Raw genomic sequence first — 144,179 nt, 5'->3', positions numbered from 1 at the left:
TAATGAAGCCTCCAGACACTCGAGGCAGATGAGCACTGCCTTGGGATCCTCAAAAAAGACACAAGCCTGTGTGTAGACAAGAAAGTTGAGATAAAGTGAATGCCAACATGTATCTTCTCAGTTCCCAGGAATGCTTTCCTACAATTTAATCTCAAATAGTCATATAAAAACATAGGCTTTATCTAGACAAATGTTTGAGAATTATTTAAGCATGACAGGCAGCCGATCAAAATGGATGCATATAAAATAGGGTGGCAATTTGTTCATACAAGATGAAGTGAATTAAGGAGCTTATGATCAGTCACAGATGACTGAATAAATCAGTGAAGCCGAGGGGTACAGTGGCATGGCACAAACATTTGATTGCCTCTGAGCATAAGATATATTTCTGGGGTCAAGACTGGCTTTTCTGTGTCAAAATCCAGCACATATATCATAGGGATCCAAAACACACAGACATAAAATATGGTTTTCACAGATGCTTTCAGAGTAGTGGTGTTAGCGTGTGCTTGACTTCCCATGATGTGAGTCATTCACAAATTCACTGGAGACACAAGAAAGTTTGGGCTCCATTTGCATTTCTTTTTGTAATGTTTCCATTCTTTTTTAATTTTTAAATTTAAATTTAAATTAGAAACAAGGTTGCTTCACATGTCAATCCCAGGTCCCTCTCCCTTTACCTCCCCTCCTCCCACCCCTCCTACCAACCCTCCCAATATCCCCTCATTTCCCCAGGATGGGTGAGACCCTCCATGGGGGTGTCCATAGTCTGTCATTTCATCCAGGGCAGGGCCTAGACCCTCCCCCAAGAGTTCAGGGTGAGAGCGCGTCTCTCATTGTTGGATGGACACCCAAAGTCCATTTGTATGCCAGTGATAAATACTTATCTACTACCCAAGGCTCAATAGATTACCTAGGCCTCCTCACTGACACCCACATTCAGGGGGTCTTCATCAGTCCCATGCTGGATTCCCAGCCATCTGGGATTCGAGAGCTAACCCTTGTCAGGTCAGCTGTTTCTGGAGGTTAAACCATCCCAGTCTTAACCCCTTTGTTCATCAGTTCTCCCTCTCTGTCACTGGGTTCCTCGAGTTCAGCTCAGTGTTTAGCAGTGGGAGTCTGCCTCTGCTTCCATCAGCCATTGAATGAAGGTTTTGTTTGCCAGACTCTCTGGCCATGGGATTATAGGCTGGCACTCCCCAGATCTATGTCTAAAATCCATATTTGAGAGAGTACATACCATGTTTCTCTTTTTGTGACTGGGTTACCTCACTCAGAATGGTTTCTTCTAGTGCCATCTATTTGCCTGCAAATTTCAAGATTCCATTGTTTTTTTTCCTGCTGAATAGTACTCCATTGTGTAAATGTACCACATTTTCTCTATCCACTCTTCAGTTGAGGGGCATCTAGGTTGCTTCCAAGTTCTGGCTATTACAAATAATGCTGCTTATGAACATAGTGGAACAGATGTCCTTCTTTTATGAATGTGCTGGGTCATGTGGTAGGCTTATTCCCATTTTTCTGAGGAATCTTCATACTGATTTCCAAAGTAGCTGTACAAGTTGGCACTCCTACCAGCAGTGGAGGAGTATTCCCCTTTCTCCACAACTTCTCCAGCATAAACTGTCATTGGTGTTTTTGATTTTAGCCATTCTGACAGGAGTAAAATGGTATCTCAGAGTTGTTTTGATTTGCATTTCCCTGATGGCTAGGGATGTTGAACACTTTCACAAGTGCCTCTCAGCCATTTTAGACTCCTCTATTGAGAATGCTCTATGTAGTTCTGTAGCCCACTTTTAATTGGATCCTTTGGTGTTTTAGAGACTTGCTTCTTGAGTTCTTTGTAAATTTTGGAGATCAGCCCTCTCTCAGATGTGGGGTTAATGAATGTTTTTTCCCATTCTGTGGGCTGCCTTTTTGTCTTGTTGACTGTGTCCTTTGCCTTACAGAAGCTTCTCAGTTTCAGGAGGTCTCATGCATTAATTGTTGACCTCACTGTCTGTGCTACTGATGTTATGTTCAGGAAGCTGTCTCCTGTACCAATACATTCAAGGGTACCACCCACTTTCTCTTCTAAGAGGTTCAGTGTGGTTGGATTTATGTTGAGGTCTTTGATCCATTTGGACTTAAGTTTTGTGCATAGCAATAGACATGGATCTATCCACATTCTTCTATATGCCAGCATCCAGTTATGCCAGCATCATTTGTTGAAGATGCTTTCTTTTTTCCATTGTATATTTTTAGCTTCTTTGTCAAAAATCAGATGTTCATACATGTATGGGTTAATATCAGTGTGTTCAATTTGATTTCATTGGTCTACCTGTCTATGTTTGTGCCAATACCAGGCTGTTTTCAGGACTACAGCTCTATAATAGAGCTTGAAGTCAGGGATGGTGATGCCTCCAGATGTTGCTTTGTTGAGTAAGGTTGTTTTGGCTATCCTGGGTCTTTTGTTTTTCCATACAAAATTGATTATTGTTCTTTCAAGGTCTGTGAAGAATTGTGCTGGTATTTTAATGGGGATTGCATTGAATCTGTAGATTGCTTTTGGCAGAATTGCCATTTTTACTACATTGATCCTCCCTATCCCAGAGCATCCATTTGCATTTCATAATAGGGCACAGGCTGGACCTAGACAGCATAGTTTTAGACATAGTGCCTCCATTTGCTCCTGGTGTCCTCTTGGGTATTTTAAAAAATGTATTAGTAGAATAGTAACTAGAGTCTCCAGATAAGCTGTCTGTGTCTCCTTGACTCCCAGAAAAAGGCCAAAGTCTAAAGCTCTTGCATTATTTCTTTGTTTGTTGCAAAGTGTCCTTTGCCCATGAGACCATTTCACCCTGTCAGAGTCAGCATGTGTCCTGTTCTACATTTCTCCATTTTGTATAAAACATTTTTTAGGATTTTTTGTTTGGTTTTCTTGCCCTGAGAGGCTCCATTTTACCAGCAGGTTTTGATGCTATCTTGAGAATGGAGGATGAATGTATCCTGGGTGGACATATAAAGAAGACCATCTGTAGAGTTCCACCCATGAGGACTGATGAGAGCTTATCCCTGGAAGTTGAAAGTGTTCCACCCAGTGAGGTTCTCAGGGCAGTTGAGAATATCGGGGAACATTGTGAATTAAAGGCCTGTCAGGATAAGGCCTGTGTGGTTTGAATGAGAATGTTCAGTCCTCAGTTGGTGGCACTGTTTGGAGAGGCGTGGCAGGTGTGGCCTTGTTGGAGGAAGTGTGTCACTGGAGACAGGCTTTGAGAGTTTAGAGAGTCATGCCACAACCATGCCACACCCTTTCTGCTCTCTGTTTTGGGTTGTGAACTCTTAGATACTGCTCCAGTATCTCCTCTCCACTCTTATGGACTTCTATCCCTCTGGAGCTGAAAACAACAAATTTTTCTTCTTGACGGTGTCTTCTTTACGATGCTTTATGAGAACAACAGGAAAGTAGTGACTGAGTTGCCTCAAGATGCATTGTTTCTGGCAGTTGAAAGAAGTCAAGAACGTGACTATAGCTATTTGACAAACAGAAAATCAATAAACAAGTACCTCATTGAAAATACTGATAAGCATAGCAAAATTGACATCAGCAAACTGGCAAGCTTAATTTAATGGGCATACATAAACTTCTGTGGTGGGCAGAGAAAACATTACTGTCACTTGACATGTGTGACTGTCTACAAGAATTGACCCCATGCTAAGTTGTAGAGCAAATCTTGTTGACCTCAGAGATTCATCACCATGTAAAACACGTTTAAAGTTTTTTATCACATTTGTTTTTTAGTTGTGTATATGTGTGAGTATGTGCGTGTGTGAACTCATGTGTGTAGAAGACAGAAGACAACTGTGGGAATTATTTCTCTGAGTCCATCATTAGGTTCCAAGGATCAAACTAAGGTTTTCAGCTATGGTAGCAAGCACCTTTAACCATAGAAAAGTGTGTCAGAGAAGATTCACCCAGCTATCAGTCTCAAGGCTGTGGCCAGGGAACGAAGGGGCCAACTCAGCCACATGTATTCAATCAGGCGTTTTCAAACAGAACTCATGCCTGTATCCCAGCACAGGGGAGGCTGAGGCAGGAGAATTGTTGTGAGTTGGAGGCCAGTCAGAGCTACATAATACATTCAGTTTGGGTTACAGAGTGTCAGAAAAACAAACCAAAACAGAAAACAAAACCCATAAATACACACAAAAGAGCCATGTGTGCTAACTGGCTGTCAAAAGGTGAGCAGAGACTCTCAACTCAGACTGTGCTTCTCCAGGGTCCCAGACATATTCAGTAACCCAGCATTTCCTACAGTTTTGTACAACATACTGCTGAGGATTTATGTATTAGTTTTTTTATTTTGATGCAGTTAAGATTCACTTGGGGAGATGGAGTCCCAGGTGAAGGAGTGCTCAAATCAGATTAGCCAGTGGTTATGTCTTTGGGAATGGTCTTCATGGTTGATGTGGGTGGCCTCGACACTGTGGGAGTGGCCATACAGTCTCTTCTAGATGCTGCTGGGAAGGAGAGCACAGTCTATAAAGTTGTAGGGGCACGGAATCAATGGCTCCTGGGGTAGCGTGTGGTCCAGTTTGGATGCCTTGGGTCACACTTACCCATCCAGTTACTACAGGACTGTTGGAGTATGTCATGTTATTTAATTTTGTTTTCTAACACAATGTCTTACTCCATGGCCCAAGCTGACCTAGAGCTATGTACCTCAGATGGGTCTCCACTTTAGTGAGGCTTCTAGATGGACCCTGTTTAGGTACCATCCTGAGGTCAGGAAAGGTGTCTGCCTCAGTCTGGTCTCCCCTCACCCAATAAATCAGCCTTCTGGGGCATTCTTGTCAGGATGGGGCAGTATCACCTTGGGAGAGAGGAAACAGAGGACAGTATTTCCCTCCCTTCCTGGTTCAGTCTTCTTCGACCTCCGCCCAAATCACTCAACCACAGACAGTGGTTAAGCCGTCACAAAGCTGGTGTCCCTGGGAGCTGTCACTCCTGTTGCTGTACTGTACAGCCTAAGGAGTTCAGAAAAGCAGTTTGGTTAGTTGTGTGCAGTATGACTTCCTGGAAGATGTGAACCTGCATTTATTCACCCCAAATAAGGCACTGATGCCAGACAAGAGAGACAGGGCCACTGAGGTCTAGCTTATGAGCTGCTCAGCTGAGGGGGCCATTAATGATGACTCGTGGGCTCTGTAATATCAGGAGTTCCATGCACACATGGCAGGCAGCCTCCCTGAAGAGTCTCCTCTACCCACAGCCATCGTTTACTGACCGGTAAACTCAGGGAGAGACCTTGTGAACTTCTTAAGCACAGTCAGTTTCAATATCCTCCTTGGTCTTCCCACCTCCATCCTCCCTCCAGGAGGAAAGGCTGCAGTTTGGAGGAGATAGCTACACAGTAATGCCACACAGCACAACTGCAATCCCAGCACTCAGGAGGCTGAGTCAGAAGGATCATGAGTTTAAGGACAGCCTGGCAATGTAACAAGATGCTCTTTAAGAAGGTTTTTAAAAGAAAAGAAAGCAAAGCATTGTGCAATATCAATCCTAAATTGGTAAAATTGATAGAATGACGCGGGCCTTTGTGGTGGTTTGATAGACCCCCAAAGGGAGTGACACTACTAGGAGGTATGGCTTTGTTGGAGTAGGTATGATATTGTTGGAGGAAGTGTGCCATTGTGGAGGCAGGCTTTGATGTCTCATATATACTCAAGCTACTGCTCAGTCTATCAGTTTACTTCCTGTTGCCTGTCAATCAAGATGTAGAACTCTCAGTTCCAGGACCATGTCTGCCCGTACACCGCTGTGTCCCACCATGATGATAATGGATTGAACCTCTAAAGCTGTAAGCCCACTAAGAAATGTTTTCCTTTATAAGAGCTGTCATGGTCATAGTGTCTCTTCACAGCAATAGAAACCCTAACAAAGACAGTCTTAAATAATCCTGGGACTGGACAGGTGGCTGACCATGTAAGAGCACCTGCTGCACACATGAGGACCTGAGTTTGGGTCCCAGGATCTTTATAAAATATACAATGAGACCTGGCACTGGGCACACACCATGATGTCTATGAGTGGGAGGAGCTCAGTAAACATAAAGAAACAAACGAAGAGACGACAGAATTGGGACAGTCCATTGGGAGTCCAGGTTCTGAAATGAGCCATGCTTCTTGCCTCTGCATCATTGGCTCTGAACACAGACCCAGTCATGATTACTTCCCAGGAAGCATTGCAACCATCTGCATTGAAAGAGGGGACTCAAGGAGTGCTGATGAACAATCTGATAGAGGGACCACCTTAGGCGTTATCATATTGAAGCATTCATGGCATACCTTAGAAATAATCTAACTCTTTAAGTTAAAAGAATAAGGTTTGTGTGGGCTTTGGGCTGCCTAGAATAACTGTAGGAGGGGAGGACTGGGTACAAAGTTTGAAGAACAGGTTAAAAAGCACAAAGAGAAATGGACCGGCAAAGGCAGCATGGAGTGTGCTATTCACAGGGAGGAATTCCTGAGCAAGGAGATAAAAGCGCCCTAATAATTTAACTCTTTGCTAAAACTACATGAATAAGGATCTTATTTATAAATGAGCTTAATGGTGGGATATATATACATATGTATATATACACACACACACAGCTGAAAATGGAGCGAGTGGAGATTAGAAAATTACTGATGAAATAACTATTTTATTGATGAGAACAAAGAAGAGATAGCAGAGGAAAGAGGACAGCTTGAAAAGGAGACACACACACATGTGTGTGCTTGTGTGTGTGTGTGTGTGAGAGAGAGAGAGAGAGAGCGCTGAAACAATAGCCATTAACACTAAGCAAACAATTTGACTGAAACATGGTCGAGAGGACACAGGTAGCTGAACACTGAGATAATATAGTCATAACACGGAATCCTCACAGCACAGCAAACCCATCTAGATGCCTCACCAGAACTGGAGGCCATCCTGAGCTACATAGTCTGTGTGGAGGGGCGGTCCACAAGGGTGTGAGTATACCTGCAGAGCAACACACAGGCAACCACATCAGCCGTGGCCATCTGCACTTTGCTTGCCATCACCAATAGGAGGAAAGGCCCACATCACCAAGCGTACTTTTTACAAAAAGATTTCTTAATATGTCATATTTTATGTATGTGTGTGGGTATCTGAGTGTATACATTCACAGGCACCAAATGCATGCAGGAACCTATGGACATCACGCATGATGATGAGTCAGAGTTTAGGTTTTGGGACCTGAACACAGGACTTCTGCAAGAGCAGTAAGTGGTCTTACCACTAAGTGATCTCACCAGAAGCTGCCAAAAGGTTCTTAGGAAAGAAAATGGAACTAAAAGGCTCATGACATGATCCTGTGATGGTGATGGGAGTGCACAAGTTGGTATGTTTGAGCCCTACTCATACATACATACAAACATACATGTAACATGTACTCCCATTCATACACATATGCATACACAACTGGAATCTCTCTGTCTCTTACACACACACACACACACACACACACACTCAAATACTTAAGCAAACATACAAAAGGGTGCAAATGCATGGCAGTGACCAGTCATCTCCATGTAGAAATGGGCATCATGGACATCTGGTCTTCTTACTTTCTGCAATGCAGGAAGTTACTCAAGGGTTCAGTGGCCATGAAAGACAGAGACGCTCTGAGTGTGGGAGAAAACAGGATATGCATTAAGATTTATTACTCATTTTAGTGTTTCAAGTTGTGTGTGAGGATTCTAATATTTACAAGAAACAAAAACAACAGTGGGAAAATATATGAAGTAATTTATTTTAACTTAAAAATATTGGTTATTGCTAAGGTACATAAATCAAGAAACAATTTCCTAAACACGTTGAAAACAAACAAAAACTACCAGAAAAAATACTGTAGTGTGATGGTGAACATTATGTTTAAAAGTTTAAAATTACTATGCTGAAGAGAACGATCAAGCAAACATGCCTCTATCCTGTAAGCCCAATTTGCCCAAGACCGGTCACTTCCAGGAATATTGGGGAATGTTCTTATAGTTGTCTGATTTTGTTTACATAAGATAACAAATCACATGTTTTCACTTCTGTAAACAAGCTTGCTTGCCCCTGACAGCACGTAGGGAGGATGTGTGCTTTCCTGCATGTAGGCGGGATATGTACCTGATTGCACATAGGCAGGAAGTATGTCACTGTTTGACTTTGCTCCTGGTTGCATGAAGGCAGGAAGTAAGTACCCTTGTGAGTTTTGCCTTTATAGACCCCTTACTAATGTAATTTGGAGCATCTCAAGACAGCTTGAGGGTACAGTCCTGGCACCTTGAGTATCTGGCACCAGCGTCTGAATAAAGCCTCTTACGTGTTAACTTATTCATGGTCAGATTGGTGAGTCTCCAAGTGACCCCAGACCCATAACAGTGGCAGTTAATTTCCGTGTCCAGCCTTGTGTGGATTGTGGGATGCCTGGGTGTGTCTGTGAGCACTAGAAAGTCTGGACTCAGAACTGCAGCACAACTATTAGTGTGGGGGGCACCACTCAACCCTATGGAGGGTCTCACAGGAGTTTTAGGCTGAGGAAGAACACTGCCCGTCTGTCTTGCAAGGCCACTGAGGCTGTGATAGAAACCCTAAGTTAGATAGCATCCCCCAGTGGGACATGAGATTTTTATCATGGAGTCCTTAGGTAGGGGAACAGCACCCTTGGGGCCTGGAGAAAGGCTGTTGTGAAGATAAAAGACACAAGGTGGTACCAATCAGCCCAAGACTGGATAAAGGAGAACGAGGACGAGGCCCCTGGGAAGGATGTGACTTCTCTTCTCTACAGTCACTCTGCCTGAGCTCCCCAAGACAGGAGCAGATTTCCTGGACAGTATCCAACTGGTGCAACTTGGCATGTTCTGGAATCCCTCATTTCTTTTACTGTTGACATGTCCCACCTCTGCTCTCCTCCTCATCTCCCTTCCCCTTATCTCCCCAAAGTGCTTGATGAACTATGAACTTACGTAGTAGGGAGCTAATAGCTCACACTCTACAGGAGAGGAGAGGTAGAGAGCTTATGCCCTGGTTGCCGGAGGAGTCTGACAGGTTACAACAGGTTTGGGGGCACACAGCCTCCTCATTTTCTGGTCTAGCTCCTTCCTGGGGGCTGTTTGGCCACATGAGGCCAGGCATAGACCCACAGTTTAAGAACCACGTACCTAGTCCTGTTCTTCAGCTCTTGAAAGGAGACACAAGCAAAGAACACTGTTAGTGACTGACATGGGCAGGGCTTAGCACTGATCTACCCTGCTGCACCGCAGCTCTCTGATTCGGCCCTTCCCAACTTGTGATCCCTTTCACCAGACCCTTTCCCTTCTTTCTCCATCCGTAGCCCCTGGTCACACCCTCTGCTGTCTGCTTCTGGATCTGCTTCCCCAGAGCTCACATAAGTGAGATTCAGTGGGAAAGCTCCTAGGGTCACATCTTTTTTTTTTCGTTTGTTTGTTTTTTGTTTTTGTTTTTGAGACAGGGTTTCTCTGTGTAGCTTTGGAGCCTGTCCTGGAACTCACTCTGTAGACCAAGCTGGTCTTGAACTCACAGAGATCCGACGGCCTCTACCTCCCGAGTGCTGGGATTAAAGGCGTGTGCCACCACCGCCCAGCATAAAAAGTTTATTTTATGTGTATGGTGTTTCATCTGCCTGTATGTCTGTGTTCCACATGAGTGCCTGGTGCTCCCAGAGGCCAGAGTGAGCATCAGATCCCTAGGACTAGAGTTACAGTTGGTCACATACATCTTATGGTTCATGTTCTATAAATCGGGTCAACCTGTCAGTGTGGAGAAGGACCTTGAGAGAGCAAAGGTCAAATTCACAAATCAGGGTTGGTTGCCATTAACTCAGTTTTCCATGCCCTGCTGTCTCTTACCTGGAGGTTGTGTCTCCTTTCTTTGGGGTGGGGAAGCAACATCGTGAGCTGCAAAACAGGTTGTTAATCTGCCTCCTCACCCCCTTCCAGTCTTTTCTGTTATTGGTGGAGGCTATGGGTGCATCCTGGGATTGGTCCTTGCTAGATATAAGTGGTGGGTCCTCAAGGGTTATGCCTTTGATATTGTCATATTCAGTGTTCCCATCCTGAGGAGGTTCCAGGGAGTATATAATATTACATGTTCTCTCACTGAACTGTAGGTCAATTTCAATCATGTCTCTAATGTTGATGCTATAGGTAACCCCAGCATCATCCTATGGTCCTGGGATTCCATTGCAGTTGGCATTCTCCAGGAATCACAATACATCTAGGGGTGTGTAACTAAACATGGTGGTTCAGCCAGCCTCCTCAGTATCAACCTCCACACCATCATCCCTTGGGGCTGAGCTAGAATCAGAAATGGTGTCCTCCACATAGGACAGGAGGTCATCAGATGTGTCACCAAATGAGACAGTACTGTCTCCTCAGAATTGTTGATGTTGTATGGATCTAGAAGAGTCCCCTTTGTGGCAGAACTGCAAGCCAAGCCAATATTCAGCATGGTGTATAAATCAGGTGAGCTGGACCTCTTGCCCTTTGTAGTCCTCATATGCCATGAATATGAGCAAGGCAGGTTGAACCCATCTTTTATTTAAGGGAAAGGGAGGGAGGGCTAGAGGACATTCCAGGCTCTTGATTGAAAGGATCTTTTGAAGATGCCCTATACCCCCAAGGATGTAACCACCACCTTTTTTTTCCAGTAGAAGATATCGTTTTTGGCTAGGACATCATTAAGCTATTTGTTCCTCCAGTTACCACTGTTTCTATTGGCATGCGGCTCAACGAACGCATAAGATCCACGATGTGGTAAATGTGAATCACAGAGACCCATGCATGGAAATTCCTTCTCTGTGTCCTCCACCTCACAGGTGAGGAATGGCACCACCACAAGGTGCTAGAAATAAAACAAAGCAAAATAAAACAAAATAAAAACCCAAAGCAGGTCTGGGAGACGAATTTATGGCTATCAGTTTCTATGTCATGAAAATCGTAGATATCTGAGGCATTCTAATGATGCATCATGTGGCCAGACAAAAAACAACACAAACACCAAAGCAGTTATGACAAAGCTTAAGAAAAATCAGAGCTAGAAATAAGCAGACACATAAGGTTGAAATAAAGATCAAATAAACAAAGAGCTGGTAATTTGACAGGATGAACAAATCTGAGAAACCCTTGCTATAAATCACCCAGAGAGAAGACACAAATTATTGAAATGTGAGACAAGGAAGAGACAGGTAGAATCCATGGGAACCCTAAGTGTTATGAGATGAACTTGTACTCCAGAGTGCTGATGATCCTGAAAGAAATATTTATCAATTTACAAAAGACACCAAGATTGATATGAGGTTATCAAACATGTGTATCACCTACTGCCCTCCCCATTACACCCTGGAAGTGATGATAAATTCACGATGTTGCGAAACATGTAAAGAGATAAATATAGGGACCAGATGGAAAGAGTAATTCAATCTTCCCCAACAAAGTCAGCCTGGACCAACAGATTGCATGATGGACATAAAGTGCAAAGCAAAGCTCCTTGTCTTAGTGTTTTTATTGCTGTGAAGAGACACCACAGCAACTCTTATAAAGGAAAGCATTTAACTGGGGTGGCTCTATTGTAGTTGCAGAGGTTCAGTCCACTATCATCGTGATGGGGAGCATGGCAGTGTGCAGGAAGATGTGCTGGTGCTGAGAGTGCTACATCTTGCAGATAACAGGAAGTTGAATGAGACACTGGGTGGCATCCTGAACATAGGGAACCTCAAAGCCCACCCCCACAGTGACACACTTCCTCCATCGTGGCCACACCCACTCCAATGAAACCACACCTCCCAAATCTGCCATTCCCTTTGGGGGCCATTTTCTTTCAAACCACCAGACTCCTTACCATACTGCTTCCCAAAGGAGACAAGGAAAGATTACTCTAAGCTTAATCTAAAAAGCCAGCATTACCCTGATGTTGGAACACACACACACACACACACACACACACACACACACACACACACACACAGTCAATATCCTTGAACATTTGAGTGTACATCTGTTAGGAGATTACTTCATAGTTCAAAGTTCAATAGTTCAACCACACATGATAGAGATGGTACTTCATATTCACGGTGGGTTCAGCATAGAATCCTAGGATGATACCACACAAAATGTGATCAGTAACAAGCATATAAGTGAAGAGATCTATGTTCAGTTACAGAGAATGACATTTTGTCATTTTTTGAAATATAAATGGACTAGGTTTGGTTGTAGCATGCCAGTTCTATAGATAACGTGAGCTTAATTAGTGCCATGGGTGGGTAATTGGAACCTTAGAAAAGGAGGGGCTTGTAGGCACGTTCCAGGGGCTCCTGAAATGTAACAGCTGATGATAATGAGTTTACCATGTGCAAGTATAGGAATGTCACAGGGAAATCCCTTGCTCCACACACATAAGGTTTCAAATAAGGAAAATTAGTGCAAAGTAAAACATGGAAAACAAAAATTTTGAAAGACAACCAATTACGAAAGCTGAATACACAAGCAGAAATCAATACTTTAAGCAAAAGCATGGAGTGCATGAATCAAAAGGAAAAAACAACACAAAACCCAAATGAACAAAGAGGAAAACTGCCAATGTCAAGGTCCAAGAGATTAGGAAAGCCCAAGTTTATCAGGAGCAGTGCTGGAGTCCAGCTGGTACGATTTTGCTTTTTCAGGGAGGGCACATGGTACTGTGGGAAGACTGCTCGGACATGTGGTTAAGCCAATAGAAAATCTTTATTAGCCAGCTGGTGACTGCACTGGGGCTTTGGGATCCCATTGCAGCCCTGAAACTTTCTCAGGGTGAGTCTTTAAGCACAAAAAATCATTTTCTGGATTGACACACTTCAGTTAACAAGAGCAGTTGGCCAGAAGAAGAAGAAGTAAGAAGCCAAGAAGCCAGGTTAGTACATTTAGAAACAGCTATGGACTTTGATGGATTAGGCCTTAGTTTTCATTTTCAGCAGTGGTACTGTCTACATGCTAAGTTTTATAGTCTGAATGATATTTCCATCATGGAATCAGTTGTGCCAAAGTCTGGGGTCCTGTTACAATGGCAAGTCTGGAAGACAGTTAACGGGATAGGTAAAATCAAAGCTTAGGGGATATCATAGTACAAGGGATGTATTCAAAGTATACAACATGATGAGATTCCTTATTTTCTATCTCTTATTTATACTAACAAAGCATTTAAAATCAGAAAAATTAAATTTAAAAATGGCAAAGATTCATGCTTATTTATGAAATAAACTTATGGGTACAAAAAAGAAAGAAACCCACGTAAAACCAATTAGATATAAATCAAAACCAGCAAACCAGGATACAAACTCACTATTTGGATATCAGATCAACAATATCTGTTTCCAAAGGGTCAATAATATCAAACTCTACAAGAACCAATGTCTAAGTCTAACTTCTCTGCAGTTAACTAAGCAACAGCTTCTCGACAGTGTGAGGACAAACACACATCACAGTCCTAGCCAGTGCTGGGGACTTCACAACTCCTCACAATGGTTCCAATGAGGTCATGACAAGAAATGAACCAATCACAGCTCTTCACAACCAAGAAAGAATGTTTTCACTTTCTGTCTCTAAGTACCCCATGACTTTTCTCATGCCCATGATCAAATCCCCCAGAAGAAGCAATATTCAGTGCATAAGTTTTACTTAGGCTTGATCTCTCAATGGGCAGGGAGGGCATGGCTGGGTATTTGGTAAGAAGGGACTAAAGCAGCTGCTTACATGGCTTTTGCAGGACCCATTGCCTCTAATGACCCAATTCCTCCTGCTGGGTTCCATCACCCTGGGGTTTTGTAACCCCTGTCCCCCAAACAACAACCCCTGCTAAAGACCAAGAATTCAGAGATGTGAGATAGTGAGACATCTCATACATTCAAAACTTAAGGAGGACATTTTGACATTTTGACTGCAATAAGAGTAGCAGTAACAAGAAGAATGCTTGTTACTCAGATTTATGCTGATCTGGAGTAGAAATGTGGTTAGAGAGTGAGCACATGGCTTCTTCAAGGTCCTTTTCACTCAGACCTTCAAATTCTCCAAGGACTCTTCTACAGACTTTGTCTCCACAACCATAATATCCAACTCCTTTTTCTTAAACTCATATTTATAGGAATCAAAAAGATGGTAGCTTGTCTATGACACCGGGATACAGTGGAGGAGTGTGTTGTCCCTCAATATCACCCAGAGCATGTTACTTCTCCTGGGCATGTTGGCAAGGGAAGACTCCTAACATGATAGGGGAATCCATAACCTCAGGGAAAGGCCAGAGAAAATAATGACATGTTGATTATGATCCAAGCGCAAGGCATAATTGAATTCCTCAATTTTAAAGCTAATATAGACTAATAACAGCTTTAAAGAAACAAACCAGTGTACAAAACATCAAGATAAATTAATAGATGCAATAGAAAAATGGGTGATAATAAAAAACTGAAGCAAATGCACAAATTAAATCCAAAACAATAAATAAGTAAATAAGTAAAAATCCAGATGTAAAAACCAATCCACCAGGAAGCAAACTCATTACATTCAGGTCAGTGGGGATCACAGATGTCACTTCCTAAGATGGATGATATAAAATAAAATACTATCAAAACCAAAGTCTGAGTCCAACTACCCTGAAACCAACCAACTGCCTCTTTTCAGTATCTGTACAAGAGCCAGGTCCAGCTGGTGCCTTACATGAGTTGGTCATTCTCACTCCTTACAATGGCAGCTTGTGAGGTCAAGGGAGCCATGGGCCAATCACAGCTCAACATTGCCTAGTTCTTTTCAAGGCTTTTCCTAAATTTATGCCGTAAAATCATTTAAGAGAGGCAGAGGTCATTTTGGCTCAGGCTTCCAGAGGATTATTCATAGCATGGTGGTGGGCTCAGCTTCTGGCACTGGCAGCAGGGCGTGTGGCAATGGTTTCATTACAATGGCAGTCTCCCAGGTCTACTAAGGACCCACTGTCTCCAGCAAGGCTACATACCCAAGGGTCCCCTAACTTCTCAAACAGTGCTTCCTAAGAGGACAAAGGCTTCAAACCCATGAATATGAAACAGCTCAGGATATATCACATTCAACTCAAGAAAAAGACATTTTGCTCTGAATAGCAATGATCAATAACAACAAAGATAATGATAGACTTAGGAAGTGTGTGATGAAAAGGGCCAAGGAAAGAACACCCTGACTTTGACTTGACCCCAGGACCTGACCTTGACTTGAAATCTCACCAATGAGTGACTGATCTTGCTTCAGAATCAGGCTACAGAACCCCGCCAATCCCTAACCATGAAATCCCACCAATTCCTGAGCTTGCCCCAGAATCAAACCACAAAATTCCACCAATTCCAAGCCACCCTCCCCTAAAAACCATATATAAGCTTTGGACCTGTTCAGTTTGCTGCAGCTTATTCCCCCAGAGGCACCCTCCCTTCTGGATTCTTCCTTCCTAAAAAATGTCTTGAGTGAGGCTTCTTGTGCAGTGTGACACTTTCACCCGAGCAGAGTGTAGCCCAGCTGTAACAACTCTCCCCAGAGCCAGAGTGGAGCAGAACTATAACATCTTTCCTAGGGAAACCTTCTGCTAGCAGAACATAGTTGTTACTCTCTGGGGGACCCGAGCAGAGCTGTAACAACTTTGCTGGGGAAGCCCTCCCCTGCCAGAACAGAGTTGCTACCTTGCATTGGGGAAACCTTTCCCAGGAGCAGAGCTGTAAACTGCTATGCTTACAATAACTTTGTGATATTCCTTGGTTTTCAATTGCCATGATATCTCTGATTGCAGCTGCAATGCTTGCAGGAAGATTTGTTATTCCCTAGTTTATGGACACTGGCTTTTACTAGTTAGAAAGTTATGAAGAGTTCTTTAATGGCACCAGGACTTGACTTTTGCAGACCTCACCATTTCTGCACTCAGGTGTTCAATTCCTTTTGCATTAAACTTAGACTGGCAGGTTTAAAGGATGTGGCCCTTCACTGACACATGCTGTAACAAGATGCTCTGTTCCCAAGGCACATCAGGGCATGTGAGGAACATCTAATGGGCCTTGGAAGAAGAAGCTTCATACCAACTATCCCTTAAGACCCTCATCTAATTTCTCATCAGAAACCCTAGATCTCAAAAGACAGTGGTTGATGTCTTCAGTATTATTAAGAAAGTCTTGTCATTCCAGAGTACTATATACAAAAAAGTTTTATTTCTGTGGCCATGGGAGATGGAGCCATGCTGTTCTTGCCCTTCAACAATTGCCTCAGTTTGCATTATTATTAAACTGCAGAAATAAATTTGTTGTTTTATTGGTAATGGTGAAATCAAGACCAAGCTACCAGCAGATGAACGGTGGAAGGGGGACTGCTTTTTATCTTTGCTTCTCTGTTTTTGTCCCCCAGGTGAACTTAGTTCTTTTTTTTTCTACATTCTGTTCATTCTGTTCCATGGTTTTTCTTCCAAAGCATTAGGGCCTGATCTGCCTCTCTGTGCTGCATAGAGACAAAAAATTACCTAGGTTGCAGGGAGATCATAAAGTTGTCTGCTGTGGTATAATCCTTCTGTACACTGTGAATATGTATTATTCTCATTGGTTCATAACAAAGCTGATTTGGCCTATAGAGAGGCAGAATAAGGTTAGGCAGGAAAGCCAAACTGAAAATACAGAAAGGAAGAAGAACAGAGTAAAGAGAGATTCAAGCAGTCACTGGGGAAGCAAGATGCTAGAAGACAGGTAAAGGCACAAGTCATGTGACAAAATACAGGTGAATAGAAATGGGTTGATTTAAGTTGTAAGAGCTAGTTAGCAGTAAGCCTGAGCTACAGGATGAATATTCTGTAGCTAATATGAACTTTTGTGTGTTTATTTGGGACTGGGCAATCCAGACAAAAGAAAAGCCCATCCTCCATTTACAATTGTCCTCTAGGAGATTCCCTGCAAAGCTTTCATCTTGAAACACACAGAGTATATTCTGAGGGTTCACAGATGGAGAACTCTTGACTCTCTGTAGGGCTACATCTTAGTTAACCTTTGCCGTTGATATAACCTAACCCACTGCCACCTGCCTGTATTCCTCTTTGTAGGACCTGATGTCTATTTTTGCCTAGTCCTTCCTCTGGATCTTGTTTTTCTCCTCTTGCTTCTGCAGCCGGACTCAAGCCTGCAGCTCTGACCTCAGAACCAGGAGGCATCTCCAGCCCCCCTGCATCTTGGCTTCTGTCCCTTCTGTCATCACTTCAGAGTCTGTTTACATTCCTATTATCCTACTTCTGAAACCTGGAGTATCCTGTGACCTCTTATGCCTTTAAAGTGATTGTGGGACCTGTGGGTATCCAGCAAGCAAGAGGCAAAAATGTAATAAATAAATAAAGATAATAGATTTAGTGTGTAATATGTTATTGACTGCTAATAATCCTATTAAAATAGGATTAACCAAAGCTGTTCACCTCAGCAGACGTTAACAAGGAAAGTGGAATGTCTGACAGTTTCCTGCCTTTGAAGCCTCCACACCTTGTGAATTTGTTATTCAGAAAATTCTGACAATGCGAAAAGGCACAAACATTCCTTTGTGTTTGTGACATAGTGTGCTTATAACACACCCTCTCTTGGAGTTGATGAAGTAGTGGGAAGATGAGCTTCAATGCTAGTTTGTAGACAGTAACACCCTTTGTCTAATTTGTGCTGTTGTAACAGAATATTTGACGCAGGGTGATTCTGAGAAACAGAAATTTGATCCCTACTTCTAAGACCGAAAGATCCAACATCTAGGTACCAGTAGGTTCAACCTCAGGTACCAAGATGGCACCATTGTTGCATCTTTTGGAGACGATGTATGTTCTTCATGTCAGAAGAACAGGACATAAGGAGAGAGAGAAACAGAGACAGAGAGAGATGAGGAAATGAGACAGAGAGAATCAGATATACACATATATATATGTGTGTATATATATATATATAGAAAGAGAGAGAGAGGAGAGAGAGGTGTCTTTCTCACAGTAGCATTGATCCATTCATAGAGGCTCAACCCTTATGATCTAAACAGCTCAGTTAAATCTATCTTATTTTTTATTTATTATCTTTCTGTTAGTTTAGATTTTTATTCACTCCGATCACAATAATTTTGTATTTGCTGTATGTAAGGCCTTTACTTAGCCTACCAGATTTACCTAATTTTTGGAATATAGTAATGTAGTCCACAATATATTTTTATAAAACTTAGTTTCAGGTCTTTATTGTTTGTATATATGAACAAATATGATTTTAAATAGTAGCCATATATTATACAACCTTCTCCAATCACTTAGCTGTTCCGCAAACATTTTTATTAAAATTTTGAGATTGTCCACACACACATAAGTGTGCTGTCTGTGAATACTTTTCCTTTCCAAGATGCATGCCTTTTCTTTTCTTCCTACCTTGCTACCTACCTATGTCTTAGTCTTTGGAAGAAACAGAACCCCAGACCTTAGCACAACTTAATGGTTATAAAACTCAGCATGTAGACAGCACCACGTGCCAAAACTAAAACAAAGTCTACTGCTGTCTGGGGGTCCAGCCTCCAGCAGCACAGGGCTTTAATGGGAATCTATGGAGTCGACGAGGCTAGACTTCTCTGTCTGAGGGTGGTTAGGGAAAAAGGGACTCACAGACTTTCAATGATTTATTTCTTTACTCTCCCTCTTTCTTTATTCTCTCTCCTTTCATGTTTTTTCACAACTTTTATATCCCCAAAAATCTTCCAGGCAGTACAAGAGTCAAAACGGTTGCATTCCGTTTCTCAAGTGAATAATTACAGGTAAAAACAAGACCAAAGCTGCTGTGTGTAACAGAAGAAAAGTAAATGCTGTAAGACAGCTGAAGACTTACCGCCACTGCTGTCACTAAAGCCATGGGGGCCTAGGGCAACCATGCAGGTAATGGGAACGTCTCCATCACTTTCAGTGATACATAGGCCATTTGGATTATACCTCCTACTATGATTCATTCTTCTCAGATCTCTGACTAAACCCACACCAATCACTCTCCAGCAGCCTGGGTCTCACGTCTCGTGTCGGGCCATCTCATCACATTCTTTCCAGTCCTGAGAGGATCCTCAGATCCCACTCACCCCTCCCTCCAGACCCCTCAGTCCTCCAGACCCCTCCAAACTCCACCTTTAACTTGCTCCTGCAAAGGTTTCTTCCCTCACCCATTTCTCTGCATCCCCTCATGCTCTATTGCCTTAACACACACACACACACACACACACACACACACACACACACACACACACACACACACAGAGAGAGAGAGAGAGAGAGAGAGAGAGAGAGAGAGAGAGAGAGAGAGAGATCTTTTCCAAAACTGGCATAACTTGTGCTTTCTGCTCCAAGACACCACTCCATCCCACTGCATCCTCCCTCCTCCTCCTCCTCTTCCTCCTCCTCCTCCTTTGGTCTCCGTTTGCATATTCTCTCACTCTTCAAGATCTCCAAGCCCCTCTTATCCTCGGTCCTTTCCCTTAGTCAATCCCACTGTCTGGAATACCACCTCTCCTTCCCACACTGCACATCATAAACCTTCTCTATGACACTCAAAGACCCTGCCGCCTGCATCCTCAAACCCCAACACCCCCTACCCACAACCAGTCTTAGAGGCCATCGTCCAATCCCTTTTACTTAGTTTCTATGCCGCACCTCTTCACCTTTAAACACTCCTATATTGGCAGTCCAAAAGAAAAAAAAAACCAAAAAACTAACAAAACCTTCTGCCTAGTCCAAGACCTTCACTCCACAAATGCTGCTGTTGTCTCCTTCTACCTTGTGGTACCCAACCATTACACTATACTAATCCACTATCTCTAGCAACACTACTCACTTCTCAGTCCTAGATCTTAAAGATGACTTTTATCAATACCCCTAGATGCTCATGCTCAAGGTCCTTTTTCCTTCTCTTGGGCAGACCCCAGTACTCAGTAACTCCAACAACTGGCCTGTACTGTCCTTTCTCAGTGAATCAAAAGCAGCCCCCACCTTTCCAGCCAGCCACTCACTGCTGACCTGGCCCCTTTCCCTCCTGCCTGCTTCAGTGTGTAGATGATCTTTGCAGCATTACTTCTCTGGTAACCAACCCAGCCCCACCCTACTCACAACTTTCCTGGCTCCAGAGGTTACAGGGTCTCACCTTCCAAAACTCAGCTCTCCTCTCCCCAAGTCACCTATCTCAGATTCTATCTCATCCTGACCCATAGACACCTCATTTTAGATTACTTTGCCCATCTCTGCCCCTCAACAAAAACCAAACTGCTTCCCTTTTGGGGGATGGTCAATTTCCTCTGTTCATGGGTCCCTGTATACTGACTTCTAGTACATGCTTGATACAAGCTGTTTCTAGATCTTCCCATGAGCCTCTTCCTCCCATTAACAAATAATTCTTTTGTAGATGGAAATTTCTGTCCTGCTTGGTCCCACAGCTGTTTAGTCTCAAATAAACATGCAGAGGTTTATATTAATTATAAACTGGCTAATGACTCAGGTTTCTTATTGGCTAGCTCTTTCTTAATTATTAGCCCCTTTCTATTAATCTGTGCATCTCCACATGGTCTTGGCTTACTGGTGATGCCTGAATCTCTTGTTTCCTTGGCAGCTACATGGCATCTGTCTGACTTTTCCTACTATCTTTCTCTATTCCTATTTGGATTTCTTGCCTGGTTAAATCCTGCCTGTCCATTGGCTGAAACAACTTTATTCAGCAACCAATAAGAGGAACATATATTCACAGCATACAGAAGGACATTTCTCCATCATCTCCTCTTTTCTATTTAAATAAAAAGGTTTCAACTCTAACATAGTAAAATTATATATAACAAAACAGTTATCAAGAAAGAACTATAGTTAATAATACTTAGTACACTAACATTTGGCAAAATTTAAAGAAAGTATTCTATCAACTATCTTATCTTTGTGAGTCTAAAGTTTTATATGTAACTTATCTTTTATCATAACTAAGGAAAACCATAATCATAACTATCTGTCTTCAACTCCATCAAAGGTCCCAGAAGGATATAATATAAGCTCTAGAATTGACAGAGACATCTTGCTGACTGAACAGTCACCCAAAATTCCTTTGTAACATTTGGGCATCCATCTTTAGCCCATAGGCCCAGAATGTCTGGAAGACTTTTTGATGAAACAGGAACCTTGAAGGACCATCCCGTCCCTGGGCAAGTTCATCAGTCACTTTTCTTTGTAACCTGCTTGTACGGTTTGGACAGGATGCTGCCAAGCAGTCCAGGCAAGAACAGTTTCTTGTCCAATTTGCTATTCCTGCCATGTTGAAGGCAAACTTCATAATGCGTTTCTTCAATGCTCACTTTCTTCTCTGACATAATTGGTGTTTCCAGTAGCTGTTGAGTCTCATTGTCATGAAAAACCCTAATAAACCATTTTAAATGTTATGTTCTGTAGGTATTTGAAAGGTTTTGAAGAATACCTATCAATTAAAAGACAACACAATAACATACATTGTCCAGATTCTCTGTGTATTTTCCATCCTTGCATGGCTTTTTTATTACTCTATTTCTTTTATTTTTTTATTTTATTGTATTTTTAGACCATGTTTCTTTGCATTTCTTTTACTGCCCTGGAATTCACTTTGTAGACCAGGCTGGCTTTGAAATCATAGAGATCTGCCTGCCTCTGCCTCTGCCCGGGATTAAATGTGTGTGCCACCCTGCCCCCTACTCCAGCTACTGTATTTCTTTTTTAAGGACTTTTTCTTTTCTGTTCTAAGTCTACACATATTTTTAAACTCACTGTAAACTCTCTAGAGGTTTTTCTTCCTCTGAATCAGTCTTTACTGTATATCTCTCTCTTTCTCTGACCACATGAGTCTTTACTGTGCTAAATAGCTTGGCCAAGATTAAAACGGTGACTAGCTCCACCCCATTCCTTGGCTTCTAGAGAGTATAGCTTCATGGTGGAGGTACTGGTAGGAGCCATGTTTATTTCCACAACTCTGGAGAGTTTCTAGGTCCATATCACTGCCAAGAATTATTTTACTGACTGCTCATAAACTCCATATAAGTATTTGGTAGCAGGACCTCTTAAAAGAGCCTTGGGGTTTTTGCTGCTAATGTTGAGTCAGGAAGCCTCTCTTAAAGGAGCCCACTCTCTGCTTACCTGTAGCAAACAGAGCCCACCTAAGAAAATACTGATACCAATAAGCAGTGGGGGTTTTCTTCTGTTCTTTTGTGTTTAGAATCCTTTTTAAGCTTTTGTCAGGTTTTATGTGGAAATTCTTGCCGCACATTGGGTGCCACAAGTATATATAAGTTTCTGTTCTGCCTAGTCCTGAAACAGTTTAGTCCCAAATAAACACACAGAGGCTTATATTAATTATAAACTGTTTGGCTGATGGCTCAGGCTTCTAATATTGGCTAGCTCTCTCTTAATTATGAGCCCATTTCTATTAATCTGTGTATCTCTATGTGGTCTTGGCTTACCAGTGATGCCTGGATCTCTTGCCCCCTTGACAGCTACATGGCATCTCCTTCACTCTCCCGACTACCTTTCTCTCTCCCTGTTTGGATTTCCCACCTGGCTAAATCCTGCCTGTCAATAGGCTGAAACAGCTTTATTCATCAACCAATAAGAGAAACATGTATTCACAGCATTTTCTTTAAACTCAAAAGTGTTCTTTCAGCTGTGATCCTCCCAGAGCTATGTGGACCTTTCCATCTTTACACCGCTGAAAAACAAGGTTATGCCCTGAGGTATTGGGACACTCTCTAAGACCAACCTTTACCTCTGTCCCTTACCTTTCCAAAAGTCTAGACAACACTGTCTGCAGCAGCCTCTGTGACCATGCACCCTTGCTGAAGTCCCTCAGCTCATCTCCAAATCTTTTATTTTTGGTTGTGAGTCTAGCCTCTAGTGGCTGAGTCATCTCTCCATCTCTCATCTCCAAACCTAATGAATTAATTATGAGATCTCCCCTCACAATCTATTCCCACTCCCCCTTCTCTCTCTCAAGTCACAACTTACTTTTCTTTTCTGTGAACCAAGCCCAAACCTACAACGTATCTCAATGAATTAACCCCACCTCCATATACAATTCCCCACCTTTCCCACTCACCAAATAAAGGTCTGCAGTTATGACAGTCTCAAAGAATGTCTTACGGTACATATGAAGGTCTGAGGGTGTAAAGGCTTAGCTGTGAGAGTCTGCAATTGGAAGTTATAAAGGTCTAAGGTCTAAGGATATGAAAGCTCAAGTAAGTTGTGAGAGTTTGAGAAAGTGATCTAAGGTATGAGTCTGTGAAAGTAATTTATATGAACAGCTGTCTCAGATTCCTTTCCTTCTCTCTGCTTTGTTTAGATTCTCGAACTTTTACTCTGACTCAAACATAAAGCTACCACCCTTTCTGCAGTATGAATTTCAGTACAGATTATAAGCAGTGGTAAAACTTTTATCTTTGGTAAACTTAAAAAATTATCATAACCTTCAGGAATTCAACTTAAATCCATCTGTCACAGGTCAAATGGACTCCAGGTAAATATTTCTGTCAACAAACAGCCTAAGTTTCCCTACTTGCCTATTCCTGAGGGTGGGAACTTTCCCTGGTCTTGGGATTTCCCTTCTCCAAATGCACACTCAAGATAAGAATTTTCACCCTAATCTTCTTTTTTTCTTATTTTTGGAGACAGGGTTTCTCTGTGTAAGTTTGTAGATCAGGCTGGCCTCAAACTCACAGAGATCTGCCTGCCTCTGCCTCCCCAGTGCTGGGATTAAAGGCATGCACCACCACCACCACCACCACCTAGCTACCCCTAAACTTCTTAACCTTATCTCTGTCCTTAGCCTATCTGTCCCAAGAGATTTCAAATCAACTACAGACTTCTCTAGCAACTCACCAGCCCTGATGTTTCCTCTGAATCTGCATCTGAGACAGCTCCTAAGAGGTTAACTCCAGATGGTCCAGCCTCAGAAACTGTTCCAATGCTTCCTTTACTTCCTCTAGCCCTAGATGGTCCTACAGAGCCTGGACATCAATTTATACAGCCTGCTCTTCCTGACCTTGACCACATTCCAGTTTCCTAGGGTCCCTAACAATGATACCCCAATGCCAGCAGGAAGCAGCCAGAGAGAACAATGCCCTCTTACTCAACACCCAACACGTCAATAATGAAACAAAAAAGTGGAATGAAGGGCTACCAGGCCTGCACATGGCAAACAGGGCGCCAGCAGGGTTTATCCTTTTCCCTCTCCTTTGCTATAGCAGTAGATCACATTCCTAAATCTAAGCTCTATTCCCGTATGTGCTTACTTACTCATTCTTGAGACTGGACACCAGGGTCCAACTATCAAAACACTAAGGTCCAGGAATCAAAATTCATTATGTGGCTACACTGGCTAAAATATCCAATCAGGACTTACCGACTCATCCTAACTCCCCCCTTTTCTCCTTAAAAACCACTCCTGCAAAAAAACTGTCTGCCTTTGCCTGATCCAGAGCCAGTTTCCCACCCAACCTGCCTCTCCAGAGCAATCAATCTCCATTGTACTGAGAATTTAGTGTCTGAGTGTGCCCTGAACCAACTCTAAGAGGCCCCCAAAATGAATGCCACGTGTGTCTTTTCAATTCCCGGGAATGGTTTCCTCTCAAATGTTCAAATAGAAAACATAAGCTTTATATAGTTACTCCCTTGAGAATTATTTCAGTGTGATAGGCAGCCAGTCAAAATAGAGGCATATGGAATGGAGTGACAAGACGTTCATATAAGATGTAGTGAATTACAGGCAAGTCACAAATGAATGAATAAATAAATGAAGTAGAGAGGTGAGGGAGCATTGCACGAACATTTGATTGCCTCCATGAACATAAAATGTGTTTCTGGGACAAAAAGAAAAAGCAGACTTTTCTCTGTTAAAGTCAACAGTACACACCTTATAGGGAATCAATCTACCCTGACTTATAAACTACAATTTGTTTGACATAGAATTTTCCAGAGAGGTTTTATCACTTTGTGTTTGGCTTGTAATTAACAGTAAGACATTTTTGAAAGGACCAGACCCTCATCCAGCCCCTTGCTTTGGCAGCCAAGACAGGCTGAAGTAAAGACTCAGTGCTGAGCTCTCAGTCACTAGGAGGTCAGATAACAATCAGAATTTAGCTGACAGTCTCTGTACTGCTTTATTGTAACAGTGGATTAACAGCCATATGTAGAGAATAGCAACCGCCCTGGGAGGGCCTAAAGACCACAGCAACCAGTTAACCAATCAACACAGACCAGGTCACCTAAGACCAGAAGTACACCAATCAGAGACTGTTGCGTACCCCTGGATGCTCCTCTTACACTCCCCAATAAATTCCCCACCTTGCAGTTTCTCTGGGTCATTCTCAGGCCACCTGGTATGTGGAACAGATGGAGGGCCTGAGTTAATGGAATTAACTCATTAAATAATAAAAGACTCTTTGCTTTTGCATCAGAATGGGTCTCTTGGTGATTTTGTGGTTCAGAATTTGGGCACAACCATTTTGAACTGTGCAGGAGGCACTAATATTGTTTGGACTACATTTGCATTTCAGAACAAGAATAGGCTAGATCCAAACAGCCTAGCTTTACACATAGACACAATGCTTCTTCTTGCTAATTGTGGCCTCCCGGTCATTTTCTCAATGAATTTATTAATAGATTAATAACTACAGTCTCTGGAGATGCTGTGGACTCCATACTGTGTCTTCTTGGACCTCAGGATGATTCTCCAGTGCCTGTCTGTCTGTCTCCTTCTCTCTGTGTATACAGAGATCATGATACAGCTCTCAGTTACTTCCCCAACACCATGTCTGCCCTCATGACAGCGTGCAGTTAACTGTGTCTCCCACTAGCAGGCCTCCTGTGGGAACAACAGACCTTGGCCGGAGGCCCACTTCCCCATCAGCCTGGGAGCAGGCAGCTGTAAGACAATGTTTACTAAAATGTTTACCGGAGCAATAAGTTCCCGATAAGGACTCATTCACTGGAACAGCCTGACTTTGATCTTTCCAAAGGCTAGCCGCCTCTTCCTGATCCCCTGCCGCCACCTCTGGTGTCAGGGGCAAATAACCAGCCAGGGGGAAGAAAAAGAGGGCTAAAGCTTTTCCTGAGGGAAGCCTTTCTTGGGAAGTTTTCTTGAGCCTTCTTGGGGCCTGCTTATAGTTTTCTTTGCACCACCGACTGGTCTCTGTGTCATCAATCCCAAAACCCTCCGCACATTCTCAGATACATATCCAAGACAAGTTCAAGCATGGATCAGGTTATACAACAGTTGTGGACCAATCACCCTTCCTACTTTGCTGCAAATCAACCAATCCTAAGTTAGGGGAAGAAGACTGTTCAGGGACTTTAGGATCTTTTTCAGGCTTGTTTTTCTCTCTGTGTGTGATTTCTCATCCCCAATAAACACCTTTCTTCAACTGCTGATTCTGTCTGCTGCTGTCTGCGGTCTTTGAGATTACTTCCATCCATTGGATTTCCTCCTGCCATTGAGTTGTTTAACTGGCACAGAAGACAAACCCAATCAAGACCCTAGGACCGTATCAAAACATAATCGATAACATGTTGGGACTGCTGAGAAGATAAAGAATTGATCATATGATTAGAAGCGAACTATATTGACTATCTGGTGAATCATTAATGCTCAGGGTGGAAAGGGAGGAGAAAAGTGTGTGCTGCCTTGCAGATCTCCGCTTCATTTTAATAGATTGTGGAATGTTCGCTGGGTGAAAGCGCGGAATGTGTGTGCATGTGTTTTACATGTAAAATCACGAGTGTAGTTTGGGTGTGAAATGACTGTAATGGACTGTGTTAGTTAGCCTTTAGTTTCTGTGACAAGGTACCCAAGAAACTCAACTTACAAGGACAAAAGTTTTGCTTTGTTTTGTTTTCCTACGGGTTTCAAACTGTGATTGCTTTGGAGTTTGTAATGAGACTCCACAGCATGATGGAGGCTTTGGGTGGGAGAAAGCTTGAGGATTGTGGGAAAGGTGAGGGAGAGTTTCCAATATCCTGTTCAAAGACATAGCTTCGTCACCTCACTTCCCTGAATTAGATCCCACCTCCCAGAAGTGCCACCACCTCTCATTTGCATCACAGGTTGGTGACCAAACCTTGAACACACGGAGTCATGGCATCATGGAATTTGAGAGGCATTTCATATCAAAACTGTAACATCTACCACTGTGTTGTATATGACAGAGTTAATCAAAATGAAGAATGTTTGAAAGCTATATGGAAACCTACAATCTTGCAACCCAATTAAAAAATTTAAAAGGGAAATAATGGAACACATGTGATATGGATGAACACAGTGGGAAGCAGGGGTGGGCACAAGGAGTTAATGCCCTCTGAGACCTGGGACTCTTTTTAAGGTTTTTGACTGTACTTCTTATTTCTCTTTTTTTTCTGCCTTTATTCAAACTGTCTTACTCCATGTGTCTCTGTTTTCTCTTTATTTTTCTCTTTTATTTTCCCTTTTTCAGTTAAAATAATCATTATTCTTTTTTCCTTTCCAAGCATGTACACTGTAACTAATATCTTGATTCACACCATATCTAGTCACTGTTCTTTTTCTATCTAAAATAACTAGAGCTTAAGTGGTGATTGCCATTTGACTCTTACTCTGTGTTCATAGTGAATGCCATTTCAATAGTGACTGATTTTTGTACATAATTTTCTTTTTTACTAGCAAATTTTGTTCTTCCATAGTGCCAGAAGATGGTATGTAGGACTCTGCACGAGAAAGTGATCAAGGAGTCTTACCAGTTGTGGACCTTGTATTCTATAATCTTGACCTTCCAGGTAGGATGTACCTACTGCTGCAATTAAATGAGTAGGGTGGTGGTAACCAATTTTTTTCTGGTTATTGTTGTGAATGGCTCCACAGGAGGGAACTCATGTTTGGTACTATAAACTGGTCAAAAGTATGCAGCTGGGAAGATCATGGGCCCTAGAGGGAAACCTACTACTGTTTGCTTGTTTTTAAATGGTCATGTTGTCAAACTACCTTCTAAATATCAATATTTTTACCTATAGATTATTGCTGCTGTCAACTTTTGCTGAAGAACCTTCTTCTTCTTCTTTTCTTTTTTAATCAGTCAGTGTTATTGCAAGATACTCATGACTGGGAAATGTGCAGAAAATAAGTGACTGTTGTGTGCATAGCCCCAAAGTAGGTCATTGATATCAATATCAATTTCCTACCTCCAAGCTTTGGGACACATCATTGAAGAGGGTGGTAAAAGAGCAGAGAAAATGTAAGAGCTAGGAGATAAGAAGGTGTGGTGGTCTGAAAGAAAATGGCCCCAACAGGGAGTGGTGCTATTAGGAGGTATGGCTTTATTGGAGTAGGTATGGTCTTGTTGGAAAAAGTCTAACACTGTGTGGATGGGCTTTGAGGTCTCATATGCTCAAGCTATGCTCAGTGTGGCACACAGTTCACTTCCAGGTAGAGCTCTCAGCTTCTTTTCCAGCATCATGTTTGCCTGTATACGACCATGTCCCACCATAATGATAATGGACTAAACCTGAAAGTATAAGCCACCCCTATGAGATGTCTTCTATTATAAGAGTTGCTGTGATCATGGAGTCCCTTTACAGCAATAGAAACCCTAAGACTGAAATTGGTACCAGGAACTGGAGTTTTGCTGTGATAGGTCTGACCATGCTTTGAGGACTCAGGGTTAGGAAAGTAGTAGAATATCTTAGACCCCTGAATAATGGACCATCTTAGTAGAAACACAGAAGACAGTGTTACTGAAGGTGATTTGAACTGTGGGTGCCTGGCTCAAGAAGTTTCAGAGGAGAAGAATTTTAGTATGTTGCCTAGAGAAAATGTGGCTGCTTTTTGCCTTTGTCTGAAAAATCTGCCTGAGGCTAAAGTGAAAAGTTTTGGATAACTTGCATTGGCAAAGGAAATCTCAAAATAGCCTAGTATAGACTTTGTTGTGTGGTTACTAGTGTTGACTCTTATGAAGATTTATAATGAAAAGAAGCAAGCTAAGCAAGGAAAAATACAAAATGTACAACTTGAGGAGGAAAGGGGCACCAGAAAGTGGAATGGAGGTAAGCCTTGTGTTCAAGGAGAAAAATTAAGAATGGAACAAAGGGGGTGGTGACCTCAGGGCAAGACCCCGTGCAGCAGCTAAGCTTCCAACTTTTGAAAAGGAACTAAAGAAAAGCTTAGAGACAGAGACAGGCAGATCTTTGAGTTTGAGGCCAGTGTGGTCTACAGAGCAAGTTTAAGGACAGTGAAGCTTAGGCTGTGAAGGAAACCATCAAAAACAGAACGGTGGTGAAGATGTAATTGAATAAGGGTGCCATGTTCCAACCCCAGCAAACTGCAGAACTTGGCAGTTCCAGCCACACATTCCTGGCTTTAGAGTCAAGGACAGAAGAAAAGGGTTATGGAATCATCCTCCATGACTAAGAAAAAGCAGGCATGCATCCAGGGTGTCCCTGATCAGAGGCCTAGAGAGGCCACTGTTTGAAGCTTGTGAAGGTAAAGCCTGGATTGCCTTGGAAAACCCAAGATATTACAAATGCCAGAGTCATGGGATATCAGCCAAGGAGAGCTGCTAACAGGGAGTGAAACCAGCTCAAGAGAAATAATCGTGTTGCAGTCAATAAAGCTGAAAGAAGTTGGAGATCTGAAGAGCATTTGACATCAGACACAGAGATGCTGAATTTGGAGATTAAGCAGCTGGATTTTCATCTTGCTTTGATATAGTATTTTCTTTTTTATTGTTCTTTTTTATTTTATATTTTTATTTATTTATTTTTCAGTTTAAATTTAGATAAGAAACAAGGTTGCTTCACAAGTCAGTTCCAGGTCCCTCTCCCTTTCCCTCCCCTCCTCCCATGCCCTTCCCCCAACCCCCCCATTATCCCCTCATTTCCCCAGGGAGGGTGAGGCCCTCCATGGGGGTGTCCATAGTCTGTCATTTCATATAGGGCAGGGCCTAGACCCTTCCCCAAGAGTTCAGGGTGAGAGTGCACCTCACATTGTTGGATGGGAGTCCAAAGTCCGTGTGTATACTCCGGATGGGTACTGATCTGCTGCCCAAGGCTCAATAGATTACCTAGGCCTCCTCACTGACACTCTCATTCAGGGGGTCTTGATCAGTCCCATGCTGGATTCCCAGGCTGATGCCTGGGATTCAAGAGTTAACCTTTGTCAGGTCAACTGTTTCTGGGGGTTAAACCAGCCCAGTCTTAATCCCTTTGGTCATCAGTCCTCCCTCTCTGTTACTGGCTTTCTTGAGTTCAGCTCAGTACCTAACCGAGGGAGTCTGCCTCTTCTTCGATCAGCCACTAAATGAAGTTTCTGTTTCCCAGACTCTCTGGCCATGGGATTGTAGGCTGGCACTCCCCAGATCTATGTCTAAAATCCATCTATGAGAGAGTACATGCCATGTTTCTCTTTTTGTGACTGGGTTACCTCACTCAGGATGGTTTCTTCTAGTGTCATCCATTTGCCTGCGAATCTCAGGATTCCATTGTTTTTTTCTGCTGAATAGTACTCCATTGTGTAAATGTACCACATTTTCTCTATCCACTCTTCGGTTGAGGGACATCTAGGTTGCTTCCAAGTTCTGGCTATTACAAATAATGCTGCTATGAACATAGTGGAACAGACGTCTTTGTTGTATGAATGGACATCTTTTGGATATATGCCTAACAGTGGAGTTGCTGGGTCTTGTGGTAGGTTTATTCCCATTTTTCTGAGGAATCTTCATACTGATTTCCAAAGTGGCTGAACCAGTTGGCACTCCCACCAGCAATGGAGGAGTGTCCCCCTTTCACCACATCCTCTCCAATGATTTTAGCCATTCTGACAGGAGTGAGATGGTATCTCAGAGTTGTTTTGATTTGCATTTCCTGGATGGCTAAGGATGTTGAGCACTTTCTCAAGTGCCTCTCAGCCATTTTAGACTCCTCTATTGAAAACTCTCTATTTAGTTCTGCAGCCCACTTTTTAATTGGGTCCTTTGATGTTTTGGAGACTTGCTTCTTGAGTTCTTTGTAAATTTTGGAGATCAACCCTCTGTCAGATGTGGGATTAGTGAATATTTTTTCCCATTCTGTGGGCTGCCTTTTTGTCTTGTTGACTGTGTCCTTTGCCTTACAGAAGCTTCTCAGTTTCAGGAGGTCCCATTTATTAATTGTTGATCTCACTGTCTGTGCTACTGGTGTTATGTTCAGGAAGCTGTCTCCTGTACCAATTCGTTCAAGGGTACCACCCACTTTCTCTTCTAAGAGGTTCAGTGTGGCTGGGTTTATGTTGAGGTCTTTGATCCATTTCGACTTAAGTTTTGTGCATGGCGATAAACATGGATCGATCTGCATTCTTCTACATGCCAGTATCCAGTTATGCCAGCACCATTTGTTGAAGATGCTTTCTTTATTCCATTGTATATTTTTAGCTTCTTTGTCAAAGATCAGATGTTCGTACGTGTGTGGGTTAATACCCGGGTTTTCAATTCGATTCCATTGGTCTACTTGTCTATTTTTGTGCCAATACCAAGCTGTTTTCAGGACTATAGCTCTATAATAGAGCTTGAGGTCAGGGATGGTGATGCCTCCGGACGTTGCCTTGTTGAACAGGGTTGTTTTGGCTATCCTGGGTCTTTTGTTTTTCCATACAAAATTGATTATTGTTCCTTCAAGGTCTGTGAAGAATTGTGCTGGGATTTTAATGGGGATTGCATTGAATCTGTAGATTGCTTTTGGCAGGATTGCCATTTTTACTACATTGATCCTACCTATACAAGAGCATGGGAGATCTTTCCATTTTCTGAGGGCTTCTTTAATTTCTTTCTTTAAAGATTCAAAGTTCTTACGATACAGGTCTTTTCACTTGTTTGGGTAGCGTTACCCCAAGGTATTTTATGTTGTTTGTGGCAATTGTAAAGGGTGATGTTTCTCTGATTTCTTTTTCAGCCCTTTTATCATCTGTATGTAGTAGGGCTACTGATTTTCTTGAGTTGATCTTGTAGCCTGCCACTTTGCTGAAGGTGTTAATCAGCTGTAAGAGTTCCCTGTTAGAGTTCTTTGGGTCATTGATGTAAACTATCATATCATCTGCAAACAGTGAAAGTTTGACCTCTTCCTTCCCAATTTGTATCCCCTTGATCCCCCTTTGTTGTCGTATGGCAATAGCTAGAACTTCAAGTACCATGTTGAAAAGGTATGGAGAGAGTGGACAGCCTTGTTTTGTTCCTGATTTTAGAGGAATTGCGTTGAGTTTCTGTCCATTTAGTTTGATGTTGGCTGTTGGTTTACTGTACATAGCTTTTATTATGTTTAAGTATGTCCCTGTTATCCCACATCTCTCCAAGACCTTTATCATGAAGGGGTGTTGGATTTTGTCAAAGGCTTTTTCAGCATCTAGTGAGATGATCATGTGATTTTTGTTTTTCAGCTTGTTTATATGGTGGATTACGTTGATGGATTTTCTTATGTTGAACCATCCCTGCATCCCTGGGATGAAACCTACTTGATTGTGGTGAATGATTGTTTTGATGTGTTCTAGGATCCAATTTGCCAGTATTTTATTGAGTATTTTTGCATCAATGTTCATGAGGGATATTGGTCTGAATTTCTCTTTCTTAGTTGTATCTTTGTGTGGCTTGGGGATCAAGGTTATTGAAGCCTCATAGAAAGAGTTTGGCAAAGACCCTTCTGCTTCTATTGTGTGGAACACTTTGAGAAGAATTGGTATAAGCTGTTCTTTGAATTTCTGGTAGAATTCTGCACTGAGGCCATCTGGACCTGGACTTTTTTTGGTTGGGAGACTTTTGATGACTGCTTCTATTTCCATAGGGCTTATAGGTCTATTTAAATTGCTTATCTGTTCTTGATTTAGTTTTGGCAAGTGATAGCTATCCAGGAAGTCATCCATTTCCTTTAAATTTTCGAATTTTGTGGAGTAGAGGTTTTCAAAGTATGACCTAATGATTCTCTGGATTTCCTCAGAGTCTGTTGTTATGTCCCCCTTTTCATTTCTGATTTTGTTAATTTGCATGTTCACTCTCTGCTGTTTGGTAAGTTTGGACAAAGGTTTATCTATCTTGTTGATTTTCTCAAAGAACCAACCCTTTGTTGCATTGGTTCTTTGTATTGTTTTCCTAGTTTCTACTTTATTGATTTCAGCCCTCAATTTGATTATTTCCTGGCGTCTACTCCTCCTGGGGGAGTTTGCTTCTTTGTGTTCTAGAGCTTTCAGCTGTGCTGCTAATTCTCTAGTATAACTGTTCTCCAGTTTCTTCATGTGGGCACTTAGTGCTATGAACTTTCCCCGTAGCACTGCTTTCAAAGTGTCCCATAGGTTTGGGTATGTTTTGTCTTCATTCTCATTGAATTCGAGGAAGTCTTTAATTTCTTTTTTTATTTCCTCTTTGACCCAGGGATGGTGCAGTTGAGCATTATTCAATTTCCACGAGTTTGTAGGTTTTCTGCAATTTGTGTTGTTGAATTCTAATTTTAAAGCATGTTGGTCTGATAAGATGCATGGAGTTATTCCAATTTTTTTGTTGCTGCTGAGGTTTGATATGTTGCCAAATATGTGGTCGAATTTTGAGAAGGTTCCATGTGGTGCTGAGAAGAAGGTATATTCTTTTTTATGTGGATGAAATGTTCTATAGATGTCTGTTAATCCCAGTTGGGTCATTACTTCTATTAGACCCTTTGCTTCTTTGTTGAGTTTCTGTCTGGTATTCCTATCTAGTGGTGAGAGTGGTGTGTTGAAATCTCCTACTATAACTGTGTGGGGCTTTAGATGAGATTTAAGTTCTAATAATGTTTCTTTTATGAATGTGGATGCCTTTGTATTCGGGGCATAGATGTTCAGGATAGACACTTCATCTTGGTGGGTTTCACCTGTGATGAGTATGTAGTGACCTCCTTCATCTCTTTTGATTGATTTTATTTTAAAGTCTAGTTTGTTAGATATTAAGATTGCTACCCCTGCTTGTTTCTTGGGTCCATTTGATTGAAAATTTTTTCCCAACCTTTAACTCTCAGGTAATGTCTGTCTTTGAGGGTGAGGTGTGATTCATGTATGCAGCAGAAGGAAGGGTTCTGTCTTCGAATCCATTCTGCTAGTCTGTGTCTTTTTATGGGTGAGTTAAGGCCATTAATATTGAGGGATATTAATGACCACTGATTGCTCATCCTTCTTCAATTTGCAATGGTTGTTGTTGTTGGAATTATGTGTGGAATTTCACCCCTTTGTTCTTTTGGCTGTTGGTAGAGAGGGATTCTCTAATGCCTATGTTTTTCTGGTTGTAGTTAGCTTCTTTGGGTTGGAGTTTTCCTTCCAGAATTTTCTGTAGGGCTGGGTTAGTGGATACGTATTGCTTGAATCTAGTTTTGTCATGAAATATCTTGTTTTCTCCGTCTATAGTGATTGAGAGCTTTCCCGGGTATAGTAGTCTGGGCTGGCATCCATGGTCTCTTAGTGTAGGTAGAATATCTATCCAGGACCTTCTGGCTTTCAGAGTTTCCATGGAGAAGTCAGGTGTAATTCTGATAGGTCTGCCTTTATATGTTACTTGACCTTTTTCCTTAGCTGCTCTTAATATTCTTTCTTTATTCTGTATGTTTGGGTCTTGATTATTATGTGTTGTGGGGATTTTTTTGTGGTCCACTCTATTTGGTGTTCTGTAGGCTTCTTGTACCTTCATTGGCATGTCTTTCTTAAGGTTGGGAAAGTTTTCTTCTATGATTTTGTTGAATATGTTTTCTGCCCCTTTGAGGTGGATTTCTTCTCCTTCTTCTATACCTATTATTCTTAGGTTTGGTCTTTTCATGGTGTCCCATATTTACTGGATGTTTTGTGTTAAGGATTTGTTGGACTTAAGGTTTTCTTTGATTGATGAATCCATTTCTCCTAGTGTATCTTCTACACTTGAGATTCTCTCTTCCATCTCTACTATTCTGTTGGTAATGCTTGTATCGGTAGTACCTGACTGTTTGCCCAGCTTTTCTATTTTCTGCCTTTCTTCAGATCGTGTTTTTTTTATTGTCTCTATTTCAGTTTTCAACCCTTGCAGTGTTTGCATTGCTTCTTGCAATTTACGGTTTATCTTTTTGTCCATTTGTTGCCTTTTATGAAGTTTTTGGTTTGTTCTTTCTTCCAATTCTTGCATTTTTTGGTTTGCTTTTTGTTCCATTTCTTGAATCTTTTGCTTTGTTTCTTCTTCCATTTCCTGCCTTTTTTGGTATGTTTCTTCTTCCAATTCTTGCATTTTTGGTTTGTTTTTTCTTCCATTTCTTGCATTTTTTGCTTTGTTTCTTCTTCGATTTCCTGCCTTTTTTGGCTTTTTTTTTTCCAATTCTTGCATTTTTTGGTTTGTTTTTTCTTCCATTTCTTGCATTTTTTGGTTTGTTTTTTCTTCCATTTCTTTGAGGGATTTTCCTATATCCTCTTTTAGGGCCTCTATCATTTTCATGAAAGTGGTTTTAAGGTTGTTCTCTTCTGCTCCGTTCGCATTGCAATGTTAGAGTCTTGCTGGTGTGGAGTCTCTAGAATCTGGCGGTGTCATATTTGTTTTTCTGTTGCTGAGTGTGTCTTTGTATTGTCTCTTTCCCATCTCTTCTTCTAGTGGGTGCAGAAAGAGCCCCTTACTGGTCTGGGGACCAGAGTTCCCTTTTGGTGGGTGCTAGCAAGTCCAATAATCTGGTGGTTCTTCTATTCCTTGTCCTCATTCTGGTCCCGTGGGTGGAAAAGAAGAACAGGAATCTGGGGCGCTTAGCCTCCTACCTGGTCCCCTGAACCATATGCTGGGTCCTGTTGTACCTGATCAGGAACAGCTACTCCCCTGGTCTCCCTGGCTCCTCTGGTTTCCTGGTCTCGTTGGTGGGAGAGAAGACCTGGAGTCTGGGGTGCTTGGTTCCCGTCGGGATTTGAAACTCTGTGCAGTGCCCAGGTGATCCTCAGGCACTGGAACACAGGCCGGGAAGCCGGCCTGTTTACCTGATGCTGCTGCAGGAACAGCTGCTTCCCTGGACTCCCTGCCTCCTCTGGTTTCCTGGTCTCGTTGGTGGGAGAGAAGACCTGGAGTCTGGGATGCTTGGCTCCTGCCGGGATTGGGAGCTCTGTGCAGTTCCCAGGCGATCCTCAGGCACTGGACGATATAGTATTTTCTAACTATCCTCGTTATCCTCCATTTTGGAATGGTAATGTATATCCTGTGACATTATATGTTAGAAGTATGTGATTTGCTTTTTGCTTTTGATTTTACAGGGAATTTCAATTAAGTGATTGCACGAATCTCCAAAGAGACTTTGAACTTTACACTTTCAAATAAATTTGAGGTGTTATAGACTATGGGGACTTTTGAAGTTGTGCAAAAAGCACTTTTGCATTGTGGTATGGCTACAAGCCTGTGGGAGCCAGGGAGTGGGATGTGGTGGTTTGAAATAAGATGGCCTCCATAAGGAGAAGCACCATTAGGAGACGTGTCTCTATTGCAGTAGGCATGGCCTTGTTTTTGGAAGTATGTCACGGTGGGGATGGGCTTTGAGGTCTCCCATGCTCATGCTATGTTTAGTGTGGCACACAGTTTACTTCCTCTTGCCTGGGAATGAAGACATAGAACTCTCAGCTCCTTCTCTAGCCCCATGTCTGCCTGTACGTTGCTATGTTCCACCAGGATGCTAATGGACTAAAGCTCTGAAACTGTAAGCTAGCTCCAATTAAATATTTTCTTTTTTAAGAATGTCTGTGGTCCTGGTGTCTCTTCACAGCAATAGAAACTAAGGCAGGAGGAGTACTGAGAAATATTGTCTTCTGGACATGACATATTCACTGCACTCATGAACTTATAAGTTGTGGTTATGTACACAAGAATTTCAAAAGACAGGCAGCATTCCAGCATGGGTAGGGGAGGGGCTTATGAGGCTCTACTCGAGATGAGAATCTATTGGTAGTTGATGGCTCCTGGGGATGAGAAGAGTCCCTGCTTAGGTAGAAGCCTGAGGTAAATTGTCACTGTATCTTTTTTTGTTTTTTTGGTTTTTCTTTTGGTATTCTGAATTCCATTCTTGGTTTTTATAAGTTTTTATTGAGTATTAGATCTAGAAGCATGGAAATGTAAAAAAAAAAAACGAAAGATAACTGAATGAATGAGAGAATGGTGACCAATAGATATGAAACATGTTTTATTTATCAAATCTCTGGAAATACAAAAACACTGTTTTTCTTATGAAACCCTAAGAATAGGGCGCCAAGTAAAACGTTCTTTATTCACGGTGTTCTCAGACATTATCATAATCTGTAACAGTGAAAAGAAAAGAAAGGTAAGATGGGCTTGGGTTCCCATGAGCAAAGGATGCCCCTGCCTCTAAGTGTGAGCAGCGCAGTGTCCATGACAGTTCAATGGACACAGGAGGGAATGAGACCCATGACAGATAATGACTGTGAGGATTCAGGCATCATGCTGGCCTGCCCTGTCATCTGGCAGAATGCACTCAGGCAGTTCCCTGGTCAGGCCAGATGCAAAGGACCTCTTTGAAAGAAAGACCTCTGCCCACTTACAATCTCTTTCGGCCCTCTCTTTCCTGCTGTTCCCTTAAGGCAGACAGGACTTTTCCTGTCTCCCTCTTCTCTTCTGACCTCTCTCTGTCTCTTTACCTCTTTTTTCTTTCCTACCCCCGCTCCTTCCCTTTCTAATAAAACTTCTCACTAAGCTTTGTTTGCCTGGAAAGCTTGTCCCTTCACCTTGGTCACCCTCTCCTGCCATGGAATCTGCCAAGGTCCCCCACATGCTTTATCATAGCGTTGGCGCACATGATTCGGCAGGTTTTCCTGGCATTTGTTCCTGCCCATGGCAGTCTGAGATATGCCAGGACCCCCAAACTTTCAACTTGGTCACTTTGCCAACTAAGGATCTCTGGATTCTTCTGTCCACCACTGCCATGCCTGGTAAGCCCGCCCCTTCCTCTCTACCTCTGCCTATGCTCCCATGAGTTAGGACTTGTATTGAGACTGTGGTCTCTTGCCTTTTTGGCCTGGTGAAAACCCCAGTACTGGATTACTATGTGTCTCTCTGGCTCCAGGAGCCCTGGTCCCTGATTTGTGCTTGATGGACCACAAAATCAGCCTGTGCCTCTTGTATCTGATCCTCCTTTAGTCTCTGGGAAGCTGGAGGTTATAGGCTTTGGCTCTTCTCTACCTCTCTCACGGGAACTGAGCCCCCCTCCCTCCCCATCAAACCATGTGCCTGCTTCTTGTACCCTACATTCTACAGTGACCCATAGTTGGAAGCGTGGCCTCTGCTCTTTTTCATTTGTCTGTTTCTCTCCTGTTCCTGGCTTGCTAAAACTCTGTCCTGCCTGCCACAGCAGCATCCTGCTGACACCCACCATGGCTAAGCCTGTCTCAGGGTGGGACTCTCCCTGAGATTGGGAATGTCCTGTTTTACTAAACATCTTATGCTCCTGTTAAAAGTGCCTCTCCCTCCTGTTTGTCCGATCTCTGCCGAGACATTCAGCCTGGGATGGCGGGTTCCTCTTTTCCATCCAGCTGGGCTATTACCATGTTTCTTCTCCGTGCAGACGTCAGCGGCTCTCAGTGGGCTGGCCTGAGAGAGCGTCTGCTCAGGACTCTCTGAGAGGCTCTTTTGTTTGTTTTTATTTATTTATTTTATTTATTTAATTTTAAAAATGGATGTGCATTGGTCTTTTGCCTGCATGTATGTCTATATGAGGGTGTTGGATCCACCCGAACTGGAGTTACAGACAACTGTGAGCTGCCATGTGGCTCTTGGGATTTAGAACCCCGGTCCTCTGGAAGAGCAGCCAGGGCTCTTAACCGCTGAGCCATCTCTCAAGCCCGAGTTTTTTATTTTTATTTTTTCCCCACGAGTGAGGTTTTCAGATTTTTGTACCCTAGCACCTTCCATACCGGCTGGTGCATTTGTCTCTAAGACCTTCGGTGGTCTTTTTGGAAGTTGTGTCCCTTGGACTCCAGTGTCCTCTGGGCTTCATATATCTTTCTGCCTCACTCATGGGAAACAAGCCAACAAAATTATATCTCAGAACTTTCTAACTTCTGCCAGTGATGGGAACCTGCTTACGGCAGCCGTCGCCTTGACTGAGGGCCACCATGCGACCTAGCCGTGGTCCACCCACTCCATGGGTTACTCCCTCCCCTCAGCCTAGGTAGAGGGGCAGTCTAGTCAGTTTCTGCTGACAAACCCTACTGCCAGACATAACTCATTTTTATCTGTAATTTCTCCTTTCACTGACTCTGTTGCACATGACTTGCTTGCCCATGGAATCCGCCAAAGTTCTCCTCGCCCTTTCTCATAGCAATTACCCAATAAGCAGTGCTGAAACTAGATGAGGGCTGAAGAGGCACCAGGCCTCTCCAACACACACGTTTGTCTATGATAACATGCAATATAAGCAAAATAATTCCTAAGAATGCTGTTCATGTAGAATTTTGGAGGAAGAAATTTGGGAGACAAGCCAGAGGAATTCCGGCTACTTTTAAAAGGAGTGTGAACTGTTTACCTTTGGTGGAAGGAGCACTGTACTCGGTAACTGCATACTCATCTGAGAGAAAGAGAAAACAGAAACGATCACCATTATGCGATGCCATGATGAGCATCTGTGATTGCATCAGAAATGTCCACGTCATTCCCCTGATGCACCACTTGCTGCCTTGGGCATCCTTCCAGGTACAATGAGACACATTTTCTTTTACTCCAGATTCTCGACAGTCAATTGCTGTACATCCTTAAATCTCATATTGCCCTACAATTGGGTTATCTGACAGAAAGTTAACTGTGCAGCTATTTTGCTTCACTGGTTGATATATTTAAAATGTGCTTTCTCCAGTAGAAGTAAGATGAAAAGTCAACACTAAAGGGTCACCCACCACTTTGCTAAGTCCTTCTGTGACCGGGAGTTGGATGTCTGCCTTGGTGGCTCACACTCACCTTTCTCATAGTAATCATAGACTTTCACTATGGCTGGCTTCAGGTCTTTTACTGGAACATCTTGCTGAACTGCAAATGTCAAGTTTATGGTGCGATTTGACACCTGGAAATCAAAAGGAGCTCAGTGAGTTTCTGGGAGCTTTCTTCTCACTTTGACTAGACAGGGAAGTATTAATTGAGATTTTAGAGGTGGGAGCATTATCCGCTAACAGCATGGTGTATGGTGTAGAAAGCCTTCAGAGTAAATGGGAGAAATTATTCCTTAAATATTTAACATAACTGCATCATTAAGTGGACCTCAGTCCAGTAGTTCTCCACCTTCCCAATGCTGCAGCCCTTTACTATTTCTTCTTGTGGTGACCTCCAACCATAAAACTATTCTGTTGCTACTTCATTACTGCAATGTTGCTACTGTTATGAATCATAATGTAAATAGCTAACATGTAACCCCCAAAGGAGTCGTGATCCACAGGTTGAGAACCACAGCATTTATTAATGCCAGCACATGGCTTTGTTCATGGTGTGTGTGTGTACACATGCATTCCTGCACTTTTTGGTCACTACCTATTATATCTTTTAAATTTCAGAGGTTTAGTAGTTTTGCCTCTCTATCTTGTAAAAATACACATACAGACCCAAAGAAGTCTATAAAAGATGAACCACTGCTGCTTTGTCAAATGAAATTCCTATCAGTAGAGGTTTGAATAACTACGCTACTGCACCTGTCTTTTCAATTATTGGTCCACGGGTGGACTGGTGTTTTATTATTATGTGGTCCAAGTACCAGCTGACATTGATGACATTTTCTCCTTTTATACTGTTGATAAAGAAGATATAATGACTGACTGATCACAATAATCACTTTCCCACATTATTCGGCATCTTTAACGGGTTGATGTAATGAAAACTGTTATGGAGAATGTTTTACAGGTCCCTGGAAGTATTTATACCGAGTAGCATAGTGTGGCATTTCTACTCATGGTCTCAGGTCAGATACCTCCAAGAGAAGACAGCCACTGTGATACCTCTAGCACTAAGATGGTGACTCTAAAATACACTCACTTTCCAGGTAGTTCCTGGAGGGTTATTTTCTATGTGTTTTGCACCAGACAGTCAGGGCTCTCACCTTATCCAAGTAAATCAAGACGTGGTTATTGCTGATGTCTGTCCGGCTCACATTCACAGAGTTTTCAAGCTGAAGAGAATGGAGAAACTACTAATGTTAATAAATAGATGAAATACCTGGAGAATCCAGGGAAAATGAAATTATATTATTATCAAAATACCCTGAGGGTAGAATTTCTTCAAAGGTCCCTTATAAACAAAATGTAAAAGTAAAAACGAAAGGTAATTTGGATGAAGGGCATACTGTTAGTATGGCACATGACACACTTGTAAAGCTATGTTTCTGAAGACAGGGAAATCACTTCTTTTTCAAGGTTCAACCAACATTTTATTTATTCATGAAGGAGACTTCTTGTTTGTTTATTTTTTCTCTAACTTGAAACACTCATTTTCACTCAGCGTCTGTGTTACAGAAGCTTATGACATGGGGCATTGTCTTATTGTTTCACTGGTTGATGTTTGTATGCTCTATCTCCTTAAGGCTCTAAGATCTATGCAATCAGACGACTGTTGAAGGGACACCGGGTCTTTCTCAGCAATGAGCCCCGTAACTGGTTACCCACCACGGCAACTGTGAAGTCACATCACACAAGCAACACGAAATGGCCTTAGCAAGTTGTACTTATATAAGTGTGTTTATGTATGTATACATATACACACATATATGTAACAATAGCAAAGAAAAAGAGGCCATGAATTTGAAAGAAAGTAAAGGGGAATAGGGGAGAGATCGGAGGAAAGAAAGGGAAGGAGGAGAAAATGTAACTATATTTTAATTAAAATAAGAAAATAAAGAGAAAAAGATCGCATATATTTTCAAGTTTCCCTGGTATCCATGACGTCTAAACAATACTGCACACACAAGCACAAACACACTTCCTTTGGAGAAGGCATAACTCTTTAGGACTAATATAACAGTGTCTTAATAAGCATTATCTTGGTCTGCAGATGCATATATGAAATGTGCTGTTCTGGGCATATAGTGAACATACCATCTTCACTGTTGGCTTCAAGGGGATGAAGCCAGACACCATCTTCACATCAGCAATTGCCATGTTGGACCCAGAACGGCTTCCAGTGTAACTGAAGATCCAGGGAAGGAAGACTTAGGTTTTCTTATATTATTTAATATTCTTTTTCTATGTCTATATATTGACTACTTCACAGTTCCACAAAGTAAACATAGGACTTTCCAAGGATCCTGAAAAAACCTGCTGTGTATTATTAGGATTTGTATAGAACATAGTAAATACATAGAGACCAGATCTGGAATTAGAATTTCAAGTATGTGGACTCAGACCTGTGTTTTAAGGAATCTTGGTAGGTGACATGCCCTCAAGGCCTCTAATATATACTAGGTTTTTGTTATTCACACTTTATCTCCACAGTTACTAAGTAGAGTAGCCTACCAATTCACAAAGGGTCTTGTGTATATATTTTTGTAAGTTCTGTGGCCACTTGACTATTGCTATGGACATGTATGCTGTTTTCCAAGTCAGTTATCCTATATATAACTAGATTTACTTATTGACAGTGGAATTACAATGCAGGAGCCACTACTTCCTTCTATTTAAGTCTTCCATGTATCTTTTCTTCTGTGAAGACCAAGATTACTATAAAAGTTCATTATATAGAAGGAATTCAAGTAATAGACAAAAGGTGATACTGTTCATTTATATATTACCAAGAGTAAGTAATTATTTGAGGGAATTAACTTCTGAAGGTGGAGGATGGGTAACATAAGCTCCATTGCAGAGAAACTCAATTTTACCAACATGAAAGGATCCAAATATTTACTATCCAACAGCTTTGCTTAGTGAGGAATTCCAGTAGGGAGATGGGCTGTTGTCCGTCCATTCCCATCCACCCACCCCACCAATGCAATTATGAAAATGAGTCTTACCTGATGTTCAGTGAGATCTGGAAGCTGATGTGAGCTTTGTGATCACCAGAAGTCCAAGGAAGAGTCTGTACCATTAAAACAAACGGGAACACCTTCTCTTTCGGGATGGCATTGTATTTCAAGGATGTCTATGGAACATTTAAGACAGGAATAAATTTTTGTCCTATCCTCAGAGTCTCCCTCAACTCCCTCGACTCTCTGTCCGACTTGGCCATTTGCTAGCCGGGTTATGATTTTACAGGGAGCACAATGACTACCCCCTCCTTCTGCCCAAGCCTCACCTGGAGGTATACGCATCCTTCTCCTGTCACCTTTGCAGTATAATCCCCAGGCACAACTGGCAAGTTGATGCTCTGCAGTAACAATTGGTTGTCATTGTTCACTTGGAATTTTGTAGAAAATGAATCTGAAGAAAAGATGGTCACCTCTGCAGCTTTCTTAGCTTTGGTAAAAGTTACTGCTCCATATTTGGACAAAGCATGGAGAGCCACCACTGTGTCCTGAAAGAGGAACAGCACAGCTTACTCAGGGGTTGCTACCTTTGGAAGTGATTTGTTGCTCGCAAGTCTGAAGCTGAGTCCTCCTCATGGTGGTGCTATTGGAGGTGGATCAAAGCAAGTAGGTTGTTCTGGTTTGAATGAAAATGTCCCACAGAGATTCATGCATTTGAACACTTGTCTGTTCCCCTGTTGGTGGCACTGTTTGGGGAATTTTAGTTGGTGTGGTCTTGCTGGAGGAAAGTATGCCACTGGGGTAGATTTTGAGAGTTAAAAGTCTTGCATTATTGCCAGTTTGCTCTCTGCTCCATGCTTGACCTTAAAAGTGTCTGGTTCCTGCCACCATGTCTGCACCTTGCTGCCACATTTCCCTGCCGTGACAGATTTTTGTACCTCTGGGACCATAAGCCAAATAATCCCTTCCTTATGCAAATTACTGGGATAATGGTGTTCTATCACACCAACAGGACAGTAACTAATAGAGGACGTTGAATCACTGGCTGCATTGTTCCTGGGAGGGAGCATGTTCTGGTGGGAATCCCACAGAGTTCTTGTGAGTACGTTGTTATAAAAACAGCAACCCCACCAGGTGGATCCCAACACCCAACACTCGGGAGGCAGAGGCAGGTGGATCTCTATGAGTTCAAGGCCAGCCTGGTCTACAAAGCTACACAGAAAAATCCTGTCTCAAAAAAAACAAGAGAGGGGGGGGGAGGGAGAGAGAGAGAGAGAGAGAGAGAGAGAGAGAGAGAGAGAGAGAGAGAGAGAGAGAGAGAGAGAGAGAGAGAGAGAGAGAGAGCGAGCACAACCTGGCCTTACACAGATCTGTGGATCATCTTCCCACACATGTTTCCTCTATGGCTATCCACCGTAAGGTAGGGAAGGCATCAGGCAGGGCAGCCAGCATCAGAGCCTTATTTCCATGTTCACATGTTCCCTGGACTTTCAGTATCAAAACCTGTAAGCTAAATCAGTCTCTGTGCTTTGTAAATTACTCTCAGATACTCTGTTGTGGAATGAAAGGGGCACTAATATAGATACAAAAACTCCAGTTTTCCAAAGAACTGTTAGCAGTCACAAGGGTTTTGGGTTTCCTATTTTTGCGTTTTCCTCATTTAGATATTTAAACTTTAAAGACTGATTATCATTTTTGGGTGGATAATGGGATCATAACATCACATGTATGCCTTGGGTTTTGGGTTGTGTGCCAGCAAGTTCATCAGCAAATTGATCTCTATCTATCTCTCCCTATATAAACATGTGTGATACAGGATATAGAAAATATATGTAGATGGGAATTGAATACTTTATAGGCATCAGCTATTTACTTATGATGACCCTTTTGACCATTGTGATCCCATCTGCTGTTCCCCAGCCAGAGCTTGGTCTGACCCCCTTACCAAATTAAACTTCTCCTGTGCTGATGCCTTTATAACTGCTCAGAGTTAGGCGTCAGTTTCTCCAAAGGGAGCGAAGTGTTTATTGCCAACATCCTTCTGATGTGCTGCTATTCTTATTTGGCTCTCCCTTTGATCAGAGTACCTCCTGTGCTCGCTTCCTCCTTGCTATGTTGTATTCTCAGTGCCACTGACTCTGAGCTGGGAGGCCATATTTAAATAATATACTTCTAAGAAACAAATGAAAATGATTTCTAGTCAAGTCATTTTTTCATTCTTGTGGGAAAAATAATTGTGTTTTTAATGCAATAGAAAAGGGCAAGATTGTATTTTTCCATATCCTCTGTTCTCTTAGAGAGGACATATGCTAACATCTACTTTGTCTGAAAATGAGGCTTCTAGCTGGGCACACGCTGATGAGCAGTTTAGATGCATGGATATACAGTTGAGTTTGAGAGGTTGGATGAGTGAAGACAGTCTATTGTGTTTCCAGTAAAAATATATTTTTGTGTGTGTACCAAGAGGTATCTGGGGGAACATCAAAACTGTGTAGTTTAAATATAGACCTATTGATGGACACATTTGCAAGGAGAGACTGTTGAGCCAGGGTTTCCATTAACAGTTCAAAAGGGAGCGATAGCCTTCAAGAAGAATGACAGGCAATTTTCCCTTCCTTCTTCTGGTGTCCTAGTACTGTTGTAGGCTCGTGGATTTGTTACTGAAACTGGGAGACCATGGTAATACAGGGATGGGGTGGGGTGCTGTAGGCTAAGAATACTTTTTTAAACGTCTTTGAATTCATTCTCATTATTGTTGTATATTAATAATCCTTCAAGTCACCTTCGCTCTCTTATTCTCATGTGTGTTTATAGTTGGTAAATCTTTTACCAAGGCAAAGTAAAAGATTCTGGCCAACCCCTGACCTGAGTGGAGGAGAAGCCACCATGGGAATTCTGTTGCTTTGTGAGCCACTTCACGATGAGCATCGCAGTACTCAGGTCCTCTTTGGTTGGAGAAGGCTGGTTGGTGAGGTAGGTAAGGAGCACATAGGACGTCATCTCAACCTCAGCAGAGGGAGCTTGGTCCTGGTACCAAAGACCCACTGACCCCATGTTTTTCTGAGGTCTTGTCCAGTGGATGGATGTGTCTAGAGGTGAGAAAGAGGTATTCATTAGGGATTAAATATATATACTTCATTGATTGCAAGCAGAGCTAAAGTGAGGCCCGCACTTCTAATGCGATTTTTCACACCTTAGAGAGATACATTCCCTTTGGTATAAATGTGATTTGACTTTTCAATTCAGTCAAGGCAGGGTGAGTCACAGGCTCCTTAACTACTTGTGACTTAAATTAGAGTACAGTTGTACAACAAGAGAAAGTTTTCTCACTGAATGTGGGTATTCTGTTTCTAATGCAATCTTGAGCTTAACTAGAATGTATTGGGTATCGTATAAAACCTTTCCTAAGGAGTCTCTTATGAATATCACAGAGCACATGAAACAACAGAAGCTTATACTCATTAGACCGTAATAAATACTGTCATCTTTAAAATTCCCAAAGCTGACATGGCTGTTAAGGAGGGGACTGATAATGACTGCCATGGAAAGTTAGTTTATCTTAGAGAGCAATTTGGCAACATTCAGCAAAGAAAAGAAGTGTCAGGTCTATACTGAGTCATTGTAGTTCAAGAAGTATAACTTGGAGAAGCAGGCATGTGCAGAAAGGTGGGCACCTGTGCGTCCACTGTGGAACAAGGAGTCTGACATAATGGCACATCTGTAATTCCAGGATGTGGGAGACTGAGGCAGGAGGATTGTCAGTTTGAGGCTATCTCAGGCAATCTAGCAAGACTTTGTCTCAAAAATAAGAAAGAGTGGAAATTAATAAGCTAAAGTTACAAGTGTTGGTAGAGAGGTTTATTTGCATACTCTTAAACTTAAAAATTAAAAGGGAAATAAGCTTCTGACATGTCAATATGTATGGTACTGCATATGTGAAGTTTAAAACTATAAAAATATTACTTATAGACACATAAAGCAAATACACAAGCATATATTGTAATAATGAATTCAAGATAATGTTAACCTCTGAAAGTGGAATTGAAACATGAATTTTGTGTGTGTGTGTGTGTGTGTGTGTGTGTGTGTGTGTGTGTGCATGGGGAATACCTTATTTCTTATACTGGGAATGAGTTACCCAGATATTTTCTAATTGTTCTTTATGCCTTTTGCATTATCTGACATATTTCAAACATTTACTAGCATAATCGAAGAAAGATAAGATCAATTTTATTGAATATATGCATTGTGTTTTCTATTTCTTTAACTTCTCATATAACTGTGATATATGCAAAATATTATATGAAAATAAAAAACGATTGGTCAACACGACTGATTTGTGTAATGAGATGAAATACCAAAACTTTCTCATGTGATCACCAAGTAAGGGTCAGATGTAGATTAGGGACTGACACCTTAGTAGCAAGTAATGACAGCAGGTACTTCTTTACCGTTCACCACGTGCCACACACTCCACCAAGTGTTTACATTATTCACTTAATGAAACAACCCTGCAGGACAAACGTTGCCCCCATTCACAGACAACGCTTGCCCAGCTTCACATGAATAGTTCATTTTGGAGTGAGTCTCTGAGTCTGAGCTTCTCACCACTACAGCTGATGCTTCCTATTTTTTGATGTGTGATTTCATTTTTAAAATCATACAATTTAAAAAGGATATTATATGGAATACATAGGTACCTAGATGATAGACAGCAGGTAGCAGAGCAGACAGAGGTCACAGATGCAGGTAGGGATGTCCTGCAGTATATTTTTTGGTGCCCAGAATGTTGGCAGGAGAAAGATCTTAGATATGCCCTTACCTTCTTTTACAGATTCCCCATCTAGTGATTTCAGTATCTCTTTCCTCATGGCCTGGTTTCCAGCAAGGGCAAACGCATAAGCCATCAGCGCCTTAGTGTAGACATGGCTGCTGTGGGCTCCTTCCTTTCTTGACTTCCAGGCTGTGTCCAGGCAAAAGAGGGCATTGCGGATAACGGTGTGCTATGAAGCGGGGTAGAAAGAAACCAGCTATGTGAACAAAGGTGCATTCCCAGGTAAGAACACAAAGCAGAGCGTGGCCCTAGGGATAAAGAGGTTTTTCCAATTCATTCTTATACATAGAACAGACAGCACCTAATTAAGGCTCAGAAGCATTGCGTAAGAGGAGGCAGAAAGACATAAGGACAGGGACGAGTGCCATGAAATGCTCACTTCTGAATACGACATGGCTAGCACCCTTACGAGCTTACGGCAGCTAGGGCCACAGACAAGACCTACACATTATCAAGCCAGCCAAAATTCTGACATAGATGGAGTAGGTGCTCTCCAGCTCCCACCCCCTACTGAGGCATTCTTGGTGCTTAGTAGTTTCTGGAGGGAGAGAAAATCATTATGTTTCAAGAGAACAGCCACTGGTCAAAGTCCCATGCTTCAGTGGATGGTCCCACATTCATGAACATGAGCAGACTAACTGGACTTTGTGGGTTATATTTTTCAAAAAAGGCATGAAGTTGGGAAGGGATAGGTTGATGAGGATATGGAGGAGACTTAGAGGGAGGGGTAGATATGATTATATGTTACTGTATTCATACATGAATTTCTCAAAAGTAAGGAAGGGTAATCTATCATTAACCATTGAACTGGTATTAACCATATATTTAGGATTCTTTTTGGAGTTCGTGGGAGAGAAACAGCAAGTGGGCCTGTGAAACATTTGCACTGCATAGAAGGGAAGCTGACACTTGGTGCTTAGGAAGCTCAAGTCTCAGACAATAGGCCAGGGTTTTCTTGCATCCAGAGCCCCATTTCACAGGGAAGGAAGTGGTACCCACAGTGACAGGGAGAGGCATCTCCAGGAGAGCAATGGTAATATAGGCAGACAAGATGACTTCATCATCTACTCCTCCCTGTGAATGGGCAAGAGGAAGAGATATGAGTAGTTCTATTAATTGACTTTTCTTATTCTGTTGTGTTATGGAACTTAACACCTTTAAATATCCATTCGCCAGTCAATATATCACAATTAATATGAACTCTATCCTCTCTTTCTTGGTGATATCTAGGTCTTATTGTTCTTTGATGAGCCTGATGGTAGTTTTTTACCCTATGACCTCTCCTCTCTATCCTCACAGATCTCATAATAGATAGATCAAAACCAGATCAGGAATGACTTGCCTTTATCGCATTGTTAACCAGGGACCCAGAGTTCCTGAAACAGCCATTGTCCTTCTGCTGATGGGAGAGCCAGAGGAGGGCTTGGGTGATGTGTGCTTCTTGGATGAAGATATATTTTCGAGCCTGAGCAAAACTCTTCAGTACAAAGGCTGTGAGCCTGAGTGAGGTGGGAGTGATGATTATTGTTGTTACAAGGGTTTCAGGACCACTTCACATCAACATGCTTCATGAACCACCTCCTTAAATTGAATCCATGTGCCCTGGAGATGCCCCCTTCTTTAATCTACTGGAGAAGGTGCTAGACCTAGAATTTGCCTTCGCCCTAAGTGTCTGCAGATTTCTGACCCAATTCTTTTCCTAAGTTCTTTGAGGAAGGTCTTTTAAAAAGGCAAAAGACTTATAGGATCTGAAGATAAAAGAGCATGAGATGGTCCTTGACCTTTTTCTTTCTAAGGATGGCAGAATTCTCTCATGTTTGACTCTTTTATGCTGTAACTTTATTTTTTACTTAGGAATGTAAAAATAAGATTTTGCATTATTCTCAATTCTTTTCTCCCAATTAATTCATCCCCTCTCAAAGTAAGTATGGCCTGAGAAAGATAATACAAGCTGAAGTTGATACAGCTTATCTAGAAGTCAAGCAATATGCTCACTATATCCCTTTAAAACTCTCAGTTGGGGAGCTGGTTTAGAAAAGAATATGTCAGTATAACATGGCCAGGATGGCTTTTGGGAACACAATTAACATGCATGTGCTTGACTATCAGATTCTCTGCTTGTTAACTTGCTAATACCAGTGCATTCATGTAGTAGAGTCCACCCTAGATCTACTAGCATCTGACAGAGCTGCTGTCGGCCCAATAGGACTACATGTAAAGAACTAGTACAAAATAAGAGCTCAATGAATAGGCTTCTCCTCACCAGGTGCTGGCACTATTCCCACCAGGCTTATCCCCGAAGGTGCTGTAGGAGCCATCCTGGTGCTTGTAGTTTAACTGTCTTTGGTACCCTGCAATGGGAGGTTAGAGAAACAATGTGGCAGGTTGAATACCCATGGAACCCAGAAAGATTATTAAAATGTTTGACATCTCTTGTGACTTTTCCTAATTTTTTTGTCCATATATAGTGTGTTCTGAGTTTGGAATGTTTTAGGGGAGTGTGGAAAGTACACAGTTTCTATGAAATAAACCATGCTAATGTTTTCTATTATGGTACCCATTACAGTGGTATAATATGTGATAGAAATGATAAATAACTCCATCCTATTGGGCAATCCAACAGAAACAATACTGTCAGCTTTGAGTTCACACTCAATACTCACCCATACTGAGATAGTCAATGGCCTTGTCCTTGAACTCCTGGGTCAGCTGCTGTGTTTCATTCAGATAATCCAGGATGTAGATATTAGAAGCAAACAGGATCATATTCTGTTCTCCACAGCCATAGGGCATCTTAAGGAGATCCTGTGTGTTTCGCATGGCAGAACCCAATATATCTCCTAGAGAATGGGAGAGATGGGAAATAGTGAAAGTTAAGATTACATCTGAAATACTGAAAAGTGAATAATTAGGCATGTTAAAAATGAGAAATTTTACAAAGGGCACATTTCAGGAACAGAAGCAATATTGGAAACAATAAAAGATTCAAAGAAGAGAAGTTAAAGTTACCTTGTGTGTGTATGTGTGTGTATTAATGTACAATTTCTCTAGGGAGTGAACTCACCCAAAACTGTGACAGAGGCTCGGGCAGAGTCCTCGACCACATCTGGTGGCAGCTTCAGGACTATCTCTTCAGACTCCTCAGTACCTAGGTAAAGAAGCGTGTCAGCAACAGGAAAGGCTGTTCTGTGATGCGTCTTTTAAACTGTTCTTCACTGTGTCTTTTTAGAGACATCAATGCCCGGGAAGCCTTACACATAAGCTACTTCAGAAAAGTTGTTCCTTTTTTTTTTTTTTTAACAAAACAGTTTTTGTTCTGGTCTTAGGGGCTATTGGGACTTGAAGGTTTTCAGAATTTCATCCTAAGCCAAATGTTCTCCCTTGATGTAAAGTAGCATTTCCAAAGGAGACAACGAGTCAGTGAGTTTGAAGCAGTGGCTCTGTCACAGTCACCCCACAGCCTGCCTGGTGACCAGTGATGAGACAAGACAACCATTTTAGTACTCACCTTCACAACTCCTCTCTCAATAATCATGAGAGGGGAAAAGCCAATAGAGATTTGTGTATATAAATAAGCAGAGAAAACCCCCCTAAAAAGTCCTAAATTCTACAACAATGTCATGTTCTTTCTTTTAGCTATGGATAAAGTATACTTTAATGGAGTAAGAAATAGGAGTAAGAAAATGAATAGTACCTCACTAATTAAACATAAAATTATCATTATAATAAAGATAAAATAGGAAAGTATAATAGTTATTTCCCATGTATCCTTTTCATAAAGTTAATGTCAAAATATTTTCAAGAAAACAAATACTCTAAGCAAACATAAAATAAAAGTAACCAAGTGGAAGAAAACTGTTTGACTTGCTTAAAATAAAGTAATATCAATTGAAAACATTTTGACTTACTTAAAAAAGTAATAATGATTGATGAATAAATATATGCTGCCATTTTAATCCTTGTAGAATACATGAAGGGGAAAATGACAGAACTGTGGCATTTATCATCTCTTTCTCATAAAATTAATGTTGAGATACATAAGAAGTCAAACACCACAAGTAAGGTTGGAAGAGAACCCAATGTGTCCCTCAAATGATCAATGTTAACTCTGGTCAAAAAAGACAAAATACTCAATACACGTAGTTAGATGATACGATGGAGTTTTATAAACAAGCCCCAATAAACAAACAGACAAAAAGCCAAGTTCAGCTTCACTCGTCATGAGTCAAGACAACGTCACAATAATTTTAATCCAAAATTTTGGCAATATCTGTAAGCAATTTGTCAATAATGATACTGAGCATACATATACTGTTGGAAGGATAAACACAGTCATGATAAGGAGGCGCATTTTCTACTAAAATAGCTTGTACAGGAAGAAAAGACAACTAGAGACAGTCATCCCATGCCGCATGGCATTCTAAGGGAGTTACTTTCCAGGGAGGTCACTGTAGGGCACCTGTGTCTCTGACCACGCCCATTTGGGCATGGCCACAGGTGAGTATGGGGCATGTGGGATATAGGACTGAGGAGGAGGCAATAGCTCTCTCGGGGTTCCTGTCGGGTCTCGGAGAGCAGGGGAGACTGGATGCTTGGAGCGCTGACCCTGGATTATCGTTTCTCATGTAAGTGATTTCTCCCCAATAAAAATACCTACAACATCCCTATCCCGTGCAGGGCAATCTTCATCCCATATCTGGAGTCAGAGAAGTTGGGTATTAATGGGACTTGGGGAAGTAAGTTCACCCAGCGCCCCCACATTAGAGCTTGGCAAGGCGAGTATTCACAGCTACTGCCGGCTCTAGCCCAATGTCTCCGAGTCCCTGAGGTACCAGGGCCTCCCAGCTTAGTCCCCTGCTCCCTGCAGGCATGTCTGGCTCTGCTGCCGGTCTCCCCTATAGGGTTGCAGCCTCTCCACCCGAGATTTCTCTCTCAGCCGCATTCTCCCTGCCCTCGCAAATGTGATCACTATGGAACACAAGAGTCACCTGGAACAGACACTGCCACAGCGTGGACTCCCATTCTGAGACTTAACTGCTCGGCTGACACATGCGGTCCAGCCGGCCGCAGCTTGCCACGTCCAGCCCCTAAGGTTTGGTGGAGCAGGAGTACGAGCACAACTCCTGCTGCTGCGGGTGATGACTTGGAGCATAGCATTTCCTCACCCACTCCTAGTCCCTGCGAGCCCGAGCAGCTGAGCTTGGAGCTGGATGAGTTCCACCTGCCGTGTCTGCTGCTGCAGTCAACATGGCTACACCTCTCCCTTCCCTCCCCACAGGTCCCAGCGATTTGTGCGGGGCTTGTTTCCCTACTCCTTTTTTTGTTTTGTTTTGTTTTGGTTTGGTTTTTCGAGACAGGGTTTCTCTGTATTGTTTTGGAGGCTGTCCTGGAACTCGCTCTGTAGACCAGACTGGCCTCGAACTCACAGAGATCCGCCTGCCTCTGCCTCCCAAGTGCTGGGATTAAAGGCGTGCGCCACCAACGCCCGGCTCCCTACTCCTTTTTTAAAATCTCGCTTGTTCTAAACTTGGGTGAAAGCCACTTAGAATTCACAGACTCTATTTGGAACTGAGAAACCATCCACGGCTGAATTCTGCTTGGCGGTTATACCTGTGCTACCTGCTGGCCAAACAGAGTTACTGCAAGTTGAAATCTACACTTAAAAACAAACGCAATAATTCCGAGACTAGAATATCACTGAAGGTAAGTATTGCATTCCTTGTATTTTAAGCTAATAATAATAAATAAGATTACCTACTCTGTAGCAATAGCAGATAATCTTACAATGCAAGAATGTTAGGAATCTTTTGCTTCTTATACGGATGGGATTTTAGAAGAGGATTATGACATATACAGAATATTCTTAATACTAGCGATTAGTTTTATAATCCATATAATATCCTTAAAGAAAGGGTTTGATAATAGAGCAAAGAACAAGGAATTTGTGCAAGCCATTCAGATCCTACAACAAAATACTGACAAATTAGAGAGAAGGGTTCAAAATATTGAGAACAACAATGAGGATGTGACCAACAAAATGGGAGGCATGGAACACTTAAAAACAAGGATTGAAAATATTGAATATGGCCATAAAGATCTAACAAACAAAATTCAAAGTATAGACCATAAAATGGCCAACTAGAAGACAGAATTTGTTCCATGTCTGCTGCTTTAATGACCAAAATAGGGACAATGCAAAGTAACATTAACAGAATGGCAGAAACAACTGGTTCCATCTCTGATGACGTGATTTCTAAAAATCAAAGACTGAAATTTCAGATTGGAGAATTTACAGAGAGAATTTGTTCCATGTCTGAGGATAATGAGAAGCTATCAGATAGAACACTGTTTCTGTAAGGCAGCTTACATGAGTATAGATTGAACAGAGACAGGCAAGGAAACCCTTTACAATCAGGAAACTTCTTGGGGGGGGCTCTTGAAGACCCCCAATTTCAAAAGTGATCCAGTCATTCCCAGTCACTGTGGAGGACAATCTTCCCCAGAAAATCTACTGCCTATTGTGAAAAATCATACCGCTCTTGATGGTAGATTAGCTATGAAGGATGACTGAAACATACACAGAGGAATCAAAAAAACATATATTTTGGCAAACTTCCATAAATGATCGATGACCTAAATTAAGAGTACAAATAAATAACATTATGATAATAGGTTTGGTAGACACAGGGAAGACCTTACTATTATAACTCAAAAATCTTGACCTCAAAGATGGCCCCTGCAGGAGGCAAAGGTTCAATTCTTAGGCATTGGAACACTATCTCAAGTAAAACAATGCATGAGATAGGTTGAGTGTATAGGGCCAGAAGAACAAAGAGGAAGACTGAGGCCATATGTGGCTGACATAGTGATAACTCTATGGGGTTGCAATCTATTGAAGCAATGGAATGCCCAGATTAACACTCCTCTAGTATCAGATATGAATCATAAACAAGCTCATGGTGATGGAAAAAATATGGTAAGGTACTACAGAAAACAGATACCAACCATCCAGGATGTACATAAACAGAATACAAGTGCCAGACTTACAGAGGAACCAAAAGCCCTACTCTGAAAATGGCTAACAGATGAACCTTTCTGGATATGGCATTGGCTGATGATCTTTGAGAAACTAGAGGCTTTAGAAAAGCTGGTTCAGAAACAACTAAATGCTTGACATATCGAAGAATCTACTAGTCCATGGAATTCTCCTGTATTTGTTATAAAAAAGAAATCTGGTAAATGGAGAATGCTTACAGACCTGAGAGTCATCAATAGAGTAATTCAGCTAATGGACTCTCTACAGCCTGGGATGCCCTTACCCTCTATGACACCTAAATAATAGCCTATGTAGTCATTGATTTAAAAGATTGCTTCTTTACTATACCTTTACAAGGAAAAGATAGGGAAAAACTTGCCTTCATGGTGCCTACTTACAATTCTCAGCCAGTTAAGAGATATCAATGGAAGGTCTTATAACAAGGAATCTTAGTCTCACCCTGTGCCAATATTTTATGGAAAACCTTTGGAAATAATTCATAAACAATTTCCACAATCCATAATTTGCCATTATATGGAGGATATATTGTTGGCTGATTCTAAGGAAGGAACATTGGAAAAGATGTTCAAGACAGCAAAGAAAGTTTTACCTCCCTGGGGATTACAGATTGCTCCCGAAAAAATAAAAAGAGGAGATTCTATCAATTATTTAGGTTATAAAATAGGTTTACAAAAAATTAAACCACAAAAAGTACAGATCAGGAGAGATTATTACCAGATCCTTAATGATCTTCAAAAATCGCTTGGAGAGATTTCTCAGCTACAGATTATTGGAGTAGAAGGGCATGATTTGAAAAACTTAAAAATGGCCCTAAAAGGGGACAAGGACTTAAATAGTTAACGAATTTTATCAGCTGAAGCTGAAAAGGAATTAGAATGGGTAGAAAAGAGAATACTAGAAGCACATGTGGACCGTGTGAATCCAGAACTAGACAGTATTCTGGTTATATTACCATCTAGAGAATACCTTTTAGGGATTTTGATGCAGAGGGCAGATATCATATTAGAGTGGATATTTCTACCACATAAACAGAATAAAAAACTAAAAACTTATGTAGAAAACATCTCTGATTTGATTTTAAAAGGCAAATTAAGACTTCATCAACTGACAGGAAGGGACCCTGCAGAAATCATTGTACCTTTAGCTAATGAGGAAACTTCCTCTTTATGGAAAGATAATGAATATTGGCAAAGGGCTTGTAGTAACTTTTTGGGAATGATTAGCAACAATTATCCCAAAGGCAAGAGAATCAAATTCATAAAGAGAACTATTTGGATCCTTCCACGTATTGTAAGAAAAACACCAATCTCTAGAGTCAGTATGTTCTACACTGATGCAAACAAATCATGTAAAGCAGGATATAAATCAGGAAAAATAAGTAAAGTAGTTCAAAGCCCTTATAACTCTGTACAAAAGGCAGAATTGTACACCATTCTCATGGTACTTATGGATTTCACAGAGCCTCTCAATATAGTTACTAACTCTCAATATGCAGAGAGAGATGTTTTACACATTGAAACTGCTGAATTTATTCCTGATGATACAGAATTAACTTCATTGTTCATACAATTAAAGGAAACAATCAGGGATAGGACTCATGATATATATATATAACACATATCAGATCCCATACGGGTCTGTCAGGTCCTCTAGCACAAGGCAATGGTGAGATTGATCATTTATTAATAGGAAGTGTGCTAGAAGCCTCAGAATTTCATTAAAAACACCATGTGAATAGCAATGGTTTAAAAAAGGATTTTTCCATTACTTTGCAACCAGCCAAGGAAATAGTAAAGAAATGCCCTACTTGTTCATTCTATAACCAAACTCCATTACCAGCAGGCAGTAATCCCAAAGGTATACATAGAAATGAAATTTGGCAAATGGAGAGATCTTACTAGGCACCTATGGTGCTGACCATGCCCAAATGGGCATGGTCACAGGTGCGTATGGGGCGTGTGGTATATAGGCCTGAGGAGGGGCCAGAGATCACTCTCTCAGGGTTCTGGCTGGGTCTCAGAGAGCAGTAGATATTGGATGCTTGGAGCACTGACCCTGACTGGGTTATCGGTTTCTCATGTAAGTAATTTCTCCCCCCCAAAAAACCTATGGCATCTCTATCCCGTGTATGGTAATCTTCATCCTAGATCTCTCCCTACAGTTCTCCTTTTAGTCTAAAGAAAAGTTTTAGACTTGATACAAAACTATATACAAAGATGGCAAAATTCAAGTATGCGCTAGGAAAAGGAAACGTACGAACATGCCCCCTCAAGATCTAAAGACAGTAAAACAACAAGAGCAAAGGGCAAGAACTACAGCCCACCATGGTCCCAAGTCACAGAAAACTTGAGGGCAGCGTCACAGCTAGATCATACAGATTCAGGGGAAGGTGCCTTGAGACAGATTACTCTAGGAAAGATGCTTTAAGCCCTATGACAGCTAAAAAGAGGAAGTTTAGTAGAAACACAAATCAAAATGAAAAAGGGCTAAAAATAACACACAGGAAAAAAAATCAGACCAGGAAAGAAGACAGCAGACGGGGAGAACGGAAGCATCTACACAACCAGGAAATGTTAACCTTTGGAAACAGTCTTGCTGTCAGTAACCACATCAAATGTAAATGGATCAGTCTCCAGTATAAAGACAGAGAATAAATGAAAGAATGAAAACAAGACCTAACTATGTGGTGCTAAACACAATCACTTTTTCAGAACACACATGAAAGCAAAAAAGAATGGGGATAATGGCACATCTATTGAGTTAAATAAATTTAATTAAGAATATGTGAAAAGAATCATAAAGACATTATATAGAGACTCGTTTTTTAAGAGAAAATAACACTTGTAAATATACACATACCTCCAATCAGAGTTCATAGACAAAACAAATATTAAAGGACCTGATCAATACAAGCTGTAATACAATAATGGGATACTTGCTGTAATGCAGTAATTGAGGGGGACCTCAACACCCCACTTTAAAGTATAGATAAGTCATCCAGGAAGAAAACAAATAAAATACTCGCTGGACTTAAGCAGCACTCTAACTTAGACCTACCAGACAACTGCAGAACATTCCATAGGGGACAACAGAACTGCATTCTTCTTTATTGCGTGGGGAGCAATGTTCATAAATTATACTTAAGTGGTCAGGATATGAGGGTTTTGGTTACCAAATGGAATATATTTCTCAGATTTTCTTGGCTAAGCTTTTCTTTATTCCTTGCTGACCCTCATCTTTCTGTCTCAAATTCCCTTCAATATATATATGCATACACATTACACATTGCTAGTTTTTAAAAATAGTTTTTTGAGAATTTCATACAACATATTTTGATCATATTCACACACCTACAGCTACTCCTTGATTTGCCTCTCCAACATGGTGTGCCCTCCCACTCCCTCCCCCACTCCTTGAGTACCAATTTGTTATATCCAAATATTTTTGTATCTGTGGTCTTCCACTAGAGTGTGGTTGACTTTCCAGGGGCTATACTCTTAGAGAAAATTATCTCTTCCTCTCTCAGAAGCTAAAAACTGCCATTTTCTTGACAGCTAGGGGTGGACCCATGTGCCGAAATCTTTTCCAAACTGGTATTTGGTCTGTTGTGGACTTGCACAAAGTTTTGCGCATGCTGTGAGTTCATACAGCAGTGTCCCTACTTTGTCCCTTGGTCTGCTGTGACACTGTTTCCCCATAGTCATTTGCCACCTCTGGCATTTCCACTTTTTCTGTCCTCTTCCACAATGATCTCTGGGATTTGGGGGGGTGTATATATTCCCTTCACTTTGGCCAGTTGGGGGAATTAATATCCATTTACTGCAAATAGAAGCTTCTCTGATGATGGTTGAGAGATACACTGATCTACAATAAGTCTACTTTGAGATTTCATTTTACCTCATTTAGAATGGCTAAGATAAGAACCACAAATAATGACAGATGCCAAAATGGATGCGGAGAAGAGACAATGCTTATGCACTGCCAGTAGGAATGCAAATTGGTCCAACCATTATGGAAATCACTGTGGAGGTCCCACCAAGTGGTTCAGCTGTACCACTCTTGGGTGTATACTAAAAAGACTCCATAGAGTCCTACTCTGGAGATGCTTGCTCATCCATGTTTGTTGCTGCTCTACTTGTAATATACAGGAAATGGAAACAACCTAGATATCCATCAACTGGTAAATGGATAATGAAATTTGCTACATTTACACAGTGGAACAATATTGAACTTTTTAAAATGAAATTATGAATGTCTGAGGTCAAATGCATGAGTTGGAAACAGTCGTTCTGAGTAAGGTAATCAAGATCCAGAAAGACAAATATCACATGTCTCCTCTCAACTGCGGATAACAGCTTTTTATCTTCATAATGTATGGTTCATTTGAAATAACCACAGACATCAAAAAAATTATTAAGGCGCTATGAGGAGGGATGTTCAAGGGAGGGGAGATTAAATTGCACTGGGAAGGGTAAAGAGGAATAATGGAACAGAAAGGGTTAAACTGGGGTTGGGAGTGGAGGGAGTACAGAGTACAGGAGGGGTAAATAATTCTAAAGACCTTTCAGAAAACAAGCAATCCTAGAGTTCACACAGGGAAAACAGCAGAAAGGAAAACCTGACTGCCTGTAGGAGTCTAGGCAAAGGAGGGACTAAGGCTCTGTTCTGGGGAGACCCATCTTCCTGACCACCCATTCTTCTAAAGCTCACAAAACATTAGTCGGGGTAGATCACTCATTAGGCCACAGGATTAAACAATGTGGCATCACTTTTTGTAAGCATGTCATGAAATAACAACAGGGAGAATCTTGTAACAATCATGAATATGTAGAAATTATGCTACCAGCTCCTGAAGAACCAGTGTATCGATGAGGAAATTGATATCCAATTAAAAACATCATGGGACCAATGAAAAGGGAAACACAAAATACCCAAACCTATGGGTCATAGACAAAGTAGTTCTAAGAGGAAAATGCATAGCATTAATTGGCCATTACCCAGTCAGAAGGAAGGTCTCAAGTAAGTGACTAACATTCCTCCTGAGCAACTGGAACAAGACAAGCTAGCACAGACTGGCAGAAAACATAATTATGCAGCAACAAATCAGATAACCTAGAAGGAATTGGCACATTTCAGGATATCTGCAACCAGTCAAGACTTCATCAAAAAGAAATAGGAAATCTTAAGAGATCAAGAATGAATCAGAATACTGACTTGGTATTAAAATCGCCCTTAAAGAAAAGTCTAGAACGTGATGACTGTACTGACGAATTCAATCAGTTATCTAAAGAGATAACACCAATCTTTGCATCTTCAAAAACATTAAAGAAGGAATAATTTCGAATAATTTTTGGGAGACTATCCTTACAGGGCAAAGGCATTACAAGAAAAGAAAACTGCAGGCAAATATCTTTACGAACACAGGTGTGACAGCAATCAGCAATGTAACAGCGAGCTAAACCCAGTGCCACACTTAAAGGATCATACACTGTGATCAGTTGGGATTGGTCCCTTGGCTACAAGAGTGGTTCACCTTGGGCCATCCAATATTCTATCACAGTGACAAAATGGGGAATGGAAGTACTACTGTTTCATTACATGGAGAAAAGTAATTGAATAAAATTCAAAATGTTTTCCTGATAAAAAAAAACCTTCATCAAATTAGGCGTAGAGGAATAGACCTTAACACAACAAAGGCAACACTCAACAGAGAAAACCTGAAAACCTTTCCTCTATGATCTGGAACAAGATGGGACACCCTACTTTTTCCACTTCTACTTATAGTGCTGGAATTGCCAAGAGCAATCAGACAAGAAAAAGAAAGAAAATCATCCAAACCATAAAGGAAGAAGTAAAATTATCATTCTATTGTGATGATTGCAGGAAACCTCCACTGTAAAGTCATTCCAAGCAGTAAGTGAACATAACACTTCAGGGCACAAAATCAACACACAAAAATCAGCAGTGTTATTGTGCTAACAATGAATGATCTGAACAAGAAATTGAAATAGGGGCTGGAGAGATGGCTCAGTGGTTAAGAGCACTGGCTGCTCTTCCAGAGGACCTGAGTTTGATTCCCAGAACCCAGATGGTGGCTCAGGATCTTCTCTAACTCCAGTCTCAGGAAAACCTACGCCCTCTTCTGACCTCCATGAGCACACAGACACACACGCAGGCAAAACACTCATACACTTAAAATAAAAACAGATCTCAAGATCTACAAGAAATCTAAATAACAATCCCACTTATAGTTGTTTTTGGAAAAATGTGCAGGAATAAATTTAACTAAGACAAGAGATTTTAAAAAGACATGCTGACTCCAATAGAACAATGTGAGGTGCACTCTCACCCTGAACTCTTGGGAAAGGGTCTAGGCCCTGCCCTATATGAAATGACACACTATGGACACCCCCATGGAGGGCCTCACCCTCCCTGGAGAAATGAGGGGATAACGGGGGGGAGGGCACGGGAGGAAGGGAGGGAATGGGAGAGGGACCTGGAACTGACTTGTGAAGCAACCTTGATTCTTATCTAAATTTAAACTGGAAAATAAAATTAAAAAAAAATAAAATAAAAAATAAATAAATAAAAAATAAAAAAATAAAAAGACATGCTGGGAAATATGAAGCCTTGAAAGAAATAAAAAATGAAACCGATAAATGGAAAGATATCCCATGTTCATCGATTAGAAAACAATTGTAAAAATGCTTGTATGATCCAAATCAATCTATAGATTTAATACAAATCTTTCAAAATTTCATGATCATTTTTCATAGAAATTGAAAAGGCAACCTTAAAATAGACACGGAAGCAGAAAAATATCAAAGGCAAAAAGAATAGAACTCCAGGTTTTACACTGTATCTAAGCATGTTACAAAACTGACATAATTAAAATCACATGACATTTGCCTCAAAATATACATAAAGAGAACACTGGAAAAATATAAAAACATTAGAAATGAATCCACATGTTATAGACAATTTTCAATGAATGCAGTAAGAAAAGGAGAGTCTCTGCAAAAATTGGTGCCAAGAAACCAGATATTAGTCTGAATACAGGAAGAATTAGCTCCTTGTCTTTTAGGAAGAATTCTCTTGTAATGAGTGTTTGTTGTTTGTTTGTTTGTTTTGGCTCCTCTGCCTTGACATCCCAAGTGCTGGGACTATAGCCATACACCACCATATGCTGAACTCTTTAGGAACTGCTTTCTAACTCATTTGTCACATGTATTGATGACACTTCAGGTTTTATCCCATAAAGAACGTGAACATAATCTTTGAGTTTCAAATGTTATACAAGTCTTAGTCAAAGTGAGTTTAACTATAATGGTTGAGGCTTACCCACTGGACAATGCAGACTGTTGAATGTCACCTCATTCTCTATACCTTCAGACTATAGGTAAAAGAAAGAAAAGTGAGGATGAAATGCATTGACCTTCAGGATATGTGTGCTGTGTATTCAGGGACCACAGAGTCCTTAACAGTGAAGAGGCAGATATGATACACTATGTAAATAAATAAATTCTATTCATTTTAAGTATATGAAAAAAGATGGGTTGATAGAAAAGAAAATGAGCAAAGATTAATGAAATTAATTAAAGAGATATAAAAGGATGATGATAGGTAGGAGATAGGTAGATAGATGATGGGTAGAGAGATGAAATTTCGTGAAACCTACATATATTATTGTTATTACAGTACCTACATATCTATGTTATTATAAACCTTATTACAGACTGTGCATTATTCAACATTAGAAGAAGAAATTGAAGAGTTGAGTTGAAAACCCAAAAATGTCACTCTTTGGTGACTCAGTGTGTCCTCTCAGGTGGGCAGTATTACTTACTTCCACCAACAGGGACTTGATGATTGTGTCTTTCTTTCCATTTTCAGGAACTTCTGGTATTTCATTCCCACATACCTCCTGAGAATTGAGTGCCTCTGCACTCACAGTAAAATTCACCTTCCCTGGTTAAAAAAAAAAAAAAAAAAAAAAACAAGCCAAGTAAAGATGAGTACATTTCCCCTTCCTCCACACTTACAAACTCATTTACAAGGGTTTGCTTTAGATAAGTAAAAACATGGGAGCAGAAATGGAAGCAACATCCACTAGAGGTCAGAGACACTAGAGGTGGAGGTGAGGAAGTGAGAGACTCTTACACCCTTATCTTACATGAAAAGCCTTCTTTTGCTGTGGCTGGTGCTTTACTTTATTTGTGACAGGGCTCCATTATGTGGGCAAGACTGCCTTTGAACTCATGATTGACCCTGACTAGCCTTGAACTCATGATTGATCCTGACTAGCCTTGAGCTCATGGTTGACCCTGTCTCAGCCTTCTAAGTGCTGAACTGCGGGTATGCACAAGGAAACCCCGCAGTACTAGGCATTTTGGAATGAAAGTCAAAGAGAAACAGTCCTCCCGCCTGGAGGTCTTTGTCTGGGGAAATGAGCACTGCTCTGGATGAGACTGCCGATCCTCTGGGACTCTGCTGCTTACCTAATGACTTTGGGGTTACTACCCAGGACACAGTGTGATGCTCGTTCATACAGATGCAGTGAGACTCTTGTTCCTTCTCCAATGGGGCAGTGAGGAAATTAGGAGAAGCCTCCAGCTGCACAACAACCTGGAAATATACAAGAAGCAAGATTAAAGGTAGGAGACCAAGTTTAACCTGAAGCATACTTGGAGATGGTTAGATTTCATGTTGCGTAGCATTAACAAGACAGATAAAGACACAGTGTTATGGTACATTTATTAGCACCTCACAGATAAATCTCAGCATTTGGAGTATCACTTGGTCTTTTAAGTGGCGGAGCCAGAAGAAAGATAAAGAAGGAATGTTGTCTGGTTGAGTACTGTCTCTAGAACTTGGAATTGTGACTATTCCCTGGCTCAGTCACTACATAAAAGTCTTTAAGTAGTTATGGTTTTGACAGAGGAGAGATATACACAAACAACATTTTAAATGAAATTATGTTTAATAAATTCATTAAGAAAAATTAAACATATAAGAATGCAGGAGCTGGATCTACAAACTCTAAAACATGAGACAGGGTAAGGTGATTCTTGCTGGTGCAAGAAATCTTTGTATTCTACAAATGACCTAACCTTAAAGAATTGTGGTTAATGTCAGAAATTCATCTTTGTAGGTTGATTCTTAGAGATATCCACTTTCATAGCAGGTGAATACATGTATGATAACTTTTTCTATTGGTCATATTTGTAGAAAAGAGTTGGGTTTACTTTTTTCTTTTTTTAACTTTTTTTGGGAGGTATCTCTAAGCATGAGACTTTATTTTAATCTGCTTAAGCTCAACTGAGGAAATAAATCTCTACCCGGATGCACTTTTGGAGGTAGTTCAGCACAGTGGCCTTGAGTGTGAAGGTTTCTCCACAGATCACAGAGTAGGGCATCGTGAGCTCCACGAAGAAGGGCTGGAAGGCTTGGAAACGGACTGTGGGAGACAGGCCCAATCCAGTGTCATTGGACAAGCAGAAGACCCCGGCCTTCCACTCAGTGATGGTGTCAGGGACTGTCATTTCCATTTCAAGCATTCCTGTTGAGCTGTGGGGGATGGGATATGAAGTAAAGGAAGAGAGCATCAAAATACATCTCCTTCAGAAGAGCCCTATAAATCATTCTGTGGTCACAGCTTAGATGCACTCAATAGAAATATTAGTAATTGAAGAGCAAAGCCAAGGCTTTCAGTGGGGGAAATGGTAAGATTTTCTTCTGCCTTTAAGTAAGTCCATTTTAGAATTGTCTCCTGATTACTTGAGCTAATCTCTTAAAGAAATAACATGTCATAAACTGTGCATGTAACTGATATTTTTCTCAATTTCTGTCACAAAATCTGATTCCACTAGGGTGGGCCTATAGATTTTACTTCTGCTTCTATTGTGTTTGTTTGGTCAAATTATTCAAAGCTTAACTTATGCTTGCTAATCAGTAAAAGGACAGATTTTTTTGAAATATGTACTGTGCTTGCTTACATTTGGTTCTTATACCCATTTTCTAGAATCTTACAGTTAAAAATTTCTAAAAAGTCTTGCTTCTGATTAAAAAAATATAGGTGACATGGTAACTTCTCCTGAAAACAGTGATGGGACTTAAAGCTGGAAACTGAAAATTGAAAGAAGAGTTTTTAGTTTCTCCTAGAAGAGATCCATTTAGCCTCATTGCTCTTGGGGAGTTGGACTCCCTATTAGCCCACTTTAGAGAAGGGGAGGCCACACAGAAGACCGCTAAGAGTCCGAAGAGAAAGGTGGGCCCTTCCCACTATTCTACCCCAGGTTTTTGTTTCAGTGACAAAATCAGTTTCTGGCTTCTCCTGGAAGGAATTTGTCAACACATCAAGCATCTCAGCTTTTATAGTTCTGTCCAAGAGTCTGGTCTGCCTCCTAAATCACCCATCTCAGGGAAGAGATGGTGTTTGGATTCTCCAGATCTCTGATACCATGGAGAACAAAGAGAAGATGTGCAACAGATGAGTGCTTGTGACCAGTGCCTTTCTCCCAGACATCAGCACAAAGAGAACCATCGACAAGCATGCAACTCCTACTTTTGTCCTGGAGTAAGCTTGACCATATACTCGGTGACACTGTTTTCCCTCAGGGGACCAGACCCTTAATGTATTCATAAAGTCAGAAAGGCCCATGCTCCTTCTGCTGGGTGACTCCAGAGATAGATCAAAGTGTCCCAACGGTTCGCCTGTCCCTGGAAGCAAAAGGACAAGATTGGTCCCTGGACATAAGGACTGAAAGGATGTTCATGAGCACTATGAACAAGAGTGGACCCATTGTCACAGACCCTCTCCTTGGCTTTGCACAGTGTGAACCCAGCTCCTGGACTCTCCAAGAGGAACGAAGTGATAGGAACAAACACTTAACATGCAAACAATTTCCACATCTCAGCAGATCAGTTTCCTTCTCGTCTATCTCAAGGCGCTGACAGATCTTGGTAATTGCTGAGTTCCTGGTGACCACAATGACAAATAGGATGGTACAAACAAGCACAAAAATCCAAGAAATATCTAGAATCTTTGGCTTGGCTAGCTGGTGGAGTGCCTCTTAAATACTGGGATATCCCAATACCCCATGTTCAACCACAGCCACAATGTACAGACAAATTCTATGAAGAAATAATAAACTTGAAAAACAATCAGCCAAACAGATGTATATAGAACTTTCAGGGAAAATAACAGACCAAGAAGTCTCCTCAAGCACACAGAGGGTATTGTCCAGGGTAGATCACATGCTGTGTCAAGAAACAAGTCTCAACAACGTTAAAAAGCATGAAATCATTTTGGGTATCTTTTCTGACTAGATGGCTTCATTCATCAATTGCCGCACTTTAAGGAAGAATTATCATCAGCCTTTCAAAGACATCCAAAAATGGAAGTAGAGACCAACCTCACTCAGGTATCAAAGTCAGATGAGAAGCCTGGAAGAAAATCAATCTATAAGCCAATATCTTAAATAAACTCCTTAATAGAATACTAGCTAACTGAACCCAATGGGACATTAAAAACATTATGTAGTGACCACTGAATGAAAAACAGTGCAATCAGTGTGACACACCATACTAGCTGAACAGAAAATAAAAGCCTATATGATTATCTTAATAGGTATAGAATAAAAAGTCAACATCAGCTCATGATGTGAACTCTCAGAAAAGTAGCTATAGAAGGAAATCGTCTCCATATAATACAGTAGAGAAAACCTGGAAGCTTTGCCTGTAAGATCCAACACAAGATAAGGATCCAATCCCCACTCTTGTTTGACTGAGTACTGTCGAGAATAATTAGAGAGGAAAGAGAAGTCAAGAGTATCCAAGAGTTGGAAATGACAACGATTATCCCTGTTTACAGATTATCTGATCCCAAATGAAGAACATCCCCAAAGTTTATTTAAAAATTAAAACTATTAGAACTAATAAATAAACTCAGCTATGCTGTCAATACAAAATCAATATATGAAAGTATGTTTGCATTTCTGTACCAGTAACAAGCTATCTGGAAAAGACATAAAGACAATAATCCTATTTCTTGTGGAATAAATACTTAGAAATCAATTTACCCTAGGAGGCTTCTACATTGCTCAACCTTCGTGCTGCTTCTACAGTGAAAGTGAAGCACCATGTGAAGCAAATATATACATTAAAAAGGGAAAACTCACTACAGTTTAAAAACTGTCATTGATCTATATTTCTGTATCTTGTGTAAAAATAAGTTACTTACTTCACAACCACCAAGTCCCAGATCCACGTCTCAGGGAAGTATTTCCGTATAGTCTCCTTGGGAGATTGAGAAGCCTCTAGAAAATCCTCCATGGGGCTTTGGCCTAAGAGTTGGTAAGCAGCTGGCACTGTGGTAGAGAAAACAGAGTCAATAAATATGAAGACTGAGTTCAGGAGATGTTGTGCTGCCAAAGTGCTACCACTGAAAGATCAGGAGGGTGAGGTAGGAGCAATCAGGAAAGGACATATGGGCAATCAGGAAGGCTTCTGGAAGGAAGTGGCATTTCATCTGAATTCTGAGGCATTAGGACAAACTGAACCAGGGGAACAGAGAGACTTGGATTGTATGCAGAAGAGAAGGCCTTGTGGAATCTCAGGAAGCTACTGCCCATTGTGCCAAATGAAGAGACCTAGGGTGTTGGGAGGGGAGGAGGGCAGAAACCTAGGCTGCCATTGACATGTTCATCTATGGAAGAAAAGATGAGAAAAGGTGGTAGTGGTTTTTAGAAACAGTTTACACCAATGGAGGAATCAAGGCTAAAACAGTTCTGTACTGACTCTATAGTGAGTCAGAATGCCAGTCAGCTCTCCCATACTGAGACAGCCACTCCCTTTATGGAAATGTACACAGACAGATGTATTGATAGACAGTAGACACACAGGCAGATGACAGATATATAAGCTTCCTACAAATCTTAATAATAAAGGATTCCACAATTTATAAATAAAATATCCAATTCTCTGCAGTAAATATCACATAGAAAACAGATTCTCATCGAATGTTTTTCTAGACTTCCCTTTCTCCATACTTAACATGGCCAGTCACCAGTTAACAATATGATACTAAATCCATGCTGCCTACTACGATTCAGCAAAGGAACAGCTTATATCACTGAAAACAGTGAGGAGTCTTCATGGATACTTTAGGACCGTTGAAGAGCGTCTTTGCATGACTGGGAGAATGAAGCCCTGCTTTGTAAACAACTAGCAATGTTTCCATAGTTAAACTCCTGGGAACCATCCCTCTCCCTTCAGCCCCCTCATCTCTATTGGCAAAGACTGGTTCTTGGTGGCTGATTTCTTGACTCTTCAGAGGCCATCCTGTCTTTATTTTGTCCCTGTATTGGATCTGCACTTCTCTTAGGACACTGGTGACAATCCGCATTCCATGCTCTGCAGTGGTGGAGGGGTGACAATATCAGATTTGAGCTTATATTGTTATGAACATTATGCAATGGCCTTAATATATCTGAATCAAGTCTGTTAATTTTGGTCACATTTTATTTTTTAAAATTTTATCTTATTTGGTGCAGTATTTTCGGCACTAACCTCCTTTGCTGCCTTCAGGCTGTTCACAGACTTTAGGTTTACGGATATCTGAGTTGGTGAATACCTTCAACCCCATATCCTACAAAGGAGATGATCAGCTGGTCAGTGTATAGCCATATACACACCTCCTTTTGTCTGAATTAAACTTCCTGTGTTTGCATCTGAAGTGTGTAGAGTGCAGCCTTCCTGCCAGCCTGGTTCCAGAGCTGCATCAGTCCCAAATGAACACACAGGAGGCTATATTAATCATGAAGCTGTTGGCCGTTTGCTTGGTTTTTTTTACTGGCTATCTCTGACTTAAGTATTTACTCCATAATTGTTAATCTAAGTATTTCTCTTACTGGAGGAAGGGGTCTGCACCTCTTATTCCTAAGGCAGGTACATCATGACTGACTCTGCCTCTCTTTCCCAGAATCCTCCTTGACTCCTAGTATCACCTATCTTGCTTCCCTATTGGCCAACAGTGCTTTGTTAACATATACACAGGACTTCCCCATCAGAAGCAGAAATGTTAGCATGACTGTGGTGTTCATATCATTTTGTCCCATAAAATCACCCAACAGTAGTAATTGTATATGTGATACCTATAAATATTACAAAGCATGAATTTCAATAAAAAGAAAATGTCATTAAGCATTAAAACTTCTGGTCCTGATTCCCCTGTGTTTGGCAGATCTGCTCCTGCTGGCAACCTCAGAGAAATTACTCAATTACTTTATTCTGTTAGTTCCGATTGTGACAAGAAGGCATTGAAGCAAATAACTTTTCTACACTGGCCACGTTAAGAACCTTCAGAACTGTCTCTGCGGTAAGGAGTTTACCTTTAGGAAGCTATACATGTCTGCTTCATTTGTATTCACCACTGGGGTATACAGGATGCCATTAATGTACATGTTGTTTTGCTTGATACAGTTTTTGCTGTCTTCTTCCTCTAGATCTGCACCCTCAGGGAAGCCAGTGAGGTCTTTCACTGGGAGCAGATCATTAACCTGAAGGCAAGCACATAGGGCTAACTTATTGGTGGCTCTTTATTAAACAAGCAAACAAACCAACAAACAAACAGCATCCAAGAACAGCAGCACCAGCCTTCCCTCAAGCACATTTTCTTAAGCCACGGAAATCCTTTATATGAGGTTTTTATATCACAACACATTTTCATTTTGAATATGTTTAACTGTTTTAGAAAAATAGAACTAATATATTTCCCCATTTAATTAATCAAGGGCCATCATCCTTGTTTGTACCACTCAACAGCAAACACTATACTCAGTGCTAACAGGAGATGAAGCCTTAATGATTGAGTGATTGAGTTGTGCTACGGGTGACACAACAATATGGAAAGAAGGAAAGAGGTGACAACTCTGTCACTACCTTGTAGTTAGCAACCGGCTCTGCATAGAACGAAGAGCACATGTCCCAGACAGGACAAGTACTGTTCCCTCCCGAGGTTTTGTTCCAGATATAAATGCTCAGATCGTCATATAGTCCCTAAGTGCTGACCCCTGAAGCTCTGGACACAATGGCTTCAGTCTGTTCAGGGGAGAGAAGTAAGACTGACATGAAGTGCTGACAGATGCTCAGGTGTGCATTTAAGGGAAAAGAGACCATGGCCTGGAAAGACCCATCTGGGAGCATGTGGTGAGCCTCCTGAGTGACTCCTCCTCAGCCCTGTCCCCACAGTTTTCCTCCCCTGCTTTGTTTTATCTCCGAGACATATATTGTCCATTTCAATTACGAAAATGTAAATTCTATAAGACACAAATATCTGACTTTCCATAGCTCACGAGTAGGTCCCAGTACTTATATAGTTCGAAACACAGTAGGTGTTAATTACGAGTTTGGTGAATGACTACCAGGTGAAACTGTCTTATTAGCAAAATACCAACAAAGGGTTGAAAGGAGCTCATGTCCTGTTACAAATGCCTGAACATTCCTTCTTCACAACTACAGGATTACTGGACTGTCTGCTCTCTATCCTTCAAAGCTCTGACCAGAACAGAAATTACATTGTACATTCATGCTATTTTTCTACTTATTGAAATGTACTTACTATGTCCTTTAGATATATATTTCAACATTTTCTATTAGAATATCACTTGAAAAGACCAAGCAGTATGGACTGTGATGAGATGGGTCAGCAGCTGTGTCTGTCATGCAATGCCAAGGGCTCGAGTTCAGTCCCCAGAGCACACTGTGCAAGGACAGCACTGACACTTGAAAGTTGTTCTCTGACCTCTCCGTGTGATCTACCCTGGAGCACTCACACCCACACCCACATGGTAAATACACAACAATAATATAAGGTAAAAATTTAAAGATCAATGAGTTATGCTTTCTTATACTTCTGCTTCCTTTTTAAAATCTTGTTTGTTTGAGACAGGGTCTCTCTATGTAGTTTGGGTTGTCCTGGAATTTGCTGTATAGACCAGGCTGATCTTGAACTCACAGATGTCCTCCTGTCTCTGCCTCTTGAGTTCTGGGATTAAAGGTGTGTGCCACCACACGGTCCTTTTTAAAGTGTGTGTGTGTGTGTGTGTGTGTGTGTGTGTGTGTGTGTAAGTCAGAAAGTCAGAGAGCAACCTGTGTGAGTAATTCTGTCTTTCCAACCATGTGGAATCTAGGGATTGAATTCAAATTGTCAGGCTTGTCAGCAAACTCCTTTATTCGTTGAGCCTTCTTGACAACACTACTCTCATATTATTATTGAAGTAAAAATCTATTATTTCCTTTTGTAAGCTTTCATAGAAACTTCAACAAGAACATACTCCCTTTGGTCTCAGACTGAAAATGGGAAGCCTTGAGCAAGCTACACTTAGTACATCCTGGCAAGTAGTCATAGGTGATGGTGTTCCCTTTCATTGTGTCCTTCAACAGCTCTGTAGTCTCAAGTATTTAATTTTCAGTGTCGCTTATCATACAGTGATTTATTTTCTCAATTTTTATTCATCAGCATATCTTTTTGTCAGTAATGATGTTCACTTGTGATGTTGCTTATTTTACTGAATACCATTCTTATGAAAGTAGAAATCTGAAATGCCATTGAGTTTGTGAAGGCTTGGTGTAAGCAGACAGACTACCCAGATCCACTTCATGAAGTATTCATCTTCATTAGGCTTTCCAAGATGTTAAAACTGGTTTGAAAATAAATGTTATTGATTTTGTAGAGTTATGGGTTCCCGCCACTCTGTGCTCTTTTTACATAAGTATACTTTATCATGACTTTCCTGGTTCTACAATCAGAAATAACCCTTTTTCATTTTACACATCTGTACCTCTCTTGTAGCACATTTATAGTCTGCCTTGTTACTCCCACTAACCCCGGTCAGCACTGCTAAGCTCAGTGGCTCAACCACAGTCCCGGCTGGGTTTACATTGTCATGTGATCTGGAGCAAGACATGACATTGATGCTTGAATCATCTGTCTTTTTGGTTAATTTGCATTCCTTTTACATTTTCAAAATATTGATTCTCTGGTTCACTATACTAAGCAAAATACTTGCATCTTTTTTTCTTTTGCCTGCAGAAGTTAGTGGTGTGACAGGAAATGAGAAATAGGAGAGACTGTGTGTAAGCAAGCATCTTCCTCACTAAGCAAAGTGCCCGTCAGAGAGTTCAGAACTATTAACCTATAGGGAACTATAGTTGTTTTTTATGATTTTATTTATTCTTTGGGAATTTCATGTAATTAATATATTCTGATCATATTCTTTCTCTTCCCTCAATGTCACTATAGCTTCAATAAGTCTTACACCACTCAAGCATTTCTCCTTGATTCAAGGTCCTCACATGACTGTCTCTCATCTCCAGGACTGACAGGGACTTACCAAGGATACAGAGAGCTCAGCCTCAGGCTTCATAAGCAGCACACTTTGGTCCACAGCTCGTAGAGCACAGAGGGACAGTTGAGAAGCTTTAATATTAAGGAGGGTTTGAGTGGCCGGAAGACCTTTATTTGGCTTGAAGCTCAAATCCACCTGGCATATAGGAAAGAAAGGTCAGAAAACCCAATTTCTGTATTTCACCATGTGTCCCTTACATCTTTCAGGTTTTCTTCATCTCCAGCATGTAGCAGCTTTGGTTGTTTTCACAGTGGTTGGTGTTGTGCTACCCGAGTGAGGCTCTTTCCCTGCCTTGGAATTTCCTTTGATTCTCACCATTAGTTAGACCATTGTAGTGGTCTCTAAAGATACTTTGTGGTGCTATATTGTTTGTGATCTAATAAAGCCACTGGAGATCAGAATGCAAAGCCAGCCACACTAGTTAGCTATAGAAGTTGGGCAGTGGTGGCACACACCTTTAATTTCAGGACACAGGAGACAGAGGCAGATGGATCTCTGTGAGTTCAAGGTCACCCCGGGACTACACATGAGTGGATCAGTCGAAAAGAGAAACAGAGCTCACGCCTTTAATCCCAGCTCTAGAGAGGTGCATGAGGAAGAAGCAAAGTCAGTCTTAGGCAATTAGTCTCCAGCCACGTTGAAGAGAGCATAGCAGTCTAGGATTCAGAGGCCTGGTGGAGAGCAGTGCAGTCAGAAGATGCAATCTGAGGAAGTTCAGTGGATTGCCCCTTTGGTCTAAGCATTGATAGTCATGAAAACTCTCTAGTGACTGGACGCTTTGCTTTTCTGATCTTCAGCTTGAACCCCAATATCTATCTCTGGGTTTTTATTATTCATGCTACAATACTTCTAAAGTGTCTCTGATTATAGTGAGTGCTCACTAACTCTGAATTTGTGGGCTACAAAATGCTCTAAGCATTTTTGTTTGGGCTTCGTGTGGCCTTTCGACTTGCTTGCATACTTCCTAATATTCCACCACAGAGAGGAAAGCATTGGGAGCTGGGCTGTAAGTTAACAGTCAGTTTTACACAGAGAATTTTGAAAATAAGGCAATATCATGATTTCTTAATGTCACTCTGCTGTGACCTCTTAGAACATTGCTGGAATATTCAATTAACCCTTCACTCCACCCGCGTGTAAGAGAACGGCTAACACTAGGGATTGCTAGCTACAATTGTTGAGTTTATTATGGGAAGCACCCACCTTGTTAGCCAGACAGCTTCCAATCTCATATTTGACGGTATCTGCAACTACTTCGCCATCAGGCAGAATGATATAAAGGAGCAGTCGAGCCACAGGAGCAAGGTCTGGTGCCACGGGGATGAGTATGGAGAAATGGCCTTTTGCTGCAGCAGAGAGAAGGAGATGCAGCAACCATGGGTCAGACACATTCAGAGTGGAAACGAGAGTTACTCTATCACACAGAGTTAGTCTGGGCCTCTGACCTGGCCAGTGACTGCTCCTATTAGTGGACACAATGGACAGTGCACACAATAAATGCATGACTACCTTGCAGAACCCTGGCTCTGGAGAAGGCAATTACATGAAATCCTCTCTCCTACATAAATCATATACTTTTTTCTCTTTACTTTAGCTGGCTGACACGAGCCTCAAACACTACCTCAGGGAGTAGAGGTTTTGACTTCACCATCATTCATTCTTGATTCCTCATGCTAGGAGAGACTGATGGTAAGAGGTTAGCATGCTGTGCTCATGCTTGTGTCCTCTTTCCCCTGTGAAGCATATGGCGGTGCCCTTTTCTCCAGAAGAGGAAGTCTGCACTCCCACAGAAGCCAGCTCCGATGCCTATGGACACTGTAGTGTCTGCATGAAGTGCTCTTAAGTGCACTGTGCTGCCTCCATTTTGGCACCAAAAGATAAAAAGGTGCTCATTCATAGTTTTCTAGACCCTATCACACGGAAACGTTCAGATGTTTATTGTTCTATTATTCCTGAGAACTTTGGAAAATCACTACTAAGTTCAGGGGAGAAACACACACACACAGAGAGACACACACACATACACACGCACACACATACACACACACACGTGCGTGGAAGGAATGGGTAGGGAGAAAGGTAGAGAGAGAGCTTAGTGCAAATCCTGGTAAGTAGAAGCACCCAAAGTTTTCCCCATTTATACAACCCTAAAATGTCCTTCACATTGAAAAAAGAGTTCACAAATGTTTCTGGCTGGAAATTCTGAAATGACGACAGTATTGTCACGACCCTATTGTGACTAGATGGAAAAGAGTCCCTTTGGAAGCACCCCTGACAGTCAGGACTGCAGGGATGATGCTGTACTCACTGTCTCCTTGTTCCACAGGCAGTTCATGAGTCCCCGATCGGACAATGCCTCCCTTGGCCATTATCTGCAAAACAGGAAATTAAAACACTTCCAACAGAGATCTTATCCCAGCTTCCATTCTACGTGCTTGTCTTATTAAGCCGCTGCTGGAAATGATCAGCCTAGGAGAAGTCGGATTTTTAGGAAGAAACAAGAATAAGAAACCAAGGACTGGAGAGATGGCTCAGCAGTCAAGAGCTGTGCTGTTCTTCTAAAGGACACAAATTCAGTTCCCAGCACACAGAGAGGACAGCTCACAACCACCGGGAGCTCCTGCTGCAGGTACAGCCTCCCCAGACACTCACATGCATGACACACAGTCACAGATACACATATACATAAAAACCATAAGCTTTCAAAGGAAGTGAAAGCCATGATGTCCCCAGAGAGCCTTGTCTGTAGGCAGTAATGCAGTAAGTTCCCTTCTCACCAGGTAATAGAAGACCAGCTCCTTCAGCTCCTGCACAGCCTCTCCATTGAGAATGTAATGCGCCTGGACCTGCAGCGTTCTGTCACAGCACAGTTTATTAGACTCGGATTCCAGGTGCACAAAGCTTTTGCTTGGCGAGAAAACGGCATTGGCAGTGTGCCGCGCCTCCACATTCTTTCCTGCCAACCATCTGAATCCATAGCAGACATGGTTCTCCTTGTATTTGGCCTACAGAATTAGGAAAACAATGTTTCTTCATTGGATGGTAGGTCAGGAACCACTGACTTCACAATGCTCTGTAAGTTTACCACCCCTCCTTAACTAGTAGCTAGAAGTCTTTTCCTCTACAGTAGAAGTAAGAAAGACCCTTATTTTATCTGCCTTAAATATAGGCACGGTTGTGACTTTGCACCACAGAACACCCTGAGTTTGATATGTATACATCGGAAGGGAATACCATGAGCTGTGTGTCTTGCTGGTTAGTTGGCTTGAAGTCCCTTTGCTCCTTTGCCAAGCAGACTGACATCAGAGCTACAGAACCTCATCAGGGAGAGTAAACGCCAGTAACTAATTCACAAAGTAGTTGTATCTTTGGTAATTAGTTCCAATTGGGTTTATGAATACATGAAGTGATGTAACCTCATAGATTTGAGAAAATGACTGCAAAAAATCACTGGCCAGAGTTGAGTTGGAGAATTAGCAGATATCCTTTCTAGGATTATCTTAGATATGTGATGAATGCATTCTTTAGTTCTGAATTTCATAATATTTAAATCAGATTAAATATCGTATTTATTAACATAAACATGCAGAAAATGTTTTAAAGAAACTGGGTAGCACTTGGGAGGCAGAGGCAGGGAGACCTGAGTTTGAGGCCAGCTTGGTCAGAGCAAGTTCCAAGACAGCCAGGGCTACACAGTGGAGAAAAAAAAACACCAAAAAATTATTTTTTATGGCTAAAACATTTTCTTCTAGCTTTTAGAGATATACTTTATGTTATCATTAGCTATGGTCATGCAACTGGGCATCGGGGTGAACACTAATGCACACAGTGGCAAGACTGCTAAATTTTACAGACACTCCAGTTGTTTTTATTTTCATTTTATTATTTTGAGAAAGTAGCATAGTATTTTTCACAGTGTATGCACCATCTGACAAAATCAAGCACCCATATTTAATCACAACATTACTTTCTTGTTAAAACTATTAAAGCTGACCTTAAATTGTAAGTCATAGAGCTATTTTCTCTCCGTAGGACTAAATCACGATTTGGAGATTTCATCTCTTTAGGTTGCAATTTCCAAGACTTATGCATGCCATTAGCAACCTCTTTTCACACTCACCCTGATAGTGAGGGAGGTGCCCATGATGTTGTTGGTGTCGATGGAGAACTGCACCACGCCATTCTCATCAGTGGTAGCATTCGAGTGATAGTTTGCTTCATTTACTTCGATGAAGATCTTTTCCTGTGGGATAGGGGTGCCTGTCCCATCTACCAAGAGCACCTGCAGATTAAAAGCAAATGTCTGTCCCTAGGTACTGCATGCACACAATGCCAGGCACTGTGCTACCATCAAGAGGCTACAAGGTGGCAAAAGGGACAGATGCTAAATAAACATACCACTAATGTAAACTTAGTGAGTAGTAGTCAACACTAGGAAGAAAAATAAGGGTGAGGAGACACAAAGCAAAAGAACTTCAAGTTCTTAGTGACATGGCAGATGCATTGAGGCTCATTTGCAAAGACTATAGAGGACAAGAGTTATATAGTGGTAGAAAGTTTAGTTCAGACTCTTGTGGTAGACAAGATAACTTCCTGTGGCTTAATGTTACGGTGTGTCATTATGTATGCAACCGAAGAATTCTACTACAGGTCCCAAGTGTTTCTCCAGTTGACATATGTGTGCACCTGCTTCTCATCCTAGATGGTCAGCCTTCTGGAAAATAGGCAGATTTGATGTGTTTCCCATAGGACAAACGTAAAATTGAGGAGGCACACAGCATGAAATCAGGTTTTAAAAACTAACAGTTGTTACTACTGAACTCAGCAAAATAAATAAAGGATAGGTAGGTAGGTAGACAGATGATAGATAGATAGATAGATAGATAGATAGATAGATAGATAGATAGACAGACAGACAGATAAACAACCCAATCCCTATTATAAAGTTGGTGACTTATTTTTAAATGTAAGCTACTGAATTTTTTTTGTTGTGAGCCCAACCTTTAATGGCTAAGCCATCTCTCAAGCCCTACTTTGAAGTGTTTTTTGTTTTTAATTAACACATAGTACACATTTATAAAGTCCAATGTGAAATTTCAATATACATCTAAGCAGTGATAATGATGAGATCAGGATAATTGGCATATTACTTGTCTCATGTATTTGGTAGCAGAAAACAAAACAGTCTGATACGTATCAGTGTTCCTAGCAATCAAATATAGGTTTATTAGGAAAATGTCAGCTTCACGTGCAAACACAAGAATGGGCACGCAACTCTACCGTTTTGCCATCTGCTAACAGTTTTATGACAGATAACAAAGTAATTTCCCAGCATTAAATTACAGAATTGTAATATACTTCTGAGAAATTCTAAATGAGCTACACTTTGGTTTTAGGAAGTGGGTAAAGTTTCTGAATATGTTCTGCCACCATCACATAACTGAACCTTCCACAATGTACTCTGTTTCATTTAAGTCTTGTCCTGTCTTTTACAGTCTCCACAGCGAAGCAACCTTTTCATTAAAAGGCACCATACACAGTAGTTACACACTGAGGTGGACACAACTGTCACCTCAGACTTCTGGAGTCACAAAGGTCATTTGCACATCTGCTTACAATAGAAAAATCATAATGGAAAGTTGTCGCAGGTCTGTAAGAAAAGTCATTACAAACGGCTAGAAACCTCAAACAGTGCTTTACCTCTGGATTTAGGGGTGTTTAAAAGTGCATGTTTGTTATTACAGAAAACTAATGGCAATGTAATATTTATGAAAAACCCTATACACAAAGGAAAAACGACCTGCATATCCTCTTCCACACAGTCAGTGTTAGAAGGGCGGCATGACTTGTCATTATGAATTTTGATGGGCTTAGGCAATAATGTCATAAAAATCTCTAGGTAGTCATAAAAAGACTTACTGATTTTAAACAATGCTATTCTAAAAATGATTTTTAAAACCTTATCAACTTGATAAGCTTTTGGGATAAATTTAGAGACTCCTATTCAAATTTAAGACAAAAGCATCCTTTTTTTTAGTAAATCATAATTTTTGGTTAGTTAATAGTTATTTGGTTGTATCCTTTTTCCACTTTGGCTACATTGATTGACAGCACATTGTATTCATGATGTGAACCCTGATAACACATGGCTTGATGAACTGAAGAATACTCCACCTGTCCAACAAATGGGATCCCTTGTCTGAAATGCGAGTCTATGTTCACAAATGTCAGATTGGTTAGGGTTCTTGTGATTTTAGTGAACCCTTCTCCAGTCCCTTCCACATCTGAAACACAAGAGGAGATGTCCTTTTGTTGAAGGCCGCCACCCATGAGTGTCTTACACCATTGCCTCTTTCCTTACAGCTCATAATTTGGCCCAAGCAAGAAATCAATGTCATTTCTTCCCCCACACCCATACAACACACAACCTGTTCCTTGTTCTTGGATCTTGGCATTCACTTCAAGCTGCATCTCATACTCTTGCCTCTTTAGTTGGAAAGTCTTGGTTTTCAATAGCTGTGAGAAGCAGCCCTGGCTATCTAGCTAGTAACGGAGAAGATAAAAACACAAAAACATAATGCATATTACACTGGATAGGTCAATAATTGGTTAATGTGGAAGAATTTAGGAGGAATGGTAAAATAATCTAGGCATTTTATATTATGGCACATTATGCGCTATCCAGAGCATAATGGATAATTTTATATGATATCTTGTGTATAACTGACAGATATAATTCCTCACTGCCTGACATTGCCTAGAAAGAATAATTGAGAAATATGCTAATGGTTTGGATAATCTTACTGGAACAGTGCTAACATTTCTCCAAATGCTGGGTCCCTTCCTATGGCAGATAGCTGGCAACTGGTCATCTATCTGATGACCATCTCACCTCCCTGGCATCTAGTTGGGCATTATAACAGGTTCTTGCTTGTAGAAAGAAAACAGAACTGATACCCTTTCTGGGTCAAGGTGGTTTTAAAGATGTGTGGTGAATCTCCTCCTTTTACAAAGGATACCTGCCAAGGTTTTGGGTGGATTGACTTGTTATTCTGGAACATACACATTGGGCAATCACAAAAGACAAGCAGTTATTTTTTAGCTGAGTCATTTTTTTTAAAGTTTCTTAAAGGTATTATAGAATGTGCCCCGGGCTTAGCACCATGTTGCTGTTAACAAACAATGTGTTTGTTGTTAGCTCCCACAAGGCACAGCTCTGAGCCTACCTGTTGACTGAATTTCTCACAGAAAGCCAATGACTCTTCACCAAAGCAGCTAGAAGGATGACTGTACTTTCTACAAATTTTCACAGTCACATGTCCAGGAACAGGCTTCCCATAGGTGTATCTGCCATGAGAACGTTGCCAAATGACTCAAAGCAAGCACTGGACACCCTGTTGCTTTCTTCTGTAAGCCCCCTCGACTACACCACGTCTATTTTAGGGCTTCCTTCTGCCCTGTGCTCAGGTCATTCGTAACACCGGAAGCTGACAAGCTGACTGGACTCAGAAAACCTCCATGCCGTGCACAGGAGCTCACCTCACTCTTCTTTTGTCAGATATTTTTATATTGATTTCTATCATAAATTAATTTATTTTGATATACCTTTATATCCTAGGGTAGCCTTGAACTCAACCATCCTCCTGCCTCACTCCCCATTGTGTTAAAATTACAGGCATTTAGCACCATACTCAGTTTTTAACTTTAAATTTTCAGTATAGTCTTTAAAAAAGTGTTTTTGCTACAAAGGCTAAATAGAGTGCTTTGTTGGAAACATTAAATTAGGACACACACTATTAGGTTTCATTATGACATTTTCAAATAACACTTTTCTCGCCCGTTCCCTTCATCTTCCCTTTTCACTTTCATGCCACACGTAGTCTCTCTCTTCTTTTTCCTTCTCATGGTCTCCTAGTCCCATGACATGTGCCCATATCCATCCCTACTTACATGCACTCATGTGAACATTACAAGCTAGGACCCACAAGTGAGAGAGGATGTGTGATGTCACATTCTTAAGAGAAAAGTAATACCAATATACACAAAATTAACTTAATAGGAACTACAAACACTATCAAAAAAACTTATGAATCCAGACTATCAAACCATGTCTCCAGTGTAAGTCTCTATGTATATGCTTCCATGACTACTTACTTCTTATGAAAGAAATAGGGTTGTGGCATTAATGTCCTAAGTGATTGCTTTGTTTCCTTCCTTATTTGGAAATCTGAAGCATCCCCTGCCTCTGTGTGCAAGAGCATCACTCAGTAGTTACAGGGGACTCGGTGGCCATGACCCCAAGGAGCGGACAGTGTGTGTGCCTCATGTATGACTTCACGTACTTTTGCTTCCTATTCTGTTAGTGCCAGTACAGGTCTCTTGGGGCCCAAGGTCCTTCAGACATTTCTGTATTCAAAAGGCTCATCCTGAGAGTGCAGGTTCAGTCTCTGTGAAAATGTCAGTGGGGAGGAGGTGACAGCCTAAAGTTGCCTGGTGAGTGAAGTATCATCTTGATTCTGAATCTACTCCCTTACCCAATATTTGCAAGGTCAAATAAGTGACCTGTTGCTGGCTGAAATGCCTCTATAAGCTTCACTATTTTTCTTCCTCCTCAGTGTATTGGTATCACTTATGGCTAAGGGAAAGCCAGTATCCTTCAGCACACTTGCGTTCATGTGTGCGTGAGGTTGTGTGTGTGTGTGTGTGTGTATGTGTGTGTGTGTATGTGTGTGTGAGTGTGTTCAGCTCTCTCACTTACAGAGTCAATCCCAGCCCTGTGGCCTCTCTATAGTTAAGTAAGTGTTGATATAGAGAACATCAGAAGGGAACACCAAGGGAACAGAAAGAGGGAACAGAAGCGTGGCCTACAGTTGGGAACACTCCCAAGGTGCTTAAGTTTCCATGTTGCCCCTGCTCCTGGGGGAATCAGCCAAAGTGTCTCAAGTGGTGAATCTGCTTCAAAGAGCTGTTGCTGTTGTTTTGATCGACTCACATGCCACACACAGACACATTCATCTCTTCTTCCATGATGGTGATGGTCTCTGGCACTGTCACTTTCACTTCAAACTTGGGAAGCACTGTGGAGCACAATAGAGGAGGTTAGTGTCGCTCTGCAGATTTGAAGTCTTTAATGTTTCCTAGTTCTTTGTGACAATTCCCTAATGCTATTCTGGTGTTTTGTAAAGGTAACTTCTTCAATTTATCCACACTTACTTCTTTTTCAAGTAAAGATTTTGATTAGAGAACTATGGCAGTCTCCCTCTCCCTCTTCTCTCCCTCTTCCTCTCCCCCCTCCTCTCCTCTCCTCTCCTCTCCTCTCCTCTCCTCTCCTCTCCTCTCCTCTCCTCTCCTCTCCTCTCCTCTCTCCTCTCTTCTCTTCCCTTCCTCCCTCCCCATCTCACTACTGAAACAGTATTTTATTTTGGTCATTCAGCATTGCTACAAACAATCAAACTAAATTTTATTCACCAAGCACTGATGCCCCATTGGACTTAGATGTAATTGAGTCTACTCTAAGCCAAAAATCATCCATGGGAAACAAAAGGAATCTAAACAAACTCAAACTAGGAGCTGTAGATGTCTCAGTTATGAAAGACAACATTCCATGATTTTCCACGATCCATACCGAATTCCTCCACAGAGAAGGAGTGCTCTACCGTCCTGCCTGTTTCTGTCCGCATCACCACCTTGTAGGAGCCCTGAGGGGGCTCTGAGGAGAGGGGGAAGGACAACTGTTTGAGGCCACTCTCTAACTTGCAATTCTGCCATTGTGCAATGCGATTTCCTTTGGGGTCCTATAATAAATTAAATATAATTCATAGGAGTGCAGAGAACATCAGAAAGAAATCTATGGAAGCTTCCATGTTATCTATCATAAAGAGAGTAAATGACAAGGGTCAGAGGGCAGGTGAGTTCCAGCCATCCACTTCTGGGCAGGTTGGGGGCTTCTCCCTTTCCCAAAGTCTCCAGCATATGATTGTAAGAAGTCCACAAAGAAGGTTTCCTCTGAAATGACTGCTTTTCCCTTGACCGTGGACTACTTGTGTTGCTTACCTGAATGTACAGTAGAGGAATCTAAAAGAAAAGAAAGAATTGCATAATATTCCCAAATATGTGGAATAACTCAACACACACACACACACACACACACACACACACACACAAATATCTGTATATTTATTCTACCAAATTAAATTTTACCCAAGTTTTAATTTATTCATTTCAAGCAATTAATAGGTGATGGTAAGAATTCAGTACCCCAGATGGAGAGATGGCTCAGCGGTTAAAAGCACTGACTGCTCTTCCATAGGACCCGGATTCAGTTTCCAGCACCCACGTAGTAACTAACAACTGTCTGTAACTCCAAGATCTGACACCCTCATACAGACATATGTGCAGGCAAAACACCAATGTACATAAAATAAAAATAAATAAATTGTTAAAAATACATTTAAAAAACAAATTAGTAGCCATGAACAATGGATATATATTGTGAGCTATAGTTAGGAATAGGGTTTACTAATATTATCTAAAAGTTGTAGCATCTTTGTCAAGAACATTCCCTTGCTATGCAACTTTACAGACTGAAAAAAATGCATGGTGCTGAAGTAATGGCTCTTGAACCCAATTATTAATATTCATCATTAGGTGCTTCTAAGAATGAGAAAGAATAGGAATAGCTCCTCTACAACCTACATTTATTCACTTATAAAACTAATATTTATTACATATCTACTTATATGCTGTGTGTCATTCTAGATGCTGAAAACACAGCAGAATAGATAAGAACGACATGCCTGTCTGTCCTCATTCTAAAAGGGTGGACAGAAAACACACACACACACACACACACACACGCACACACACACTCACTCTCTCATATAATATGCATAGGGTTTGATATATGCGTATGCTTGTCACATATATATTGCACATACACATTAACCTGACAGAGTGGTGGCTATAATATTTAATTTTAGGTACAATAAAAGCAGAAGCTGAGAGACAAATATCAAAGTTACTGTAAGGGTCTTGCTTACAGATGCTGGCCAAATTGTAACAATTCTGGTAGTAAGACAAGGTATTATTCTGAGTCAACATGATTTTGTGTGAAGTAGGTGTAGGTGTGAAAGACAGAGAAGTCAGGGTCATGTCATTTCCTTTTGTCTTGGAGTTAAAAGACAATTGATTCTTTTTAAGATTGGAAGATGTAGTGGAAAACTCTATTGAGAATGGAGGGTTGGTCTGATGCCCACATTGTGGTAGAAAGAGTTGTGACTTCTCACAAAGGAATAAATTTAATACTCCCAATTTCTTCCACAGTGGAGATTTTGGTGTGTTTGAAAAAGATCTAAATCTCTAAGAAATATTTGAACTTGGATTTTTGGACATCTTCCTAGTTAGAAACTGAAGAGTGAGTTAGAAACTGACATGCAACCGAGTACCAGATCACAGCAGAACATGTTCCCTACTGTTTGACCTGGGGTAGTGTTTTAAATAAAGACTCTGAATTATTGTAATGTGATTAATCACTGCTAGAGTTATCCAAGACTTGCTCCTTCAATAACCCCAGCAGGGTCCTAGCCAGTTTATACAAATAACAATGATTATATGTAAATAATAGAAGACTTACCAATTCATTAAGGGGATGAAAATTTTCATCCAATGAGACAACACGAAATTTCACTGAAATAGAAATACTTTGATGAACCTCTGATCAGTCTTATAGGTGGCCAACAAAAACTATTAAGGAACCAGGACCATAGGCAGGCAGAGGGAGAGGGGTTTCCTTTTTGAAACTGTTCTGATTGTGGGCCTCACCATACCTGTCTGCTCTGGTTTGTAGATGGGTTTGTCAGTCTGGACAAAGATCAGACTCTCTTTATTCTTAATCAGCACTGTGCTCCGCTTCCTGAATTCATGAGTTGGTCCTTTTACTTGGACAGTGAGGAACATCACCTCATTGGACGAAGACTGTGGGACCTGAAATATGGAAGGGGGTCTGAAACCCAGGAAGTCTCTGCAGCCCCCTCCTCTCCCTGTGTTTCATCTCTAAAGAGATCTCACTCTTTTTGCTTAATTACACCCTCCATTCTCTATCTTGGAAGTTGGCATAGACAGGAATTCTGACATTTTACAAATGAGAAGACCCAAGCATAAAGGTAGAGAAGATACACTGATAAGAAAAGCTGTGACTGAGAATCTCATCTTGATTTGTATGGGAAACACAGTGAAGTCTGGACTCAGTTACACACTGTGTTTGATCAAGTAGTTATACACTAACAGGACAATGTCAATGCAGGTCCTTAACACTATGGAAAAAAAAGTATTTTGTCAGTACTAGATTGCTAGTATCTCCCATGCATCAACTCTGAAGAGACTGCGGACACATGTCCAGGGTATAGGTGGTGACTTAAGATTAACCTTGACCTTGTTTGCTTTATAAACTGTAAAGAATAATTTTAAGTGAAAGTCACAGTCCCCCTTCTCTCCTGCATGCTCTTGGATTCTCTTTAGACTAATGGAATTTTTTGATCATAAAATTTATTTTCAATGTGCCTGAAATATTTATGCGAAGCAGATGAGTTGGCGCTGAATCTCTACACTTGGTGGCCACCTTCGAATTCTTTATTGAACACCCCAGTCCCCAGGGCTGCTGCCTCCACCAGTTTCTCAATGCTTCCTCTTAGTAACACTGGATCCCTACTCCCTAACTGAGCCAAGTGTACACTCACCGTGAAGGAGACACACTGGAATAAGTCCTTGTACACCACCAGGTCGGTGAAGAGGCTTTGGTTTCCCTGGACTGACTCCACGAAAGCACTCACAGATACTGTCTCATTTAGATGGCTGAGGAGGAGGCAGCCCTTCTCAGGGATGCCTGTGTGGAGCAGGGAGGGAACCAACACCATGTAGATTCTGGGGATGGAGGAATGCATGCAGTTAGAGGAGAGTGAGGGAGTTGGTGCCATAAACATCACTTTGTCCCGTCATAGTTCCATCATTAACATCCATCATCATTACCCATCATCCTTAGTTACATGGTAAGAGAAGATGGACATGGACCTGCTGTGAATGGCGTAGGAATTACCTCCCCCTTTCCCTCCCAGGCCATTGTGGTGAACAGAGAGAGAGGAGGAGGAGGAGGAGGGGAAAGAGAGGGAGAAGGAGAGGCGTGTGTACCTATGCAGCAAGCCTGTAAAACGTGCACATCAACAATTTGCTTCTGTTTTACAAACACGGAATCACAAGAAGTGAGTCAGTGACTGAGAGTCTCAGCTGTGCAATCAGATAACAAAGTCTTTGTGGGTACCCAACCTGGATATTTGCATCGTACGCATTTGCCTTTCCAAATGTAGAGAAGAGCTCCGTTCAAACATAGCCCATTCCCTGGTAACTCAGGAGCCGGCAGACAGTTTCTCAATATTGTAACATGTGACTAAAGACTCCCCGGTTTCAAATAGCAACTCTCAAGATCGGTTTTTTAAAATGCTATTTACCTCTTACATATTCTCAAGTTGACTTCTATTTTTGTTACATTTTTTAAACAATAAGCAAATTTACTCTTTCGTTACTCTAAAATAAGGCTTAATTTCTCTTAAGTTAGGTTTCAACTTCTCCATAGAATCTTAAATCTTATAAGTAATATCACCTATTTAAAATAAATATTGAGAGATATGGTAGCACATGACTTGGGAAACTGAGGCAGGAGGATTACCATGAGGCCTACCAGACCTACATAGCAAGACCCTGTTTCCAAAATAAATAAATAATGAAATGTAAAAGTTCTTTTTGTATGGTCAAAAATTCTAATTTCTGTGTTGCTAACTACCTAGATGTTTATACTATGATTTCCCTATGCTTCAAAACATCTCGGGAACACCTCTTAATGTTTTATTAACAGGTATATACACATTATATACTTATACATGAAATTTATATACCTGTGGGTAACCCAACCTGGATGTGATTGAATTATTTTCAGAGGTTATAATATACAACTTAACCAAAAAACATAAATCACGATTCAAACGTATTAAATTTAAAATGAAAATATTTTCAATGCACATCTTTGTTGAGAATTGTGTCACCCCTACCCCCCCCGTGAACACTGATGATCTATGATCCATTTGTTTCCTCACGAAAACAAATACCATTTTTCTTTTGTGTAAATATAATCACTAAGAAAAACGGTCTCCAACATAAGTAAATTTAGATAATAATTGCGTCTTCGTCATTATTTTTTGCACATCCTCTTGTATGCTCCCAAGTATTGTTTTATCTGTCTGTCTGTCTGCCTGTCTGTCTGTCCGTCCACTATCCTTGGTTCTTTCTTGTTTCTTTGAAACACAGACTTCATCACCTGCAGATTTGTGCAGAAGTCCTGTTCTGTCACTAAGCCCTTGCTTTCGTCAACATTAGAAACCTTTCCTAGGGATATGTAAATCCCCGGACAAAGGGCCCCCGCGGAGAGGTGTGTCTCTATTTATTTTAACGGGGTGAGGAATGTGAAGGACGCTGCCCGAAGGACAAAGCCTCAACAGAGCCACAGGATCTCCGGGTTCTGAAGACCGGCTTTGAGCACGAGCATCCAGAAAGCTGGTGCGGCACGTCACTGGGGAATTTGGATACTCCGAAATCCTGAGAGACTGAGCGAAGGAGGAAGAATGAATGAGGGGAGATCTGGGAACCTCAGAGATAAAAGGAACCTCAGAGGCGAAAAAGAAGGAGACGGTTGTATAGGAAAGGAACGAATAAGCAGAAGAGCCTACGGCCAGGCTTCTCGCGTTCTGTGGAACTCACGGCTTTTTTGTTGCGAAGGCTTCTGTGGGCAGCAGCAGCAGCAACAGCAGCACCGCCAGGCTCGGGCGTGGGAGCCTGTGCTTCCCCATGCTGCAGAAAGGACTGGAGACCCCGCTGCCTGGCACCCTGCTCCCCGCCGCCGGAGATCTGGTCCTGAGCGTGCTGCGGGGCAGCTCGGGTTATGCTGTTCTTTGGGCAAACAGCTGGTTCCACCCTCACGAGTTCTCTAAACAAAGCTGAGGTCTTTGAACACTCTCTGAAAGGGTCATTGATGGCCTAATTACTGCCAAGGTTAATTCCTGGCCAACCGGTTAGCCAGAATTCCCAGAAGGATTAACCACTTTCCAGTTGCTGCTCACTTTTTCTGGTTTTTACAATAAAGCGGATAATCGGCTTCTCCACCCCCACCCCCACCCCCGCAGCCTCCCGTAGTGCCTTTTATTGAAGCTCTGGGCTTCAGCCTGGAGAGTTGGCAAGGAGGCTGCTGCTTAAGCAGCACTAGGGAGCCTTGAATAGTTCATTCCCAACGAGTGTGCCAGCAAGTTCTGGGCCACATAAGGCCTGTCTTTAACGTGAGGCCCAAGGTCAGCAGGATTTTGAACCAAACCAGCCCGTAGGTTTTGCCTTTAGAGATATTATATACTAGGTTGCAAACGAAGCGTCAGGGCCAGGAGAAATGATTATTTTTAAGTTTCCTAATGCTTAGCTGTAATCCAAACGGTAGAGGACAGGAGGCAGGAGTCCCCTGGGCTTGCTGGTTGGCCAGTCTAGCCTAACCAGTGAATTTCTTAGTCTCAGTATAGCATAGCATTGACCTTAGCCTCCACACACACACATTTCTATTTTAAGAAACTGAAAAGTAACAAGTTTCCAATAGCTCCCACCTACTGCGCCTAACAAAGATCCTAATTGCCCTTGGTCATCCAACATTTTTGTACATCACTCCCCTCTCTAATCTCCACATCCTGGAGACAATTTTATTAATTATGCCTCCATCCACTCATTCTCGCAGCTCCTTGGTTATTTCTAACCATTTATTGGTCCTCCCTGACTAGAACATAGAGATAGAATGTCAGACAAGTAGAAGCAAGAATGAACAAAAGTTCTAACATTCTTATGGGGCAGGGGACAGGACAAATTTTACCAGCGAGACAAATGAAGTAGCCAACCATTGTAGTTAGAGAAGCTGAAGACTCCCTGAGGGCAGATGTGGGGGCCACAAAGCCCAGATGTGGCCTCCTGGAAACACTCTGGGAGGGAGGGAGGGAAAATCTGAAGACAGGCTGTGAAGTGTGAGTGGTGGTGAGGCAGAGGACAGAGATGGGGGAGGGGGCATTCTAGCTCTGGAATGGCACACATGTTCAGGAGCCCAGGAGGCAGGAGCAGCCACGATGAGCCTAATAAAATGAAATGTATCTGTCCTGAGAGGAATGCCTGACTGATGACAAGGGCGGCCAAGACAGCTGGCTTTAAATCAGAGAAGACCTTTGACAATACTAAAGTTGGGATTTGCTCCTTGAAAAGATCAATCTTACTGAAATATGGAGCGGTGACAAGGAACTAATCCAGAAGATGGCGGAGTGAGCGGAGTGTGCGGAGTGGGTTCTATGTGAGGGCATTCACGATGGAATTGGAAAGAGGTTGCCGAGTGACAGCATATTTGAGAGATAAGATTACAGGGGAAAAGAAAAGCTTGTTTGTTTTAATTTCCCAGCTAGCCGGTGAGTGAATTATGCTGCCTTTAACTGAGTAAGACAAGGGATGGCAGGCAGGAATAGAGGCAGGGACAGAGGGCTGAGCTGAAAGAACATGCCGTTTTAGGACATTCTGTGAGGTATCCAAGTATTCTGTTCTTGGTCTGTTCTAGGGGTAAAGTCTATATCCTAACTTTGTGTGTCATTACTTATATGTGAGTCATCTCTGTCCTTAACTATCAATGTTCTGGGTCATAACATGAACCTGGGATTACATTGTTTCTCTGTGGACAGCATCTTGAAATATACACTATTTCTTATTGTATGCTAAAGTTAAGCTGCCTGGATACCTGAGGTCCCTAGATTCAGCCTCTTGTACAGGCTACAGGAGCGAATGTCAATACTTAGAAGATGCCAATGAAAGCTCAAAAGCCCAAGACAAGGGCGCAAGGAACACTTGTCTAAGTGATAGACCAAGGCAGTCAAACAGAGCAAGTCAGGAGGTAGGAATCTCAGGAGAGTGAGGGGGTCTCTGAGTCCCAAGAGAAGGACTGGTCTAACAAGAAAGTAATTTACTAGATCATCGTGATCGTGAATTCATGCCAAGGCATCCATAACAATAGCATTCTAAATTAAAAATACAAAGGGCTTACTTTATAGCACCTCGATCCAAATTCAAATAGAGTTTTTGTCATTTTTTTACATGCTAGAAACAAGCATTTCCAAGGATAATTTAAGACAGGATGGACAAAAGTTAATAAAATGTACTTGATCCTTCATCATAAATTGTGAAGATGAATAGTGAAGGTCGCTACTGCCATGTTTCTGGCTGTTTGTGTCCAATGCCACTGTGGAATTAAATTATAGAATGACAACTATTCATCTAGCTTAGGGATGAAAGCATTGCAATCCATCCATGTCCGTGTTTGTGTGGGGCAGAAGCTTCACACCGTCACTAAGGGAGCATGAGAAACAGGAGAGACTTTCGTAGTTGATCTGAAAGGGAGAGAATGGCGGTGTATCTGCTAGAGATGCAGAAGGAAACGAAGGTTCTTAAAGAATAGAGTCTTGAACACATGTAAATAAAGTATTTCTTCTATAAATGATGAATTTGAGCAGCCGATGTAAGGAGCAGGAGGTTGAACTGTGTTGTGTGGCTAGAAGGAGCTGTCAAATCGGCAGACTCTAGAATGACCTAGAACATGGGCCTCTGCACATCCCCTATTACCTTGGTTTCCTTGGCTGAGGTTGGAAGACCCACCTCTTGTGGGTGGCACAATTCCTTGGATGGCATGAAAATGGAGAAAGTCAACTGACACTGTTTTGCATGCCGAGTTCACATTCACAGTCAGCTTTGATCGTGGGTGTGATGTGTCTGCACCGCATGGTCCTGCCGCTTTGAATTTCCCGCCATGTTGTACATACCCCTAAACCTGGAGCCAGGATGAACTTTGTCCTTTAAGTTGCTTTTGCCAGGATGTTTTTGTCACAGTGGTGGATAAGAGCCTAACAATTGTGTGGAGAAGGTATCATCTCACAGGGAGAGTCCAAGGATGCAATGAGAAGATGTGCTATCAATGTGTATCCCAATGGAGTGGTACTCAGTTATAAACAGTAATGAGATGCTGTCATTTGCAATCAAGGGCGGAACTTCAAAATACCATGTTAAGTGAAACAAGACAGACGAAAAGAAAACAAGAGCAGTCAACTGGAAGTAGAACTATGATTGCTAAGAGCCTGCGGAGGACAAAAGAGAGGTTGGAACTGATCTGTACACAGTGTGTACGGGAGTGGAAATACTAATAAAAAAATAAAGGCTGTGTACGGAGGGATTAATTACCTCCTGGTGGAGGGCATTCTCTCCTCACATATCCCATTCCCCACATATTCATTCATAAAGAGGGAATGTTTGCCAAACCTATTTCACTTGGGGTGAAGAACTTGAGAAGAAAAAATTGATAAGTGGGCAGAGCAGCCAATTTCCAGGTCATCGGAGCCTCCGTTCTGAATGAACCACATGGCCGTGGCCAGTTGGGTTGTCTTGTCAGTGAGTTGGAAACATCAACATCTGTGCTGTTAGATTCGTGGGGTTAACATGGACCAGATGCTGAAGCAGTGATCTTCAAACTGTAAGCCTTACCATACTAGTGAAAATTAATCTTGATATCTTAAATCTTAATGGCTGAAACCAGATTGTTCTTATCTCTTGTGGGTCTTGCTCTTAGGAAGTGTCCAATACTATTTCCAAGGGGAAAAATCCAAGTTGCTTTACCTGAATAGACCATCCCTCGTGGGAAAGGGAGGACACAATCTGGATGGGTTTTATACAGCTTTGAAGAATTTAGCAAGTGCTTACAGATAGAAAGATGAGGGAGGGAGGGCAATTGAAAGCCAGAGAATAAATAAGGAAGGCAGGCCATGGGACAGAGAGTAAGGTGCAGAACACAGGGGAAATATTTGGGAGTTAAGGAAAAAAAACAGATTAGGAAAAAGGTCTTAATAAAAATTAGCAAGGAGAAACAGTTCCCCTCACACTGCAAAAGTATTTACAGGGACTAGAAAGTTCTGTGAGTGCACTCTGTGAGCACTAGTCCCTGGTGTGGTGACGACATTTCAGCTGTTTATACATTAACCACCTTTACAACAGTGACATAGTCACACTCACCAATTCAGAAAGCAAGCAACCCTGGAGCCAGGAATGACAGGCAGAGCATGTCCACAGTGAGACTCTCGGGATCGAGCACATTTTTGTTTGTGCTATTTCATGACCTTCCCAACTTTTAGCGAGAAAAAAGCAGGTCCATTCCCAGACATTTCTACAACAATGTCCTTGCTATGGATTCCCCAGGTTGTGAAAAGTTTAGCATGTTTTGCCTTCTCACTTAAATTGTATTTGCTCCCTTAGGTTTCTGAAGACAACTGATATCCACAGCCAGATACCCACTGTGGTAGACCCTACCTTGAGCTATGAAGGAATTAGTGCCTTGACTAAACCAATTTAATACAACAAGTAAAATTCCACCCCAGTTTCCACATACACTATGCATATTCTTTGAAGTCTTACAGATGTGTTTTTGTTTTATATTTATTTCGTTATTATGTGTATGAATATTGGGCCTACATGCATTTCTGTGCACCATGTACACACTGGTACCTGCAGAGGTCAAGGGAAGGTATCAGAGCCCCTGGAATTGGAGTTTCAGATGGTTGTGAGCTACCATGTAGGAAGGAGCTGGAAATCAAACTCAGGCCTTTTGGAAGAGCTGCCAATGCTCTTAACCAATGAGACATCTCTACAGACCCTGCAGACATGTTTTAATGGATATGTCTGTATGATATTTGCTAAAAGCAGAGTCTTGTAAAAGTTCTTACACACACTTTCACATCATTTATTCAGAAATATAATCCCTCGTCAGCAGTATAAAAGACGTTGTCAAGTTCGCGCAAGTAATCTTTTAAAATGTCACCAGTTTACGGAGGGGACATGGCACATGCTTTTCACTTTTGAAGTATGTGGTCTCTGAGCTGCTTGGCATCATTGCCACTTTAGGTGCCCATGGCATTTGGCTTACTTTGGTTTAGGTTTTATTTTCTGATTAGGATGTCCTTAACAGAGAAGGGTCTGTTAAGATGAAGCTGTCAGTAATAAACGGCATAATTCACATAATTCATGTATTTTTTATAGCAAGGTATGATTAAGTATGCTCATAAAACTTGGAATAATAGGGTGCCATCTGAAGGTAAATTACAAGTTTTTTATAAAGCAAAAGACCATGAGGCATATGTCATGTGTCATACTCTTGAGTTTTTTGGGCTGCAGTAACAAATAATTCTATTAATTGATTAAACATGACAATGTCTCTTCTCAAGTTAATGCATTTTAATTTTTATTACAAAGCAAAAATGTTCATTTTCAATAGGGAAAGTAATTTAAATATTTCTTGTTGGCATATCCTATAGCTTTTATAATAGCTTTTAAACTCCATCATTTAGCCTGGTAATCTTTTCTTACATGAAACGTATACTCAATACAGTGACGTTTTCTAGAACTTGAGCTTTTTGTAACATGAAAAATAAAAACCCAGAGACAGATATTGGGGTTCAAGCTTCAAGCTGAAGATCAGAAAAGCAAAGCGGCCAGCCCCTAGTACTTACCTCTACCTCAGGCTGAAAGGCCTGTCCTGGTCTCAGAGTGGCTGGAGAATAAATCCACCAAATCTCAGACTTTAATCCTGTCTCCACCAACCCTCAGACTGCAATCCCAGACTGCTGCCTCTTCCTTTTATTCCTCTCAGATCCTGGGATTAGAGTCATGTGGTCCCAGTTGCTGAGATCACTCTTGTGTCTCTTTAGGACTGGATCAATTTCATGTAGTTTAGTGTGGCCTTAAACTAACAGAGATCCATCTGCTTGTCTCGAGTCCTGGGATTAAAGCCACCACCGCCTGGCTCTATGACTAGCTAGTATGGTTGTTGGGATGAAAGGTGTGTATCACTGTTGCCTGGCTCTGTGGTTTGTGGCTAGCTTTGCTTTCTGTATCCTCAGGCAAGCTTTGATAAGTCATAAATAATATGTCACCGCAGTTTTTCTTGTTTGTGAAGGAACTGGAATAAAGGCTCTTCATAGATATTTTACAGCTCACCTTAAAATAGGTAACTATTTCTTCTGGGCCCAATTCAATGGCAATTTTATAGGAACTACAAAATGAACCTCACATTCTACCAAATAAACAGGATGCTGTTAAAGAGCACTGCTAAGGTACTGCAAAAGGGTGTTCCTGAAGGATGCAGCTAAAGGATGCTGCAAAAGGATACTATACTGCAAAAGGATGTTCCTGAAGGATGCAGCTAAAGGGATGTTACTGAAGGATGCTTCTAAAGGATGCTGCTAAAGGACGGTGCTAGAGGATGCTTCTAAGGATTATGCCAATATTACTGCTCTGACATCTTTGGAGGTTTGTGTTAAGGGATGCTTTTTCTTTGCTAGCCGCTTTGGTTTATCCCCCGCCAGCCGCCTGGGCTCTGCCGCATTGTAGTCCCCAAATAAACACACAAGACGCTGTATTAATTATGAAGCTGTTGGCCTTGCTTGTTTCTTACTGGCTAGCTCTGACTTAAGTAATTACCCCATAATTGTTAATCTAAGTATGTCTCTTACCGGAGAGGTTTCCGGGCTTCCTACCCCAATGGCGGTTACATCTCGACTCTCTCGTGTTTCTCCTTCCCAGAATCCTCCTGGACTCCTAGCCCCACCTATCTAGATTCCTATAGGCTCAACAGTACTTTATTGACAAATAACAGGCAAATAACAGGACTTCCCCAACAGGTTTGCACCACACAAAGATTAGACACTGAAAACATAACCAAAAGAAGAAATGCAATGCATTTAGATGCGTTCAGTATGTTTACATTCATGAAATCCTGATATGTTATTAAAGACACTACTTGACCACTTCATTCATTCATTTTTTAAAGTTGGTTATGTTTTTAGGTAAGGTCCAACTACTTAACTCAGGATAGCCTTAAACTCAAGAGTCTTCTACCTCATCTTTCCTTGTGGTAGGATTACAGGCATGTGTCACCATCGCTGACTTGAATTTATTTTTTAAACTAATTTTATTTAGTTTTATGTGTGTATGTGTTTTGCCTGTTTGTATGAATGCATACCACATGTGTACCTGGTTCCACAGAGGCCAGAAGAGGGCATGTGTGGAACTGGAATTATAGAGATTGTGAACCACCATTCAAGTACTGGGAATGGAAACTAGGTCTTTTGCAAGAGCAGCTAGTTCTCTTAACAACTACGACATCTCTCCAGACCCCTTTAATATTTTGAACTGATAATATATATGTCTAATATATACAATAGATAATATATGTATATATGTATATATAGTCGAAAGCACATCGCTTGAAAATGTGTATGCATTGTAGAATGGCTTCAACAACATTTTAATGACATTTTCACTGTGAGTGAGTGAGTGTGTGTGTGTGTGTGTGTGTGTGTGTGTGTGTGTGTGTGTGTGATGCCAGTGCGCATGTGGAGGACAGAGGACAAGTTGCTGGAGTCAGTTCTCTCCTTCTGCCATGCAGGCCCTGGGATCAGGTGTGGTGGAAGGACCTTTGCTTCCTGAGCCATTTCACTGGCCCTGGCCTCAGCCACACTTCTAGGGGACTCTTCTCTGTTGAGTCTTTCTAAGACTTTTGACTTTGGTTTTATATAAAGACAGAGATGCCTTTTTCATGTTTATATTCTATCGGTTCATTTATTACTAATCTAGATGAGATTCATAATTGGTATGAGTTAGGAAAATAGCACAACAGTTTGCAGAGAGGCTGGGCTTTTAGTGTAAGTAGCAAGGGATTGGGAGCTATTTGACACGATCACTCATTTCTGGTGTTTCACTGGTTTCTTATTCAAGAATGGAAATTATTGGGGCTGGAGAGATGACTCAGAGGTTAAGAGCACTGGGTGCTCTTCCAGAAGTCCTGAGTTCAATTCCTAGCAACCACATGGTGACCTAAAACCATCTATAATGGTACCTGGTGCCCTCTTAAGACATGCAGGCATGCATGTAGGTAGAACACTGTATACATAATAAACCAAAAAAAATCTTAAAAAAAAGAATGAGGACTATTATTTAACAAGTGCTTTAAGTTTAGACTTGTTAAGTGGCCACTATACTTCGCTTAAGTATTACATAAGAATATGATGTTCTCCTGAGACTTCCTTTTGGAGCAGTAGCAATTTTAGAGCTGACATTTAAGAGACAATCCAGTCTGTGGAGCAGCAGCAGGGGACGGGACACTCTGAGAGGAACATTCAATTCTTCCTGCTGGTTCCTCTACTGCTCTTCCTTTCTGAATCAAGTCCCAGTCCCAGTACAGGCTTCTTAATTTTTGAGGAAGAACGGGGAACTTACCAGCAGCCATCTGCCTTCCGAGCATGTATTTATCCCACTGGCAATTCAGATTCCTGGAGGAAGTGCTGTGGTCTCACATAAAGCTTGACTCAAAGGGCTGGTGAACTGTTAAAGCGACCAGTGTTTCACATGCGGATTCCTTATTAGTACCAGCATCCCCCAGCGCTATGTCTCTAATAAGGGACGCAGCACAGCCCTACAGCTTGTCTGCCAGCTGGTGGGTCCTTGCAACCTGTCAACATGATCCTCTCGACTTGCCTCTGCTTCCCCTTTCTAAACAGAGGTGGACCTAATTTACTGTGCCCATTTGTCTAGTCATTCCCAATCATCACCGTGTAATGCTGGACAAAGACATTAGACTTTAGAAAGGTCAGACTAACCCGTGAAGCAACACTACAGGTAGAGTAGCAGGCTCTGGGGGAAATGCCATGTCCATGAATGGCGGTTCTGGGACACTGTCAGGAACCACTCTCTCTGGGCACACTAGGCTCCTGCCCTCAGCCCCTTCCTCTCATCTTCCCTTCTCTTTATAGAAAAAGCTGCACTTATGAATTCCTCATATCTTTCCAAAAAAGAAAATTTGAAGATATCTACTTAGCTCTACTAGGAATTGAGGAGAGGAAAAAAAGAACTCGAATATTTTTGTTTTTTTTCAAATATTAATCAGATTATAGAAGTAAGTCATACTTATGCTTACATACAGAAAATGATATGAAGAACATAAATATGAGTTGCCTTATATTTTATGACTGTAAATATCACACTAATGTTGGACATAAGGATTTTTTCTTTTCCTATTCATAATGATTTTAAGTTCAGATTAAGTGCTATTACATATATTCACATTGTTGTCAAACATTTAATTTTTCCCATTGTTTTCATAAATGTCTATTTTATTATGGGTGAGTAGCACATTTATCAGTTAAATAATTTAAATAATGTAGAGGTGGCTTCATGATGGCAGCACTGATAGATAACGAGGCAATTGAGAACTGTCTAAATATTTAAAATACAGCCCTTGTTTAATCACCCTTTGATTTGACATCCTTCAGGAGCGGGAAGGGGGCAGCCTGCTGGACACTTGTAAATATATCAAGGCCAAATCTTGTGAAATCTGTTCCCAGAGGTTTCTTTCCCTTGGATTAAGCCTCCAATTTCAAGATAAACATAAGTTTGTGGCCTCCAGTGTTAGAATTCTTCTGGCTTAGCAGAGCAGACAATGTAAGTTTCACACCAGACCTCGGAGTCTGAGTATAGCCCACTCCAGTTAAGCTAGAGTTGTTGACCTTCGCAGCCACAGAAGCAGGAGGATCCAACAGGATTTTAACTGAAATACCAAGACGATAGCTGTTGGCACCTGATGTGCAAGCAAGTTTACTAGTGTCAAAACCTTCACATGTTGTCTGATGAGCTGATTCTCCAAATTCTGTCCCATTATTGACACTAGCCTGTAACTGGATGTCCCCAGTCCTGTAGCCTACTGCGAAGTCACTCTTTGTCTGCTTTGACTTGTCAAAGGTCAACTGGTACCCAGCATGCTGGCCCTTTAACCAAAAACACCATGGATTGCAGGTCCAGCAAGATGAAAGTCGATATCACACCCAAATGTGTTAGGTGCAAAGGTCATATCAAATGTCAGTCTCAAATGTTGACTTGTCTGGTCTTCAATTGCAGTCTCTGTCCCCCAAGTGCTATCGATGTTCATTTTTCTGTGAAAGACAGACCGTACTCACACCATTTTGTTTTTGCTCTCCAAGGTCCCAGTAATTTTCCCAGTGTCTGTGTTAGATGAACTAGTTGTTGACAGTTCCACACCACTGCACGACTTTGTTTTCATATCCAGCTTTACCAACCCAAAGCCAAACCCTCTGTTGAGACTATCTCTCTGTCAGCTTTGCCAAGGTCAGCTTATGATGGAGATGTCCCCATTGGCTGAGGGCAGGTCCATATAGAACAGTTCACCATGGTGAAGCCGCATGTATGTGTGTGTTGGTGTGTGTGTGTGTTCTGCTTGTGTCCCGAGGGATGCTGTGGGTGTGGGTCAGCTTTTAGATGAAGCCACTGTGACTGGAAGTTGCATGTGCTGCAGCCACCACCAGCCAGGGGGCCCAAATTTAATTCTTAACACTCAAATTTGAAACTTGAAATTCATTAATCAACGATTCTTTTACTTCCCCTCCCCACAACTTCTAGTAACACCATCTACCTTCTGCTTCTGTCACCTTTGTTGTTAGGTATTATAAATAATATAACAGCGATTTTTAGCATACAGGACAGTGTGCATAGATTATATACAAACACTACAACATTTTACATGAAGGACTTGACCATCCATGGGTTTTGGTGTCTGAAGATGCCCTTAAATCAAGCTCTCACAGATACTGAGGAAGTATGGTCTACCTACTTTCCCCACTGTTTTCTTCTAGAAGTTTTATAAATTTATGTCTTGTTTTACAACTTCAACCTTTTATTCAGTTTTAAATTTGGTATAACATAAGGTCTACTTCTATTTCTCTGAGTACAAATATTTGTTTTATTCAAATACCTTTCATTGAAAAGTCTGCCTCTATTTAGTAGTCTTGGTACTTCGTTAAACATCCTTTGACAATAATAGAAGGGTATATTTTTGGACTCTATTGTATTCCACTATTATGTACCTATCTTTCTTCCAGTATAGCTGTCTCCATGACTATGTCTGTATAATGCAAAGTTAGAAGTTAGAGCTGTTTCCAAAGAACAAAATTAACTGTGTAGGGTCCCTTGAGATTCCACATGAAACTTAAAATTGATTCTTATTTTCAAAATAATATCTTACAGTTTTCTCTGTTTTTATTTAAATGTGTTTTGAAGATAAGTTCCATGTAATAAAAATATCTACATTAAAAGAACACACTATTGTGAATAGTTACATCGTATATATCATAATTAATAAGACATGTATAGACAATCACTTCAGGGAGAATCCTTTCTTTAAAGAGTAATCTGTAAGTTAAATTACTAGATACAAAAATATTGGCTCAAAGATAAATAAATAATTCTATACAGTGAAGGATTGGGATCATTGCTATAAAACACCCAGTGGTATGTATTGCGTATGAGATGCTTGCTAAATATGCACATGATGATGAAAGGGAAACATAAATATTTCTAAGATACAACTTTTGATATACATATTAAGAAAAGGAAAAGACATTTTCTCGGTTGTTTCCCAAACTCACAGAGTCCTGGGAGACACTGCTCAGAGACCAATCTTTTCTCTGGCCATCTTCAAGCTAGTTGTGACTGTTGGATATAGTCTGGCCGGAGAGGTTTCCTTAGGCTTCCTACTGCTATAATAAGCACCACACAAAACAACTTGGGGAGTGAAGTTTATTTCATCTTACAGCTTGTAATCTATCATTCAAAAATGTTAGGTCAGGAACTCAAGACGGGGAACTGGAGCCAGGAATTGAAGCAGAGACCATGGAGAGATGTTGGTTACTGGTTTGCTCTCCCTGACTTGCTCAACCTGCTTTCTTATAGAACCCAGGACCACCAGCCCAGGGATGGCATCACCCACAATAGGCCGGGTGCTCCTCCTACATCAATCACTAAATAGGAAAATGTACTATACAAGTTTGCCTACAGGCCGGCTTTACAGAGGCATTTTCTCAATTGAGAGTCCCTTTCCGCAAATGACTCAAGCTTGTGTCTTGTTAACATAAAACTAGCCAACACAAAGATCAAGTGGAAAACTGCTAGGTGGGTCTTACGGACAGGGACTCTATGCTTTTTAAACACACAGAAAAAGAGTTGTAGTGTGCACGCTGGCTTTCCCTATGCTTCCTCCACGGCAAGTGGATGTCTGTCTGAAATACAGTGACTGTCTGGAAAACTTCAAGCGGCAGCAGGAGGACAAAGTTCTGTTTGCTAGGCAGGTGCCAAAAGGCAGCAATGGCCTGGCTCCTTCCCCGTGTTTGAACAATCCCACCAACCTGTCAATCAACCTTGAAACATCAACCTACGGACCTCTCTGTTTGTTTAGGTAACTGGCAACTGCTTTCCTGTTGTTTGTTGCCAGAGGAATTCCTGGTTAACTCACGGACACATGTGACATATTCTGGAGATAAGGCAAAGAGATGGGATTATGAAATAACATGAGGTGTTAGACAAACTACAAATAAAGGAGTTTGGCTTGACTGAGGTCAGGGGATAAAGCTAGAGAGAACCAGAGCCTGAGTTGCACAAGAAAGAATTCAGATAATTTTGTAGGTAATTGTGCAACTAGTCCGAGGGAGAAGCATGACTGCTCTGGCAAGACTATACGTTAGTGGAAGGCAATAGGGGGATGAGGAATGTTCCGGTGAGAGAAAACGAAGATTCGAACCTACAGTCACATTATAAAGAGGAGGAAAATAAGGACTTTTAGTACATTTAACATGACTTAATAGCATTTCAACATTAATCATACATTTGAGAAAGAAATTATAATTCTGTATGTTATCAGAAATCTAAGATGCCATCAACAAAAAGGACAAAATTATTTAATGTACTAGTTAAAGAAGAAAAATCTCACCTAAATAAATGAGCATATACTAATGGTAAAACACATTCTGACTTGAAAGATGAACTTGTTTTGGTTTTTGGTTTTAGAGTCAGTTAATGCTGGGGTAGCTAATTTTACGGATACCGTCATTTGACACAAGTGACAAACATTTATGATTGCCAGTTTGTCTGCTATACTTGCCAGACTCACCCGTCTCCACCTTCCCGTGGGATAAGTGACAGCACAGAGAATCAATGTGGTTGTGATCCAGAAGCAGAGTCACAAACACAGGTCTATCACTGGAGAGGGGATCTTGGGACAATGATGTTTGGGAACTCTAGCCCAATATCTGAGAAGAGCAAAGAGACCAGTCTATGTGGGAATATGAGAGAGGATGCAATGACAGGTCAGCACGGCTGGGACATGTCGGAGCACTTGGAACTGAGCCAAGAGACCATGTATGAAAACAAGAGCCGGTGTGACAACAGAGGTCAGCACGGCTGTGGCGTAGGAGCACTCTGAACTCCATCCCTTGCCCCACTACAACAGGTTTCTTCGGTCTAACGTGCTCCAACAGTAACCTAGTAGGATGGACCAACCAGGTGGTCCTCGGCTCAGATGAAAACTGCTGAACAGAATAGAACAATTAAGAAGGGAAAGAGGCAGCTTATAGACTGAGAGTAAACCTTTGTTAGCCATTTTCCTGACAGGCATTGATATTCAGAAAATAAATAGACTTTACAAACAACCCAAACACCAAAAGACAAGCCACCCTGTGATGAACTGTTCAAGCATTTTTTCAGATGAAGTGTAAATGTTTGCAAAGATAGTCACCATCTTCAGCCTCAAGACGCAGTGTGAGCTTCCAGTAAGCAGTACCGTTTGTCTATCCAGTCTGCAACTTTGAATTAGTAAATGTAGTCTGTTTATATTCAGACTTGTTATTGATGGCTGAGGGCTTTTCCGGTCACCCTGCTGAATTCTCCTGTTTTGAATGTTCTTCGTCCCTTCCGACCTCTTGCTCATGTTTGTGCAGTGAGGATTTGCTGTTTTAATATTTGATTCTTCTCTATTTCACCGTTGTGTATTTGCTTCCCTAGCATGGCTCACACCTTGACGCACTGTCAAGGCAGTGGATAATCTTCTCAGTTTCACTGTAGGCATTGACGAGCAGCCTTTGTGGAGTGCATCTGGCAGTCATGAATGCCATCTGGCATTGCTTATCTTGAAAGGCCATCATCTCTTTTTCATTTCTAAATGATACTTTTGCTGAGTATAATATTTTTGTTGACAGTTATTTTCTTTCATAACTTATATGTAACGCCATTCCTTCCTGGCCGTAGGGTTTCTGCTAAGAAATCTGTGATTACTTTAATGAGATAGCCCTTACATATGACTTGGTGATTTTTAGAAATCTTTCTGTATTGGACTTGTGGTAACCTGACTGTAATATGCATTGATCAGGATCTTTTCTGGTCATTTCCGTTTAGGGTCCTATGGGCGTCTTGTACACAAATATCCATATGTTAGTTGGGATTTTTAAAACTATAATTACATTTTACTGAGTTTATATGTCCTGAACTTTTTTCTCATCCCCTTAAGACACCTCATTTGTATTTGCCCTTCAGTGACGCCCCGAACATCTTGAACGGTGTCTCCATTCTTTCCTACGTATTTATTGATTCATTTGTTTATTTATTCATTTCAAAAGATGGGATATTCTTTCTTCCCCAGAAACAGATCAAATATATTGTTGAGGCTTCCTTTATTTTTTAACATTTAAATCACACTGATGTGACATGGTACAAGGTCTGGGAATTGGCAGGAAGTATAGAGTATAGAGTTCCATTCTGCCAATTCAATGGCAGCATGTGTCCAAGGGTGTGCCAGGGCTAGAGGTGGGGCTTTGGTCCTGACCCCTTTAGCAGCAAACCATACCTAGGAGCAGGAGCAATTCTAGAGTTGGATCAAAGTTTGCGTCTGACCCTTAGCACGTACCCAAGATCCAGTGGTACAAAAGAGAACCTGTTTTTATAGCTAGGGGGAAAGAACTTTAGGGTTCCTTTCCAATTCTGCCAACAATAGACTTCTGCATTTGAAACAATGTGTCCGGAGGGGGGGGGTGGGGAGGGACTTGGCATCGAGAACTGCAGGCGTGCCTCCTTTCAGATCTGTCACTAGTCTGAGTTCACATGTGGCTGACCTTGATCTTCAGAGAGCTAGCACCTGGCCCGGTTCTTAAAGATGAGCTGTATATTCTTCCTGTCTTAACACCTGTCCGCTACAGCGTAGGCAGACATGGGTTAGTCACTACAGCTGACTAATCAAAATGAAACATTTTGATCCCTGCTCTCTCTCCAGAAACTTCTCACCCTGTAAACAATCCTCCCTCTCATCTAACTGTCCAGACTCTAAATCTATAGGATCACCTGGAGTTTAGTAGCAAACCAAAGTCTATTCTTGACCCATTGTCTTTTGTATAGCTGAACTACCACTGTCCTTTCTCATTGGTGAAACGGCCTCCTAACTTGTACCCCTGTTTCTGTCATTTCTCCCCCATTATCCACTTTCTTTATAAAAACTTAAATACATCCTTTAAAATGAAAATCTCATGTGTCATTCTCCAGAAAGTGTTTTCAACCATTCCCTGATATGCTTCAAGTAAAATCTAAAGTAATATGAATGTTACATGAGTATTTCTATATACACATATTAACATACATGCATACATACAATACACACAGCATACATACATATCAGTACCTATGAAGTGTCAGTTTCTATAAGAGATTTAATAAATAAGTATTGAAAGAACAATTCAAATTGAATAAGTGTCTAAAAGAATGCTATTAGTTGTCAACTGTTAATCTTTATCTCTACTTCTTCCAATGTGGTTCCAATGTCCATAGTATTGTTGTCTTTCTGGGCACTGTGTTATTTGCAAAGCTGATAAGCATGCCTCTTGTCAGTTAATAACCAAACACATAGACCTGAATAGGAGAAGTATCTAGAAATAATTCTAGGTAAAATTGTATTTATCAATTTATGTTCTGTTTGCACCGTGATCCATAAATTCACTAACAAATATACACTTCACACCTCTTACATTTTTGCACGAAGACATAATGGCTGCATGGAATTCTTTGCTAATTGTGGGAACACCAGACCTTGAGCAGAGACCCACTTCCCCTTCTGCCTGGGAGTAGGCAGCTGTAAGACAATGTTTAGTAAAAACATGTTTACTAAAAACGATACAATAAGTTCCTGGCCACTTCCCCTTCTGCCTGGGAGTAGGCAGCTGTAAGACAATGTTTAGTAAAAACATGTTTACTAAAAATGATACAATAAGTTCCTGGGAAAGGCCTTCCCACGGAAACCGCCCTGACCTCGACCTTGTCCAGAGACTAACCGCACCTTCAAAAACCCACACACATCCACCTCTGGTGTCAGAGCAGAACCAGCCAGGGTAGAGGAGAGAGCAGAAGCTTCTCTGGTGGGAGCTTTTCTTAGGAAGTTTTTCGTGAACCTTTTTGGAGCCTGTTTAAAGTTCTCTTTATATCATTGAACGAGTCTCTGTGTTTTCAATCCCCGACACCCTCCGCACGTTCTCGGACATAGGCCGCGCTGCAGACGAGACAATTGGAGGTCCCACTGAGGTCGTGAAAGCGAGGAAGTGAGAAGCCCATTTGGGTCCCCGAACGGTGCATCAGGCATGTCGACCCCAATACTACTCCGGATACTAGTAATGCTCACCATGCTAAAGATGATCCAACCATTGCTGAACACTCAGGTAAGGGAAATATGGGCGTTGGTGAGGATTCCCCCCATGTTGATGCCAGTTAGTCATTCCAGCTCCCTGTTCATCCATTTTATAACACCAATAATACATTGGAAGCGGCTGCTGCCAATGAGATTAAAAAGTCAGAAACTAGACATTCTGAGTTTCCCCCTCCTAAGCCTGATACCAGGGTCAGGAAGTAGGGGAATCCAAGAGATTCCCAGCGGCATACGCTTTTAATCCCAACACACCTTTATGCAAGTCCCAGGACAGCCTCCAAACAATACAGAGAAACCCTGACTCAAAAAAAAAATTGGTACTGATATTAATTAAAGAAAAAGACAAAGACAAAGGTATATGGAATGGAAAATTTTGTTTACATTTAAGTTCTATTTTGTGAGTCATCTCTAAAAACTTTTGGCCAAAAGCCTGGCCTCTCCACCTTGCATCTACAGAGTTACAAGGAGTAGGTACGGCTGTACCCCATGACTGTAGCTCAAATGGAGGAATGATAGAAACATATAGGACTTTTTAACCTTTTTAGTTCAAGGATTGGCTGGAGTTGTTCTTTTACATAGATTTCAATTAAGGAAGCTTCATTGCAACAGACTAATCATGACCTAGGGAAAAAGGATGACTGAAAGATGCATGTATGTTCTGAATGTATGGTGTGGCCACACCGGTATGTATGAAATGTGATTGTGAATGCGTGAGTGTGAACTGCTTATATGATTAAAAGGATACTTAAATTCCTTCAAAAATAGTTAAGAAGCTACCTAGATTGCTTTAAATATAGCCAAAAGGAACATCCAGCCAGTCTGTTAATGTTTTAACAGAAAAATTTAAGATGCAAACGAGGCCTTGTCAGCTAGTGAGAGCTCTACAGGTTAGATTGGGAAAGACTGCTCACAGACTTCAAATAATTTTAAAAAAACTTATTTGGACACAGTATAGTTTACAATCTTTGAGTGATTTTCAAAAGTTTTTGGGAAATATTTAATGGATATGTCCTTTTTAATGGGCATCTACAAATAATCTAAGTAGTAATCCCAATTTACCTAGATAGTCAACCAAGGAGGGTAGACAAATTCTTCTACTGTTATGGTCCAGCTTCAACAGTTCAAAAAATTTTTTTTAAATAAAAAGGGGGAATAATGTCCCCAGTCCCCACATGACTCATCAAATAATACACTCCTCATTTAAAAATTTTATAATGTGAATGCCAGTGAGCTTCAGACAGATTCTGGCATGATGGAACTTGAGCAACCATTGCTCAGGTCAAATGGAGACATCCATGAACTAGACAGTGGAGAAGACCCTAATTTGGGGTCGAGGGCATGTTTGTGTTTTCTTGTAGGAAAAGAATAAAGCTTCGACAGCTATCAGACCAATTAGTGAGATGCATGGAGCAGAGAAAAACTGGACCTGAGACCATGGGAGCCTACCTAAGCCAGTTTGAGTGAGATCTCCTAAATCAGTGTTCCTGATCCTTGATGTCATCGAATCTACAGCCTAAGAAAGAAAGAAAACAGTCGGTTCGAGATTTCCAGTTTCTCAACAGATCTGCTGCATTAACCTTCCGGACCCGTGAGTTTTCATCCCGAAGCCAACAGAGAACTGGAAAGACTAACTGTCTGCCCTTGACACACCTTGAAACAACAGAATTCATTTTGCCAGTTTTCCCTTTAGGGGAAAAAAGGACCCATTTAAAATATTTGGACATTGGTATGGACTATGAGTGGCAAAAGCCTCTTTTCAGTATTTGAACAGGACATGGTCACTTGAAATATCAGACTTGATGGTTCCTATTTCTGGAATCACGACTAGGCCAGTGTATTTTTCTGGAGAAATGCAACTTGTCCTAATGTGACAACTATTGTTCATATTTTTCATAATTCTACATGTGTAACATCAATGATTGTGCCCAATGTATCTGTGCAAGTGCACTTTCTAAATGCTTTCCTGAGCAGATCTTAAAACGATTGGAAACTTTATCAAATTGTAAATCACATGCGGGTTACCCTTGTAACAGACGAAGGCTGGTAGAATGTTATGGCCCAGATCTGGTGATGGGTATGGTGATGGAGAGGCGCTATGTCGATGGGGGTCCTGGAAATGATGGCAGTGGCAGTAGGCATTCTGGCTTTATGCCGAGCTCAAACGTGCCTTGTTCCAGAGGCAAGAGATCCGTAACCAAGTATTGCTTAGCTTAGCCCATGGCAATCCTGATAGCCATGAAGGTTGGTTACAGATGATTTAAGGTTGGGGTATCTCCGATGACGGGCAACCTGTGGGGAAGACCCCTCCCACCTAAAACAGGGGTTCAAGGTCCCCCAAAGACGGGAAAGGGAGGGTGACCCTACTTGACCTAAGCCAGGAGTGCCTCATTTGAAAATAAAAAGGGGTGAATTGTGGGAACACCAGACCTTGAGCAGAGACCCACTTCCCCTTCTGCCTGGGAGTAGGCAGCTGTAAGACAATGTTTAGTAAAAACATGTTTACTAAAAACGATACAATAAGTTCCTGGCCACTTCCCCTTCTGCCTGGGAGTAGGCAGCTGTAAGACAATGTTTAGTAAAAACATGTTTACTAAAAATGATACAATAAGTTCCTGGGAAAGGCCTTCCCACGAAAACCGCCCTGACCTCGACCTTGTCCAGAGACTAACCGCACCTTCAAAAACCCACACACATCCACCTCTGGTGTCAGAGCAGAACCAGCCAGGGTAGAGGAGAGAGCAGAAGCTTCTCTGGTGGGAGCTTTTCTTAGGAAGTTTTTCTTGAACCTTTTTGGAGCCTGTTTAAAGTTCTCTTTATATCGTTGAACGAGTCTCTGTGTTGTCAATCCCCGACACCCTCCGCACGTTCTCGGACATAGGCCGCACAGCAGACGTGACAGCTAATGTCATGTTAGATGATTGCTTGCTTGTGTCTTTATTGTGTGCTACCAGGGATCCATTCCTTTCTTTTTCTTCCTTCTACACACCAGCAGCCTTTGCTGAGCACACCCTGAAGTCAAGGCAAGTAGTCTTTTCCCTAAATTAAAGTAGGCTCTTTCTTTGCGAGTCTGTGGCAGAAAGTATCGGCACCACAAAGCACTGACGGCTGCAGCCTGGAGTCTACTTGAGCAAATGTGGCATTGGGAGGAGGGGGCGACCAACAGAATAATTTCTCACAGCAAACAAAACAGTGACAATTCCAGTAATAATGACACATTTGAGAGTTCTGTGAAAAGAAGATCAATATTATTTTTTGTAAACTGAGCATAACATTGATATCAAAACTTGGCAAAGATAATGCAAATGAAAGCAAGCTCACAGGAAAGTGCCAATGAATGCCTTAAAGGAAAAGCAAAAGTACCAAAGCAGACATTAAAGAACTGATGTTTTTATAATGTGACCAAACTGGTTTTATTCCATACATATAGGTAGAAAGGTATTTGAAAGCAAAAGAATAACCAAGGACTAGATATATGACTTTTTGTGGCTACTGAATTAAATAAAATGTTCAATGAAGGTTTATCACTAAAGCTTATTAATATAAATTATCGATGACAGATAAGAGGATATAAAAAAGCAGATCAATACAGCTGGGGATTAACTAAGCTTAACTGAAATAGCAGCATAAAGGAAATAGGTTAGTCAAATGGGAGAAAAATATCAGTAATGTGGAGAAAAGGTCAACAAATGAAAGAAAAGTTCAACAAGTAAATGGAGATTTTTGAAAGTAACCAAATGGAAGCGTTGGGAACTGAAAACTGGATATATCAGGGCTGGAGAAAGGGTCCGTGGTTGAAAGGTCTTGCTGCTCTTCCGCAAGACCAGAGTAGAGACTGGAAAGGCCTGGCTGTAGATTCCTCACTCACATTTAGCAGTTTGTAAAAACAAGACTGGAAGTGCAGGACTCGCATCAGAAAAAAACAGGACCTGAGGGTTTCTTGTCTATTCTGACCCCGGACTTTACCCCACACTCTACCCTTCCATGCTACCACTCCAGACCCAGGAGGGAGCCGCATATACACTCTCTTGGTGGGTCCACTCAGTTCCCTGCTCCCACACTCCACCCGCTTCCGGTTCCAGAGCCAGGGAGGGCCAAGTCCACACACTTTCTTGTTTATTCTGACCCAGGACCCTGACTCAGAGCTGCCCATCCACGCTGGCACGCCAGGCACAGGCACACGGGGGAGCTGCTGGGGCATATGCTCTTGTTGGCTCTGACCCAGATCTCTAGACTTTTGCTGCCACCCAGGCCGATGAACAGCTGGGCACCAGACTCCTGCGGTTTCCTTTAGGGAGTTGTCTGGTCCTTTGCTTCCCTCCTTGGCTTCCCACCAAGCAGGGAGCCACACTAGAGGACTTTCTTGGACTTCATCCAAGCAATCTCACATTGTTTCTAAGACTCCCCAAATCAAGGTATGAGGGCTTGATGACAAGTTAGAAGAATTAGATCATTCAAATAAATGTATGAATTATGTTTTTAAAAACTGCACAAATGGAATGTGCAGGATCCAGAGAACTTACACTGTAAATTTAGACATAGAGCAAACCTAATTCAAAACAATAAGGGGCTACTTTCTTTTTTCTTTTTAATAAAAAAATCTCTTTAATGATGGTATTTATCCATCTCTAGTTAATGCTCAAAGTTGAGCTAGCTTAGACACACTTGCATTCCACATATGCCATCATCCTTAAGTGTATTTTAGGTTCATGCTCCATGTTACACTTTGAAAATATTAAATACAGATAACAACTTTTAAGTCTATCCATTTAGTTATATGGGGAGATTAGACAGCAAAGATATATCCTAGAATAATTCCTAAGTACACCAGTGAGCTGGGTTTGAACTCATAGAGATCTACCTGAAGGGGCTATTTTCAATATAATCACTGAAGAAAATTTCCCAAACCTAGGGGAAAGATGCCCATCCCTACAAGTAGAATTGGCACACAGAATATCCAACAGGCAGTGAATTATGGTAATACACACAATGGAATTCTATCCAGTTATAAAGAAAAATGAAATAGTGAAATTTGCAGGAGAATAAATGAGAGAGAGAGAGAGAGAGAGAGAGAGAGAGAGAGAGAGAGAGAGAGAGAGAGAGAGAGAGAGAGAGAGAGAGAGATGTGTGTGTGTGTACTGGGTCAGGTAACTCAGGCCCAGAAAGACAAACGGCGAATGTTCCCTCTTTTATGGATCCAGGCTTGGAATAGTGAGAGCTGTGTGTTTAACTTCCAGTGCCTGCAAATGTAAGGAAAGGAGGAAGTGGCCATTCAGGGCAGAAAATGCTTTGAAGGAGGAGGCTTGGTAGAGCACTGACAATCCGAAGGCAGAGAGGTGGGTGTGAAGGTAGAAAGGGTTAAAGAGGCCTGGGAAGGGGGAGGGCAAAATGAGGGGAGGGTTAACACAAAACAAGGGTACCTGGAAAGGCCATTTGGAAGCTGATTTTTCTGTAAACCACTTAAAACAAGTTAGGAAAACAGAGTGGAAGGGAGTTATCCGCCTGGACAGATAACTCTGCTTCTAGAGGTCATGGGTTGGTATAGTGGCATCTTGCCACTTTAGGCTAGTAAGCCAAATCCTCAATGCCAACTATGAGGTCCCTCCCAGTAACACTGACCAGCAATAGGAAGCTTCAAATAACAGGTCAAAAAGTATGAAATAAAACACTAACAGTGGTCGTCACAGACTGCATGGTTGATGAACATGGGTGAGGACTAGAACCTCTCAAAGGAAATGGCATGAAATTTCCATTTCTCAAAGTTTCTTCCCCCTTTCTCCCAGCTTGTTTTCACTCATGAATTAATCTTTTTGAAAAACAAAGGTTTTACTATGTTTTCCTCAAATATTGTCAGAAGACATAAGAGCAGAAGCCTAGATTCTTGGAATATTTGATTTTATTATGTATACTCTACATAAGATAGTGTTAGAATTATGATCAAAATTTCAAGGGCTACAGGGAAAAAAATCTTCTAAAAGGGACATAAGAGAGGTGCCCCAAGGAAGGTGGAAGAGAATGGAGAGGCGGAGTTCCTTGGAGAAATTCAAGTGACGGTTTCAATCCTCTACCACGCTAGAGTGTGCTCAACCCGTTTGCTGTCCTTTGGATTACACACATTGTTTTGGTTCATGTAAGAATCTTCTTGGTTTGTGTGTGTGTGTGTGTGTGTGTGTGTGTGTGTGTGTGTGTGTGTGTGTGTTTGAATGACGGAGATCTATTCTGCAGCCGAGAACTCTCCACAAGGGGGCAGTTTTGCCATGTCTCAACTGGGAATGGGCCATGACTGGCATATAGTAGGGAGAGGCCAGATTTGAACAAACATCACGCAATGCCAAAGACAACAGTTATCTGGCTTCAGACTTCAGTGGACTGATGATGGCAAACTTGCTTTGGAATTGTTCAGTGAGCCCAGGCAGCCTTGGAGAGGAGAGATGTTTTTCCTTAATTCCACACTGATGCACATTAACAAAATTTAGTAAAAACTGTTAGGAAAATGTGTAACTTTTCTTCTAATTCCCTTCATTCTCAAATATCTCTAAATACATCTTATGTGATTTTTTTTTGGTTTTATGAGACAGGGTTTCTCTGTATTGTTTTGGAGGCTGTCGGTCCAGCTCGACCTCGAACTCACAGAGATCCACCTGCCTCTGCCTCCCGAGTGCTGGGATTAAAGGCCCGCGCCACCACCACCCGGCCATCTTATATGATTTAACTCTTCTCTTTTCCTTATAAATATTCCATTTTCAAGCTTTCCAGTTGCCATGTCACCTTAGAGAATGCTGGGTAGCGGAGAAACCTCCATGGGAATTCTGCGACTTCACATGAAGGTAGGGGGTTGAGGGCCATCATCTCTACCTCAGCAGATGAGCTTGACACTAGAACCAAAGATCCGCTGGCACCCTGTGTTTCTGAAGTCCCTTCCAAGTGAAATAACTGTGTTATTTTAAGAGTAAAAGTTCAGGAAAGAAACCAGGCTGAAGCTGGTAAACAGTGAGTAAGTGAGTATGTAGCATAGGGAGTTCAAAATAGCAGAGGTGGCAAAGCAGGGTCCTTTCTCCACAAGGTCCTAAGGCTAGGTAGCTTGTACTGCTATGTTGGAGTAGCTTGCTTAGTTTAGTTCTGTTAGACAGAAGTGGAGAATGTTGATGGAGGAGGGAGCATAGAACATCTCATCCATTCTTCGGTTGAGGTGCATCTAGGTTGTTTCCATGTTCTGGCTGTTACGAATAATGCTGTTTGAACATAGTTGAGCAAACATTCTTGTGGTGTGAGTATGCATTCTTTGGGTATATGCCTAAAAGTGGTATTGCTGGGTCTTGGGGGCAGATTGATTACCAATTTTCTGAGAAAACACTATACTGATTTCCAAAGTGATTGTACAAGTTTGCACTCCCACCAGCAGTGGGGGAGTGTTCCCCTGACTCCACATCCTCTCCAACATAAGCTGTCTTTAGTATTTTTGGTCTTAGTCATTCTGATGGTGTAGGATGGTATCTCAGAGTAATTTTGATTTGCATTGCCCTGATGAGTAAGGACATTGAACAATTCCATAAACGTCTTTCAGCCATTTGAGATCCTTCTATTGAGAATTCTCTGTTTAGCTCTGTACCCTATTTTTAAATTGGACTATTTTGTATTTTGATGCCTAGTTTCTTGAGTTCTTTATTTATTTTTTAGATCATCCCTATGTCAGATGTGGGGTTGGGGAAGATCTTTTCCCATTTTGCAAGCTGTCATTTTGTCTTATTTACCATGTCCTTTGTCTTATGGAAGCTCTTCAGTTTCAGAAGCTCCCATTTATTGATTGCTGCTCTCGGTGTCTGTGCTACTGGTATTCTATTTAGGGAGCGGTCTCCTATGCCAATGTGTTCAAGGCTTCTTACCACTTTCTCTTCTATTAGGTTAAATATAACTGGATTTATATTGAGGTCTTTGATCCACTTGAACTTGAGTTTTGTGCATGGTGATAGACATAGATCTATCTGTATTCTTCTACATGTCGACATCCAGATATGCCACCACCATTTGTTGAAGATGCTTTCTTTGTTCCCATTGTACCATTTTGGCTTCTTTGTCAAAAATCATGTGTTCATAGGGGTGTGGATTAATGTCAGGGTCTTCAATTAAATTGCATTGGTCTACCTGTCTGTTTTTATGTCAATACTAAGCTGTTTTAATTACTATAGCTCTATAGTAGAGTTTGAAGTCAGGTATGGTGATGTCTCTGGAAGTTCCTTTATTTTATTTTTTTAAGGAATTCTGTATTTTTTGCTTTTTCATATGAATTTGAGTGTTGTTCTTTCAAAGTCTGAAAAGAATTATACTGGGATTTTGATGGGGAATGCATTGAACATGTAGATTGCTTTTGGTAAGATGGCCATTTTTACTATGTTGATCCTACCTGTCCAAGAGCATGGGAGATCTTTTCATTTTCTGATGTCTTCTTCAATTTCTTTCTTCAGAGAATTAAGGTTCTTGTCACTCAGATCTTTCACTTGTTTGGTTAGAATTACCCCAAGATATTTTTACATTTGTGGCTGTTATAAAGGGAGGTGTTTCTCTGATTTCTTTCTCATCCCATTTACCAGTGGATTTTTTAGTTAATCTTGTATCCCACCACATTAGTGAAAGTGTTTATCTACTGTGGGAGTTCCCAGGTAGAATTTTTGGGGTCACTTATGTAGACTATCATATCATCTGTGAATAGTGACAGTTTGACTTCTTCCTATCTAATTTGTATCACCTTAATCCCCCTTTGTTGTCTTATTGCTCTAGCTATAACTTTGAGTACTATATTGAATAGATATGGAGAGAACAGACAGCCTTGTCTTGTTCCTGATTTTAGTGGAATTGTTTTGAGTTTCTCTTCATTTAATTTGATGTTGGTTGTTGGCTTGCTGTAAATTGCTTTTATTATGTTTAGGTATGCTCTTTGTATTCTTGATCTCTCCAAGACCTTTATCATGAGGGGGTGTTGAATTTTGTCAAAGTCTTTTCAAGCATCTAATGAGATGATCATGTGCTTGTTTTTTCTTTCAGTTTGTTTATATGGTGGATTACATTGACAGATTTCTTTTTTTTTCATTATTTTTTATTACACTTTTTAAGAAAAAAGCTTGCTTCACATGTCAATCCCGGCTCCCTCTTCCTCCCCTCCTCCCGCACTCCCCACAACCCCCCCAGCTTCCCACCCTATCCCCACTCCCTTCCACATAGGGTATATCCAGAGTCCGTCATTTTGTTCAGGGCAGGGTCTAGGCCCTCCCCCAAGAGCCCAGGCTGAGAGAGTATCCCTCTTTGTGGTATGGACACACAAAGTCCATTTGTATGCCAGGGATAAATACTGATCCACTGCCCAGGGCCCCATAGGTTGTCCAGGCCTCTTCACTGACAACCACATTCAGGGGTTCTGGATCAGTCCCATGCTGGCCTCCCAGCTGTTGGTCTGGGGTCAAAGAGCTCCTCCTTGTTCAGGTCAGCTCTTTTATGTTGAACCAACCCTGCATCTCTGGGATGAAGCCCTACTTTGTCGTGGTAGATGACAATTTTTTTATGTGTTCTCGGATTCAGTTTTGCTAGTATTTTATTGAGTATTTTTGCATTGATATTCATGAGGGAGATTGGTTTGCCGTTCTCTTTCTTTGTTGTATCTTTGTGTGGTTTGGGTATCAGGGCAATTGTAGCCCCTTAGAAGGAGTTTGGCAATGTTCCTTCTGTTTCTATTGTGTGAAACAATTTGAGGGGTATTGGTATTAGCTCTTCTTCGAAATTCTGGTAGAATTCTGTGCTGAAGCCATCTGGTCCTGGGTTTTTTGTTGTTGTTGTTGTTGTTGTTTTCTTTCTTTTTTTCTTTTTTGGTTGGGAGAGTTTTAATGACTGCTTCTGTTTCCTTAAAGGTTATAGGTCTCTTTAAATTGTTTATCTGGTCTTGATTTAATTTTGGAATGTGGTACCTTTCCAGAAAATTGTCTATTTTTTAAAAATTTTTCCAATTTTGTGGAATACAGGTTTTTGAGATATGACATGATGAGTGTCTGGATTTCCTCGTTGTCTGTTGTTATGTCCTCCTTTTCATTTCTGTCTTTGTTAATTTGGATATTCTCTCTTTGTCTTTTGGTTAGTTTGGATAAGAGTTTGTCTATCTTGATAATTTTCTTGAAGAACCAACTCTTTATTGCTCTCCTGTTAAGAGAAGGTTTTTCCTTGAGAGAAGCCTTTCCGCCAGCCTGGTTCTAGAGCCGCTTTCCCGCCAGCCTGGTTCTAGAGCCACATCAATCCCAAATAAACACACAGGAGGCTATATTAATTATGAAGCTGTTGGCCTTGCTTGTTTCTTACTGGCTAGCTCTGTCTTAAGTAATTACCCCATAATTGTTAATCTAAGTAGTTCTCTTACCGGAGAATAGTTCCGGGCTTCCTACCGCATGGCAGTTACATCTCGAACTCTCCTGTGTTTCTCCTTCCCAGAATCCTCCTGGATTCCTAGCCCCACCTATCTAGATTCCTATTGGCCAGACAGTGCTTTATTGACAAATGTACAAGACTTCCCCCATCACTCTCCTTGTTTCTGTTTTATTTATTTCAGCCCTCAATTTGATTATTTCCTGGCATCCACTCCTCTTAGGTGAGTTTTCTTCTTGTTCTAGAGCTTTCTGGTGTGCTGTTAAGTCACTAATGTGAGATTTCTCCAACTTCTTTAAGTAGACATTTAGTGCTATGAACTTTCCTCTTAGAAATGCTTTCATAGTGTCCCATAAGTTTGGGTATTCTGTATTTTCATTTTCATTGAATTCTAGGAAGGCTTAAATTTTTTCTTTATTTCTTCCTTGACCCAGTGGTGATTCAGTTGAGCATTATTCAGTTACCATGAGTTTGAAGGCTTTCTGTAATTTGCGTTGTTGTTGAATTCTAACTTTAAGCCATGGTGATCCAACAAGATACAGGGATTTATTCCATATGTTTTTATCTGTTGAGATTTGTTTTGTGACACAATATGTGGTCAGTTTTAGAGAAGGTTCCATGAGGTGCTGAGAAAAAGGTATATTCTTTTGTGTTTGGGTGGGATGTTGTATAGATGTCTGTTAAACCCATTTGAGTCATAGCATCTGTAAGTTCTCTTATTCTTCTGTTAATTTTCTGTCTGGAAGACCTGTCCATTGGTGAGAGTAGGGTGTTGAAGTTTCCCACTGTTAGTTTGTGAGGTTTGATGTACGATTTAATGTTTCTTTTACAAATGTGCATATTGGGGGCATAGATATTAAGAATTGAGACGACTTCTTGGTGGATTTTTTTTCTGTGGTAAATATGAAATGACCTTCTTTATCTCTTTTGATTACCTTTAGTTTGAAGCTTATTTTTCTAGATATTAGGATAGCTACACCTGCCTGCTTCTTAGGTCCATTTGATTGAAATGTCTTTTCACAACCCTTTACTCTGTCTTTGAAGTTGAGGTATTTTTCTTGTATGCACCAGAAGGATGGATTCTTTTCTGTATCCATTCTGTTAGCCTATGTCTTTTTATAGGCAAATAGAATCCATTATATCAAGTGATATTAATAACCAGTGATTGTTATTTCCTGTAATATTTTGGTGGTGGTGGTGGTGGTGGTGGTGGTGGTGTGTGTGTGTGCGTGTGTGTGTTTGTGTGTTTCCCTTCTTTAGGATTTGCTGGTGTGAGATTATGTATTGCCTATGTTTTCGTGGGTGCAACTAACTTTCTTGGATTGGAATTTTACTTTTAGTGCTTTTTGTAGGACTGAATTTCTGGATAGGTATTGTTTAAATCTTTTTTTTTTATCTCCATTTGTGGTGATTGAAAGTTTTGCTGAGTATAGTAGCCTGGGTTAGCATCCGTGGTCTCTTAGTGTCTGCATATAGTCTGTACAGGACCTTCTGGCTCAGCCCCACAACAGGGCACACAGTGTGTACAGTGCGCAGCCCCACAACAGGGCACACAGTGTGTACAGTGCTCAGCCCCACAACAGGGCACACAGTGTGTACAGTGCTCAGCCCCAGATTGTCCTCCATTCTGCCACTTACTAAAGTTCCTGTCAAAGATACTTATTTGTTCAAGCCGAGTATTGGTGTCCTTCTCTGCCAAAGGAAGCTCTTGCTTCACAGAGGCGTACGGATTACACAAGGCCCTAATATATGCGTGTGCTGAACTCAGATGGCTTAGGATCATTTTATTTTCTCATCAAATGTTTCTCTGGGTTCTGCAATATCTATTTCCAACACTGTAATAGTGTTGGTAGTCCAACAGTTTCTGGTCATCTGGAATGGAAGTTAGAATCAATAGTTCATAACACTTTAGGGATGGTCAAGTCACTCACCAACAACTGATGCAACCTTTCAAGTGATCTTTATTTTATGTGTTTCTTTTGAGTATACACCACAGTTCAGAGAAGAACTTGAGGGAATTAGTTCTCACCTTCCACTACTCAGGTCATCAGGTTTGGTGGCAAGTACCTTTAACCACTGAGCCATGTGCCTCACCAGCCTGAGCTTCTGAACTCTTACAAATGCTATTGATGCATTTCTGGCAGGTTTTAAGTGATACCCAGACAGCACTTTGGAGAAGACATTAACATTTAAAGCTTGTACAGAAGCAAAGAGAATAATTCTATTTTCTAAACAGTCCAGTCCTGGTGTGAATAGATGGCCTATGTTTAATTGTATAAAAGTTAGCAATTTTATTAAAAACATCTAAGGAATTAGCCTAACCATATGGTGGTGACTAGTTTTTGTCAACTTGACATAACTAAGAGTGACCTAGGAAGCAGAATGTAAACCGAGGAATTATTTCCATCAGATTGGCATGGGGGTGTGTCTATGGAACATTTTTTTGATTAATAAGAACAGATTTCCAAGTCCATCCCCACTTAGATGTCCCACTGAAATATCAACCATCTGCTGGACCTGCCTTTGTACGTGACTCAATCCTTTTCTCTGCAGCTTCCAATGCACTTCCTTTGTTCTGTATATTTAGTAATTTGACTATAATGTGACATAAGGGGTTTCTTTTCTGGTCTTAGTTGATGTTCTGCTATGACTCTTATGCTTGGATGAACCTCTTTCTAGATTTGGGGATTTTTCCCTATTTTTGAAAATATTTCTATATTTTATTAAAATATTTTGCATGCCCTCAATAGGGAATTCATCAATGTCCATAATTCATAAATTTGGTACCTTTTCTGCTCATGTGGCTTTCTTTATTATCACTGTCTTTGAATAATTTAATACCTCTTACCTTGTCTTCAAGTTCTAATACTCTGCTTTCAACAAGACACATTTTCTTTTTTTTTGTCACTGAGCATTTATTTTGAAACAATTATAGATTTAAGACTGTAAAACAATAAAAGAAAATCCTGTGATATATCTCATGTAATTTCTCCATTTCCATCATCTTTTAAAGCTACAGTTTAATAATGGAAACAGAGTACTGCATAGGCACACTCATGATAAAGAGCACTTACAAGTCCACAAAATCCCCCATGAAGACACATTTTCTTGATGAAACTTTCCAAGGAGTCTTCTACTTGACTTAGGACTTTTTTTAGTTTTATCATCATTTCGAGTTGGTTTTCTTTAGTGTTTCTATCTCTTCATTAAATTCTATTCTCATATCCTGAACTGAGTTCTTTATTTCATTGAGCTGTTTGTGTTCCTTTGGAATCCACTCAGATTACTTTTGTCCTTTTGAATTCATTCCTGAGTTTGTGTCCTCTGAGACCTTTGAACATACGTATAACTGATCTTTATAGGGAATTTTAATATCCCGTTATTTGAGGTGGCATTTCCTTGTGATTGTTGTTTGGGCAGAAACATGTTATCTTGACTTTTCATTTTACTTGTGACTTTGTAACAAGACTTCCTCATCTAAATCAGTTTGTTGGTTCAGTCTGGCACACCTGGGTTGAGTGCACACTTGGATCAGTGTTTGGGGCTCCCTCTGCTTATCTAGTATTGGTGGGCCACAGCATAGAACTCTTTTCTAGGTTATTTTGAGCTGATATTTAGGATAGATGAGAGGTGCTTGATGGAGTGAAATCAGAGGGTTTAAAAAAAGTCAATCTACATCTTGGAAATCCTACCATGAATGGAGCATCCTTACATTTCTTGTTCTCCTACTGTCATCTCCTGGAGTGCTCAAACGCAGATGCCTAAGGCTTGAGACTTAGTCATGTATCACAACACACAGAGAAACAAAGGGAAACCAGGTTGTGTGGGACTTTGAGAGACTACAACCTGTTTGTGGTCACTTTGAGAATCTGATGAAGGTAATATTTGCACAGAGTTTTACATAAAATTACAGAAGGACATACTTCTCTGTTTGTGTGTTTTAAAATATAATTTATTGTTTTAGCTTCTACACAGTGCCTACACTTTAATCTAAGGCTAGTTTAGCTGGCAATACTCTGCAGTTACTAGCCTGCTCCTCTGACAGCTGCCCAACCATTTAGGCCATAGCCTGGTGGGATATCTATTCCCACAGGCACAGGCCCTGTCACTGCTGCTAAAGTCAGCCTTAACTAAATCTTTATCATTCTATTTATAAATACGATTCGAGATTCAAACGCTGGGGTGAAAACCTGATAGCTCCTAGAGGCTAAGTAGCAAATAGCTAACCTTCTCTCCTTACTGGAGTCTTCCAAAAACAGCATAGTTCCACTCCACCAAAACAACAACAACAGCAACAAATGTCATGCCACTCCAAGTCCTTCCCTACTAATTCTGAGACTGAATGTCTCTGCCTTTTATGCCTCAAAAATCCTGGGATTAAATGTGTGAGCTCTGATTCACTCTCCAGTAGTGGTCTCGGACTCAGAGATCCATCGACCTTTCTCCTGAGTCCTGGGATTAAAGGTGTGTGTATCACCACTGCCTGGTCTCTATAACTTGAGCTGAGTTTTGCTTTCTGAATCCTCAGGCAAGCTTTAATAAATCATAAATAATATGTCACCACAGAAGAAGAAGAAGAAGAAGAGGAGGAGGAGGAGGAAGAGCTATAGGCTATCGAGAGAGAGAGAGAGAGAGAGAGAGAGAGAGAGATATTTTGGGGGGGCCGGGGGGGCAGCTCCTACATAGGTTGTCTAATCCAACCAGCAATGTTAAATGGATTCAGTAGGGTGCGTGTATACGTGTGTGTGTGTGTGTGTGTGTGTGTGTGTGTGTGTGTGTATGACAATAATGATTAAAGAAAAAGATGAATTGGAGAGGGAGTTAGAGAGACACAGGAGGAATTGGAAGGGGAATAGGGAAGGGTGGGTCTGTTGTAGAGGCAGTGCTCACATATTAAGTCCTAAAATTAAAAAAAAACTATGGAATCCCAATTTTTTTATTCTTTTTTTTAAAAATTTAGATAAGAAACAAGGTTGCTTCACTAGTCAGTTCCAGGTCCCTCTCCCTTTCCCTCCCTCCTCCCGTGCCCTCCCCCCATCCCCCCCCCCCGTTATCCCCTCATTCCCCCAGGGAGGGTGAGGCCCTCCATGGGGGTGTCCATAGTCTGTCATTTCATATAGGGCAGGGCCTAGACCCTTCCCCAAGAGTTCAGGGTGAGAGTGCACCTCACATTGTTCTATGGGAGTCCAAAGTCCGTGTGTATACTTGGGATGGGTACTGATCTGCTGCCCAAGGCTCAATAGAATACCTAGGCCTCCTCACTGACACCCAGATTCAGGGGGTCTTGATCAGTCCCATGCTGGATTCCCAGGCTGATGCCTGGGATTCAAGAGTTAACCTTTGTCTGGTCAGCTGTTTCTGGGGTTAAACCAGCCCAGTCTTAATCCCTTTGATCATCAGTCCTCCCTCTCTGATACTGGCTTTCTTGAGTTCAGCTCAGTACTTAACCAGCCACTAAATGTAGTTTCTGTTTCCCAGACTCTCTGGCCATAGGATTGTAGGCTGGCACTCCCCAGATCTATGTCTAAAATCCATATATGAGAGAGTACATGCCATGTTTCTCTTTTTGTGACTGGGTTACCTCACTCAGGATGGTTTCTTCTAGTGTCATCCATTTGCCTGCGAATCTCATGATTCCATTATTTTTTTCTGCTGAATAGTACTCCATTGTGTAGATGTGCCACATTTTCTCTATCCACTCTTCAGGTGAGGGACATCTAGGTTGCTTCCAAGTTCTGGCTATTACAAATAAAGCTGCTATGAACATAGTGGAACAGACATCTTTGTTGTATGAATGGGCATCTTTTGGGTATATGCCTAAGAGTGGAGTTGCTGGGTCTTGTGGTAGGTTTATTCCCATTTTTCTGAGGAATCTCCATACTGCTTTCCAAAGTGGCTGAACCAGTTGGCACTCCCACCAGCAATGGAGGAGTGTCCCCCTTTCACCACATCCTCTCCAGCATAAATTGTTATTGGTGTTTTTGATTTTAGCCATTCTGACAGGAGTGAGATGGCATCTCAGAGTTGTTTTGATTTGCATTTCCCGGATGGCTAAGGATGTTGAGCACTTTCTCAAGTGCCTCTCACCCATTTTAGACTCCTCTATTGAAAACTCTCTATTTAGTTCTGCAGCCCACTTTTTAATTGGGTCCTTTGCTGTTTTGGAGACTTGCTTCTTGAGTTCTTTGTAAATTTTGGAGATCAACCCTCTGTCAGATGTGGGATTAGTGAATATTTTTCCCATTCTGTGGGCTGCCTTTTTGTCTTGCTGACTGTGTCCTTTGCCTTACAGAAGCTTCTCAGTTTCAGTAGGTCCCATTTATTAATTGTTGATCTCACTGTCTGTGCTACTGGTGTTATGTTCAGGAAGCTGTCTCCTGTACCAATTCGTTCAAGGGTACCACCCACTTTCTCTTCTATGAGGTTCAGTGTGGCTGGATTTATGTTGAGGTCTTTGATCCATTTGGACTTAAGTTTTGTGCATGGCGATAAACATGGATCAATCCGCATTCTTCTGCATGCCAGTCTCCAATTATGCCAGCACCATTTGTTGAAGATGCTTTCTTTATTCCATTGTATATTTTTAGCTTCTTTGTCAAAGATCAGATGTTCGTACGTGTGTGGGTTAATACCCGGATTTTCAATTCGATTCCATCCAATTTTTAACAAGTTTGACCTCTTGATTTTATTCCTGCCACTAACAAATAGAAAAAATATAACTGCATTTTTTTCATTTTTTTTTCGAGACAGGGTTTCTCTGTATTGTTTTGGAGGCTATCAGTCCAGCCCAGCCTCGAACTCACAGAGATCTGCCTGCCTCTGCCTCCCGAGTGCTGGGATTAAAGGCGTACGCCACCACCACCCGGCCCATATTTTTTATTTAACTTTTTACACGTCACTCTCAGTTCCCTCTCCCTCCCCTCTTCCCCACCCCCCAATCCTCCCAAGTAAGGGCAAGGGCTTCCATGAGGGATTTTCAGAGTCTGTCACATCATCCCAGGAAGGGCCTATATTCTTCCCCAAGTGTCCAGGCTGAGAGAGCCTCTCTCCACGTAGTATAGGTTCCCAGAGTCCATCTGTATGTCATAAATAAATACTTCTCTACTCTCCAAGGTCCCACAGATTGCTAAGGCCTCCTCTCTGTCACCCAGGTTCAGTGAGAGGGTTGGATCAGTCCAATGCTGACCCCTCAGTCATCAGTCTGGAGTCCATGTGTTCCCCCTTGTTTAGGTCAGCTGCTTCTGTGGGTTTCACCATCCTGATCTTGATTCCTTTGGTCATCACTCTTCTTTGCAACTGGGTTCCAGAAGTTTAGTTCGGTTCACAGCTGTGGGTGTCTGCCACTACCTCCATCAGCCACTGGGTGAGAGTTCTAGAATGGCATATAAGGTAGTTATCATTCTTATTATCATGGGAGGGCATTTAAGATAGCCTTAATGCCAGTTGGTGTCATTCTTGTAGATCTGTGAAGATCTCACTAGTGACAGATCTCTCCTCTGACTTATAATGCCTCCCTCTTTTCTGGTATCTCCCATCCTTTTCTCCTCTATTCTTACCCTGGCTCAACCTTTCTGCTCTCCCATGTCATCCTCTCTTCTCATCTTCTCTCCCTCTCTTTCTCCCATCTCCTTCTGCCCTTCCCTTCTCCCCTCCCCCAATCCAATTAGGAGATCTCATCCCATAACCCTTCTCCGGGATGCCATACATATCTCTCTTAGGGTCCTCTCTGGCGGTGGGATTGTAGGCTGGCAGTGCCCTGCTCCATGTCTAAAATCCATGTATGAGTGAGTACATACCAACTTGTCTTTTTGTGACTGGGTTACCTCACTCAGGATGATTTCTTCTAGTGCCATCCATTTGCCTGCAAATTTCAAGATTCCATTGTTTTTTCCACTGAATAGTACTCCATTGTGTAAATGTACCACATTTTCTGTACCCACTCTTCAGTTGAGGGGCATCTAGGTTGCTTCCAGGTTCTGGCTATTACAAATAATGCTGCTATGAACATATTTGAGCAGATGTCCTTATTGTATAAGGGTACATCTTTTGATATATGCCTAAGAGTAGAATTGCTAGGCCCTGTGGTAGATTGATTCCCATTTTCCTGAGGAATCTTCATACTGATTTCCAAAATGGGTGTACAAGTTGGCACTCAACCAGCAGTGAAGGAGTGTTCCCCTCTCTCCACATCCTCTCCAGCATAAACTTACATAAGTGTTTTTGATTTTAGCCATTCTGACAGGAGTGAAATGGTATCTCAGAGTTGTTTTGATTTGTATTTCCTGATGGCTAAGGATGTTGAGCACTTTCTCAGGTGTCTCTTGCCCATTTTGGACACCTTTGTTGAGAATTCTCTATTTAGTTCTGTACCCCACTTTTTAATTGCATCCTTTGGTGTTCTGGAGACTTGCTTCTTGAGTTCTTTGTAAATTTTGGAGATCAGCCCTCTGTCAGATGTGGGGTTAGTGAATATCTTTTCCCATTCTGTGGGCTGTCATTTTGTGTTGTTGACTGTGTTCTTTGCCCTGCAGAAGCTCCTCAGTTTCAGGAGGTCCCATTAATTAATTGCTAATCTCAGTGTCTGTGCTACTGGTGTTATGTTCCATTTTCTGGTATCTTCTTTAATTTCTTTCTTTAAAGACTCAAAGTTCTTGTTATATAGGTCTTGCACCTGTTTGGTTAGAGTTACCCCAAGATATTTTATGGTGTTAGTGGCTATTATAAAGGGTGATGTTTCTCTGATTTCTTTCTCATCCTCTTTATTGCTATATATAGTAGGGCTACTGTTTTTTTATTTAATTTTGTATCCTGCTACTTTGCTGAAGATGTTTATCAGCTGTAGGAGTTTCCTGGTAGAATTCTTTGGGTCGCTTGCATAGACTATCATATTGTCTACAAATAGTGAAAGTTTGAATTCTTCCTTTCCAATTTGTATCCCCGTGATCTCCTCTTGTTGTCTTATTGCTCTAGCTAAAACTTTAAGTACAATATTGAAGAGATATGGAGAGAGTGGACATCCTTGTCTTGTTCCTGATTTTAGAGGAATCACCTTTAGTTTCTCTTCATTTAGTTTGATGCTGGCTGTTGGTTTGCTGTATATAGCTTTTATTATGTTTAGGTATGTTCAAGTTATCCCTGATCTCTCCAAGTCCTTTATCAAGAAGGGGTGTTGGATTTTGTCAAAGGCTTTTCCAACATCTAGTGAGATGATCATGTGGTTTTTCTTTTTCAGATTATTTATATGGTGGATTACATTGATGGATTTTCATATGTTAAACCATCCCTGCATCCCTGGGATGAAGCCTGCTTGATCATGGTGCATGATTTTTATGATGTGTTCTTGGACTCGATTTGCCAGTATTTTATTGAGTTTTTTGCATCAACATTCATGAGGTAGATTTACCTGTAATTCCCTATCTTGGTTGTGTCTTTGTGTGGTTTGGATACTAATGTAATTGTAGCCTCATAAAAAGAATTTGGCAGTGATCCTTCTGCTTTTATTGTGTAGAAAATTTGAAGAGTATTGGTATTAGCTCTTCCTTGAATTTTTGGTAGAATTCCGCACTGAAACCATCTGGCCCTGGACTTTTTTTCGGTTGGAAGACTTTTTTATGCTTCTATTTCTTTAGCGGTTATAGATCTGTTTAAATTGTTTATTTCTTCTTGATTTGATTTTGGTAAGTGATATCTATCCAGAAAATCATCCATTTTCTTTAGATTTTCCAGTTTAGTGGAGTACAGATTTTCAAAGTATGATCTGATGATTCTTTGGATTTCTCCAGTGTCTGTTGTTATGTCCCCTTTTTCATTTCTGATTTTGTTCTCTCTCTGTCTTTTGGTTAGGTTTGATAAAGGTTTGTCTATCTTGTTGATTTTCTCAAAGAACCAACTCTTTGTTTCATTTATTTTTTGTATTGTTTTCTTTGTTTCTACTTTATTGATTTCAGCTCTCAATTTGATTGTTTCCTGGCATCTACTCATCCTGGGTGAGTTTGCTTCTTTTTGTTCTAGAGCTTTCAGGTATTCTGTTGATTCTCTAGTGTGGCAATTCTCCAGTTTCTTCATGTGGGCACTTAGTGCTATGACTTTTCCTCTTAGAACTGCTTTCAAAGTATCCCAAAGGTTTGGGTATGTTGTGCCTTCGTTTTCATTGAATTCTAGGAAGTCTTTTATTTCTTTCTTTATTTCTTCCTTTATTCAGGGGTGATGCAATTGAGCATTGTTCAATTTCCATGAGTTTGTGAGGTTTCTGCAATTTGTGTTGATGTTGATTTATAATTTTAAGCCGTGGTGGTCCGAAAGGATACAGGGGTTATTCCAATTTTTTTGTATCTGTTGAGGTTTGCTTTACTGCCAAGTATGTGGTCAATTTTAGAGAAGGTTCTGTGTGGTGCTGAGAAGAAGGTATATTCTTTTTTTGTTTGGGTGGAATGTTCTATAGATGTCTGTTAAACCCAATTGAGTGATAACTTCTGTTAGTTCCATTGTTTCTTTGTTAAGTTTCTTTCTGGTGGACCTGTGCAGTGGTGAGAGTGGGGTGTTGAAGTCTCCCACTATAAGTGTGTGGGGTTTAATGTGTGACTTGAGTTGTAGTAATGTTTCTTTTATGAATGTGGGAGCCTTTATATTTGGGGCATATATGTTCAGAATTGAGACTTCTTCCTGATGAATTTTTTCCTATGATGAATATGAAATGACCTTCTTCATTTCTTTTGATTAATTTTAGTTTGAAGTCTATTTTGTTAGATATTAGGATAGCTATACCCGCTTGCTTCTTATGTCCATTTGATTGGAAAGTCTTTTCCCAACCCTTAACCTTGAGGTAGCGCCTGTCTTTGAAATTGAGGTGTGTTTCTTGTATGCAGAAAAAGGATGGATTCTGTCTTCATATCCATTCTGTTAGCCTGTGCCGTTTTATAGGTGAGTTAAGACTGTTGATATTCAGGGATATTAATGACCATTGATTGTTGATTCTTGTTTGCTTTGGATCCGTATGTGGTGGTGGTTTTGTGTGTGAGTTTTTCTCCTATTTCTGATTTCTGGTAAAGTTAGATTTTCTACTGCCCATGTTATTTTGAGTGTAGTTAACTCCTTGGATTGGAGTTTTCCTTCTATAACTTTCTGTAGGGCTGGATTTGTGGATACATATTGCATAAATCTGGTTTTGTCATAGAATATCTTGTTTTCTCCATCTATAGTGATTGAGAGTTTTGCTGGGAATAGTAGTCTGGACTGGAATCTGTGGTCTCTTAGTGTTTGTGGAACATCTATCCAGTACTTTCTGGCTTTCATAGTTTCCATGGAGAAGTCGGGTGTAATTCTGATAGGTTTGTCTTTATATGTTACTTGGCCTTTTTCCTTTGCTGCTTTTAATATTTGTTCTTTATTCTGTATGTTTGGTGTTTTGATTATTATGTGGCGAGGGAATTTTTTTTTTGGTCCAGTCTATTTGGTGTTCGGTAAGTTTCTTGTAGTTTCATAGGCATCTCCTTCTTCAGGTTGGGAAAGTTTTCTTCTATGATTTTGTTGAATATGTTTTCTGCACCATTGAGCTGAGCTTCTTTGCCTTCTTCTATACTTATTATTCTTAGATTTGGTCTTTTCACGGTGTCCCATATTTTGTGGATATTTTGTGTTAAAGATTTTTTGGACTTAAGACTTTCTTTTGACGATGAATCTATTTTCCTCTAGTTTATCTTCAGTGTACGAGATTCTGTCTTCTATTGTATTCTATTAGTTATGCTTGCATCTATAGTTCCTGATTATTTATTCAACCTTTTGATTTCCAGCATTACCTCAGCTTGTGTTTTTCTTATTGTCTCCATTTCGGCTTTCAGGTCTTGAATTGTTTCCTTCATCTGTTTGATTGTTTTATCTTGGCTTTCCTTGCTTTCTTTAGGAGATTTGTTGATTTCTTGCATTTTTAGTTTGTGTTTTCTTCCATTTCTTTAAGGGATTTTCTCATATCCTCTTTGAGGGCCTCTATCACTTTCAGGAGGTTGTTTTGAAGGTCATTCTTTTCTGTTTCATCTGTGTTGGTATGTTCTGGTCTTGCTGATGTAGAATTTCTAGACCCTGGTGGTGTCATATTGGTTCCTCTGTTATTGGCTATGTTTTTGTACTGCTTTTTTCTCATCCTTTCTTTCAGTGGGAGCTCATGGGGTCTCTTCCTCTCCTTAAGCACCAGGCAAGGACTGGAAGAGACTGAAGACTTAAGCACAGGGCAAGGACCAGAAGGCACTGAAGACTGAGGTGTGGGCAGACTCAGGGTGATTTTCCGGGCAGGGCAGGTCTGCTCTAGGTGCAGAAAACACCCAGGGAGATGAAGCAGGGAGTTGGGGCTCAGAGCAGGGCCCCCACTCAACTTAAGCACGGGGCAAGGACCAGAAGGCACTGAAGACTGGGGTGTATAACTACATTTTTAAATTTTAAAGTAATTCTATATTTTATCTATAGTTCTATAATTCACTTATTTCCCCAAGTAGAACATGATACAACACCAAAATAGGAAGACAAATGAAATTATTAGTAACAAATAAAACCGATGAAACTTCAGCTATTTAAGACTATTTTTTTTCTAAAACTGCAATTAATCACTCTATATGAGGTTGCAGCTCTATGATTAACTATTGCATGTCAAGCAGAATTAAAAGATAATAAATTATTTCAAACATTCTAAACATAAATAAAGTATTTCTAGAATACTAGTATGTGTAGATCCTGTTGAAAATACATAGTCTGGTTAAAGTGAATGCCTGTGGAGTTAAAAATGCCCATTTTCCTCATCTGTCATCTTTACTTATGCTGATTATACTTACTGTATTCTTGACTGTTTTAATTTTGGATATAGTATTTCTATTATTATATGTACCTATGAATCTTTCAGATACAGGAGGCAGACATGGATCATCCTGGCTGTCTTAATGTAAGTGTATGTTAGTTAAAGAATGGAGATCTGGATCACTCTAACTAGTGAAGTTGATGCGACCTCGTGATTTTTTCCTCAATGACTTTACCAACCATTTCTGTTCTAAAGAATGCTTTCCTATTTACTCATTCTCATCTTTACCAGATCCCAGGCCTGAGTCTTCCCAACTCCACCAGATACAAAGCAACATCTGTCCTATGCATACACAAAAATATAACACTTGGCTAGTATGGAGACCTGTGAACTGAAGCCATCAGAAAAATGTCACAACCATGTAAGATTTTTTTCATGGTTGATGGACTGTTTAGAACTTCATGAACAGAGAGTTCGAATGTTGTAGGTACCAAGCCAAATAATCTTGATCTAGCTTTAGTCCCTTTAATAACCACTTATTGTTCACCTCTGTGTCTGACCTAGCATCCTTGTGACTATCAGACAGAACCTTCTAGAATACTTTAAGAGCCTTCTGAGCAAAAAAGTCATCAGATAGCACCTAAAATATAGGTTTTCTTGATTTGGTATAGCCGTTTCCTCATATTTTCACTAATGTATTGGGGGGTAATCCTTAATTTGTAGCTTCATTTTATTGTATAAGTATAAAACCTTCATAAAATAATTTTTACATTAGAGCATGTTATTTGGCATTTTGTTTGCAAGCCTAGCCTTTAGTGGCTGAGCCAACTCTCCACCCCTGGAATGTATTATTTGAGATCATTGGAATCTGTGTTCCTAAGCCATGTTCACTCACATTTGGTTCAAGAATAAAATAGCTTTTAATCCCTTTGAGATGAGAGTTATTTTTTATGCATGGCTTCTTGACTCAGTTTCCCTATTTATGTCTACTCCAGTTTAATCATATACATACCCCAGTCTGATTGAGGCAGAACATAAATACAAAGAAAAGGGGACATTGGGAAGAAAAGCCACTCACCCCCAGCACCTGGTTCATTTCTCACTGGATGAATCAAGAACAGCTGACAAGATCAGGGAGGACTGTCTCCAGAAACTGCACAGGGGATGAGAATGACAGACATTTGTGTGACATACTGCAGAATGAAATCTTTTTTAGTTAAATCTGTACATGTACATTTTTAATGGCTTATTTGTTCTGGGTTAACTCTCCAGCCAAGTGGAGGCTGGAGAGTGCAAAGCTGGTACCTTCTGGCATTAACCAGATACCACATTACAGGGATCCAGATGTGTCGAAGGGAGGTAACAGGCCCAAGGTAGTAACAACCCAGTGGGGAGGAGAGTGAACTGGAGCACTAATGACTCGCTGGCCTTCTTCACGGTCTGTAAATGAGAGCTGTTGGTTGAGGGGTTGAAGTGTGTGTTTTTCAGGGGTTAGCACACTCCCTCCACAGTTGCCAGCCCCCTGAACAAAGCACACCTTAAAGTCCTTAAAGTCTCAACTTGTGCCTTGGCTTTACTGACTTTGTGCCAGACAGTGTGAGCTCCAGCACTCTGCTTGCATGTGCTGATGACCCACTGGAACTATTTGACGTTGCGGTAAGTGACTGGCTGCCCTGGCCGGCAAGTTTGTTTGACTATGCTTATGACTCTCTGAATGATGAAATGATGTATTATGATAATACAGTTTGACCACTCTGTGCATTGGGTTTCTAAGGTGAAATATGTATTATTTTACAACTACAGCTGTTTTTGCAAAGGATCAAGAAAAGGTGCCTTATACCCAGGCTTTTATACAATTACTCAATCAGGATTTGGATTTAAGTGGAGATAAACTAGTGGTACAAATATGATACCAAATTTTGCTCCAGTAAAGGGAAAGATATAGGAAGAATCAGACACTGTCAACTCTCAGCATCAGGTCTTCAATGCCCAGGACTGGCTAAAGTGAATGAAGAAGAGGATGAAGGAATCAGAAATGATATTTTATATCATGCATCCCAATCCTACTTATTTCTCTGTCCTCTCACATCTGCCCTTGCAACCCCCCACCACCAAAACAAAACAAAGTTGAAAAGAAAAACTAAAACAAGAAAAGAAGAATCTCATGGCAGAAGCAGTAGTACGGACCAGTGAGTCGGACAGTTTGCCCTTTAGTCCACACATCTTCACTTGGAAGTGTTCTTTGCTGTGAGTCATTGGTCTGCTTCGAGGACTCCCGCTTCTGCCACACTTTCAATGATGAGCTCTCTCCGGGACTTCTCTTGGCTATCCCGTTGTTGTCCTGTTTCATGAAGATCCTGCAGCTTTGGATCTGCAGGTCTGGCCCCTTCACAGGCTCCAACAGTTCATAGAGGAGGTGGATGTTGGGGAAGGCCAACTCACGCTCGGTCGGTCGGCAAGCCAGCTTTTGGTAATTGTCAGTGCCCTGGCAAGCTTTCCAGCACTGCCTTGACTAGCTCACCCAATGCAGCCTGCAGCAAGGGGCGGGGCCAGTTCTCAGACTCTCAAGTCCTCAGATCCTGCTCACCCATACTCACACCATCAGGGGCAGCTCCATTGTTTTGCCCAGGCAAGGTGCAGGGCCCTCTCTCCCGATTGCTTATGAGGGGATGAAGGGTCAGCTCTCCTGCTCTCACACCTTCAGGGATGGCTCACCTGCACCCCAACAACAACAGAGTCAGCTCTAGTTTACTGCCCAGGCAGGGTACAGGGCCCACTCTCTCATGTGCTTCAGCTGGTGAGGGGTAGAGCTAGTTCTCCCACTCTAGTGATCCTGGGTCCAGCTCTCTCACCACTGCAGGTGGTTATGGGTAAAGGGGAAGGGCAGCTTTCACTCACCCATGCACCCACACGGCAGATGAGGGGAGTGGGGCCAATTCTCCTGCTCTCATGCCTTTCAGGGTTGGCTCACCTGTGTCCCCAACAACAGGGTCGGCTCTAGTTGTGAGGAGCCGCCCTCACTATCGCTATCGCCATTAGAAGATGGCGCTGACATCTGCTGTCAGTTGGAGTTTACCGTTTAAGCTGTGCCTCACCCGTCATCTGGGGTGATGAGCAAACCACCAATCCCGGCTCTACACGTCTCACTCGGAGCTCCTAGGCTTATATAAGGGGCTGGGTTTCTTAGCTTGGGGTCTCCCTCTCAGAAGCTGATCATCTATCTCTCAAGATGTATTAAAGCGTTACTGCAGAAGGATCAGAGTGTCCTGCGTCGTTCTTGCTGGCGAGACGGTAGCGCGGGACATCTGGTGCCGAAACCCGGGAACTCTTCAACATTGCCGGCGCCGCGGGAGACCCCTCGGAAGACGGGGCGGATTCAGAACTGCAGGGACGTAAGTTCAGAGAGGTATGCTTTATCCTGAACACCCCTTTTCTCGACTTTGGCCTTAGTTTGTCATCACCGTGGGACGGGTCAGTGGAGGCTTTGGTGCTAGTCCTGTTTGTCCTTCTTCATCGTGGCTGGTACTGACAGAACGGTGCTGTCAGTCTGGTAAGTCGAGCGCCGTTTTTTAGATAAGCCGCTAGCGCGATGGGGTTGTCACAGTCAGTGGTTACTGCCCTACAGACTGTGCTAAAACAAAGAGATCTCAAAATTGCACCACGAACACTTCAAAATTTTGTGAAGGAGGTAGATAGAGTGGCACCATGGTATGCTTGTTCCGGGTCCCTCACTGTGGCCTCATGGAACAAGCTAGGTAAAGAACTAGACAGGAAGCATGAAGAAGGAGATCTCAGTTTAGGTACCAAAGCCATTTGGAAGCTAGTTAAAAACTGCTTGGAGGATGAGGCCTGTCACCCTGCTATAGTAGAAAGTCAGGGAACCTTAGAGGAAGTTCAGGATAGCATGTCAGAAACTGAACGGAGTGAGAGAATGGGAGCTCGCAAAAGGAAAGACATGTCTAAGAAAAAAGGCCCTCCCCAAGAAGTTAAGAAAGGGGGAGAGAAAGAAGGGAGTGATCATTCACCCCCTAACAAATCTAAGAAAAAGAAAAAGCCAGAATCTAGGCTATACCCTACAGTAGAGCTAGAAGCCTTGGAGCTAGATAATTCCGATTCTGACACTCTGGATTCTAGCGAAGAAGGTGGTCTAGAGGAGGAGGTGGCACGGTATGAGGAAGAAAGATATCACCCTGATAGACACCGGCCGCTGAAAACAAAAATGAATGTGAGGCCACCGCCTATAAATCCGGCGGGCTCACGCCCCTCGGCGCCTCCGCAGTATGAGCTTCGGCTGAATACTGGTACTGACTCCTTTTTACCTTTAGAGGAACGGAGAAAAATACAAATGGCTTTTCCAGTATTCGAGAATGCGGAAGGCGGAAGAGTACATACCCCTGTAGATTACAATCAAATCAAAGAATTGGCCGAATCCGTTCGTAATTATGGGGTCAATGCTAACTTTACCACAATGCAGGTGGAAAGGCTTGCTAATTTTGCCATGACTCCCACTGACTGGCAGACGACAGTGAAAGCAGTGCTTCCCAACATGGGGCAATACATGGAATGGAAGGCTCTCTGGTATGATGCAGCCCAGGCGCAAGCTAGAGTTAATGCCACAGCTGAAGATGAGAATCAGAGGCAGTGGACATTTGAAATGCTGACAGGTCAGGGTCAACATGCCCTTAATCAAACCAACTACATCTGGGGCGTCTATGGTCAGGTGTCGGCCGCCGCTATTAAAGCATGGAAGGCCCTCACAAAAGGGGAGAATCCAGTGGACACCTTACAAAGATTGTCCAAGGACCCCAAGAGCCATTTTCAGACTTTGTGGCCAGAATGACCGAGGCCGCCGGTCGCATCTTTGGTGATTCAGAACAAGCTATGCCCCTGATTGAGCAACTTGTCTATGAACAAGCAACCCAGGAATGTCGAGCGGCTATCGCCCCTCGCAAAAGCAAAGGTTTACAAGATTGGCTCAGAGTGTGCAGGGAGCTGGGGGACCCCTAACCAATGCAGGACTAGCTGCCGCCATTTTACAAACGCACAGGCGTAGAGATTTATCTAGTCGAAAAGCTTGTTTTAATTGTGGGAAAATGGGGCACCTTAAGAAAGATTGTCAATCCCCTGAAAGAACAAGAGAACTGAAGCTTTGCCATCGTTGTGGTAAAGGTTATCATAGGGCTAGTGAGTGCAGGTCAGTCCGGGATATGAAAGGGAGGCTTCTGCCCCCTATTGAAGAACCCAAGGTACCCCAATCAAAAAACGGGTCACGGGGCCCATGGTCCCAGGGCCCTCAGAAATATGGGAACCGATTTCAGAAAAGCAATCAAGAGGAAGTAGAGGCTTCCGAGGAACCCCCGGAATGGACTTGCGTGCCGCCTCCGACTTCTTACTCATGCCCCAAATGAATGTTCAACCGGTCCCAGTCCATTCCCTGGACCTTTGCCCCCTGCCACCATTGGGCTTATTCTGGGCCGTGGCTCTTTAACTTTACAGGGACTCATTATATATCCTGGGATTGTTGACCCGTATCATAAAGAGGAGATTCAAGTTCTCTGTTCTAGCCCTCGGGGTGTATTTTCTATAAAGCAGGGAGATAGAATTGCACAACTGGTGTTGCTGCCCTCCCTCGGGGATGGAGAAACCTACACTTTACAAAAAAGGGCTATGGGATCTTCTGGAAGTGATTCAGCCTATCTGGCTATACCCCTAAATGAGAGACCTACAATAAAATTGTTAATTAATGGAAAAGAATTTGAAGGGATAATGGATATGGGAGCAGACAAAAGCATTATTTCACTCCATTGGTGGCCGAAGTCTTGGCCCACTGTTGTTTCATCTCATTCTCTACAAGGTCTTGGATACCAGTCCTCTCCTGCCATCAGTGCCTCAGCCTTAACCTGGCGGAACGCTGAGGGCAAACAGGGATGTTTTACCCCCTATGTGTTGCCACTCCCTGTAAATTTATGGGGACGGGATGTGTTACAAGCCATGGGCATGACCCTAACTAATGAATACTCCCCCCCAGGCATCAGCCATTATGGCAAAGATGGGGTATACAAAGGGTAGAGGCTTGGATAGGCAAGAACAAGGCAGAATAAAACCCATTATGCAACATGGAAATCGGGGTAGAAAAGGACTGGGTTTTATCTAGGGGCCGTTGAGGCTTCACGACCCATACCGTGGAAAACAGAGGAGCCGTTATGGGTCTCTCAATGGCCTCTATCCTCTGAAAAATTAGAGGCTGTCACAAGATTAGTGCAAGAACAGGAACGGCTGGGGCATCTAGAGCCTTCTACCTCCCCATGGAATACACCAATTTTTGTTATTAAAAAGAAATCTGGGAAATGGAGATTACTCCATGACCTGCGGGCCATTAACAATCAGATGCATCTTTTTGGCCCTGTTCAAAGAGGACTTCCTTTGCTTTCTGCACTCCCTCAAGATTGGAAGCTTATTATTATAGATATTAAGGATTGTTTCTTCTCTATTCCACTTTACCCACGGGATAGACCAAGGTTTGCCTTCACTATCCCTTCTCTTAATCATATGGAACCAGACAAGAGATTTCAGTGGAAGGTACTGCCGCAAGGCATGGCCAATAGCCCAACAATATGTCAGCTGTATGTGCAGGAGGCTTTGGAGCCAATTAGGAAGCAATTTACATCTTTAATCATGATCCATTATATGGACGATATTCTTATTTGTCACAAAGAGTTAGATGTTTTACAAAAGGCTTTTCCCATGCTGGTGGCTGAATTAAAACAGTGGGGATTAGAGATTGCCTCAGAAAAGGTTCAAATTGCAGATACAGGGCTCTTTTTGGGCTCAATGATTACTCCCAAAAATATAGTTCCTCAGAAGATAGAAATTCGCAAAGACCACTTACAAACATTAAATGATTTTCAGAAACTTCTGGGAGATATAAATTGGTTGAGGCCCTTTTTAAAAATTCCATCTGCTGATCTAAAACCCCTCTTCGATCTCCTGGAGGGTGAGCCTCATATCTCCTCACCCAGAAAATTTACCCCTGCCGCCCACCGAGCCTTACAGATGGTGGAAGAGGCCTTACAGGAAGCACAATTACAATGTATTGAGGAGTCACTACCTTTTAATCTGTGTGTTTTTAAGACAGCTCAATTGCCAACTGCAGTCCTGTGGCAACATGGACCATTACTTTGGATTCATCCAAATGCTTCCCCTGCTAATATTATTGACTGGTACCCTGATGCTGTTGCACAGCTCGCGCTTCGCGGAATAAAAGCAGCTGTTACGCATTTTGGCAGGGATCCTGATTCCTTGATTGTGCCTTATACTGCACAAGTTCAGACCTTGGCAGCAACATCTAGTGATTGGGCAGTTTTAGTTACTTCCTTTTCAGGACAAATTGATAATCATTTTCCGAAGCATCCAATTTTACAGTTTGCCCTAAACCAGTACACTGATGGATCAAAAACTGGTATGGGAGCTTATGTGGTCAAGGATAGGGTTATATCTAAACAATATAATGAAACTTCACCTCAAGTTGTAGAATGTCTGATAGTACTGGAGGTTCTTGAGGCTTTTCCAGGACCCCTCAATATTGTATCAGATTCCTCTTATGTGGTTAATGCAGTTAATCTCCTTGAGATAGCTGGAATAATAAGATCCTCCAGCAGAGTTGCTAACATCTTTCAGAAGATACAAGCTGCCTTGTTAAATAGGAGATTTCCTGTTTTCATTACCCATGTCCGAGCACATTCTGGACTCCCAGGTCCCATGTCCTTAGGGAATGACTTAGCAGACAAGGCTACAAAGCTGGTGGCCGCTGCCTTGTCTACCCACGCACAAGCAGCAAAAGAGTTCCATCAGCGCTTTCATGTGACGGCTGAGACCTTGCGCCGTCGTTTTGCTCTATCCAGGAAAGAGGCTAGGGAAATTGTTACTCAATGCCAGAATTGCTGCGAATTCTTACCTGCTCCCCACGTGGGAATAAACCCACGTGGCATTAGACCATTGCAGATGTGGCAGATGGATGTTACTCATATTCCCTCTTTTAGAAGGCTTCAATATGTTCATGTTTCTGTTGACACCTGTTCTGGCGTAATGTTTGCCACACCCCTAACAGGGGAAAAGGCCTCATATGTGATTCAACATTGCCTTGAGGCCTGGAGTGCTTGGGGAAAACCCAGAATTTTAAAAACAGACAATGGACCAGCATATACCTCTCAAAAATTCCGACAGTTTTGTCAGCAAATGGATGTTACCCATCTAACTGGCCTACCCTATAACCCTCAAGGACAGGGCATTGTGGAACGTGCCCATCGTACACTCAAATCATATCTGATTAAACAAAAGGGGAGTATTGAGGATGTTCTACCCTCGGTACCAAGAGTTGCTGTGTCCATGGCACTTTTTACCCTTAATTTCTTGAACTCTGATGCCCAAGGCCACACTGCGGCCGATCGCCACAGTTTAGAGCCTGATAGGCCAAAAGAAATGGTAAAATGGAAAGATGTCTTGACTGATCTCTGGAAAGGCCCGGATCCTATTCTTATAAGATCCAGGGGAGCTGTGTGTGTTTTTCCACAGGAGGAAGAAAACCCCCTGTGGATCCCTGAAAGACTCACTCGAAGAGCTCCTTCACAACTCCAGAATAAGAAGGATGGAGGCCAAGTGGGTGATGAAGACTCTCCTACTCGGGATGATGGTTCCTAGTATGATGGGAGAGTTACGGTGGGCCATCATGTCTACCTTCCCCCTACCGATGCCAGTGATGCATAATGCCCAGGAGTTCCCTAGATTTTTCACAACTAATAGAGAGTTGGGGCTTGCCTTTTTGCCTTTAGATCCTCAGATACAGAGTTTTCAGGATGAGAGAATCTTGTCATTGGTAGGAAGCTTGTGCTTTACTGTGATTTCTTCATTAAAGGATAATTTTATTCATATGGATCCAGAAAGATCTAATGCTAATCCTTTTGAATTAATGGAAGCTGTACTGATCTTTCTCCTATGGCAATGATTGCTGGAGGATATAGTGAGAAGGGACAGATTACTTTTGATTGGAAAGGGGCATTAGGCAACAGTCTGAGTGAGGGACAGAGCTCTGGATCATCTGATTGGTCCTCCTCCAATGTTAAATATACCCCTTTTAAGAGAACTAATTATTCAGCTGCTCCAATTTGTGTTTGGCTGCCCTTTATTTGGGTTGTGAGTAATGATACCTTAGGTAAGAATCAGAAAGAAATAAATTGCTCTGCTTAGAATTGTTTTTATGCATTATGCTGGGATGCTATTAAGCACCCTTTTGCTTTGGTAATGTGCATGCCTCGATTTGTTCCAGTTCCTGTTGAGGTGCCAAGTAGTTTGAGTTTGTTTAGGGAAAAGCGAGATTTTTGGGATCTCTGCTATTATTGTGGGCCTGATAGCTGCCGCCGCGGTTACTGCTTCGGTTACCGCCTCGGCCCTTGCACTTTCCGCCACTGTGCAGACAACTCAAACCATTAATGAACTATCGGCCACTGTGACCATGGCCCTAGATAAACAGGCCACTGCCAATTCTCAGATACAAGGAGGCCTGATGTTGGTAAACCAACAGATTAATTTGGTTCAGGAACAATTGGATATATTGTGGCAGATGGCCCAATTGGGATGTGAACAAAAGTTGCCTGGCCTTTGTGTTCACTTCAGTACAATATGAGAATTTTACAAGAGCAGCTAACCTGTCAAAAGCTCTGTCTCAACATTTATTACAGAATTGGACTTTTGAGTTTGAGCAGACACTCCGTGAGTTGAGAGTGGCGATCCTGCAAGTGAATTCGACGCGTCTGGATCTTTCTCTGATGGAAGGCCTCTCCTCCTGGATTTCATCTGCATTTTCTTATTTTAAGGAATGGGTGGGGGTGGGATCATTTAGCCTAGTTCTCTGCTGTGGAATAGTGTTGATGCTTTGGATGGTGTGTAAGCTCAGAGCCCAAACAAAAGAGACAAAGTGATGGTGGCACAAGCACTTGCTGCCTTAGAACACGGAGCCTCCCTGACATTTGGTTAACCATGTTAAAGCAATAGGTCGCTGGCCTCCCGGCTCTTGCACCCCACGAGGCTAGTCTCATTGCACGGGATAGAGTGGGTAGGCTTCAGCAGCCCAAGGAGTTGCAAGGCTAAGCACTGCACAGGAGAGGTCTGCGGTATAACGACTTTCTCCTGGGAGATAAGTCATCTTGCATGAAGGTTCTATGTCATGATCTCCTTCCCCCAGAAAAACGACATCGGGACTGGTCAGGGCTCCCTCTGGGGATAAGACCCTGGAGAGGAGCTTTGTACATGTTCCAAATTTGCACATGGGGATTTGACCTCTATCTCCACTCCAAAGTTGTGGGTGTCCTATGGCTTCAAAAATAAATGAATAGGGGGAGATGTGAGGAGCCGCCCTCACTATCGCTATCGCCATTAGAAGATGGCGCTGACATCTGCTGTCAGTTGGAGTTTACCGTTTAAGCTGTGCCTCACCCGTCATCTGGGGTGATGAGCAAACCACCAATCCCGGCTCTACACGTCTCACTCGGAGCTCCTAGGCTTATATAAGGGGCTGGGTTTCTTAGCTTGGGGTCTCCCTCTCAGAAGCTGATCATCTATCTCTCAAGATGTATTAAAGCGTTACTGCAGAAGGATCCGAGTGTCCTGCGTCGTTCTTGCTGGCGAGACGGTAGCGCGGGACATCTAGTGAGCTTCCCAGGGGAGTTGCATGCCCATGTCCATGGCAGGGGGTTGGTCCATCTTTGCCAAGTGCGATGGGTGGGGCAGAGTCATCTCTCTGGGTGAAATATCCAGCAAGCATCAGGGCCAGTGAAGGGGAGAGCTGGCTCAGCACAGCCCTCAGATCTCCACATGCATGGTTCCTATGTCTCCCTGTGCTAACATGGGCCATGGACATCATCACGGATGCCAGCTGCAGGACCACAAGCACAGACATAGCCCTCAACAGCAGTTCCGGCTGGATGTCACCATGGTTGGTGGCAGCACAGGCTATATAGATCAGTATGGCTCTGGTGGCAGCATGGCCCTCATATACCAACATGGCCTCAGGTGGTTAACCAGACACTGGACATCTGCAGATCCCTCAGTGGTAACAGGAGCAATGGGCATCACCCCAGACCCTGGTCACAGGCATGGCCCTAGGCAGTGGCCTGGGCCCTTACATCTCCATGGCCCCAGGTAACAACATAGGCCACTTGGAGCAGCATGGCCCCAGTGGCAGCACAGCCCTTGGACACCAACATGATCACAGGTTGTGGCGTAGGCCTGGGCATCTGTGTCATCTTTGGTGGTAACATGGTTCACAGACATCAACCTAGACACTGTGGTAGGACCCAGACATGGTCCTTGGCAGCATCCCAGGCCTGGATGTCACCATGGCTCCAGGTGGCAGGGCAGATCATTCAGGTTGGTATGGTCCCTGAGGCTGTGTGACCCTCTGATACCAGCATGGCCCCTGACTACAGGCCTCTGCATAGCCCTCAGTGGTAATGTGAACCATAGACATCAACACAGGCTCTCTTATCTGCTTCAGGGCCTCAGACCAAGACTTGGTCCTTAGCAATAACCTAGGCCAGGACATCGCCTTAGACTTGGGTGGCTAGCAGGCCACTCACATGGGTCTGCTCCTCACCACCCTCACTTCTTCAGATCTACCTCTCTCCACAAGCCATGAACTGGTCCATCTCTCTTCACAACCCATGAACTGATCCGTCTCTCTCCACAACCCATGAACTGGTCTGTCTCTCTCCACAACCCATGAACTGGTCTGTCTCTCTCCTCCATTTTCCCACCCTGTATTCACTCACCATAATGGCATCAAGAGTTCCAGGCAGATGGACTCCTGGTTGAGTCTCAGAGGTGCATGGCTGAATCATGTTCACCCCAGCCAGAAGGTGGTGAGTGTGCCCAGGGTCTAGAGACCTTGGGTAGCACTTGGTATAATGGTGCCCAACCTCCTGGTGCCTGGAGCACCAGGTGGGCTCAACGCTGATTGTGTACCACCTCCAGACCAGGAGGTCTGGGGACATCTCTGTCCTCTGCCCACTCAGGCCTGGAAAGAGCCAAGTGGCTCGTGATTGGTTGTGCCCCCAGAATTTTGTTTCAAGAAAAAGATCACCTATGGGTCACGAGAGGTGGCTCAAGGGTTAAGAGTATATCCTTTTTGCTTCAGAATTCAATTTTCAGTTCAAGTTTGAAGATTCATGCCCAATTCTTGCTTCTGCATTCAAGTGACATACACTCACACTGACTCTCTCTCTCTCTCTCTCTCTCTCTCTCTCTCTCTCTCTCTCTCTCTTTCTCTGTGTGTGTGTGTGTGTGTAAAAAGAAAATAAAATGTTACCAGGAAAGGGTGGAAATATGTCTTCATAGGAAGATTTTGGGACGAATCCATGGAGGTCCAAGGACATACACAGAAGTCCATGTTCTGAATGCAGATGTATGGGAGCATTTTAGTTAGAACTCTCTAGAACAAAGCTTTCAGGCTCACAGGGCACAGAGATAGGAGGTGGACGGCTGCAGTGGGCTGCCCCTGCCACAAACAGCAGTTCAGCCATCCCAGATCCATCCTAAACCCCTCATTTTCAGCCTGGAGCTAGTGCCCACTCCCTCGAGGACCAGCAGATCTGGCTACCACCTTGGTCGGCGCTTTCATCTCATTTGTGGTCTTCATCCTGTCCATGCTATTTGTCCTGGCTGGAGGCCTGGGTAATGGTGATTGCAGAGGGACTGCTCTGTCTCTCTTCTACAAGTGCCCACCCACCTCTACCTCATTCCCACGAAATGTTCCCTTCAGCTCTTCCAAAATACCAGAAGCAGGAGAGCTGCAAGAGCTGGTCCATGTTAAAGGAACCTTCCTCTACCACCACGATTACCAGCTGCTTGATTAATACAAAACACAAAGTGGTTTCCACAAACAGGAGTTATTCCATTTTACTAAAGACACAAGAAAGATGATTTTCTCCTTAATGGTCTGTTCCCAAGAGTTGCTGGTGGAGTTCCAAATGTGTGTGGTCAAAACTCTGACGTTACTAGCTACGTTACAGTCCTGGCTTCATCAGATGCCCCAACACTAACCTCAGTTCCACAGAGCCCATGGAGAGTGCTATCAGATAGCTGCTGCCTTCTTGAATTTTTGTCCCAATGCAACGAATAACTAACTCTCTTGTCCCTTTCTGTGTGGCCGGCACTACTGATGTACCAAGCAAGCGATATCATCTAGACAGGTAACCGAAAGAGTTGTAAAATAAGTTTCAGTGTCATGCATAGTTCAACAACTCATCACAGCCTGATAGACCCTGGCAGGAGGGGAACAGAGAAGTAAATCTGTTCTCTCCAGTTCTCTCTGAGTTTAGCCTCATCCAGGACATTTCCCTGGTGGCTGCAGACACCCTCAGAGATATGGAGTGTGCTTCTGAAGGGCTTCAGTCTCTTTTCTGCAACAATGCTAACACCTACCCTATGCCATTACAGCCAGGTTCTTGACACTGGCTTGTACACAGTAGTTATTGGATGGCACTGACTAGTGCACCTGCTGATTCTCCTATGTGTGTGTGTGTGTGTGTGTGTGCCTGTGTGCGTGCGTGCATGCGTGTGTGTGTGTGTGTGTGTGAAGTCTGTCTATGAGAGGCTATGACTAACAAAGGGCTTTGCTTTGTAGTTATTGACTACTGCAGAAAACATAACTTGAGAGGTCCTTTTTCTGAAAAATTTAACAGAGTTTTTACAAGGAAGGGGATAATTCCTCTGACCTCCAACTGACCTAGGATACTAAACCATCGCAAATGGACTTTATAAACTTAATCCCCCATTGTTTGCCTGACAAGCAGGTATTCTTCAGTGACAGAGTCCCGAGGAGGAGAACCATGGGGAGGAGAAAACAAAGAAGGTAGGAAAGTTTGGGGATAGGATGTCTTGCACAAGCTGATGGTTCATGCAGCAGGTTGATTAAGAAATGCAGCATCTTATATACAGTTTGTGGAGGGGGGGACAGAGTCAGAGGGGAAATGGGACAGAGTCAACAGAAAGTCATCATACAATGGGGTAAAGTCAGCAGGAAGGAGACCCTAATGGGTATTGGAATTTTGGTGGGAACCTGAAAAACCCAGAATGCCAGAGTCAATATCCTACCGGGAGGACACGGAGATAAATCAAGAGAATCAAGTCTTGTATATTTATTTAATTTTTAAATTCATGTGTATGTGTTTGCCACATATGTTGCCACAGTACTTTCTCATCAGGAATACCAGGTCACAAATAATGATACAGAGACTTCTTATTAATTATGACAGCTTGGCCTTAGCTTAGGTTTGTTCCCAACTAGCTCGTACAACTTAAACTAACCCATTTATATTAGTCTATGTTCTGCCATGTGGCTTTACCTAGTCTCTATACTGCATACCCTGTTTCCTCCACGTCTGGCTGGGGACTTCACCTTTCTTCTTCCCAGAGTTCTCTCTCTGCCTGGAAGTCCCGCCTATATCCTCTGCCTAGCTATTGGCCATTCAGCTTTTTCTCATACCAATCACAGCAGTACATCATCACACAGTATACAAATATCCCACAACAATGTGTGCTGATATATTGGGAACAAAAAGAGGGTGTTGGATCTCCTGCAACTGTAGCTATATGCAGTTGTGAACTATGCGAATGAGTGCTAGGACTTTAAGTCCAGTTCTCTGGAAGAACAGGAAGCATTCTTAACCCTCAAGCCATCTCTCCAGGCCCTTTTGATCAAATTTGAATTAGTTTTTAAAACAGATTTAACTTCATTTTTCCACATGTGGGTATCCAATTTTCCCAACACCACTTGTTAAATTTTTCTAACATGTGTAGAAACATGGAAGGGTTGGGGGGTGGTACATACTGAGACTCCCAATTCTCAAAAATTTTTAAAAGATTACATAACTAAAAACCTAAAACTAAATTTTTACTTAGTCCTGCTCACATACCATATCTATGACGGTTAATCTTCATTACCATCTTTACTGGGTTTTGAATCCCCATAGAAACAAACCTTTTGGTATATTCATGAGGATGCTTCCAGAAAGGTCTAACTGAGCAGGGAAGTTCCATCCTAGACATGTGCTGGTGTCCCAGAGTAGATAAGAAGAAGACAGAGACGAGCACCAGCATCGTTCCTCTCTGCCTCCTGGCTGAGAATGCAGAGTGACCACCTGCCTTCTGCTTTCTCTGCCATGATACACTACATCCCTCCTTAGGTCAGGAGGCAAATGACCTTCCTTAGGGTGTGGCTTGCCAGGTGCGTGCCACAGCATTACAGGTTTCCTGCCTTGGAGCTGAGCATCTGTCTCATGGTGGTGAAGAATGATGACCCAGGACAGCAGAAGAGGAGCCTAAAGGAACTCTCTGCAGCCCGAGGATGACAAACATGGCCCTGGCCGTCTTTGTCCTTCTCCCCTACCCCTCTGCCTTGCTAAAAACCATTAGACCACATCCCTAAAGCTGCCACCAAGGACTATTCCCCCATTTGGCCACTCCTTCCTCCTGAGGCTGACTACCAAGGTCCAGCTATCAAAGTACTGAAGTCCAACCATCAAAAGCCCCCTTTGCTCACCTAATTAATATGCCCAATCAAAATTAAACAGCTCATCCTAACACGGATTTCCCCATTTACCTTTATAACCTTGCCATTTACTTATGGGCCACATCTGTCTCCTCTCTATCCAGAGGTGGTCCTTTGTCCCCCCTAGGGAACAAAAACCCCTTCCCTCTCTCTCTTGTTCCCTTCCCCTTCTCTCTTGTCCTGTCTTCGTCTCTTATCCCTGCCCTCTGTCCCTCTGGAGCAAACAAATATCCTTTGTACCAAGAACTTGGTCTTTGGGGTCCTGAGCCGATACCATTTCCTTTCAGGAGCAGCAAGCAAAGTTTATGAAGAAGCAAAGAAAACAGCTTTCTGGAGCCACGAGAGACTCAAAAATGAGTTGCACATTAGCATGTGTTGGAAGAGGTTTTTAAATCCTGGAAAATTGGCCAGTTTGGTCCCATCCACATGTAAATCAGACATCCAGCTAGGATGAATTTGGTTGGCTACGTTGAACACACGTGGGGGATTCTGATTAGTTGATGGACCAATTACAGCACAGGCTCTGGAGCCTGCTCAATGGGAAAAGGTCTGCTAAAATTCCCAAGCCAGAACCAGGAAGAAGAACAAAGGATCTGGGACAGCCTTGGGGAATTTCAGTTCCGTTGCTCATCCCTTGGGTACAGTTTGCTATGGATTTGTGGTCATTTAGAGATTCCCCAGTTGGACCATTAGTAAATTTTAACAAATAAAAGAGGCTTTTATTCAACTACTGGTACCAGGTCTATACCTGGGACTCTGCATTCCTGAATGCAGCACCCAGCCATCTCAGAAAGTGACATAAGTTCAAGTTTAGGAACTTAAAGGAAAATCTTACAGTTAGAACTTCCCCCTCAGGAATTAGCAGTAAGTGGGGAAACCTAGGCTGTTGATTGACAGGAAGCACTTCTCTGGGGTCTATTTGAACTGTGACAAGTGGATCCAAGTAGCAACTCCCTGAAGTTTACATGAATTTGAAGTCTGCAAAAAGAGATAAAAGTTTTCATTACCATTGTTTATAATCTGTACAGAAATCCACATTTTAAAAAAAAAGCAGTAGACCCATGCCTTTGATTCATAGTAAAAGCTTATGGAGCCTCAAATGATTTTGAAAAATGTGTCAACACATTTTTCTCTCTCTAAAGGACTGAATATATATTGTACAGAGATGTTTTTAGCATGATGAGAAGCTCCTTTTAGTCTATATTTAGAAAACAGCCAAAGGAAAATTTAAATTTGGGCATGTAACTATAGTAGTAGTTAGAGCTCTACCAGTGTGATATTAATAACTTATCAGAATTCCACTGGTTAATAGGCTAAAACTCTAAACCTTTGAACTCTTAACATTGTGTATCATCGTTAAGTTTTATTATTTTTTAAATTTTTTCTCAGATCCTTACACTCTAC

The 144,179-nt window shown here is 41.7% G+C and overlaps 1 protein-coding gene, 1 long non-coding RNA gene and 1 pseudogene across 2 annotated transcripts in view; all 3 read right to left on the bottom strand.

The window, feature by feature from the left end:
- Positions 1-37,196: 37,196 nt before the first annotated feature.
- On the bottom strand, positions 37,197-87,419 carry A2m (alpha-2-macroglobulin). Its single transcript, XM_040738370.1, has 36 exons — positions 87,078-87,419; positions 85,010-85,193; positions 84,101-84,257; positions 83,908-83,960; positions 82,329-82,349; positions 81,901-82,069; positions 81,268-81,352; positions 79,502-79,622; positions 78,704-78,818; positions 78,450-78,559; positions 76,396-76,557; positions 75,053-75,280; positions 74,584-74,647; positions 73,479-73,621; positions 72,261-72,410; positions 69,258-69,425; positions 68,437-68,515; positions 67,109-67,235; positions 64,206-64,434; positions 63,366-63,492; positions 62,714-62,835; positions 62,209-62,260; positions 50,875-50,958; positions 50,474-50,650; positions 50,074-50,161; positions 49,153-49,309; positions 48,810-48,884; positions 47,799-47,979; positions 45,842-46,065; positions 43,306-43,524; positions 43,025-43,152; positions 42,114-42,204; positions 41,123-41,191; positions 39,997-40,099; positions 39,569-39,610; positions 37,197-37,326 (listed from the first exon to the last, which is right to left on the bottom strand). Exons 1-36 carry the CDS (start codon positions 87,164-87,166, stop codon positions 37,310-37,312), a joined length of 4,410 nt encoding a protein of 1,469 aa, XP_040594304.1. The 5' UTR covers positions 87,167-87,419; the 3' UTR covers positions 37,197-37,309.
- A 9,416-nt stretch (positions 87,420-96,835) lies between these two features.
- On the bottom strand, positions 96,836-97,658 carry LOC101844348 (annotated as a pseudogene).
- Positions 97,659-142,965: 45,307 nt separating this feature from the next.
- LOC121137209 overlaps positions 142,966-144,179 on the bottom strand; it is a 9,617-nt gene continuing 8,403 nt past the window's right edge. The window contains exon 3 of the long non-coding RNA XR_005874438.1: positions 142,966-143,753. This is a non-coding gene — a long non-coding RNA (uncharacterized LOC121137209). The remainder of the gene's footprint in view (positions 143,754-144,179) is intronic.

The sequence above is a fragment of the Mesocricetus auratus genome, unplaced genomic scaffold (genome assembly GCF_017639785.1).
Source record: "Mesocricetus auratus isolate SY011 unplaced genomic scaffold, BCM_Maur_2.0 Super-Scaffold_100676, whole genome shotgun sequence".
NCBI classification, from domain to species: domain Eukaryota; kingdom Metazoa; phylum Chordata; class Mammalia; order Rodentia; family Cricetidae; genus Mesocricetus; species Mesocricetus auratus.
Note: the sequence above shows the minus strand (reverse complement) of the source record. Positions and strands in the feature narration are given on the sequence as shown.

Excerpts from the sequence above, each read along its gene's own strand:
- A2m (XM_040738370.1), bottom strand. The coding sequence starts at position 87,166 with ATGGGGAAGCACAGGCTCCCACGCCCGAGCCTGGCGGTGCTGCTGTTG. Across the intron at positions 48,885-49,152 it reads TGGTTAACAATGCGATAAAG|GGAGGAGTAGATGATGAAGT; the intron begins GCAAGTCATTCC and ends GCCCATTCACAG. Across the intron at positions 43,525-45,841 it reads GTGGCTTCTCCTCCACTCAG|GACACAGTGGTGGCTCTCCA; the intron begins GTCAGGGGTTGG and ends TTCCTCTTTCAG.